Source organism: Manis pentadactyla, unplaced genomic scaffold (assembly GCF_030020395.1).
Source record: "Manis pentadactyla isolate mManPen7 unplaced genomic scaffold, mManPen7.hap1 scaffold_295, whole genome shotgun sequence".
Taxonomy (NCBI): domain Eukaryota; kingdom Metazoa; phylum Chordata; class Mammalia; order Pholidota; family Manidae; genus Manis; species Manis pentadactyla.
Window position 1 is genome coordinate 70,406 of NW_026644686.1, and position 135,927 is coordinate 206,332.

The 135,927-nt window shown below is 42.7% G+C and overlaps 1 protein-coding gene and 1 long non-coding RNA gene across 6 annotated transcripts; one reads left to right on the forward strand and one right to left on the reverse strand.

Annotated features, from left to right (window-relative positions):
- Positions 1 to 25,389: 25,389 nt before the first annotated feature.
- On the reverse strand, positions 25,390 to 36,339 carry LOC130682337 (uncharacterized). Of its 5 annotated transcripts, XR_008995561.1 has the most exons (6): positions 36,229 to 36,339; positions 35,494 to 35,669; positions 34,821 to 34,946; positions 31,281 to 31,504; positions 28,080 to 30,411; positions 25,390 to 26,804 (listed from the first exon to the last, which is right to left on the reverse strand). It is a non-coding gene; the product is annotated as an uncharacterized LOC130682337 (long non-coding RNA). The 5 variants fall into 5 exon arrangements; XR_008995556.1 differs by lacking the exon at positions 36,229 to 36,339 and having other exon boundaries at positions 35,494 to 36,220; XR_008995559.1 differs by lacking the exon at positions 36,229 to 36,339 and having other exon boundaries at positions 31,266 to 31,504; positions 35,494 to 36,220.
- Positions 36,340 to 40,601: 4,262 nt separating this feature from the next.
- LOC118928532 (nuclear envelope pore membrane protein POM 121C-like) lies at positions 40,602 to 101,466 on the forward strand. The gene is made up of 12 exons (XM_057496719.1): positions 40,602 to 40,988; positions 44,247 to 44,456; positions 44,808 to 44,948; positions 46,587 to 46,667; positions 48,211 to 48,382; positions 51,399 to 51,487; positions 52,106 to 52,176; positions 56,037 to 56,342; positions 95,135 to 95,447; positions 97,720 to 97,862; positions 99,277 to 99,603; positions 101,363 to 101,466. The coding sequence occupies exons 1-12, from the start codon at positions 40,780 to 40,782 to the stop codon at positions 101,464 to 101,466; spliced, it is 2,166 nt and encodes a 721-aa protein (XP_057352702.1). The 5' UTR covers positions 40,602 to 40,779.
- Positions 101,467 to 135,927: the final 34,461 nt, after the last annotated feature.

Consider the following 135,927-nt stretch of genomic DNA (forward strand, 5'->3'; position numbering starts at 1 on the left):
CTTTCTTACATTCTACCCAAAACCTGCCTACCTCTCACCCCCTCCACTGTTACAACCGGTCCATACCTACAACATCTCTCTTCTTGATAACTGAAATTGCATGCTATCTGGTTCCCTCACCTCCACTCTTGCTCTCATCCAGTCAACTTACAACACAGCAAGTGATCTGGTTATAACCTGAGAGAGATTATGTCACTCCTTTGCTCAAAACTCTCTAGTACAGTCCCCTCTCACTCAGGGGAGAAGTCCTACAGTGTAAATGTAGAAGTCTGTACAGTGGCTGACAAGCCTGCCCATGAGCGGGGCCGTGCTACCTCTTCCAATCTTCCGCTGCCCCCTCCCCCCAACCCTGACTGCTCTAGCCACCCTGGCTTCGTGCTATTCTTCAAGGATACTAGACACACTCCGGCCCTCTGTTTCCTTTGCCTGGTATGCTCTTTCCCCAGGTGCCCACTTGGCTGATTTTTTTCAACTACTTCAAGTCTTTACTCAAATGTTACCTTCTCGATAAGGTGACTATTAACTATTCTATTTTAAATTGCAACCAGCCCCCAACCCTTTCAGTCCCTCTTATTCTGCTCTTCCTTCTTTTTCTATTACACTGATCGCCTTCTTGCACATATCATTTATTTATTATGCCTATTGTCAATCATCTATCTCCCCACACTAGAGGAAAAATTCCATGAGGGCCATGTATCTTTGTTTTGCTTACTGGTGTATTTCAATCAGGACAGTGCCTACCACATCATAGGCAATAAATAAATATTTGTTGAATGAGTGAATAAAAAATTAAGAAAACAGGAATTTATATTTCACTTTAAAAGGCATTAGTCTTATTTTTTGGTGCAAATTCTCAGCCTGAATTGAAAGCTAAATGACTCGTCTGTCAAGTTCCCTGCGGAGTGGTTTGGCCATTATATGGACTACAAGCAGATCCTCTTAGGTCAACAGACATCTGAGGGTATTTATTTTATTGGGGAAAGCTTGGTGTGAGAGCATTTTTGTCCAGTTCACGAAAAGAGCAGTGTTCTAACTAGCAGCTCCAATAAATCTTACATGCGCTTGAGCCCATAAGTCCTGGCCTCTTGCCTCTCTACACATCCATTCATCCAACTAAGAAGAAGCTCTTGTTGGAGCACACAGGGGCACTTGATTAGTCAGAGCCATGAGAAGGGGCACAATCTTTCCCTTTCTGCCCTGGGGACAAAACCTCAGAGCTACCAGCTCTCTTCGCAGGACACACGGAATGTAATGAGAAAGACTTCACATCTCTTCCCACACATTTCAGATGGCTTGCCCACTATCAGGCAACAGATAAAGTTAACACATGGATCCATACACTGAGACAGTTTTCTTCCAAGGCAAGTCGTCTTTACCTCTGGGACTGTCAGTCACTATATGACCATCAAAGTCTACAGAGACTAGCAGTCAGAGAAATGTTTCACCCCAAAGAGTGTATTTCCCATAATAATTTTCTGATTCCAATCTTCCTATTTATGCCTCTTACTCATCCCTTGCTAACAGCACTAGCAGTTTCTCATAGATGGGACTACTGTCGTATATTATACGGAAGTATAATAGTTCAGGGCACGAACTCTGAAGCCAGATTGTGTGGGTCAAGCCTCAATGTTAACACTTCCTAGATATATGAGCTTGAGCTAGTGTTCTCTGTGCCTTGATTTTCTGGACTGTTAAATGAGCATAATAATATTACCTGGCTCATGAGATTGTTGCAAGGTTGAAATGAATTAATACATAGGTGAGTTAGAACAACATCTGACACAAAGGAAGTGTGAACACATAGTATAAATACATATTCACAAATGGTTATGTGTGTTTAGGCACATACATATGTGTGTGTGTGTTGTGTGCCCTCATTTATGTAGTCAGAAGCACTTTGTGTCTTGCCAGACAGAAATGATCCAATATTGTCTCTCAGTGTGACTCCTGCATTGGAATAATAGATGAGCCAGCTGTTTGGTGAAAAGAGTCTATCAAGATGCTAAGAAGAAAAATTAATGTGACCCTGTACTCATGCTCCCAGCATACATTTGGCCTTCCAGCATGGCTGAGCCAATCCCATGAAACAAGTTTCCCAGCAGACATTGTGGGAGACCTCAGAGAGCTGGGGACTTCATGTCACACCACCAGGTGTGAAGGAGGAAGAAGTGGTGGCAAAGTCTAGGACAAGTGTTTTATTTGCCTCCTCCACCAGCCCCAAAACGCATATTAAATCTCTGTGATCATCATATTCATACATGAGTACCGAGGGCGCAACATATATTAGGTTTTTTAAGGTTTGCTGTGAACTAAATTGTGTACACCCTCCACTCAGATGTTGAAACCCTAACCTTGGATGTGATTATATTTGGAGATAGGGATTTTAGGAGGTGATTAGGTTATATGAGGTCATAAGGGTGGGATCCTAACATCATAGGATTGGTGGCCTTATAAGAAGAGGAAGAGAGAGGGAGAGGGATTTCCCTCTATGCACCTACCAAGGAAAGGCCATGTGAAGACACAACTAGGTGGCCATCTGCAGGTCAGGAAGAGATCTCTCATCAGGAACTGAATTGGCTGGCATCTTGATTTTCATTTCCCAGCCTCCAGAATTGTGAGCAATAAATTTTTGTTGTTTAAAACACCTAGACTATAGTATGTTGTTATAACATCCTGAGCACACCAGGACAGGTTGAAACAAGAAGCATACCCAGATTATCCCTGATAATGGGGGTTTATTGCTAGAATTCACGGAGCAGTACAGGATGTCCTCTGTCTCCTGGCAGCCATTCTTGGTCACAGGCCTTCCCAGACGGGGATACCTATGGGCTCGTGGAGAAATGAAACGAAGGCTTAGCATGGATTGGGATATTGCCTATTATTTGTTTATATAGTATTTGTACTTCCTGACTGAGTTGACTTGTTACTATCCAATACAGTGTCCCCATTAGGCAGTTTGACACCAACCATTTTGGCCTCCATCTGAGTAGCCCATTCCCAGGGGACTTGGGCTCCAACCACGTGTGGCTGGAGGAATAGGGCTCTTTCACATGGCAAGAAATATAACAGCTTTCTGCAGAATAAATCACTATTTCTCAGAAGGGGGCTGTGGGCCTAGAAAGCACTCAAGAGCTTCAAGGGTTTCTCCTTGGAGTCTAACCCTTTCCATGACAACAAAGCTTGAAAACAGCAATTTTGAAGTAAATTGTCTTCTAATATTCCTTGTATTAGTTCTAGACCTGCTGTAATGAAGTACCACAAACTGGATGGCTTAAAACAACATACATTTATTCTTTTACTGTTTTGGAGGTCAAAAGTCTAAAATCAAGGTGTCAGCAGGCCACGCTCCCTCTGAAGGCTTTGGGGAAGAATCCTTCCTTGTCTCTTCAAACTTCTGCTGGCCTCGGGCATTCCTTGGCCTGTGGGAACATAATTCCAATTTCTGCCTACTTTTATCTTCATGTGGCCTTTTTCTCTGTGTGTATTTCTTATGTCCTCTTCTGTCTTTCTAAGAGCATCAGTCATTGGATTAAAACCCACTCCAAGTGAGCATAACCTCATCTTATCTACTTATATCTGCAAAGATCCTATTTCCTAATAAAGTCATGATCTGAGTTCTGGGTAAACATGATTTTTTGGGGGGGGAACTAGTCAACCCACTACATTGCTTTAGTTAAGACTTTTCAGTTGAAAATTGCAAAAAAATACTTGAGGTGTAATATGTTAAAAGAAAAAGAAAAAAAAGAATTTAATTTACAGGACAGAGGAGTGTTTTAAGAATCCCAGGGCAGTAAAGCAGTCAGCCTCAGGGGGAACTTATCAGAAGTATCAGCCCTCCTCTCTTCCTCTCCTTGCAGTTTTCTCCTGCCTTTCAGTTTCATTCATTCTCTAGACTGGCCTTCTTTGCATCTCCATGTTCTTGGCAGGCAGCAGATGGCCAACCCACTGCTCTAGAGTTTACATTTCTGTTCAAATGACAGGTTCAAATTGAATAGTCATGGTCCCAGTTGTAAATTCTCAGGAGAGAGAATCTGGCTCATCTAGGATTAGGTGTTCAATCCTGGTCCCATCAGTTGTGCGTAGGTGGGTGGGGTGTTAGAGTCAAAACAACTGGGCATTGGGAAGGCAGCTCTCAGAGAGATGAATCATTGTGAGATGGGTAGATAACCGTCTAAAAAAGGTCTACACATATCTTGTGCTTTATAGCATTTAGCAGCATACAAAGTTTTCATGTATACTCTCATTTGATTTGTGCAAATCCATCCGGAAAAGGGATATTGGTATTTTGCCCACTTTACAGATCCAGAAACAGACTCAGAGAGATGAGATGACTAGCCTATCAAGATGGTCAGTGTCAGAGACCAGACACATGTCTTCTGACTTCCAGCCTGGCCATTTCATATCACCAAGCAACACACAAAAGTAACTGACTTTGTAGTTTTTATTACAAGCCAATGTCATTTATGCATAGGTTTATTTTCCAAGTTTACAAATGTACCTGCAAAATAAAAATTTAGTGGTCTGAAGATTATGGCCATTTTACTCTTGTCTAACTCATCCAAAGTTTTTCACATCTCTTGTTTTCCTTCTTTTTTCCCAGGTCATAGTTTCTTCACAACTCCAAGCCCCTAAAACACCGTTATCTCCCAGGGTTTAATATACTAAAATAAAAAAGGAAATCATTTTCCTCTTAACATTTAAACTCAAATCTCTCCTCATGTGCATTTTATGATTTCCTTTTTACTAATTCTGGCATCCAATAAATTCAGTGTTTGAGGAAATGGGGCATCTTTGCAATCCTTTTATTCATCTCTTACTTTTTCTCTGGGGCTTGTTTCTCACAGTCACAGATTTGGGATCCCTCTTCTTATTTCTTCACTCATTGGATTTCCTAATCCTGAAGCTACTCAGAAAATTATTTTGCCTCCTGTTTACTAAAACTTCATTAATTATCCTGGTCTTGTTTAATTTCCTTGAATTTTCTGTCTCTATTTTATATTTAACTTCTTTCCATTGTCTCAAGGAAAAAATCATTCCTTTTCTCTTTAGAGATCAAAGTTTTCTCTCTTAAAGCTTCCTAGGACAATTGACCTCACTAATTTCTTCTTTCTACTAATTACATCTTCTTTCTCAAATGCCTCCTTCTCCCTTGCTTTCACTGTTGGCTTCTCTCTTTTTTTTCTCTAGGATTAACAACAATCCCAGCATTTGCTGGATTTTTCTGTCCCTTTCTGTCTTTGTAGCGATTCTTCTTGAAAAAACAGTCTTTGCCCACAACCTTCATTTTGTTCTCCTCATTCCTTCCCTTTTTTGTCTGGTCTACCTCTCCACTATTCTGTTGAAATTTCACTTTTTAAAAAATGTCTTCTACTTCTCTCCTCACTTTGTTCATGTTTTCATTTAAATAGTCAAACATAGTTATAATAAGTGCTTTAACACTCTTGTCTACTATTCCATCCATCTCTATCATTTCTGGGTTGGTTTCCTTTGAGTAATCCTTTTTTCTGGTTATAGGTCACAAATTCCTGCCATCTGGCATGTTTAGTAATTCTTTATTGGATGCTGTACATTGTGGATTTTACATGTTTGAGTGTCTGGATTTTGTTGTCTTCCTTTAAAGACAGTTGTGTTTTTATTTGCACAGGAAAGTAAAGGTACTAGATCCTTTGGAGCTTGTTTTTAAGCCTTTTTAGAGGAGACATAAAGTAGCTTTTATTTCAACAATAGTTTAGTAACACTATTAAATTATGGCCTTTCCAGGGTCTCTGTTGTATCAGTGGAGCTTCTACTGATCAATAATGACTCCTTTAAAGTGATAAACTTCAAATTTACTGATCAATGGTGACACTCCTCTTTGGCTAGTCAGAACCTGAGCAACCCCAGCTGTGTGTACACTCACAGCTCCCCAACATCTCTTTACCCAAAGTTTGGTGTTTTACTGTATTTAACTTAAAATGAGCAAATACAGATTTCTGGAATTCTTCCTTTAGGTTGCTTTCTTCTCTGTGCAACTCTGCCCTACAACTTCTAGCAGCTTCAGCCCTCCTGAACTCTGCACTTCATCATTTCACCCTAATGAGATCATTGTGTTTACCATGGGAACTTCTTCCCTGCTCCATGGCCAGGCATGTGTGCTAGGCAGAAAGCCAGGGTGATCTTAGGGCTACCTTCTCTCAGGCATCACAGCCCCACACTACCTGCAGTCCAAAGTCTGAAAACAGTAGTTTCGTATATTTAGTCCAGTTTTCTAGTTGTTCAAGGTTTATTTCAGTTCCAATTATTCCATTATGGCCAGAAGTTGGAGTCTCTGAAACTGCTCTTTAGAAGAACAGTAACTGCTTCTAAGTAATTCCAAAGTTATTCCTCTTGTTCTTGGGGCATCATTTGAGTAGCTGTCTTCTTAAAATTCTCCTTGCTTATAACCATCTTACCTCATTTCCATTCCTTCCCTACTTGTTATTATTTTCTTCCCCAGAGGGCCTCATGATTAGGCAAACTCAACTATAAAGCAGTTCCTAGTGATGCTGATAATTTCCAGTTTGATCAGGGAACATAGTTGCAGGAACATGGCAGTGGTCTCTAGATAAAATTGTCACGGTTAGCATTTAACAAACATTTCCTGTTGACTTTGAGCCCACTATACCTCACCCAGTTATTAGTAGGATGGTTGAGAGTTGATTGTGTTTGACATGTAGGTATTTCAGCATGAATGTTATTATTTTCCATTCTCATTTTGGGAGAATTCTGAAGATTTTCCTATTCTCAAGAAAGTATGGTTAAATACTTTGAAATTCCAATGATCACAACATCTTTGCCAAGTTTTTTGTAATCCATTTTTTTCTTGATTTGTCCCTTTCAATTTGTATGACTTCCCTGCTGGCCTTCCCAGAGCAGACCCAATATTTATTCTTCATTCCTTTGCCTAAGTGTTTCTGTTCTGTGTAGTTTAGCAATAAGCTAAAATTTTCAGACCTTGTTTCTTATTTCAGATAAGATTTTTATGTAGGCTAATATCTTTATTGTAAATTATGTTTTTCCTTCATCTTGGTTAATGATCCCAGGCAGAGGCATTCATAAATTCAAGATGATTATGCTGCCACTGAGACTGAAGCCTCATTTTTGCTCCTGAACACATTTCTATTAATTATATATAACTCCTACATATAGTCAATTTAGAACAAATTTAACTATATTGAAAAGATGTCTGTGATAAACAGAATAAAAAATAATGTAGTGTTCCACATCTGTCAAACGAAAATGACTCAGAAACTCTGATCACTTGTTGTAGCTTTTATTGGTATTAGATGACAGTAAGATAACCAAGCATCAAGTGAAGAATAATTATGTATCTTTCAATTATTCTTCCAACTTTCTTTGAAGAAACTCGTCAACACAGGCTTGATGCCTTGAGAAATAATATCACTTTAAAGGAGTCATTATTAAATTCAAAATGAAAACTCAGTGTTTAAAATCCAGGACAATTAAATATTTGCTTATCCTAGGAGTTAATTTATTGTCCTTGAGACCTCATTTCACCTACTTTAAGAATGTTTAAAAACGGGCAGACTGATGTAAAGAAAATTCCCTCATGGTAATGGTTTACTTAAACAAAAAGTGTTTTTAAAAATCCTGTGTTGTTTTGGATGGCTGCCTATATTTGAAAGAGAATTTAAACTGAAGTGGCATCCACAAATATGCAATTAGAAAACTGATTACAAATAATAGAATCTTTGCCCTAGTTTGTAAAATGATGGTTGAGGCAAGGGTATATGCTAATGTAGTTGGAAAGAGGGGAATACAAATCCAGAGCCCCAGGAATGAGTAAAAAGCAAGTCAATCAGGGATGGAGAAATAGCAGGTACAAAGTGGTACATTAGGGAACTGACTGCAGCTTCATGAAAAAACATAGTGAATTGCTTGGTCAAACCCTAGGGAATCATGGTGCTCAGGGAGGCCCATCAAAGAGGAAGGGAAAAGAGTTTGTGCTGGCTCCTTTTCACCTACTGTCTTTCTTTGTTCAAAGTGGAGTTCCCAGGGTAATAATTTCCCTGCATTCCTGAAATGTGTAAACCAAGATCCCTCCAGGCAGCCTCTGGAGAAGCCCCGAATGAGGCACAGTGCTGCCTCTGAGTCTGGAAGTGGTGGGAGGAGTCCAAAACTCCCTGCAGCAAGTTGAGCTGGCTTGAGACTCATGGTCCCACTGCAGCTCTCACTGTGTGGGTGCAGTGGAGGCCATGCCTAAGATGGCCCTCACACCAGGGAGGTAAATACCACCAGGCTTCACCCTTTAATGAGCAACTTGGAGGCCAGTGAGGCAAATCTGGATAAACATATAAAATAGGTCAATATTATTTTTATTGTTATTCAGGCCCCCATCTCAAAATTCCATTCAGAACACACTTTTTGAGCATCTCTTATTTGTTCCAGGGGCACACAGATCAAGAAAATAAGACCCCTGGCCTCTTAATTAACTATAATTTAATATAATAAATACAAAGACAGTAGGACTTTAAATGAGAGAAATGAATTCTGTTTAGGAGAGATCAAGGAAAGCTACAAAGAAGAGAACATGGATGAGAAAGAAAGCTTTGTCTAATCTTGGTAAGACATGTGAAAGGGAAAGGTAAAGACTAGTGAAAGATGTAGAAGATAAGTAGGAATACAGAAATAGGACTATCTATGACTATTTGTAGCAGTTGAGGATGTCTTGCCCCTGAAACTTTCTACTATGGAAGCCACATATAGGTCAATGTGGCAATTAACAAAAAATCCAACTAATCACGATTTAAAGCATAAGGGCACTCATTATTGACTTGGTAACTTCAAGGCAGGCCATCCCAGAATAGTTCTGGAAACAAAACAGTGTCACCAACTACTGCTTTTAATAAGCAAGGGAACTTCCATAGGAGGCTGGTCTTGGGTGACAGAAAGTCTAGGAGATCTCTATACCTGACCACCCAAATCTTAAAAGTTTATATAAAGGCCTTAACTGGATTCAGTTGCATACACAGCCTAGATGGTCACAACAACAGATTGCTTTCTCCAGGTTGTATCATTGAAAAGGCTCCAACTATGAGAATGGTGAGCAGAATGTACATTCCAAGGACAGGAAGGGTGCTAAGAGCTTCTGATTTCCCCAGGGACAGTTTTAAGGTCAACTGGCAGTTATGTCCTCTTGATGACCTCATCTAACACCAAGTACCCATCTTTCTTCTGCTCTGCCATCTTCAACTTAATTGGCTTTCATTCTTAGACTTACTGCCTCCTAATCTCAAAATGATTGCTGTAGCTCCAAATATTACATGTTAATGAGCAAGTTCCATAAAGAGAGGAAGGAAAGGGACAAAAGAAGCTTTCTCCCCAAGCATTTCTGTGAAAATTAATTAAGGTAAACATCATGTACATGGCATCAGGAAGTCTGCAGGAGAAGTTCTCATGTCCCATACTCCTCGCAAATCTCAGCTCCCACAAGAAGAGATGGGGGCCGTGTTGCTTCAGCTACTTCACCACCCAGCAGGAAGAAGGCAGCTACCTTCTGCCGAGCGATAGCTCAGCCCGTGAGAGACTGTACTACTCAGCCAATGAGAAGCTGTGGACTTTGTTTACTTCAATGGCCTTTTTGCTTGAAAACAGGCATCCTAACTCAGCCATTTTCCTCTATAAAAGAGTTTCCTTCCCTCTGTTCTCCCAACACACCTATTGTTCTACTGTAGCTTGCATGTCCTAGATTGCAATTTTCTGCCATTCCCAAATAAACCCATTTTTGCTAGCAAAAATAACTTTTATTTTTAAGGTAAACACTTCTTTATCAAAGAACTCTTTCCCAGAGGCCCTTTGCAGACATACTTTTATACCCTATTAATCTAAAGTGGTTTGCATGACCCTCTCCTAGATCAATCGGTGGGTAAATAAAGATGGCCATTAATTTAAATCAATCAAGATGTATCCTCTATGGCTGAGTACATTATTGCACATTAAAATTGGCTTCCTTCTTGGTCTTGCTTCTAGCCAGTGTGCTTTCCTAACAAACAAACTGATGATATCACTCTGTCTGGAATCCTTTTATGGCATTTCTTTGTGTATAGGGCAAGTCCAAGTTCCATGACCATTCCATTCCTCTTCGTATTAACTCTTCACTTTGATCTTCCACTCTGCAAAGAGCACTCCATTTTGGACACATGATATTACATGAAATTCTTTGAATGCACCATGTTTGGTTTTTCCTCTGAAGTGTTGCCTGTATTTTCCATTCTGGTTTTCCTCATTGTCTTCATAGCAACTATAATTTATCTTTCAAACTTAAACGCCCCCTCCTCAGCACAACTTCCAGGATGTATTTCTTCTTTCCCCAATAGCACCCTGTTTATACCCCTTTTATGACACTTACAGCCTTGTGGTAATTACTTATTTCTTCATCTATCTCCTTAACTTGACTGAAAATCCCCAGGCCATGCCCAGAACGCAGAAGCCACTTAAAAAGTACTGGTTAAATGGAAAATCCCTATGGATGTATGCTATCAATCTCAACTAGGTCTTTGATTTGTCATTTGCTGAATCCTGAATCCTGACTCTGGGAGTGTTAGAAACACTCCCCACCCTCCCATGGCCCACGTACAGTCTTCACTTCCCTCCTCCTCAGCAGGCAATCTCAGCATCTATTTATTTTTTATTTTTTTCTCAGCATCTATTTCTTAGAGTTCATTTATTACATCAAGTTTAGACTTCTTAATCTTCCTTCATGTACCTCAACGATCATTCCCAACATTTAACATTTCTGTTTCTCACTCTCTCCATCCCTCTCATCTGAAAGGAAAAAGTATCTTATCTCCCTAAGGATTTGTAGGGAAAATGGAAGTTCCTATGGCTAGCATCCTCACCTGACCCTAATCTACTCAATGATGTAATTGGCCTACTGCATTGCCAGTTTGCCTGTGTTTGGCAATGGACACACATGGTCCATTAGAGGAGTCCTAGACCAGGCAGGAATGGCCCTCTGCTATTACCCCCACCTCGATCACTGGCTGAGAGCTGTCTGGGAAGACCATAGCCTTGGTGCAAATGCCATGGGGTGGAACCAGAGGTGTGGCACCTGAAGCTGTCAGCTAACAGTGCCCCTCTCAGGAGGTTCTCCCTGGGAATGGAGTGGTGCACCTCCACCACCACCACAAATAGACCATGACTTTGTCTATGGTGTTAAGCAAGATTTATTAAAGGTATCCCTCTTCCTCCCAAAGAGATAGGCTGCACATCTGCACTGAATGAGGAGAATGTGCCACAGTAAATTTTGTTCCTAAGGCCTTAGCATTTATAAGGCAGCTGGTTTAGTCTTTTGTTATGTGTGTCTATATAATACTGGAAAAGAGACTTGTCCCATGTCTCAAATTAAGTGAAGACAAGTTGTTATTATGCATCACAATAAGTCCACAGTTTCTGCCCCCAGAATGTTAATAATATGGACTATAACACATACACACATTTTTTATGACTACCTATTACCTCCACAGGGCATTGGCTACTGGTTAAGGGAACCACCTTCCTATGGAGCAGCTTCAACTCCAGAATCCAAGATCTTTCAGATGTTTGAAGAATCCTCTCTTGGCAAATAATGGAAGGGAAGAGAGGAAATGTCTGATATTTGGTGTCATTTCACCAAATAAAGAGCTCTGCCCAGTGCTTGCAGGAGAGCAGACACTGGAGTGAAGATGAGGCTGGAGCAGAAGCAGACACAGAGATAGACTTGCTGGATGCAGATGTGACTCTAGCACTTGACCTGCCACAGTGAGACTAAAGCTTGGTGTAAACCTTTCTGTGGGTAAAATTGCAATATTTCCAGAATCTTTCACCTGGCCTTAGTGCATCTCCATTTTTGATAGGTGATTCCAAGGGGTGGAGAGAAGTAGTCCATCTCCATATCAATAGCTGATTACAAGGGCTGGGGCAGAGAGGGCATATCTGGACAAGAGAGGTTTGGTGGGGCCCCTTTTGCAGCTGGGTGCTGAGATACACAGGCGAGCAGAAGTGGACAACTGCTTGCAAATAATAAACAGGTTCTCCCACTTTATTTCTCCCTTTGACTGATTTTGGCTTCAAAGGTTATTTGCCCTGGGCTGGGAACATATTTTCCCCCAGAGTTACACTCCTTCAATGTTCCCCTCTTGTTATTTATTCTCATTGAATTCAGAGTGAACTTGCCCAGAGCTAGGAATCCCCTACAGCCTGGAGCTACAGGATATCATAGCTTCACCCCCTCCTTGGGCCTCCCTCTACAGAATCTTCAATCTTCCCCTTCATATCTGCTAGCACCCCAGTCTCTAAAACACTCCTCAGACTGCTTACTGTTGTACTGCCTTACATCTCAAAATATTCTTGTTCTATCATCAGTGCCTTCAGACCTAGTGGAGGTTGCTAGAACTGGTGGCTCAAATACCAGATACAGCCTCTAGAAGTGTTTCACTTACTCTCACAATGTTTTTAAAATTGGGAAATATCACTTAAAAATAGGATTTTGGTCTTTGTAAAGGTCAGGCAGTTGGCTGCACTGGTCACTCTTTCCACATGGCAACAGTGGTCTGGGTGCAGGTGCTCCTTTTGAGTAGGCATGTGATCACTGGGTTATCACAGTCTCCTCTGACCCCTTTTGTTCACTTCTGCTACCTGTCAGGTCCTTGTAAGCATTTGAGTTTGTAACCCCTGGTGTAACTCCAGGGGGAAGGAAAGCCCAGGGTAAAATACCTCTAAAACTGAAATCAGTCAAAGGTAGAAATAAAGTTTAAACCATTTATTGCTTACAAACTGGAGTCTGGGGCCATCTCTCTTTCCTGCTCTGGCAGAAGCAAACCAGCCTTTCCCCTAACCTCTCAGATTCAGATAAGCCCTCGGTCGCCCAGGTAATTATCCACTGATATGGAGATGGACTGCTGTCTCCACCCCTGAGGATCACCTGGTGATATGCAGTGCACTAAAGCCATTCTAGTCTCCACCCCTGAGGAACACCTGGTGATATGCATTTGCACTAAAGCCAGGTGAGATATTCTGGAAATATTACAATTTTACCCACAGGCAATCCCTCCAGAAATCTCACCTTAAAATTTACTCATTCCCTCTGGGCGAAATATCCCTGGCCAGAAAACTGGAGCATTGTGAGCAGACTAATGACATACAGTAGCAACAGCAATAAAATCATGGTAATCCTCAAGCCAGAGGATTCAGCTAGGTTCAAAGTCCTATGCAGATTAAGTCCAAAGCTCATCCATTTCAGCCATCATGCAGCAGCTGCAGCCAGGGGACACATCAAGGCCACAAGGACTGTAGAAGAAAATACGTACAATAGCAACAGCAATAAAATTATGATAATCCTTAAACTGGAACATTCAGATAGGTTCAAAGTCCTATGCAGATTACGTTCAAAGCTCGTCCATTCCAGCCATCATGTGGCAGCTACAGCCAGGGGGTGCATCCAGGCCACAAGGACTGTAGAAGAAAATAACTGTGATCTTTGGGGGCCATGCTGCTGTTAATTCAGGAATACACACGAGGCCAGCTTATAGGCCTTTTCCCCAAGGTGCCAGAAGGGCCAGCCAACATCAGTGCATGTGTCAAAATGTCCAGGGCCACGTCCATTCAACAGTATCTCCAGGGTTTAATGCAGTAGGGGCTGGCAGCAGGATGCTGCTCTGCTGGCCATATCCTGGCTTCAATAACTCTTCTTTGGTTTGTACATACAGTGTATAGGAGAGGCAGCAAGGTGTGTTAGCATACCCACAGGGCTCAAAGCTCCTTTACATGGTTTTTCATTCAAACACCATAGCACTGCCCATAGGTGAAGTGACCAGTCCATAAACTATTGGCATCTGACTTCAGGCCATATTTCAACAAACTGTTGTACCTCTCTATCATGCCTACCCCAGTAGGGTTATATGGTACATGAAATTTCCACTTTATTCCTAATTGTTGCACCCTTCCTTGTAATGCATGTCCAGTAAAGTGGGTGCCTTGATCGCTCTCAATCACCTGCAGCTGGCCATAGGCTGCAACGAGACGTTTTAGGCCCTCTTGGCGGTTTGCTGATCTGCATGATGTGCAGGAAAAGCAACCAATAGTCCAGTAGCTGTATCCACACAAGTCATGGCATACTGATATCCTTCTGATATGGGCAGAGGCCCAGTAGAGTCTATTTGCCACCTGAGGAGGGCTATTGGCCCCCTTATTATTGTCCCATGTTGCTGAGGGACTTGGTGTAAGTCCCCCTGAGAGCACACAAGACACTCCTCTCCACGGGCTCGGGGCCTCTCCTTGGCCTCCCTGACCTACAGGGCTCTGGCCAGCAGCAGGAGCAGCAGGAGCAGCAGCAGCAGCAGCCTTCAGCTCAGGCCACAGGCCAGCATCGTCTGGCCAGCAGCAGTGGTGGCACCTCCACAAACACAGGAGTGCAGATACACGTCCCTCAGGGCGATCACCACTTCTTCCCATCATCTCTAGGGGCAGCCCACCCAAAGATCACACCCATTATGACAGATTTCGGGTCCAGAGGTCCTGCTGAATACTGCCAGATGTAACTCCAGGGAAAGGCAATCCCAGGGCAAAATACCTCTACAACCGAAATCAGTCAAAGAGAGAAATAAAGTTTAAAACCTGTTTATTGCTTACAAATTGGAGTCTGGGTCCACTCTCTTTCCTGCTCTGGCAGAAGTAAATGAGCCCTTCCCCTAACTTCTCAGGTTCAGATAAGCCCTCAGTCACCCACGTAATTACCCACTGATAGTGAGATGGACTTCTGTCTCCACCCCTGAGGAACGCCTGTTGATATGCAAATGTACTAAAGTCAGGCGAGATATTCTGGAAATATTACAATTTTATCCTCACCCTGCCAGAGTTTTGGTTCTATCCCTATCTTTCATCTGGAAGTGCCTTCTTAAAAGTCACTCATAAAAGATTTTCCAATTATGTGTGTTAAAAGACAAAACTTGACCAAGTAAATTTGAAGATCTAAGTGGTTTTATTAAATGATTCGGAATCAGGCAGCATCCCATCTAGAAAGCAGAGAAATGCTCCAAGTAGTTGTACAAAATGGAGGGTTTTTACAGACAGGAGGCTGTGGCAAAGAAATATCAGCAAAAGAGAAGATTAGGGATTGTTTCAGGTAAGGACACCCTCCCTTAGAAGAAGCAGGGCGGTGGGTCGGGAGGGTCTTATGCAGATGACCTCATTAGTGATCAGGAAATTCCAGAATGACTGGCTTACAAATTCTACTCCTGGGAGAGGCTAAAAGTGCAAGTAAGCCCTGTTTGGTGACTTGGCCTTGGAGAAGTGACCCCATGTTGGATCTATGGTTTTCTTTTTAACATGAGATGCACAAGTGTTTGCTTCCTCCTTACTGTCCTTGAGATTTCTGCATCTTTTACCTCTCTAGCAACCACATCTAGCTTAGCTGCACATTATGTTCCTGGCTCTCTTAGGCCTCTAATGCTGATTTTGCTGGCTGTTTTCCTCCTGAACCCCACACAAAAGCTTTTCCTAAGGTTGGTTCTGGAGTGTTCTATCTAGAACCCCACTCACTTCCATGGGCTCACTGAGTCATGTGACTCTTGCCATCTCCCTCATCATGTGAGGAGCGGCCAAACTTTCTTTTTCTAATGTCTCTTCCTCATGTTCTTTTCACAGATATCCAGTGATCTGGAAATATCCTCCTGGGTGTATTTTTAGTACCTTAGATTTGAGCCATCTGAAACATTACTCATCATCATGACTCCTGCCCTCTTTATCTGACCAGACCAGGTTCCTCCTGACTGGCTCACTGTTGACAGAGTTCTCACAGTGACCCTAACTGCAAAGCACTTTGCCTCTTTTCTTTGACCTCCAAAGTACTTCTTCAAGCCCTCAAAACTCCTGGCCTCCCAACTGGCCTCCCTGTCTTCTGCATCTCATCCCTTCCACCCTGGCAAAATCATTCTTCTGAAACACTGCTTTGATAATGTCTTCCTGCTGCTCTACATTCAGTAGCTGAAAAAATGAGACATATAATTATTCAAGATTCCCATCCCCATTCTTCTCAGTAATCCAGTTACATTTAAACTTGAAAGCAGTGGCAGTTCACCCTCACTACACCATTCTTGGTGTGTCAGAAACTTTAGTTTTTTAAATCACTTGAAGAAGAAAATCCAAAACGTATGACCTTCAGCCATCTGGGTTCAACCAGGTTTCCAAGTTTATTTCCCACCGTTTCCTAACATCTACCTCATGTCACCTAGACAACCTGAAATTCACCAGGTAACTTGAAATATACCTCATGCTTTCTCCCTTTGCTGATGCAGGTCAATTGTTTGGAAGGTCCTCCCAGCATCCTTCAAGGCCCTTCTCAAACGTTTCATTGGTAATGCCACCAGTCACACACATTCTTACACTGTATTTATGGCCAGGTCTTCTCTGGCCCACTACATTGTAAACTCCTTGAGAGTAGGACTGAATCTTTCTCCACCATTTATCCCATCAGAGTGCCCAGCACCTGGCATCCTTTCCATCAACAAGCACTCAGACAAGCCTTCTACAGCAACAGACACTAAGCCTGGTGCTGGCGTACAAAGATGAATGAGGCACAGCCCGATGGGGTTCTCATTCAAACTGGTGAGAATGACATTTAAACACATGACTGAAGGATGATGAGCACAGGAGAAGTAGATACAAAGTAAGAAAGGATTAATTGGTGGAGGGGTAATTGAAAATGAGAAAATGAGGCCTCAGAAATTGTGACATATGAATCAGGCACTAAAGGAAGAATGGTCAGAGAGGCAGGCAGGAAAAATGATGGAAGTGAAACTTGAGTCAGCTCTATTTACAACCTGTTGGCAACTGTGATGGTGGTAAGGTAACAAGGCTGAAGAATTAGCCCAAGTGTATTTGGATTATGTAGGCTTACTTTGGTATGAAACAGATAAGCAGGAGTTAACTATCACATAGGGATGGACTCTACCAAGGGAAATAAGTGGTGAGGAAGCCAGCTGAAGTCACTCTCATTCTTGGCTATCGGGCTCCCTCCAACACATGCATCACTTTGTTGACGGATGAATGTTTTAGACTAGCAGTTATTTATTAGTGATATTTTAAAAAGAGATATATAGAGGTGGCAATCAAAATTTGGTACAGATCAGAAAATAGTAAAAAGTGCCTTAGACAAATCACAAGCACAGTATCTGTGGTCTAAACCGACTTAGACTTTGGGTCTCTTCCAGCCTCTGAACATGACTTGAGCAGCATTATCACCTACCAAAGCTGAAGTCACTGCTCAATCAAGTTTCCTAATACATGGCAATTGCCAGAATCTTTGTCAGAAGACTGACCTTTGGTTTTTTTTTTACTATGATATGCAGCTTTATTTGACTAAGATAAACAAAAAAGCCAGAAACTTCAAATATAACTGGTTTCACTTGATCATGTTAACTGAAATCTCTTCCTACATGAGAAAAGATTCCCCATCAGCAGGTTGCTTTTGAGACATCTGGCTTCAAAAGCTTTTATTGCCTTTCTCCTATTGTAAAAATATTAAGTCAAGCATTTCTGGGGAGGCATGCAGCAAAAACGCCAACATCAAATTAAGTTGGGCTGATTTCCACTGGGACTGTTTCCACCAAAACAAGTATTTGCTATTGTTTTTACAGAAACACCAATAAATAAATAGTTCTAGCAAAACAGCCCATAGATAGTGACCAATAAAATTATTTCTTCATTTTAAAGCCAGTCCTAAAACATCTAGTCCTAAAACACAGAACTACTAGTGGAGAACACTGATAATTAGACTTCAGAAGCAAAAGATTAATAGTCACAGGAGTTTGAGCCTCCTGTGTGCAGCCTTCATGCCTTAGTAGTTTGTCATCCTTTCTCAGAACCTGCAAAGGTATTCAACCATGATCTAGATGATTTAGCCCTGACCGGACTGGGTACTGCCCCTCCATCTCCCACCAAATGCATTCATACCATCAGAATTAAGCACTGGAGACCTGACCTGAAAGGGACGTGAACTGTCAAAAGATGCCTTGTAATTTCAAATCTAGACCCCCTGGTGAAATCAGCATCTGTCATCCAGTGGGAGGGCAGGGGGTCTGTTTACAGGGAGATGGGCAGGGAATGTGAGCCATTGTGTGTCTTAAGTTGCCCTTTGAACCAAATCAATGGAAATCTTTCCTTACCTGTGATAAGTGCCTCCACATGCTGATAAGCACCTTTAGGAAGTCTTCAGCATATTGATAGACCTCACTAGGACACTGTGTTACTGAGTTCTGGGCCCTACAATCACTCTACAATATGCCTCTCAGGCAAACTCCAGTTCCCTAGCTATAGGACCGTAAATAGAAAACTCAGGAGAATTTCTTTTTCTTTCTCTTGATTGCTAGATAACAAATTAGACACATCAGAGGATTGAAAAGACTCTAAGTTGTATGATTTTGTGGGCAGGAGAACAACTGATTAACCAGGTTGAATTCTTTGTACCTGTTTGCTTTTTGAAGCACACTGTACAGATGAGAGTTGGCAGGGCAGCAGAAACAGAAAGCAAGCTGGGTGCAATGACAGTTTCCACTCTTCTCCACAGAGATGGAACCATGGGCCTGAAGGATCCAGCTGTCTCTGGCTCCCAAGGCTGGTATAATGGCTCTGTTCTCACAGAAGTGCTGACAGAACATGACAAATAGAAAACACATATGAACTGACCTTCCAAAAATGTATTTCAGAGCTTCCTAATCTTCACAGGAATCCTTCAGAGTGAGCAATGCCACCTTCAGGCAGTGATGCAAATGGCATTGAAGGAAGGGCTGCTGTTCCTGCCTGGGATCCTCTGGGCATTCCCCCACTCTGTTCCCCTAACCCCACCCTTCCTGCATTGCCCTTCCAGACACCTTTTCCCTCAGAATCCATTTCCATGTGGTCACCACCCTGCATACACTCTTTTCTCTAAACTGTCCCCATACACATACAGTCTCAGCTTTTAGATCTATCACCTTTTACCAAATATGGAGGCCACTTGTCTCCCATTTTTGGATCCATATATGCTTTGAAATTGTCACTGTCACTAGATGCATTACTAGCTGCAAATACTTTTGTGAGCCTAATGTTGGTTTGGAACCGAGTACACAGGACTCTTGCCCACTTAACATAAGTTAGAAATACTGGAATAGCAAGGTACAGAGGCTGACTGGAGAGACAAGTTTTCATTTTCCTCTCTTACTGCCCTCAGGGTCCCTGGCTCTGAGGGCAAAGTACTGCTCCTTAGGTGTGTGAACGTGGGCTTACACCAGGCATGATTCTATGGCTTCCGAGTCACTCTGCTCTTACTCTTTGTGGACTCCTGTCCGCATCCTGAAAGAATCTGGGTGGGATTTCCCAGAGTTTTGCCCTCCTGATGATGGCAATACTTTGCGGAAGACTATCTTCCTTACCAAGTTGTTGCTGACTCACAAGTTATGGCAACATTTTCCCTGAGAAAGAAAGTCACACAAGTGCAAAATGGTGCATACAACTCCCAGTGCCACTGATGAGCAATCAACTACATCACCCCAGTTAATCCCGAATCAGTTTAGCTTCAAAGTCTGAGCACTTCTCAGTGGGCCAAGCCAGCTCTTGCCCTGGAAGTCCAGGCGAGTCCCCTCTGGAGAACTTACAGCATTCTCCTGCTTCCAGACACAGCAGGTCAAGAGACTTATTTTGAAGAAAATTAAATAGAAAATCTGAACAGAAGTGAATAGAGTTTTGGAACTCAAACATTTGAATCTTTTTCTGTTCCTTTGTCACTTGAGACTAAATCAATTGTCCAATTTGTGGGATAATAAAAAAAATGCCCTCTATCAGAACATGCAATTGCTTTGATATTTGAGTTTGGCAAGTGAATAGAAAGTGTCAAATATGCAGTTTGTATGCCTTAGCTTAGTTCAGAGTGATGCTGATTTTAAGAGATGGGTAATATGTCAATTTATGTAGAGTAGATCAATGAGGTTTATGGGTGTGAAATAATTCATGTTATTTCAAAGCTAGTAAATGGTAGAGCAGGATTCAGTCTGGCTTGTCTGTAATAGAGGCTTTGACATTTTTGCATTAAAGGAGTTAGGGGCAGCTGTTGGATGGAAATGTGGGCAGAGCACTTTTCTGGAAGCTGTGTTAGCACAGCTCTCATTGTTTTACTCAGTGTATTTATTTGGATTAGATCAAGTGGGTAATGGAGAGCAGGAGGCCCTTGGCCTCCCCACTGTAAGCTAATTCTCAGGCTGCCATTGGTTTTCTGACTCCGAGATATACTCTTTGAATTAATATACTTGCAATGTGAAATCCCAGGAAGAAAATTTTAAAGACAAATGTGCAATTAGTAGATTATTAGTAGACCCATAGATTTATTAAGCCAAAGTTCAATCCTCTGCCTGCTTTTCGAGTTCATTCCATATCACTACCCCTCGCACATTTAGGGTACCCTCGCAACATTATGGGTATATTTTTCGGTCTCTAAGGTCCTGCTTTTCACTTTTAGGTCTGTCTTTCTATGTGCCCATCCCTGTTCCTGGACACTCCCCTTCTCATCCTTGCTTTCTCCTCTCCCTTCACCTACGCTTCCCCCGGAAGAACACATGTTAAGTTTCAGCTTCAATGTCACCTCCTCCCTCCCATATCCTCCTTCCATAACACTCATCATGCCCACCAACTTCAAGAGAGGCACTCAGGAGCCTGACCCTGTGCACTGACATTCTGACTCTGGCTGACCATGCAAGTTCAGGTACTCACTAACCGTCTCCGTGTTTGACTTTTTCACCTTTAAATGTGGACGAGAGTGGCAGCTGAGCTCTGGAGGGAGATCCACCCACGTGCACTGAAAGAATACCTTTCCAGCACTTACAGCAAACCTGACTTCTGGCAAGCCCTCCATCCATACTATTACCATTGTTTACAGAAATAGGGGAGAGACTGTCACTAGGCTGGCCACCACAGCCTCCTGGCACATGGCACAGTGTCTTTGAATATTTACTGGATACATGAAACTCCAGTTGCACACACCAAGCATGTCCACTGCTTCTGATCCCACCACCATCATCTCGTGTCTGGATTCTGAAGTCAGCTCCTGACCAATGCTCTTGTTTCTGTCCTTGCTCACCTCCTGTCCAGCCACAGGGTTCTTTTCCAAACTTTAAACACATCATGTTGCTTTTATGGTTTCCCATCTCACTTAGAAAACAACTAAAGTCTCTGACTTGATTCTCTCTTATCCACCTGTCTTCATCTTCTATGACTGTTCTCTAGGCTCCTCACTTGGTTCCAGCCACATCAGCTTCTCAGGTGATCCTCAAACACACCAGGAATTACTCTTGTATTTGTCAGTTTTACCCTGGCTGCTCCTTCTGCATGGATCTCACTATTTCCAGAGATAATGACTAACTAGCTCCATCTGCTCCTTCATGTCTTCTCTAAAGCCAGCTTCTCAATAAGGCCTACACAGTCATCCTGTTAAAAAGTGCAACCACATTAGAAAAATAAATAAATAAATAAAGAGAACAAAAGAAAACTTCGGGAGATGATGTTTATGGCATAGAGAGTGGTGATGATTTCAAGGATGTTTACAGATCTCCAAACTCATCAAGTTTATACATTAAATATGTACAGCTTTGTATGTATCAATTATACCTCACTAAAGTGCTTTCGAAAAAAAGTAACAGATAAAATTGCAGCCTCATCCGTGCTCACCCCCAGCACTCCCAAATTCCTTGCCTTGCTCTCATTTTCTTTAACTTAACACTCCCAACTCAATACTTCAGTCAACTTACTTATTATTACTATGTTTAATGTTTATTTTCTGACTTTCTCTTCTAGAATGCAAGCACCATAGTGCAGAGACCTTTATTTACTCACTGATATACTTTCAAGTGCTGAGAACAGTACCTGGCACTCACCAGGTGCTTAATAAAGATTTTTGAAGAAATGTTTACAGATGCCTGCATATGTACATAGTACATAGTTTCAATTTATCATTACTATTAGGTTGGTAAGGTTAACCAGGAGGCCAACTCTTCTAGGTGAGAAAAGCAAGGAATTCTTCATTTTCAAGTTTGACATAATGCCCTATATAGATTACATCTAAACGGAGCTTTTCAACAAAGGGACTTTGCCCAAAGCCCTATCATTGCGCAGCGTCAACACTGTCTTTGGCAGTAAGGATGCTCTGCTGTCTGGGTGTGGCCCCACCCATGTGGTCTTGACCTAATGTCCCGCTTAGTTTTCAGATGTGCCTGAGCAGCTCTGAGGAATGGCTTGTCGGTTCAGGTCTCACCACGGAGAAACGTTTCTCATTAGCAGGTATGGAGATCTTTCCTGGGCTGTTTATCCTCCTGCGACTCAAAAAAGCATTCTCCCTCATAATCTCTCTTTGTTTTTTAATGGAAATGTAGTTGATATGCAATCCTTATAGTCTCTTTTGTCAATATCTTTTTCCTTATCGATTGCTAAAAACAAAGTGATAATTTCTTAATTTATGATTATAATGGTGATTTTGGCTGAGTATTTCAATCCCTTTTCAACTACTCTGTGGTACATAAAATAGTTTTTGACTTACTTATATTACAAATAGAAATATGTTACTGTGTAAGTTATAGGACAGTAGATTTGGTCTCAATGTAAGAAGTTTTAACAAATAGACAATCAGGATATAGAATGGGCTGACTCTTATTATATAAATTATCCTAATCATTGGAGACAATTTAACTGAAATGCCCAGAAAAGGCAAATCTATAGAGACAGAGTGAAAATTAGTGGTTGCCTGGGCGTAAAGAAGAGAATGGGAGTGACTGTAAACTGGTTGCTTTCTTTTAGGAGTGATGAAAATATTCTAATATTAAAATAATACAACTCTGTTAGTTTATGGAAAGTCATTCAATTGTACAATAAAACGGGTGACTCCTATGGGGTGCATTCAGTTCACTAGGGCTGCTGTACCAAAGTGCCAAGCCAAGGCGGCAGCTGGGTGGGCTCCCTCTGAGGGCTGGGAGGGAAAGGTCTGTTCCAGGCCCCTCACTGGCCTCTAGGTGGTCACCTTCCTCCTTCATCTCTACGGCGTCTTCACCCTGTACAAGTCTGTGTTCAGATGTCCTCTTCGTATGGGGACACCAGACATATTGGATTAGGGTTCACCCTAATTAACTCATTTTAAATTAATTCCACCTTTAAAGACCTTATTTCTGAATACACTTCCATTCTGAGGTACTGCGGGTTAGGACGTCAACATATGGGCTTTGTAGTTCAGCCCATAACAATACAGGCAGACCTCGGGGATGTGGATTTGGTTCCAGGCCACCCACCGCAATGAAGTGAATATTGTAATGAACTGAGTCAAATGAATTCTTTCATTTCTCTGTGCATAGAAAAGTTACATTTACACTACCCTGTAGTCTATTATGTGTGCTATTAAGTACACTCTTAGACATGGTATCATGTCTAAAAGAAGTTAAATCTTTTATTTAATTATTAATGTTAATTAAGTGATTTAAAAATACTTTATTGCTAAAAAAAACGCTCACCATTATCTGAGCTTTCAGGGGGTCATCCTCTTTTTCCTGGCCTTGTCTCCACGCTGATGGCTGACTGATCAGGGTGGTGCCTACTGAAGGCTGAGACAGCTGGATTAAGTTCTTAAAATAAGACAGCAGCAATGAGGTTTGTCATGCTGATTGACTCTCCCTTTCATGAATGACTCCTCTGCAGCACAAGGTGCTATTTGATAGTATTTCACCCACAGTAGAACTTCTTTCAAAATTAGAGTTAATCCTCTCAAACTCTGCCTCTGCTTCATCAACTAAATTTATGGAATATTCTAAATTGTTTCTTGTTATTTCAACAATTGTCACAGAATCTTTACCAGGAGTAGTTTCCATCTCAAAAAACCACTTTCTCTGCTCATCCATAAGAAGCAACTCCTCATACTTCAATTTTTACCATGAGAGTCAGCAAGTCAGTCACATCTTCAAGCCCCACTTCCAGCTCTAGTCCTTTTGCTATTTCTACCTCACCTGCAGTTCTTTCCACACAGTAGCTGCACAGCATAATAAACCAAAGTGCAGTACAAGGAGACATGCAAATTATATAATAAAATTCTTTAAGTAAAACAACTAATATTAATTGAACACTTAGTAGGTACTATGCTAAATACCTTACATTTATCGTCTAATTTGATCTACTCAATAACACTGTGAGGTAAGTATAATCATGTCCACTTTACCCATGAGGGAAGTAAGGTTAAATAATTTGTCTGTGGTCCTAAAGCCAGTAAGCAGTGCAAACATGATTCAAACCATATTAGTCAGAATAGATAGTCTACACTTTTAATCCCTATGTTAACACCTCCATGTGCTGGGGCGTCAGGTCCTCCAACATCAGTTTTGTAATCTCAATTGAATGCAAGAGAAAACTGAGACTCAGAAAAATTAAGCAACCTGCCCAAGTTCACACAGTCTATAATTGGGCTTTCTCCAAAACTCAAGCCATTTCTAAGTATGATGGTATTTCTCGTTTGATATAACTGTGGCTCTCACCGTTTTGATGGGAGATCTCCAGGGCAAGAAAAAGCCTCTTGACACAGAACAGATTCTCAATAGATAGCTGTGGAATAAAGAGAACATACGGAAAAAGGGCTAGTCTATATTTTTAACTTCACAATGATGGTCAAAGGAATCTGCTCATCCTGGAGACCTGAGCTGCCCCAAGCCTGCAATTCTGGAAACTAATTGGGCAGCAAGTCAGTGGAATCATCTTACATGTAGTTCATGATACAGACCCCAGAAGGTATCTCTGGGCTGAATATGTTTGTATTGGGAAATGGGCATCCTCATATCTGCTGGTACAAGTGCCAACTGGAGTGAACTTTTCATGGGGCAACCTGGCGATGCTTCTCAAAAACCTTACACACACACACGCACACACAAACCCTTATGTCCCAATAACACCTCATCTAAGAATCTGTGTTAAGGAAAAGATTGGAAACAACCTAAACATTCAGTAATAAAAGAGTAATTATGGTATAGTCATAGAACATGGTAATTATGGTGCAGTCCTGATCGATGTTGCTTTTTATTATTGTTCTAGATAAAGGTCATGATATAAAGCAAAAAATAAAACCAGTTACAAGGCAGTTCACAGCAAGAGAAATGCAAGTGGCCAGTAGGTATATGAGAGGATAGTTAATCTCATTCAGAATGTAAAGTGATGCAAATTAAAGCAAGAAAACATTTTTCACTATGTTATTGACAAAGAGTTGCCCAGTGGGTAGGGAAATAGGCACTCTTAAGGCACAGAGTTGTTGAAAGTATAGATTGTGACACATTTTGGGGGCAATTTGGCAATTAAACTTAAATTTTTTAAATATATACCCTGTTTTTTGACCTAGCAATATTACTCCTAGCAATTTTACTCTGTCCTATAGAAATACATATATATACAGATATATTCATTACAGCACAAATTGTGGTAGCAAAAAACTTGGAAAGAAGTTAAATGTTCATCAATAGCCAAATGATTAAATAAATGTTAGAACATTCATGGAACATTCAAACAGTGAAACATAGGCACACCTTTAGTGATGTCAACCTTGATGTGCTTTTTTGCAAAGGTGTTTATATTAGTCAGGGTGCAGCCAGGAACACAAAACTCACATTAGATGTCAAAGGAATTTAATACAAGAATTAACTACAAAAGTTTAGAGGCAAACTATTTTATATCCAGAGGGTGGGGATCCAAGGACACAGGCAGCTTTCAGGTGAGGCACAGGCAGGCAGGGAGTTGGGAGGGCAGGGTCAAGTTTCCTCTGTCCAAGAGATAACTCAAGCATCATTCTCTTATCCCTTTCCTTTGTGGGGCCTTCATAATGCTAGACAATCTATTTTCCTGAAAATTGTCTAGTTATGGTCTAAAGGAAAGATGCTTCAAACAAACATTAATACAAGCTTTATAATGTCTCAATAGAAAGTTATATGCATGGTTACTAATACTAGATTATTCTGTGTTAACTGTCAACTGTGACACTATGTATAAGCTGCTATACAGATAAAGGAACCAGAACAGAATAATAGCATTGATTATTTCTATAATCATCATGATTTTCACAACCCTGAACATGCAATAGAAGTAGACAACAAACTTTTATTTCTGTTAGTAAAGTACTCAAACACATCCCTAAAATATTTAACTTTTGAACTAGACCTTTGAACTAAGCAGAAAGTAAGCATTTGCCCTCTCCCATACCTTAAAAAAACAATATTCATTATATCTACTAGATGAGTGTCGGAATAAAATCCATATTTGTCTCATTCTAGTATATTTATGTCTTTTAAAAGCCCAGAGGGATGTTAAAATATTCCATTAAGACTTTAAGTGACAGAAGTGGCAATTATTAGTCTAAAGTTACAAAAAATCAATCTAGTTCTTAAGTAGAAGTAAGAATGTTCTTGATTGATACTTGGCCTTTGTTATCCAGAATCCCCAGCAACAGATTCTAAGACTTGTCATGTTAATACTTTTAACAGAATTACATACAACATACATTTATCATACCGGCATACATTTTCTGATGGCTGAAGGAGACTTAAAATCACACATTAACTTGTTAAGTACTTCCAACCAATCACTGAAATAAAAGACACATTTAAAGACTTAAGCCTATGACATACCCTGCCCTTCTTTAAACTCCATTTTTTCAGACATTTTTCCTTTCCTGCTCATTTTGGCATCTGGAACATGATAAACCCTTGCTCGATCATTTAGAAACATCGAGGTGCAGGAGTCCAGAAACAGTCAACCTAGTATGAAAAGTTTTAAAAAGCCTTCAATTTATGATTCATTTTAAAGAATCTCTGATGGTCATGTGACTTACATATATCAAAGTGTGGCCTATGGATATCTGGGGGCCCCCAGGATGCTTTCAGGGTTTCTGTAATCTCAAAACCATTCTTACAATACTACTAAGTCATTATTTGACTTTTTCCCACTGTATTGCCATTTCCAAAGATGGTGCAGAAAAGTGTTAGTGGGTAACACTGCTAGTGCCTAAATACAATCATGGCACCAAAACCAAAGTGTGCTAGGAGTCAATGTATTCTTTAGTTCTAAGTGTTTGCAGTTTATTACTCATGAATGTTCCTGATGAAGCAGTAAAAATTATTAATTGTATTAAATCTTGGCCCCAGGGGCTCATGGACCACACTTTGAAAATCAATGATCTAACCAGTGACAGAAAACAGTGCGGGTAAATGTGGCTGAAAGGAAAACAAGATGGTGGCCAGTTGTATTTGTATGTTTCTCTTACAATCAATCTCTCCTCTTCAGTCTTTAGCCCTCTAGCTAATGGCCCACAGTCTCTGGCTGTTTCTTTGAAGAAAATGAATTTTTTTTTTTTTTGTAGATAATTATTTTTTATTGAAGGGTAGTTGACACACAGTATTACATTACATTAGTTTCAGGTGTACAACATAGTGATTCAACATTTATATACATGATAATTCTAGGTACCAGCTATCACCATACCAAGTTGTTACAATATTTTGACTATATTCCTTATGCTATACATTACATCCCGGTTACTTATTTATTTTACAATTGGAAGTGTGTACTTTTTGTTGTTGTTGTTTGTGAGGGCATCTCTCATATTTATTGATCAAATGGTTGTTAACAACAATAAAATTCTGTATAGGGGAGTCAATGCTCAATGCACAATCATTAATCCACCCCAAGCCTAATTTTCGTCAGTCTGAGAAAATGAATTTTAAGTTCTTAACAACTAAACTTCCAGAACACACCTATTTCTAAGTTGGGGACTGCCTGTAATATGCAGTCTTTTCTAGAAATAAAATTGCCTGGAATGGATATGAATATTTATTATTATACAGAACAGACATTAAGTGGAAACATTAGCTATCAATAAAACCTACATCCTTGAGCTATGAACATAAAACTTAATTTGAAATCTTAGTATACCATGCAGTTGAATACAGTACTCCCCACACCTGATTCCCCAAAAAAACCCAGCACTGTATTCAAGTTAGTTCCTAAATAATATTAGCATTTTTATCTCCTACCTGAATTCTGACCAAAAGCCTTTTCTGCTGCTCTCAGAGATTCCAGAAGTTTAAGAAATGTGATACAATCATACTGAGAAAGATACTGCAGCAAAGTTCGTAGTATCTTCAAATCCTGAACCAAGGATTTAGTCTTGGCTCCAAGCTGGTGCCACAAAGGATCCAGATAATGGTGGATTGTCTAAAATAAGGGTAAAATTTAATATTGCTAAAAATATGTTCTACATAGCTATTATTAACACTATAGTCTCAAAAAACATTATCCCTGTGTACCGAAAAATGGTTAAAATAGTAAATTTTATGTTCACATATATTTTGTCACACACATACAAAAAATCCAAAACATTATCTCCCAAGGAGGTGGACAGAAAATTTCAGTTCCTAAGATTCTAATTATATGTTTAATTTTTCAAAAATGAAACAGAGTATCTTATCACTAAAGTCTTTATGATCAGATAGTCAATTCATAATTATCTACATTTACTTTATTGGTCAGGAGAGAAAAGACCTGATAAGAATCAGATAATCAATTGTTTGTTTTTATGAAAAGTCAAAGCAGGTAGCTCAGAAACACTCAATTTCTGCCAAGGTGGGCTGAGATCTTATCCTGGATAGATAAAGATGTGGGATCCAGTCAGAGAGATGATGAAGCTGAAGGCATAAACCAGGGAAACAATGTGGTATCAAATTAAACAACAATGTATCTTAATTTGGTGGCATAAAATATTTGTTAATTTTTTTACCACTGTGCTTCATGGATGGGAAGATATTTGTTAAATTAACAGTGGGCTAAGTTTGAATAACTTTTAAGATCCTAAAAAGTTGCCTAAAACACAGAACAGCTTTTTGTATATACTATGTGGGTTATGTGGGTGTACAAACACACACACACACACACACACACACACACACACACTTCCTGTCCTTCGTAAACTGATTCTGTAATTTAAAAAGATGATACACAACATGATAGGGAAGCAGTATCACTACATGGCATCTTATCTAACAAATTTAATACTGAGCAGGAATAATACTTAGAAGATTTGTTGCTCAAAACACAACTCTTGTGAAAATGAAATGCTACTACTAATGATTACTCCAGGACAATAGGCAGATACCAAGGCTGTCTTAGATATACTGGGACATATATTTGCATGCTTGTTTTATAAAATCATCTACAAAAATTAAATTTTCTAACAAGACCCAAGTTGTATGTAGATTTGGTTACTAAAAGTAACTTTGATTTTTACTAGCCAGGGGATGATAAACAGAAATTTAGTGCAAAACATACTAGGCTACATTTTGTTTTTCTAGGAATATACAGTCTATTAAAAGAATGTGAAGATGTGGAGGTTTTTTTGGTTTCACTATGCCCTAAGCTTTAAGAGTAGAGGAACAAAACACATGAAATTAGTCTTATGTATCATTATTCCACAGTAAAATAATTTTTGGATGAATCAGAGAAATGAGGAGTTACATTTTTCCTCTTCCAGCCACAAAGGGTCGATTCAGAGTTTAAAAAGGCAGGAACTTGTTCTACCAAAATATCTAAAGTAAGTTGCCTGGAATTTTTAAAAAGTCAGCATTTTCAGGATCTATAATTCAATCTTAGACATTTATGTGTCTGTATTAATATTAATCTATGATAAAAAAATCAGAATAAAAATTCCTTGAACTAAAGTCTTACCATTTTCTCAGTTCGGAATGTACTTTTAGGACAGAGCAAGTTTCACATTCCTCAATAGTGAAAACTCATCCAAATTATTTTTACTCGAAACAAGAGATCATAAATTACAAATGCACTTATGTAAAACTCTTCTACCTGAAGATATCCAAAGGTTGCTTCAGAGCAAAAAGGTATTTATCTTTTTCTTCATTATACGTAAAATGAGAGATAATCACTGTATAACTGCAAAAATTAGAGTCATGCGGATATGCCAATCCATGTATGTCACTATAAATTACTTTCCACTAAACCAAAGAAGCTATACTTTAAATCACTTCCAATTTAATTTTAAAATAACAGCAAATTCCTATTAAGAACATGGCAATACTAAATTAACTTGCATTCTCTACGGTTTTAACAGGACAAGCTATGCTTAAAAGGGAAAAGAAACAGAATATCTTGTCAAAGGATTTTCCAATAGTGTTTTCTAAAGATAAATATTCAACGTCAAGTGACAAGTTACAGCACTTCAGTTCCTTCAAACATGCATTTAAGATGTCCAGTATGGCAGTCTGTATAGCAAGCATGGCTGGTGTCATAGAGACATGAATTTCTAGGACTTCAGGTTTGTGCTGTTCTAAAAATGAGTTTACTGCTACATGGAACCTAAAAAGACAAACATTTTTGAAATATTTTCTAGAGTTTCAAGAGCTGCATATTTCTGGTTTAAAACTCTAATGGTTTCTCTGTAAATGCAATTAAGAAACAAAATGGAAAGCCAAATGGCAATGTTTTCAGGAATACTTTTAATCTCAGTGAATGAAAGTATTATTCAAATAAGGCAGGGGTCTGCAAACGATGGTCTGGGCCAAACCCAGCACCTGTTTTTAGTCTTATGAGAACACAGCTGCCCTCATTGTTTATGTATTGTCTATGGCTGCTTTCTTGCTCTAACAGTAGACTTGAATAATTGAGGCAGATGGCAGAGCCTGCAAAGCCCAAAATATTTACTATCTGGCTTTTTATGGGAAAAGTACGTTGATCCCTGAAAAAAGGTATCAAGAAAGAAAAAAGACCACAATCACCCTTAAATAAAGATACAGTGTAACCAAAACACAAATTAGCATAGGCGGCAAAATGTTTTAAAGTTGAAACCTGTGGCTTTTTTCCTAGAAGTTATATAAAACTTCTTCAAGATCTTTGTTTTTTCATTGTTTTCCAAATGGAAGTGGAAGTCTTAGCCCATATAAATCTGTAGTTCACTGGCCACTGTTGTGTATGTGTCTCTCGAGCCCTGAGGGTTCCACTAAATGTACAAGAAGGAATACAGTGGCTGCCCTTGGAGAGATTTGATGGGATACCAGAAAAAGACTATCAAATCTCTCTCTCCTTTAAAAGAATCACAAATGTGGCACCCATACACTTATCTTTGGAGGCACTTGTTATGAGCCTGACTACCACATGCCAAGCACAATCACAGTACAGTTTACCTTACGTTCACTGAAGTGCAAAACAATTACAGCAGATGTGCTCACAGATGTCTGTCACATAATGCTGTTTAGCTTGGCCACAGATACAACTTCCTTACGAAGAGATTTCTCATCATTCTTTCCACATGACAAAAACCAGTGTCAAAGGCGACAGCATTGTCTGTGAAAGCTTTAATGAAGCCACGTTTTATTTTTCTGGCAGAACAGGCGCAAGATGAATGCTTCTTGACAGGACTTGATGATTCTGTGAGCTCTGAACACCAAGATGCCTGAGGGAGGAAGTTATCATTTATTTCACAGAACAGACATGGAATTTTCCCGCTCATGTTCATTCACTAACTTGTCCCATTTTTCTTCAGCACCTGCATAAACTTGGGCAGGAACTGTTCTAGGCTGGGGACACAGCCATGGACAACCAGATGCAAACCCCTGTCCTCATGACACTTACGATAAGCAATATAAAGAAGTACAGACAATATTTGATAGCATACAAGGTGATGAGTGCTAAGTAGAAAAATTAACCAGAGGAGAAGAGGGAGTATGTGTGAGGTATGATGGTGGGCTGCAACTTTAGACAGGGGGGCCTCACATCTGAGTAGAGGCTTAGGTGAAGTCAAGGAAGTGAGCTGCGGGCCAAGAGGGCTCCAGGCTGAGAAAGCAACAAAGAACAAAGGCCCTGGAGTGGGGAGTGTCTGGCATGGTGGAAGAGAGTTTCTGAAAGCAAAGTGAGTCACTGATTTTCCTTTTATATCTGAATCAGCTGTGGGCTACATAAAACAGCTGCATTTCAGAAGTCCGGGCAACATCTGTGTTGCCTACTAGAATAATTCAGTTATCAGAAGCAGAGTATATTCGGTCGAGAGATAAATTAGTCTACTGAAAGTACTAACCTTTAATGACTACATTATATTTAATACATCTGGGTTTTTTTGGAGATGGTATGATAGTGACACCTTTGAATCACAAGAACAAGCACAGTTATACGTTTCCTTATTTATAAAATGAGAGCCCTCGACCAGATGATGGATCTACCTATCATCTATCGATAAAATGTCTATATAATGTATATATATGTGCCATTTTGGTGCAGTGTGATTAGTGATAAATTAGGGAGAGACGTGATGATATACAAGTGCATAAAAATCATTTCCAGATCAGAAGTGCAATTATTTATGACGATTCTGTCTTCTGGACTTAAATCAAGCCAGTTACCTTTTACATGTGTGTATAAATGTGCTCACATGTTTTTGTCCCAGTTCTCATCATTCCTAGGGTTTGGAAAATGACACTAATAGTAATTTATGATTGTTTCTAGTAGTTCAATACACTCAATGCAGATTCTATATTTTGGTGTTTAAAGTTTGGATTGAGAGGATGGAGTTAAAATTTATTCTATCTAAACAAGCTGGTTTCCAAATACAGTAAAAATTAAGAGTGTTACTTAGGAATTTGTAGATAAAGGATTTTGAGTTACCCATTTATATAGCTAATTTCCTACTCAGAAAAGATTTTCTACCCAGTAGGTGGGCTTTTCCAAGCATTGTACTGGGCCACATTTGCTGGCCTGCATTGAAATATTACGTGAAGTTAAAAATAATAAAAATGGACTTTTAAAGAAAAGGAGACCCTTAATTTAAGGAAATGTGCTCTAAAAGGTTGTCATTCTTTTAGAACCCAGAAGGAGGAAGAAGAGAATATTATATCCCAGGCACTGGGTTTGAGTACTTTTACAGTTTTTTATTTTATTTAACCCTTACAATGATTCTATAGGGTAGGTATTATTACGTGACCACGGAAAGACAACTTGATCAAACAACTTGATCAAGGTCATCCAGCAAGTAATGGGAAACCAGAGGTTCCAAATCATGTGCAACTGACAAGCCAGGACCTGCCCTTTAAAATATAAAAATGAAAACACCACAAGCAGGTTATATTTCTGGAGGCAAGCCAAGAGTCCCACAAAAGCATACTTAAATTTTTATGCACCGATCACAGCTCCTATTTCATATTGTAATTACTTCTTGCCATCTATCTGCTCCACTAAACTGCTTGGGGACAAGAACATTCTAACAAGCAGAAATCACACAAATGTTTGCAATGTGCCATGCATGATGCTAAGAATCTGACATGCATTATCTCATCTCACCATCACGACCACCTTAGAAGGGAGGTACTATTACTGTTGTCAATTGACAGATGAGTAAACTGAGTCACATGGAAATTAAGAAACTTGCCCAGGGTCACACATTTAGTTCACTGTGAAGATAAGCTCAAACTCAGGGGCAGCCCTAAAAGAGTTCAACCACACTGTGCAATTTATCTTTGTCTTCAGCACCTACCACATTCCTGCCAAACATGGGACACGTGGTGAACTACATGTTTGTTGAATAAACGCAAAGCCGAATTATGGCATGGTGGGGACAAATCTAACATGAGTTACTTTTTTTAAGTGTCCTATAGAAAGTGTGTTCTGAGTTCTACTTGGAGCTGTAAGGAGCTGTTTTAGGAGGGAAAGCATCCTCCTGTCCCCATTCTTTTCAAAGTACAATCTGGGTAGATACACAGTTCTCTCATTGTTTAGGAGATGTGGTTGACAGGTGCCCCTAGGGTGGACTGGGGGTGGTGATAATGGGTAGTAACAAGGGCAAGTTAGGGCTGGGGACATACAGCACTTCCCAAATGATCCGTGATTTGGGGACTGCTCTTTGGTCTGTAAAAGCTGGGGTGAAAGCACAAATGAGCTCCTGGGACATGATCCCAGGTGGTAGAGAATTTGAAGGAATTCGTTTTTGGCATTCATTTGCATTCTATTCAGCTGAGCAGCAGTGGCAGCTCCAGCTTCATCACTGGTTGGAACTAATCAGAAATGGGCATGGAATCTGGCATTTTTAATCAGGAACTACCCATAAGCTATGGACATTGCTTTGATTCAAATTGCTCTCCGCCTTATTAGGTTGAACTGTTTCTGTATATCTGAGTAATACTGACATCTAGTGGTAGTTTCAACACTTTGTTTTCATTATACCAATTAAAAAACAGCTTATAAGAAAGCAGCAAACAGTAAAAGAATTTACCACATATTAAGATTTCTAGTTACAAAAAGACAATACTTTTTTTGATATTATTTATGAATTGTATATTATGTACCAGGCACCATTCTAAGCAACTGATTTATTTTATCTGTCTTAGTCCTCATGATAACTCTAGGAGCACCTTAATCTCTCAATTTAAGAAATGAGAAAAACGGAGGCTCATGCAATTAGGTAACTTGTCTGTCTGCAGTAGTATTACCAGTCAGAGCCAGGTAAGTCTGACCACACATGCTTGTGCCACAGCTTGTAACAATTAGTGATGTTATGAAAGTATAATGAAACTTTTCCTTCATCAGTTTATTATGAACCATATAAAGCATTCATTCATACATTTGCTTATTAACTATTTCTTCAGGGTCATCTAAGTCTCGGGCAAGAAGATAGATACGGTGGGAAGTACGATTAAGAATTTCATTTTCTCTCTGCCCTCCAGAGGTTCACCAGATCCCAGGATAGCCATGAATCATTCATCCAACAGATATGTGTGTAGTACCTGCTATGGACCAGTTACTTCGTCCAGGATGAGTAAGTTGTTCCTTGTACTTACGAAGCTTATTATCTCACAAGTGAGAGGAGTAAATAAACAGCAAATACAGTGTAGTGTTTTGAAGCACTATCACTAGAGAGAAGCACAAGGTAACTTGAGGTCACAGAAGCAGGGCTCCTGAATTAATTTTAGTTAAATCATCAAAGGTTTCTGAAAGGACAAATAATAACGAAAAATAATTCACGTTCTATGTGAATTCTAGCTAAGATTAAACCATTCTTCTCAAAATAACTAAGCAACTATGTGGTTTAATTTCAAATGAAGGGACAAAACAGTATTTAAAGAGGAAAACCAAATATTTTAGGAAATATACGAAGAATATTTAATAAGTGCTTCAAGTCTGATCAGGTTTGAAAAGCAAAGGCCAGCCAACTACCATGTGTTTACTGGATATGAGCTGAGAAAACAATTAAAAGTCAGTCTCACATTTAGTTACTTATTCAGGCCACAAATATTTATTGAGCATCTAAAATGTGTCTGGTATTGTACTAATGCCTTGGACACACATGGTTGAGCAAAAACGCCTACTGCTACCCACAAGAAGATTCTAGTTTAGAGTAGCAGAGGGGAGAGACACTCCAAAAGCGCAGATTTATATACAAATAATAAGGTTTCTTACCAGTAATTAAATCTGAAGGAATTCTATCAGTCAAGAAATCAACCACGAGTATTCGACTAGTTGCAAATATCACACCGCCTTGTGTGTAACCCTCATAGCGACTGTTACTTGGGATTTCATTTGTTACATGGCGTGGGAGGTGTTCCTTCTATCTTCAGCTGATTGATAAAATATTCCTAAATCAAATCAAACTTGATTAGTAGTTTTAAAACAGGGCAGCTTTTTTAGGGGGCATCATTTGCATTTAAAATGATAGACTGCCCTTTCTCAGAGATAATTCACAAATTAAGTTCCTCTTTCACGGTGATCAACCAACCACTCTGCATTTAACCAGAGCTTTGTTTTTGGGTATGCATTAAGGAAATCATTGCCCTTGAGATTTTACTAGCATTTTAACAACAAAAAAGACTTTTTTTAAACCCTGGGTTCAAAGACTTCTGCTACCTAGAAATACTTCCCACCCAAGCCAGGTTTTGCAGGCAAGCTAGTACTGTGTGAGGAGGTAGTAAGGAATCCTTTTCCCAGGCAGGGTTTAGTCTATTAGTTATCTGTCTCCGTCCACCCTAGAGGGGATTTCATAACGCCAGTGTATCCCCTTTCCGTCCTTCTCAGCGGCTCCATCCTCCTTACCCCCAGGTATCCCACCCCAAAATCCTCAGCTTCCAGCTTCCTTCGATTCTGACCCCGTGCCCCTCTTCCCACAGCCCGGGTGACCTCCTCAGTCCCTCCTCGTACCTGGAGGGCTCGCCCCAGCCTCTGCGGCTCCTTTCACACGTCCCCATTACCCCCAGAGGTTCCTCCATCCCCATCACCGTGCCGTTTCACAGACCCTATCCCTCTGACCCCAGCGAGCCCTGAATACCCGGCTCTGGGATTCCCTCGCTATTCCTACCCACACCCACCTGCAGACAACCCCATCCCTTTCAGGGACCTCCCTTTCTCCCGGCTTCCCTCCTCAAATGACTCCCATGACCCTCCCAGGTCTCCTCCGCCCCTCTCAGCGTCAGGGACCTGCACCCTCCCCGGGACCCTCCTACCCCATCTGTGTCCACGCGCCCTGTCAGGGACCTGCATCTGCCTCACGGACCCCCATTCAACGCCCTCCCGCCCGCGTCAGGCCCGGCCTCGCCCTCAGAGGACTCGCGTCCGCTCAGGAGGCCCCGACGCAGCCGAGGTGACGGCGCCGCAGCTCCTCGGCCGGCTGAGTGTTGAGCACCAGCACCAGGCATGCTGGGCGGCAGTGCAGCCGGAGGAAGTGGTAGAGGAGTCGGTCCGCGCCGAGCACGCGGGCGCACACGGCCAGCCGGTCCGTGCCGAGCAGCTCCAGCACTAGCTGCCGCTCATACTCCAGTAGTGGTGCCATGGCCGTCGGGCGAGCCGGTAGGCCCGGCTCCACTGGCGCCCTTCCGGGGCCGCGGCCGAGCTCAGCCGAAAAGAGCCGAGCCCTAAAGGGGAGAGCGGGCCGAGTTTAGCCGAAGAGAGCCGAGCCCGAGGACGAGAGCCGGCTGGAGGAAGCCGAGACGAGAGTCGTTCGAAGGAAGCCGAAGAGAGCCGAGAACTGGCCGAGCTCAGCCGAAGAGAGCCGAGCCTGAGACAAGCGTCAGCCGAGCCCTAGAGTACCGGGGCTAGCCGGGCACAGCGGAAGAGCAGAGGCCGAGACGAGCCAATGCTTCGAGTCCCTGGGAGGTGCTGGCGCCTCAGACAGGTGTCCACTCCTGGCCTCAGGCTTCGCCCCCGAGCCTTTAGAGAGCCCACCTTGCCTGGTGGCTTGGGGCTGAGATGCGGGCCGCCTAGTCCTAGACCTAAAACGCAAGCTGCCAAAACGCAAGGAGAGGAGAATTAAATCCAAGGAGCTTAATCCTACGAACTTGACAACGGAAAAGCTAATTGTCAATCTTCCAGGTGAGCCTAGAATTAGTAGTACCTGTAGTCTAGGGTGAGATTTGATTCTTACCTTAAGATTGTTTTAAATAAGCAAAGTAGTTTAGTACTTTCAGTTTCTTGTTTCTCTCAAGGTCTGGAATACAGTAAGCTATTTTAAAAAGTCGCCACCAGGTGTCGCCGCAGCAGCCGCATTCCCTCTTCCCCTGGAGGGACACTTTCTAGTACTTGGTCCCCACCACCTAGAAACGCTTGTCAATCTAACACCCAACCTTCATTGTTAGAACGTAGGAAATAAAAATAAGTTAAAATAAAAATCTCTTGTTATTCCATTACACAGTAATAACCACTGTAACATCATGAAATCTGTACTTTTAGTCTTTTTTCCCCATGTACACACACTCTCACAGCAGAGAGTTCTTATGTTAGGAGATAATAAACAACCTTGACTTAAGTCCTGAGTTTGTCACTAACATTTGACAAAACTCTAGACAGGGTATATAATATTATTATACAAAATCCTTTTCTATGGCTGATGACATTTCTGTAATGAGTTTGTACCATACTTGTTTACCTAATCCTTTACTAAGACATTTATTTTGTTTCCATCCCTCACTCCAAGTATTATAAATGATACTTCACTGAATATCTTTGTACATAGATTCAACCATGTCCCTAAGACACACAACTTAGAAGTGTATAATTACTGGGATAAAGAGATCAAACATTTCTAAGGCTGTCTGTTCATTATATTCACAGTGCCACATGGTTGGGAAGGGAGGGATAAGGGGGAAAAAGGGGCAGTACAATTAGTACACATAATGTAGCGGAGCGGGTGGATACGGGGAAGGCAGTATAACACAGAGAAGACAAGTAGTGATTCTACAGTATCTTACTACGCTGATGGACAGTGACTGTAATAAGGTATGTGGTGGGGACTTGATAACAGGGGGAGTCTAGTAAACATAATATTGCTCATGAAATTGTACATTAATAATAGCAAAACAAAAATAAAAATAAAAAAATAATAAAAATTAATGAAAGGCCTTATCTTACAGTAGGGGAGAATATATTTGTAAATGACTCATCTGATAAATGGTTAACATCCAAAATACCTGAAGAATTCATATGCCTCAACACCCAAAAAACAAATAACCCAATAAAAAAATGGACGAAGGAAATCAGGACAATTCCATTCACAATTGCATCAAAAAGAATAAAATACCTAGGAATAAACTTAACCAAGGAAGTGAAAAACCTATGCCCTGAAAACTACAAGACACTCTTAAGAAAAAATAAGAGGACACTAACAAATGGAAACTCATCCCATGCTCTTGGCTAGGAGGAATTAATATTGTCAAAATGGCCATCCTGCCCAAAGCAATCTACAGATTCAATGCAATCCCTATCAAATTACCAACAGCATTCTTCAACAAACTGGAACAAATAGTTCAAAAATTCATATGGAACCACCAAAGACCCCAAATAGTCAAAGCAATCCTAAGAAGGAAGAATAAAGTGGGAGGGATCTCGCTCCCCTACTTCAAGCTCTACTATAAAGCCACAGTAATCAAGACAATTTGGTACTGGCACAAGAACAGAGCAACAGACCAGTGGAACAGAATAGAGTCTCTAGACATTGACCCAAACATATATGGTCAATTAATATATGATAAAGGAGCCATGGACATACAATGGGGAAATGACAGCCTCTTCAACAGCTGGTCTTGGCAAAACTGAACAGCTACATGTAAGAGAAGGAAACTGGATCATTGTCTAACCCCACACCCAAAAGTACACTCGAAATGGATCAAAGACCTGAATGTAAGTCATGAAACCATAAAACTCTTAGAAAAAAACACAGGCAAAAACCTCTTGGACATAAACATGAGCAACTTATTCATGAACATATCTCCCCAGGCAGGGGAAAGAAAAGCAAAAATGAACAAATGGAACTATATCAAGCTGAAAATCTTCTGTACAGCAAAGGACACCATCAACAGAACAAAAAGGCATCCTACAATATGGGAGGATATATTCATAAATGACATATCCAACAAGGGGTTGACATCCAAAATACATAAAGAGCTCATGCAACTCAACAAACAAAAAGCAACTAATCCAATTAAAAAATGGGCACAGGGTCCGAACAGACACTTCTCCAAAGAAGAAACTCAGATGGCCGACAGGCCCATGAAAAGATCCTCCACATGGCTAATCATCAGAGAAATGCAAATTAAAACCACAATGAGATATCACCTCACACCAGTTAGGACGCCACCATCCAAAACACAAACAACACATATTGGCGAGATTGTGGAGAAAGGGGAACCCTTCTACACTGCTAGTGGGAATGTAAACTAGTTCAACCATTGTGGAAAGCAGTATGGAGGTTCCTCAAAAAACTTAAAATAGAAATACCATTTGACCCTGGAATTCGTCTCCTAGGAATTTACCAAAAGAAAACAAGATTCCAGTTCAAAAAGACATATGCACGCCTATGTTTATTGCAGCACTATTTACAATAGCCAAGAAATGGAAGCAACCTAAATGTGGACAAAGAAGAGGTGGTACATATACACAATGGAATATTATTCAGCCATAAGAAGAAAACAAATCCTACCATTTGCAACAACAAGGATGGAGCTAGAGGGTATTATGGTGAGTGAAATAAGCCAGGTGGAGAAAGACAAGTACCAAATGATTTCCCTCCTTTGTGGAGAATAACAACAAAGCAAATCTGAAAGAACAAAACAGCAGCGACTCACAGACTCCAAGAAGCAACTAGGGGTTACCAAAGGGGAGGGGCGTGGGAGGGAGAAGAGGATTCAGGGATATTATGATTGGTGCACATGGTGTGTGTGGGGTCACGGAGAAACAATGTAGCTCAGAGAAGACAAGTAGGAACTCAGTGGCATGGTGCTACGCTGATGGACAGCGGCGGACAGTGGGGTACAGGGGGACTCAATAATACGGGTGAATGTAGTACCCACATTGTTTCTCTTGTGAAGTGTCTATCAACGATACCTTAATAAAAAAGAAAAAAAAAGTTCACATTATACCAATTGACTTTTATGAAAGACTTAAATGCTTTTCCTTTTCCTGTTTCTTTTTCGCTGTCTCACCAACGGGTCTTGTGCTACCTGGTGCCCGCAGCGGCCGCGCTAGTCGAGCTGGCTAGGGGGCCGCCGCAGCCAGGGGGGGGCCTGAGCCGCGAGCCCCGAGCTACCTGCCATTCGCGCGCCGTCTCCCGGCAACGGGAGCGCGCGCCGCCAGCGCACAATTCCCGCCAGCGCATAATGCACGCCCGCCTCTAGCCCCGGCGCGCTAGCGCAGGCAGGCAGTCTGGAGGAGAGAGCCGCGGAAGCCGCTCGCCCGCCAGACAGAGATCGCTCGTAGCTTCAAATGGGAGGAGTTTTGAGCAAGCTCCGCTCCCCGCAGCCCGCCCCCAATCCGGAAGCAAGGAGACGGCGCCCACCCGCGCGCCGGGCCTTCCTCGCAAGCCACCCCCGCCCCACAAGCCCCGCCCCGCCTTCCCCCTGGGCCCGCCGAGATCCCATTCAGCCCTCAGTCCCCAGTCGTTTCGTCGGGTCCCGTCGGAGGCCTTCCCACCGGTAAGACACGCTGACCCTCCCCAGACGGAGGACTTGACTTTGAAAGTTTTTTTTTCTTAAGTCCTCAGTGGGCTCTGTGCCGTTTTCACCTCTTCAAACACCTTGGTGAGCGTCCACCGTGTCCTGTCTCCCTTTAGCCTCTGCTATGGGATGTGCTGCCAGAACTGTTCCCTTCTTTCAGTTCTTTTTTTGGGGTCATTTTTCTATTCCTTTTATTTTTACTTTTTTATTTTTGGGGGGATCATTAGTGTACACTTACATGAGCAACATTGTGGTTACTAGACTCCCCCCATTATCAAGTCCCCCTCTCATACCCCATTACAGTCACTGTCCATCAGCGTAGTGAGATGCTATAGTCACTACTCGTCTTCTCTGTGTGCTATACTGCCCTCCCCGTGCCCACCCCCCTACATCATGTATGCTGATCCTAATGCCCCTTATTCCCCTTCTCCCTCCCTTCCCACCCACCCCTCCCAGTCCTTTTCCCTTTGGTATCTGTTAGTCCACTCTCGGGTTCTGCGAGTCTGCTGCTGTTTTGTGCCTTCAGTTTTTTTCTTTGTTCTTATGCTCCACAGATGAGTGAAATCATTGGATACTTGTATTTCTCTGCCTGGCATATTTCACTGAGCATAATGCCCTCTAGCCCTATCCATGTTGTTGCGAATCCTTCTTTCAGTTCTTAAAGCTCTGAACTTTAATACAGTATGGGTTTAGCAGAATACTTGGTAAATCACTTAAAATACACCTGCTTCAGGTGAGAATTCCATCTGTCTGTTTATTGCAGCACTATTTACAACAGCCAAGATAGGGAAGCAACGTAAGTGTCCATCAGTAGATAAATGGATAGAGAAGAGGTGGCACATATACAAAATGTTACACTATTCAGCCATAAGAAGAAAACAAACCCTACCATTTGCAACAACATGGATGGAGCTAGAAGGTATGATGGTCAGTGAAATAAGCCAGGTGGAGAAAGACAAGTACCAAATGATTTCCCTCCTTTGTGGCGAATAACAAAGCAAATCTGAAGGAACAAAACAGCAGCTGACTCACAGACTCCAAGAAGAGACTAGGGGTTACCAAAGGGGAGTGGCGTGGGAGGGAGAAGAGGATTCAGGGATATTATGATTGGTGCACATGGTGTGTGTGGGGTCACGGAGAAACAATGTAGCTCAGAGAAGACAAGTAGGAACTCAGTGGCATGGTGCTACGCTGATGGACAGCGGCGGACAGTGGGGTAGCGGAGGGAACTCGATAATACGGCTGAATGTAGCACCCACATTGTTTCTCTTGTGAAACCTTCAGAGCAGTGTATATCAACGATACCTTAATAAAAAAGAAAAAAAAAGTTCACATTATACCAACTGACTTTTATGAAAGACTTAAATGCTTTTTATTTTCCTTTTCCGGTTTCTTTTTCGCCATCTCGCCAATGGGTCTCGTGCTACCCGGTGCCCGCGGCGGCCGCGCTGGTCGAGCTGGCTGGGGAGCCGCCGCAGCCAGGGGGGCTCCTGAGCCGCGAGCCCCGAGCTGCCTGCCATTCGCGCGCCGTCTCCCGGCAACGGGAGCGCGCGCCGCCAGCGCACAATGCACGCCCGCCTCTAGCCCCTGCGCGCTAGCGCAGGCAGGCAGTTTGGAGGAGAGAGCCGCGGAAGCCGCTCGCCCGCCAGACAGAGATCGCTCGTAGCTTCAAATGGGAGGAGTTTTGAGCAAGCTCCGCCCCCTTCAGCCCGCCCCCAATCCGGAAGCAAGGAGACGGCGCCCACCAGCGCGCCCGGCCTTCCTCGCTAGCCCCGCCAGCCCCACAAGCCCCGCTCCGCCGGCCCCCTGGGCCCGCCGAGATCCCATTCAGCCCTCAGTCCCCACTCGTTTCCCCAGGTCCCCTCGAAGGCCTTCCCGCCGGTAAGACACGCTGACCCTCCCCAGACGGAGGACTTGACTTTGAAAGTTTTTTTTCTTCAGTCCTAAGTGGGCTCTGTGCTGTTTTCACCTCTTCAAACCCCTTGGTGCTCGTCCACCGTGTCCTGTCTCCCTTTAGCCTCTGCTATGAGATGTGCTGCCAGAACTGTTCCCTTCTTTCAGTTCTTTTTTTGGGGTCATTTTTCTATTCCTTTTATTTTTACTTTTTTATTTTTGGGGGGATCATTAGTGTACACTTACATGAGCAACATTGTGGTTACTAGACTCCCCCCATTATCAAGTCCCGCCCTCATACCCCATTACAGTCACTGTCCATCAGCGTAGTGAGACGCTATAGTCACTACTCGTCTTCTCTGTGTGCTATACAGCCCTCCCCGTGCCCACCCCCCTACATCATGTATGCTGATCCTAATGCCCCTTATTCCCCTTCTCCCTCCCTTCCCACCCATCCTTCCCAGTCCCTTTCTCTTTGGTAACTGTTAGTCCACTCTCAGGTTCTGTGAGTCTGCTGCTGTTTTGTGCCCTCAGTTTTTTCTTTGTTCTTATGCTCCACAGATGAGTGAAATCATTGGATACTTGTATTTCTCTGCCTGGCTTATTTCACTGAGCATAGTACCCTCTATCCCCATCCACGTTGTTGCAAATCCTTCTTTCAGTTCTTAAAGCTCTGAACTTTAATACAGTATGGGTTTAGTAGAATACTTGGTAAATCACTTAAAATATCCCTGCTTCAGGTGAGTCTACCTTCTGTCTGTAAAGTGTAGTACTCTAAAAGGTTTTGTTACTTTTTTATCTTTGGACCAAAAACTTCCTGGATGGATATAACTTGGCTGATAAAGATGATTAGATTAAAAAGACTTGTGTTTTCGTTTAGTCGCAGTTGAGTGATAACAACAAAATTCAAAACTTCGGTGACAACACTAGATCCTTGATAATTACATTTATCTGAAAAGGTGAACATTCAGGTTTTTAAAATGTTTGACTTTGGGTGTATATTTCTGATGACTTAGCATAACAGATTGAAGGATTCTTGTAAAATTTGTCCCTGCACGTCCTTACACACACTTTTCTTCCACTGTAGTTTTACTTGTGTGGGCAGTTTTTCAATTTCCCCCTCAAAGTTGTTGAATCCATTGCAGGGACAGCTGTCAAGTACCTGCCACTTTCTGCCCTTACGTGGAATGGGGAAAGTTGCCATAAAAATGCTGTGTTTTGTGTTGCTTAGAGGCTTAAGCTCTCTGGAAAATAACTGAACCCACATGGTTCTTAAGGAATTTAAACTTTCTGTCATTCTTCTAAGCTGCTTTGATTCCATAATGTGTCTCCCATTCTCCACAGGGTCTGTAGGACTTCACCACACCACTTTGGCATAACACGTCCAAGACGATACCCAGTCCAGCAGGGCCGGTATTCCTGTGTGCTTCCCACGCTGTGCCGGAATGGCGGTCACAGGAAGCGTGTGCTGTCTCGCGGTCATTCCAGAGTGGTGTGCAGGCCTTCGACAGTGAGGATCGCTCCTCCCGGGAGCAACCTGGCTCGTTTTCCAATGTAAGCATTGCTGGAGGAAAAGACTCCCAGTGTGTCCTCTTTATTCTCCTGCAGTTGTTCATCTGAGAGAATAACTAACTCAAAGGAAAGGAAGAAGCTCCTTATGTGAGGGAGAAATCTCAAGTTCCAGTTATTGAGCAGTTTTTTATTTTCTGGGTTTTTCCCAAGACTATAGCTTAACAGCTAAGGGTCATTTGTGTGAGTGTATAAATTACCCTTTTGCTTGTTGGATAGCTTTTTTAATTACCCTTTTGCTTGTTGGATAGCTTCTGATTTCCAGCGCCTGAAGTTCATGCTATGTAGCATGATGATCAGAATATCTTAATGCTAGAATCCTGTTTTCTGTTACAGAGCAGTGCAGATCCCTAAGGCCCCAGACTCGTGGTCAAAGGAGGCTGTTCTGCTGGCCCTCGAATGTTGGAAGAGGAAGAAAAGGACAGTGGAGGAGGAGGAAGACCAAACATCTGCTGCTGGTCAGGAGGAGAAAAGAAGGTAACATGCCCTGCAGAGTACTCAACGTGCCTCCCACACGGGCTCCTGGGATTTGTTGAGAGAGAGATCACTCCCCAAAAGAATCAGAGGTCACCTCCTGTGTGTGAATGGCAGGTCCCCTTCTTTGGCTTTCATGGAAAAGCTTGGTAACAAGAGCTTTAATGCTATGCCTTTCATTAGGCACAGGTTACATACATTTTGTAATATACCTTTTCCATAAGTACTAGAGAAAAGCCAACAGTTACTGGCCACATCAGCTTCATACTTTTGATATAAATGTGTTAAATTTTATTTTGAGAGAATGCTGAAAGTCTTCCCCTTGTGGTGGTCAGTTATTTGGGTGACCATCAGCTTAGGTGTCATGTTTGTGCTGAAGGAAATACTTAGCAAAGAACAGTGAAGACTGGAGTATGGTAGCTTTATGAGAAATGAGAATAAAACCAGTTTCATTATTTGGTTTTTGAAAATGTAACGAAAATAGAGGAAGCAGTCTGTTTCCTCGATGGAAAGAGAGGAAGTTGATGGTGCTGAGTAAGCTGCAGAACTGCTTGTGGCTTTCCAAGGAGTCAGTTAAGAATTTTCTTGTAATTCAACCAATTCCAAGACCCACCATGTGCCAGAGCCTACTCCAGGTACTGTGGATAGAGCAGTGAGCTAGACAAAGGTCTCCTGGGACTTGGGTAATCAATGAAACAGGGTAATTATAGATTGTAAGTATATAAAGATTTTTAAGAAGCAGTGCTATAAAAGGGCCATGAGAAAGGGGGAGCTCTGTATATAAGGTGGTCAAGGAAACATGCTCTGAGGAGACAGTGGGCCGTACATTTGAGAAATAGAACCATTGTCCTCATCAGTTACACCAGGTTAGCCATAACCTGCAGGTTCACAGCTGGCCATCTTTGATACTGTAGATGGCAACATTAGGTAAGGAAATACTAATAAATGCAAGTGTGTTCATTGGAAGATTGATTGGAAGTAACGTTGGAAGATCAGGTAATGAATACTAGGGATATGCTTTACAAGGGAGCAGTCTGAGCTCATGGCAGCCAACTAAGCAGGAGTGGCAGAGGGAGATGGTGTGTTGGAGGTCAGAGAGAAAATAACTATTCTTATGGTCAAAACAGGTTTCTCATGTTCTCCAGGTTGGTAATTTGTCTAGACCCCAGTGAGCCTATAACTGAGGGCTCTGTGTTGTCTTTCCCGTAATTGGAATAAGCAGTGATTATGTGCACCATGCGCAGGCCCTTATCTGTGACCTGTGAAGTTCTTCTCTTCCAGACTGAACTAAGTGAGAACACTGGGGGATGTGTGTAGGTGGGTGGCTAAAGTGTTTTTTTGTCTTTAGTTTACAGATGGTAGGATATTAAATTTGTGATTGCAGTGCTTTGGTGAGAAGTTAGCAAATAATCAGTACACCTGAATAGTTCAAAAGGTCTTGATGCATTTTTATACTTTTCTTATTAGATTAGGACAGTCCTAGAATAAATTGACCTTCCTGAATCTTTGAGATCTGAGGCAACCTTTTCTTGTCTAGCATGAACCTATGTTCTGTAGAAAGAGTTACGATCCCAGGAATATGAGAGTATGCTTTAAAGGAGAGGTCGTATCATCTAACTGAGGGTTTGTGATTTGTCACAGGTGCCATGACAGCAGTGGGAGTGGCCATTCAGCTTTGAAGCCCGAGGTGGCCAATGGAGTCCCTGCTGCTTTTGTGCCTGAGTAAGTGAGAATCCATCTGGGTGGGGTTTCCTGTTTGGGAAAGTGTCATTATCAGACTTATTGACCTGTAAGTTTTCCTCTTTGAAGTCAGAGAGGAACATTTTGAGTAACTTGCCACAATAACTATTTTGTCTAATTCCTTTTACTATTTTTCTTTAATATGCATAAGCTATGCTAAGGCTAAGAGGGTTTGTAGATACACTGAATAACCAAGTATGTAACAAAAAGATCACAAGGTTTGTGCAATGGATAGAATGCAGCAGTACGAAATTTAAGAAAAATGTGAGATTTCTGCCTTTTAGCTTAATTATATTTGAGGAAGAATTGGCTGGGAGGGAAAAAGGCTGGAAATGTGTGTGAAAAGGCTTGGGGTAAGTTACGTTTTTAAATTGAGTCAGCACTATGATATGGCTGCTAAAAAAGCTTAACATGCTCCTCCTCTGGGCTGATAGCAGAACAAAGACCAGGAGGAGGCAGGTCAGTGGTGGTCCTGAATGCCTTAGTCCTGCTGTCCGCGGAGTGCTGCTGGTTGGCTGTGCTGCCCTGCAAGAGGAGGCAGACACAAACCGAAATTCACTGCGAGAGAGTGAAGCAACTCAAGATGTCACGGGGTGGTGGTGGGTGAGGGGGTTCTAAAGGTACACAAGCACTAGCCCAGAGGAGAAAAACCTCAGGGGTGTAAAGAAATGAGGGAGGGAAGGATAATGGCCTGCAAAAATCTGAAGGACTATCACATGAAAGGAGGACAATTGGCTTGACTTGGCTCCAGATGGGATCCATAGGTGAAGTAAGTGAAAGAGAAAGTATGTTTGCATCTAGTGCAGGGATAAACTGCTCTGTGGTTGACATTCATCAGCCAGGAGACAGTGAGCTGTCTGTGCTGTCACAAAGGTTGGATGACTATTTCACAGGAAAGATGTTTAGGGAATTTCTGTTTCAGTTTGAATCTTAGAAAAAGTGGTTGGTTCCTCCTAATCGTTTTTGAACACCTTTATTGAGGTATAATTGACATAAATAAACTGTGCCTCTTTGAAGTGTACCATTTGTTCAACTTTGACATGTATCCTTATCAGAATTATTGTCCTATAAATTTTCCTCTTTGAAATCAGAGAGGAACATTTTGAGTAACTTGCCACAATAACTATTTTGTCTAAATTTCACACCCACAAAACCAGCACCACAGTCAAGATAATGAACATCACCATCACTGCCAGAAGTTTCCCCATGCCCCGTGGTGAAGCCTTAAAATCTCCCTCTCATTCTGTCCCTGTTGCCAGGCATCCATTGGTCCCCATTCTGTCACTACAGATTTGTGTGCGTTTCCTAGAGTATATATAAGTAGAATCATACATTTAATTTTTTAAATACTGAGCTTTCCCTTTCTGACTTTGTGAGACATGTTTAGATGAATTAACAGTAAAATTAACAACATTATCCTTTTCCATTGCGTTAGAACGATTTTGTGATGGTGGATGAAGCCTTAAAACAATGTTGGTGCCTTTCAGTAGCACATCTGTGTTTTCCCCTTTTATTTCCCTGTTAGGCCTGGGCCTCTGAAGAGAGACCTCAGTTCCCAGAGCTCAGATGGTGAACTGCATAAGAGACCCTGCTCCTCTGCTGTGAGCTGCTCGAAGGGCACGTGCGCATGTGGCATCCGTATGTCCAGCCGCAATGCCATTACCAGTTCCTACACTTCTACTGGAGGCATCTCTCAGGTACACGCACCTGGTGGTGTGGCAGAATTGGGTTCTTTGCATTTATTAGTTGATTGTGCAGTGTTTTCTAGCCACCTTCTGTCAGATGCTGAGGTCACCTCTAAGCTAACAGCAGTTACCAACCCTTGAATGATCGCTATGGACCAGTGGAACAAACTAGAAAGCCCAGAATGCCTATGTGGAAACCTGATACAAGACAGAGCCATTATTATAGATAAATAGACAGAGGATGAGTAATTCAAAAAACGGTACTAATTTGATTAAAAAGGTAGATTGAGTCTGAATTGCATTGGGTCATAAATTCATCCTCTAGGCACTGGGAATTTAATGAAAGTTTAAAAAATAAGTGGTTATAATTATTTTTAGAAAGGATGTGTAGACTGGAGAACAGAACAAGTTTTGCTACCAGAATGACTTGAGTTCAAATCTTGGCTTTGGCACTTAGTAGCTATAGACTCTTAGGCAGGTAAATGACTTAAACTCTCTTTTTCTCATCTCTAATGGATTGTTATAAAGATTGAAGGTAATGTTTGAAAAGCACCCATTACAGTGCTTGTCAGTAAGCAGGCACCCAATATATAGGAGCTGGAAAAAAAGTAACACATGCGTGAAGGAGGTTTTTGAGAGGAGAAAGAATTTGACATAAGTTTTCATCCATACAGGAGGCTCTTAGAGTAATATAAATGGCACATTAATGATAAATGACAAATACAGGAGATGAAGGCCCCGGGCAAGCAGTTATGGCAATGCAGAGCATAATAGTATGAAGCTTTACCTGGATCTATTCTGCACTAGGCCCTCTGCTGAGCACTGTACACACATTTCCTCAATCAGTGATCACAACAGACCTGACATACATAGTCATTGCCCCTTCTTACAATTTTATGTCAAATGTCATACATACACAAAAGGAAAGAAAAATATCATAATGATCCTCCATGTGGCTCCAGCAGTTAACAGTGTTTTGTCAGTCTTGATCCATCAACAACTACCCAAATTGGTTTTCCTCTTGTGTTTTAAAGTACAAACACGTTGTTTCACCTGTAGGTACTTCAGTGTATTTTAAAAACTTTTTGAACATTAATAACCACAATGCCTCTATTCCTCTGAGTAATAATAACTTAATGTTAGTTATTATCGCCCCAATTTGCCCTTCTTACCCTCCCTGTCTTATTACAGTTACTTTGAATCAGGGACCAAAAATCAACTCATTGTGTTTGGTTCACATGTTTCTTAGACTCTTTTTTTTTGAGCATTAAAGGTATTCAATTAATATGTGTAACAAAAAATCTGAAGGTAAGGTTGTACACTTATGGAAATAATGATTTTGACCTACTTCATAAGATAGTTGTGAGGCAGTACATGTAAAGTGTTCATGCGTCTACACTGTGCATAGTAAGCATTCAAGAAGTGCCGCCAAAGTAAGTACCGAAATTTACATTTCAGGGGACTTAATTCACACTCAGAGCTTCAGACTTAGCATTATACAAGGTTGTATCTGATGGCCTAACAAGCAGACATGCTAAAAATAATCAACTTTTTAACAGGCCTGGGCGGAGCGATGATGCTCAGAGCTGGGCGCCAGGGGCGGGGCGCCGGGACGGTGGGGGTGGGTGGGGCGAGGGACGCGCCCTCCGCCGCCCGTCGGTCCCCCGGGGGCTGGGCTCGCGTTCCCACGGCCCGCCACGCAGGCGCGCGGGAAGCCACCCCCGCGTCACGGGCAGCTGCGGGGTCGACCGCGGGAGGCTCGCGTGCACCGGGGCTTCCGCCTCCCCGGGCGCGCTGCTCAGACCGGCCGGCCCGGCGAGCTCCCCGCGGTGGCAGAACCCCTCTGCGGACCTGGGGCGCGCCAGACACAGCCCCGGGGTGCGCGGGCCCCGCCAGGATGCCGCCTATCCCGGGTGCCTGGCCCTGGCTCCCAGCGCCTCGGCCCGCCCGAGGAGCAGCAGGTGGCAGGTCGCCGGCCTCACAGCGCGGCCTCCCCGGGCGCTCCGGGCCCGCGCGGCGGGCGCCCCCTGGCGGCCTCCAGCTGTCAGGCTTCCCTCGCGGTCTGTCCCCGGGGCTGCTGCCGCCGCCGCCACCGCAGGCGCGGAGCACGTGGGCTGGGGCGGCGGCCGCGCGCGCCCTCCCCCGCAGCGGGGACGTCAGGCCTCTCTTAGACTCAATCAACGGTACTACTACTACGCGTTTTCTTACTTTTGAAAAGTCTGAGTCATTATGTTCTATAGAATTTACTACATTCTGGATTTTGTTTTCGTCATGGTGCCATTTTGACAAGTACTCTATCCCTATTTTCCCTGTAAATGGGCAGTTGGCTCCTGAGGTTTGATGAGTTTCAAGTTCAGTGATTTGGGCAGAGGTGCTGCTGTGCTCTTCTGATCGCATCACATCGGGAGCACGTGCTGTGTGGTTGCCTCCCACTGGGCTCAGGTGTCAGTCTGATCCTTCACTTTATTGTTCCTATGAGCTTTTCACCTGCTGATTTTAGCGGCCATTTTTCGCCTTTGTCTATGTCCATTGTGGCAAAATGGTGATGTTCCAATTCTGTCCTTCCCTCTGCATTGCATTTGTTAACTGAAGGTCTGTGTAATTCTAGATAGAAGAACAAACCCTATCTACTGGAGTGGCAGGATAATAAGCCGGCACTGATGCCTAGTTAACTCCAAAGGTGACCAGTATGATTCTTGCTGTGTTATCTTTATGAACTGATGATATTTTATAAACATTTCATGATCCTCAGTATCTTGATGATATTTTATAAACATTTAATGATCCCCAGAAAGAGTGTAGCTGCTCTTTCTGATGCAACTTTTCCAGCTTTGGCCAATGACAACCCTTTCAAACACTGGCATTTGACTCACTTTTCAGAAGCCCCACTTCACAAAGAAATGATTTTTTAGTCACTTGAAAAGGAGGCTTTATATACAGTGATGGATTAGAGCCACAGAATTATGTTGAAGGTCAGATCCTATGTTATTCCCAAGGGTCAGTCACGTGACTTGTGTTTGGCTTTTAGCTCTGGAAGAGGCGTCCCAGTGCCTCACCCTTCTCCAGCCCAGCCTCCTCCTGCTCACAGACACCAGAGTGTCCAGAAAAGAAGATGAGGTAATCGGTGATTTGCTGTGTGGATTAATGAGAGGGTGGGAAAGGAGGGAAATTTACTTGGCTCTTAGGCTTTCTGAGACTCTGATTTGGAGAATCAAAATGGTTCACATCTAAAGGGCAGAGACGGTGCCGCCCTGAATCGCTCTTGTCTCTTGCAGTCGTCACACAGTGTGACCACACCGGCCTCTGCTTCCCCTCATGCTGCAGCGTGAGGGGCTGGGGCATAAGGGGAAGGGCTTGCATGGGACAGAGTGAACAGAGTGACTGATGGGGGTGCGCAGCAGGCTTCACATTCTAGACCCCAGCTGACCCCCTAGGTGCCTGACTAGAATGCTGCTTTCTTAGAGACAGAGGTGTGACTAGGACTCTCAGAAACTTGGCAGGTTGTATGTAAGGTTCTGAAGATTGTTTTCTGCTTGTTTTAAGACAAAGGTGTCTATGGCTTCTGTGAACTGCCTCCCTTCATTTCTTTAGGAATTTTCTTTGCTTCTTTTTGTTGTCTTGACACACTGAGATCTTAGTCATGGTTGTTCTAGACTTTGGTCAGTTGGTAGTTAGGAGGGTGTAAGAAGTTATCCAGTGCTTTTCTAAACTTAATTGTGCCTCTTCCTCCTACAGAGAAGAGGACGGTCCTCAGGGATCTGGCTCTTCCGCTCCGCCGGTAAACAAGGAGTCCCAGGGAGAACAGAGTAAGTTGATGAACGCGTGGCATGTGTTGGTGGTATTGTATGGAGGGCGCATAGACCACAACCCACTGGAAACACATACTGAGCCTTGATTTGTGTGGGGCTTGGTAGTTACAGAGAGAGATGTTCCTGTCCTTCGGGGTTTATGGTCTGGTAAGGGAGAAAGGTTGCCCAGACTCATATAGCATAACCCAGGCCACCTGGGGGGTTTGGGGTAAGGTAAGCCTAGGTGGGGGAATCCGAGCAGACCAGGCAATTTCTGTCCAGTAAGCAACCATGTGCACGCATTTAGAGCAATGATCATTTCACGTCGTCTTGACTGTTAGAAATAATCTTGCCAACACCATCCAAGCACCCAAACCATAGAAGATAGAATCTCAGAGACACCTAGTGAAAGTTCAGTATTAAAAACTAGGCTGGATAGACAAACCTCTCCATTTCTGGAAGAGAGCAGGAAGAAAGTAAGTCTGATACTTTATTTGCAGATACAACCACATGTAGGGAGAAAGTGTGGGTGACTTCAGAGAGAGGAGTGCCCTGAAAGGTTGGGAAGAGTTGAAGTTATGCACTTAGGAAGTGCAGGTGACCTCAGAGAGAGGAGTGCAGCACCGTGAAAGGCTGAAAAGAGGGAGTTTAAAGTTAAAAGGTTCCACAATTAGAAAGTGCTGGTGACCTCACATAGGAGCACAGTGAAAGTTTGGGGGCTCCCTCTTTTAAGGATTTTTCAGGAATGTGACAGAGGGCTAGGGTGTGGGCTTGTTAAGTGGTCTCAAGTATCTTTGATGAGACATTAAGTTACTCATCAGTCCTCTAAGTAATTCTGCAAAATTAGCTTATCAAGACTGCCTTTCCTCGAAAGTGGGCAGAGTTATTTGTTTGCTAAAGAGTATGTTAAGAATCTTTCTTGTGAAACCTGCTAGTTTTTTTTAAAATACAATTTTGGCTTTAAGGTGGGATCTCCCTGTCTTTACTTTGCTGTTTATAGGTGGGCCTTTTAGCAGGCTAGAGTAAATCATACAGTGGTCTAATGGACACAATGAAGACATGGGCTGTGCTCAGACACTTTTATCTGGGGAATATTCAAACCTTCAAGGCCAAGTTTCTCTTGACCTTTTGAGCTTTAACTGATTAACTCACTAACTCTGAATCTTTTCTGGATTTCTGGATTTAACTGGTTAACCGAGTCCTTTCTAGGGGGCTTTGCTGACCCTGTACTCTTTCCACCCGACTCATATGTATTTCCCTGCCTAACAGCCACGCCCATGGCCCGTTCGCCCCTGCAGACACCTGGCCTTCTGGGCTCTCTTGGCTCTTCACAGTCAGGGCCGCTCCCCGGCCCCTCCCCAGACTCCAGATCCACAGCCTCTTTCTTGGGGCTGACCCCTGCCTCTCCCGCAAAACAAGCCAGTGACGCCACCAAGTCACTTCCAGCCTCTCAGGCTGAGACATCTGCCAAACCCCAGGCCCCGCCTGCCCCGGGCCCCACCCTGAAGCCCAGTGTTCTCTTTGGAACGCTGGGCAGACCACCTGCTAACCTTTCTGCCTCGGCAGTTCCTGCTGTGTCTTCAGCACATCCCATGTTCAAGCCCGTCTTTGTGGCTCCATCTAAAAGTGGGAAGGAGGGTCCTGTGCCATCCAGCCATTCCCAAGTCACAACGGAGGCATCTTCCAGCTCTGTGAACACCCCGACTACCAGCAGACTGCCCCTCCCTTTCAGTCCTGTTTTTAGCAGCACAGGGCTACCTACATCTTTGCCCTTGTCAACTCCTTCCTCCTTCAGTCAGACAACTACTTCAGGCACTAGCACGAATGCCCCTCTGTTCCCTTGCCGGGCCAGTGTCAGCGCCCCCTCCGCAGCGGCTTGGGGGACCACCACAGGCACAGCCGCAGACTCCGCCCAGAAGCCTGTCTTTGGCTCTGGTGTGAGCGATGTGACCAACACTGTGAGCAGCATGACCAGCCCCACTGCTTCCACTGCCCAGCCTGTCCTCTTTGGGTCCCCCCTTGCCTCTGCTGCCAGTTCTGCCCAGCCATGGGCTCCATACTCCAGTTTGGCAGGCTCTGGCCACGCCTGCTCCAACAACAGCCATCACCTTCAGCCAGTCCCTGCCCGGCGCCATCCAGACAGCTGCTAGCAGCAGCACAGCCAGTTTCGGTGACTTCAGTGGCACCCTCACGACCTCCGCCCCCATCGCCCCGAGCCAGCCTGCACTGACATTTAGCAGACGTACCACCCCAGTCTTCAACATTCCCTTTAGTTCCGGCACCAGGCCCCCCATCCCATCCTATCCCGGAGTCACCCCACAGCACACGTTCGGAGCCACTGACAGACAGCAGTTGTGGACTGCCAGCCAGCACTGGCCCCCAGCTTCGGCAGCTCCTTTCCTTTCGGAAGCCCAGCCAGCCTTTGGCAGCACTGTGTGGTCAGGTTTTCGTGGGTTGAAACCCGCAGCCCCTCTTTTTGGCACCATCTCCAGCAGCCAGACAGCCTTTGGCAGCACCACAGCTGTTTCCTCAAATTTTTTTATTTTGTGGTATCATTAATCTACAATTACTTGAGGAACATTATGTTTACTAGACTCCCCCCTTCACCAAGTCCCCCCCCACATACCCCATTAGTCACTGTTCATCAGCGTAGTAAGATGCTGCAAAATCACTACTTGTCTACTATGTGTTGCACAGCACTCCCCATGCCCCCCCGACATTATACATGTTAATCATAAGGCCCCCTTTCTTCTTCCACCCCCTTCTCCCTCCCTTTCCACCTATCTTCCCCAGTCCCTTTCTATTTGGTAACTGTTGTCCTTTCTTGGGTTCTGTGATTCTGCTGCTGTTTTGTTCCTTCTGGTTTTCCTTTGTTCTTATACTCCCGAGATGAGTGAAATCATTTGGTACTTGTCTTTCTCCACCTGGCTTATTTCACTGACCATAATACCCTGTAGCTCTATCCATGTTGTTGCACATGGTAGGATTTGTTTTCTTCTTATGGCTGAATAATATTCCATTGTGTATATGCACCACATCTTCTTTATCCATTCATCTACTGATGGACACTTAGGTTGCTTCCATTTCTTGGCTATTGTAAATAGTGCTGCGATAAACATAGGGGTGCATCTGTCTTTTTAAAATTGGGCTGCTGCATTCTTAGGGTAAATTCCTAGAGGTGGTATTCCTGGGTCAAATGGTATTTCTATTTTGAATTTTTTGAGGAACCTCCATACTGCTTTCCACAGTGATTGAAATAAATCACATTCCCACCAGCAGGGGAGGAGGGTTCCCCTTTCTCCGAATCCTCGCCAGCATGTGTTGTTGTTTGTCTTTTGGATGGTGGCAATCCTTACTGGTGTGAGGTGATATCTCATTGTGGTTTTAATTTGCATTTCTCTGATGACTAGCGATGTGGAGCATCTTTTCACGTGTCTGTTGGCCATCTGAATTTCTTATTTGGAGAACTGTCTGTTCAGCTCCTCTGCCCATTTTTTAATTGGATTATTTGCTTTTTGTTTGTTGAGGTGTGTGAGCTCTTTATACATTGTTGATGTCAACCCTTTATTAGATCTGTCATTTATGAATATATTCTCCCATTCTATAGGATGCCTTTTTGTTCTATTGATGGTGTCTTTCCCTGTACAGAAGCTTTTCAGCTTGATATAGTCCTATTTGTTCATTTTTGCTTTCGTTTCCCTTGCTGGGGGAGATACGTTCATGAAGAAGTCACTCATGTTCATGTCCAAGAGATTTTTGCTTATGTTTATTCTAAGAGTTTTATGGCTTCATGGCTTACATGCAGGTCTTTGATCCATATCAAATATACTTTTGTGTATAGGGTTAGACAATGATCCTCATTTCCTCCTCTTTTGCAGCCACCACCTCGGACTTTGGAGCTACGACCCAGACCAACAGCAGCGGTGGCAGCACAACCTCATCACACGTCACATCTGGGGTGTCAGCAGGCCCCGCTGCCAGTGGGGACTTTGGGATGAGCATGTCAGCCCCCCACAGCAGCTCCACCACTAGTGCATTCAACTTTGTGGCAGGACGGAGTGGGAGAACTGGTGGCACGGCCCATTTCTGGGGATGCCTGAGTGAGAACTCCCTTGGTGCTGGCCAGAGCACACTGTTTGCCATCTACGTGGCCAGCACACCTCAGAACACGTCTGTGCTTGCAGGTGAGATGTGGAATGGGCTCAGTCTGCAGAGCCAAGTGCTGTTTTAAGTGCCAACATAGTCTACACTCCTGGAGCCCTACGCTGTGGTGAAGAGACAGATGTTATCTGTAAACAGCGTCAGGTAGCAGTGTAACTCATGACAGGAGGAGCTATTAGGTAGGCAGTGGGAGCCTTTCTGAGACAATAGGAAACTGAGGCCATGGCTGTAGTTCCAGAGTTGGGAGCAGGGACAACGGCTGGGGGTGAGGGCATTCCAGGCACAGGAGCAAAGGCCCGAAGTCAGAGATGAGCTTATGTTTTCATGAGCAGAGAAGAACCAGGTGTGGCTAGAGGTTTAAAAAGGAAAGTGGGATAAAATGACGTTAAGAGACAGGCAGTAAGGAAGATCATTCAAGGCCTTTTAAAATGTTTTTTATTTTTTGGTCTTAATCTGCAATTAGATGAATAACATTATGTTTATTAGGCTTCCCCCTTCAACAAGTCCCCCCCACGAACCCTATTATAGTCACTGTCCATAAGTGTAGTAAGATGCTGTAGAATCACCCCTTGTCTTCTCTGTGTTGCCCAGCCCTCACTTTGCCCCCCGACCACATTGTATATGCAATTTATAATGCCCCCTTTCTTTTTTTTCCCCTTATCCCTCCCTTCTAACCCATCCTGCTCAGTCCCTTTCCCTTTAGTCCATTTCAATAGGTAGTCCATTCTTGGGTTCTATGATGCTGCTGCTCTTTTGTTCCTCCAGTTTTTCTTTGTTCCTATACTCCAGAGATGAGTGAAATCACTTGGTGCTTGTCTTTCTCTGTCTGGCTTCACTGAGCATCATATCCTCCAGCTCCATACCTATTGTTGAAAGTGGTAGGATCTGTTTTCTTCTCTTGGCTGAATAATACTCCATTGTGTACATGTACCACATCTTCTTTATTCATTCATCTACTGATGAACATTCAGGTTGCTCCCATTTCTTGGCGATTGTAAATAGTGCTCAGAAAAACATAGGGGTGATTCTGTTCTTTTCAAAATGGACTGCTGTATTCTCAGGGTAAATTCCTACGAGCGGTATTCCAGGGTCAAACGGTATTTCTGTTCTGAGCTTTTTGAGAAACCTCCATATTGCTTTCCACAATGCTTGAACGAATTTACATTCCCACCAACAGTGTAGGAGGGTTCCCCTCTCTCCACAACCTTGCCAACATTGGTTGTGGTTTGTCTTTTGGATGGTGGCGATCCTTACTGGTGTGAGGTGATATATCACTGTGGTTTTAATTTTCATTTCTCTGATGACAAGTGATGTGGTACATCTTTTCATGTGTCTATTGGCCACCTGAATTTCTTCTTTGGAGAACTCCCTGTTCAGCTCCCCTTCCCACATTTTTATTGGAATATTTGCACTTTGTTTGTTAAGGTGTGTTAGCTCTTGATATATTTTGGATGTCAACCCTTTATTGGATCTGTCATTTATGAATGTATTCTCCCACGCTATAGGATGCCCCTTTCTTCTGTTGATGGTGGCCTTACCTGTACAGAAGCTCTTAAGTTTGACATAGTCCCATTTGTTCATTTTTCCTTTCTTTCCCTGGAGAGATATATTCACGAAGAAGTCGCTCTTGTTTATGTCCAAGATATTTTCGCCTGTCTTTCTCTAAGAGGTTTATGGTTTCTTGGCTTACATTCGCGCATTTGATCAGTTTTGAATATACTTTTGTGTATGGGGTTAGACAATGATCCATGTTTTCTCCTTTTTGCAGCCATCACCTCCAGCTTTGGAGCTGTGACCCAACACACCAGCTGTGGGACCAGTACATCCGGGTTTGGCAACACCATCTCAGCGCCCTTCACATCTATGGTGTCAGCAGGCCCCACTGGCAGTGGGGGCTTTGGGACAGGCATGCCTGCCCCCCACAGCAGCCCTACCACCGGGGCACTTGGCGTTGGGTCAGTGCAGAGTGGGAGAACTGGTCCCAAGAACTCCTTTTGGGGAGCCTTAAAACCGAGCTCCCTGGGTGCAGCTGGCCAGAGCACACCAACTGCTTTCCCTGTGGCCAGCACGCCTCAGAACACTCCTGGGTTTGCAGGTGAGTTTTGGAATGGGTTCGGTCTGCAGTGCCAGGCGCTGTCTTGAGTGCTGACACAGTCTCCGCTTTCGGAGCCGTATGCTGTGGTGAAGATTTAGACGTTATCACAAAAGTTATCTGTGAACAGCTTCAGGTAGCAGTGTAACTCATCACCGGAGGAGTTATTTAGGAATTCAGCGGCAGCCTTTCTGGGACAATAGCAAACTGAGTCCATGGCTGCAGTTCCAGATTTGGGAGCAGGGGCAGCGGTGGGCGGTGAGGACTTTACAGCCACAGGAGCAAAGACCCAAAGGCAGAGATGAGCTTATATTTTCGTGAGCAGAGAAGAGCCAGGTGGGGCTAGAGGGTATAAAGGAATGTGGGATAAACTGACATGAAGAGAGAGACAGAAAGGAAGATCTTTCACGGCCTTTTAAAGTGATTTTTTTTCTTGGTATCTATCTACAGTTACCTTAAGAACATTATATTTATTTGACTTTCCTCTTCACCAAGTACCCCGCACAAACCCCATTAGGGTCACTGTCCTTCAGCTTAGTAACATGCTGTAGAATCACTGCTTGTCTTCTGTGTGTAGCCCAGTCATCCCCGTTCCGCCCCACATTATACATGCTAATCATAATGCCCCCTTTCTTTTTCCCTGCCCTTATCCCTCCCTTCCCACCCATCCTCCTCAGTCCCTTTGTCTTTGGTATCTGTTAGTCCATTCTTGGGTTCTGTGATTCTGCTGCTGTTTTGTTCCTTCAGTTTTTCCTTTGCTCTTATACTCCCGAGATGAATGAAATCATTTGGTACTTGTCTTTCTCCGCCTCGTGTATTTCACTGAGCATAATCCCCCCACGCTCCAACCATGTTGTTGCAAATGGTAGGATTCATTTTCTTCTTATGGCTGAATTATATTCCATTTGCATACATTCATCTACTGTTGGACACGTAGGTTGTTTCCATTTCTTGGCTGTTGTAAGTAGTGCTGCGATAAACATAGGGGTACATGTGTCTTTTTCAAAATTAGGCTGCTGTATTCTCAGGGTAAATTCCTAGGAGCGCTATTCCTGGGTCAAATGGTATTTCTGTTTTGAGCTTTTTGAGGAACCTCCACATTGCTTTCCACAATGTTTGAACGAATTTACATTCCCACCAACAGTGTAGGAGGGTTCCCCTCTCTCCACAACCTTGCCAACATTTGTTGTGGTTTGTCTTTTCGATGGTGGCGATCCTTACTGGTGTGAGGTGATATCTCACTGTGGTTTTAATTTTCATTTCTCTGATGACAAGTGGTGTGGTGCATCTTTTCATGTATCTGTTGGCCACCTGAATTTCTTCTTTGGAGAACTCCCTGTTCAGCTCCCCTGCTCACATTTTTATTGGAATATTTGCACTTTATTTGTTGAGGTGTGTTAGCTCTTGATATATTTTGGATGTCAACCCTTTATTGGATCTGTCATTTATGAATATATTCTCCCATGCTGTAGGATGCCCTTTTCTTCTGTTGATGGTGCCCTTACCTGTACAGAAGCTCTTAAGCTTGACATAGTCCTATTTGTTCATTTTTCCTTTCTTTCCCTGGAGAGATATGTTCACGAAGAAGTCGCTCTTGTTTATGTCCAAGATATTTTCGCCTGTCTTTCTCTAAGAGGTTTATGGTTTCTTGGCTTACATTCGGGGGTTCGATCAGTTTTGAATATACTTTTGTGTATGGGGTTAGACAATGATCCATGTTTGCTCCTTTTTTGCAGCCATCACCACCGGCTTTGGAGCTGTGACCCAGCACACCAGCTGTGGGACCAGTACATCCGGGTTTGGCAGCACCATCTCAGCGCCCTTCACATCTATGGTGTCAGCAGGCCCCACTGGCAGTGGCGGACTTGGGACAGGCGTGCCTGCCCCCCACAGCAGCCCTACCACCGGGGCACTTGGCTTTGGGTCAGGGCGGAGTGGGAGAACTGGTCCCAAGAACCCCTTTTGGGGAGCCTTAAAACCGAGCTCCCTGGGTGCAGCTGGCCAGAGCACACCAACTGCTTTCCATGTGGCCAGCACGCCTCAGAACACTCCTGGGTTTGCAGGTGAGTTTTGGAATGGGTTCGGTCTGCAGTGCCAGGCGCTGTCTTAAGTGCTGACACAGTCTCCGCTTTCGGAGCCGTATGCTTTGGTGAAGATTTAGACGTTATCACAAAAGTTATCTGTGAACAGATTCAGGTAGCAGTGTAACTCATAACCGTAGGAGCTATTTAGGTATTCAGCGACAGCCTTTCTGGGACAATAGCAAACTGAGGCCATGGCCGCAGTTCCAGGTTTGGGAGCAGGGGCAGCGGCGGGCGGTGAGGACTTTACAGGCACAGGAGCAAAGGCCCAAAGGCAGAGATGAGCTTATGTTTTCGTGAGCAGAGAAGAGCCAGGTGTGGCTAGAGGTTATAAAGGAAAGTGGGATAAACTGACATGAAGAGACAGGCAGAAAGGAAGATCATTCACAGCCTTTTAAAATGTTTTTTTTTCTTGGTATCTATCTACAATTACCTTAAGAACATTGTATTTATTTGGCTTCCCTCTTCACCAAGTACCCCGCACAAAACCCATTAGGGTCACTGTCCATCAGCTTAGTAACATGCTGTAGAATCACTGCTTGTCTTCTGTGTGTAGCCTAGCCATCCCCGTGCCGCCCCACATTATACATGCTAATCATAATGCCCCCTTTCTTTTTCCCTGCCCTTACCCACCCTTCCCACCTGTCTTCCTCAGTCCCTTTCTCTTTGGTGACTGGTAGTCCATTCTTGGGTTCTGTGATTCTGCTGCTGTTTTGTTCCTTCAGTTTTTCCTTTGCTCTTATACTCCCGAGATGAGTGAAATCATTTGGTACTTGTCTTTCTCCGCCTCGTTTATTTCACTGAGCATACCCCCCCTAGCTCCAACCATGTTGTTGCAAATGGTAGGATTCATTTTCTTCTTATGACTGAATTATATTCCATTTGCATACATTCATCTACTGTTGGACACGTAGGTTGTTTCCATTTCTTGGCTGTTGTAAGTAGTGCTGCGATAAACATAGGGGTACATGTGTCTTTTTCAAAATTAGGCTGCTGTATTCTCAGGGTAAATTCCTAGGAGCGCTATTCCTGGGTCAAATGGTATTTCTGTTTTGAGCTTTTTGAGGAACCTCCACATTGCTTTCCACAATGCTTGAACGAATTTACATTCCCACCAACAGTGTAGGAGGGTTCCCCTCTCTCCACAACCTTGCCAACATTTGTTGTGGTTTGTCTTTTCGATGGTGGCGATCCTTACTGGTGTGAGGTGATATCTCACTGTGGTTTTAATTTTCATTTCTCTGATGACAAGTGGTGTGGTGCATCTTTTCATGTATCTGTTGGCCACCTGAATTTCTTCTTTGGAGAACTCCCTGTTCAGCTCCCCTGCCCACATTTTTATTGGAATATTTGCACTGTGTTTGTTGAGGTGTGTTAGCTCTTGATATATTTTGGATGTCAACCCTTTATTGGATCTGTCATTTATGAATATATTCTCCCATGCTGTAGGATGCCCTTTTCTTCTGTTGATGGTGCCCTTACCTGTACAGAAGCTCTTAAGCTTGACATAGTCCCATTTGTTCATTTTTCTTTTCTTTCCCTGGAGAGATATGTTCACGAAGAAGTCGCTCTTGTTTATGTCCAAGATATTTTCGCCTGTCTTTCTCTAAGAGGTTTATGGTTTCTTGGCTTACATTCGGGGGTTCGATCAGTTTTGAATATACTTTTGTGTATGGGGTTAGACAATGATCCATGTTTGCTCCTTTTTTGCAGCCATCACCACCGGCTTTGGAGCTGTGACCCAGCCCACCAGCTGTGGGACCAGTACATCCGGGTTTGGCAGCACCATCTCAGCGCCCTTCACATCTATGGTGTCAGCAGGCCCCACTGGCAGTGGCGGACTTGGGACAGGCGTGCCTGCCCCCCACAGCAGCCCTACCACCGGGGCACTTGGCTTTGGGTCAGGGCGGAGTGGGAGAACTGGTCCCAAGAACCCCTTTTGGGGAGCCTTAAAACCGAGCTCCCTGGGTGCAGCTGGCCAGAGCACACCAACTGCTTTCCATGTGGCCAGCATGCCTCAGAACACTCCTGGGTTTGCAGGTGAGTTTTGGAATGGGTTCGGTCTGCAGTGCCAGGCGCTGTCTTAAGTGCTGACACAGTCTCCGCTTTCGGAGCCGTATGCTTTGGTGAAGATTTAGACGTTATCACAAAAGTTATCTGTGAACAGATTCAGGTAACAGTGTAACTCATAACCGGAGGAGCTATTTAGGTATTCAGCTGCAGCCTTTCTGGGACAATAGCAAACTGAGGCCATGGCCGCAGTTCCAGGTTTGGGAGCAGGGGCAGCGGCGGGCGGTGAGGACTTTACAGGCACAGGAGCAAAGGCCCAAAGGCAGAGATGAGCTTATGTTTTCGTGAGCAGAGAAGAGCCAGGTGTGGCTAGAGGTTATAAAGGAAAGTGGGATAAACTGACATGAAGAGACAGGCAGAAAGGAAGATCATTCACAGCCTTTTAAAATGTTTTTTTTTCTTGGTATCTATCTACAATTACCTTAAGAACATTGTATTTATTTGGCTTCCCTCTTCACCAAGTACCCCGCACAAAACCCATTAGGGTCACTGTCCATCAGCTTAGTAACATGCTGTAGAATCACTGCTTGTCTTCTGTGTGTAGCCTAGCCATCCCCGTGCCGCCCCACATTATACATGCTTATCATAATGCCCCCTTTCTTTTTCCCTGCCTTTACCCTCCCTTCCCTCCTGTCTTCCTCAGTCCCTTTCTCTTTGGTGACTGGTAGTCCATTCATGGGTTCTGTGATTCTGCTGCTGTTTTGTTCCTTCAGTTTTTCCTTTGCTCTTATACTCCCGAGATGAGTGAAATCATTTGGTACTTGTCTTTCTCCGCCTCGTTTATTTCACTGAGCATACCCCCCCTAGCTCCAACCATGTTGTTGCAAATGGTAGGATTCATTTTCTTCTTATGGCTGAATTATATTCCATTTGCATACATTCATCTACTGTTGGACACGTAGGTTGTTTCCATTTCTTGGCTGTTGTAAGTAGTGCTGCGATAAACATAGGGGTACATGTGTCTTTTTCAAAATTAGGCTGCTGTATTCTCAGGGTAAATTCCTAGGAGCGCTATTCCTGGGTCAAATGGTATTTCTGTTTTGAGCTTTTTGAGGAACCTCCACATTGCTTTCCACAATGCTTGAACGAATTTACATTCCCACCAACAGTGTAGGAGGGTTCCCCTCTCTCCACAACCTTGCCAACATTTGTTGTGGTTTGTCTTTTCGATGGTGGCGATCCTTACTGGTGTGAGGTGATATCTCACTGTGGTTTTAATTTTCATTTCTCTGATGACAAGTGGTGTGGTGCATCTTTTCATGTATCTGTTGGCCACCTGAATTTCTTCTTTGGAGAACTCCCTGTTCAGCTCCCCTGCCCACATTTTTATTGGAATATTTGCACTGTGTTTGTTGAGGTGTGTTAGCTCTTGATATATTTTGGATGTCAACCCTTTATTGGATCTGTCATTTATGAATATATTCTCCCATGCTGTAGGATGCCCTTTTCTTCTGTTGATGGTGCCCTTACCTGTACAGAAGCTCTTAAGCTTAACATAGTCCCATTTGTTCATTTTTCCTTTCTTTCCCTGAAGAGATATGTTCACGAAGAAGTCGCTCTTGTTTATGACCAAGATATTTTCGCCTGTCTTTCTCTAAGAGGTTTATGGTTTCTTGGCTTACATTCGGGGGTTCGATCAGTTTTGAACATACTTTTGTGTATGGGGTTAGACAATGATCCATGTTTGCTCCTTTTTTGCAGCCATCACCTCCGGCTTTGGAGCTGTGACTCAGCCCACCAGCTGTGGGACCAGTACATCCGGGTTTGGCAGCACCATCTCAGCGCCCTTCACATCTATGGTGTCAGCAGGCCCCACTGGCAGTGGCGGACTTGGGACAGGCGTGCCTGCCCCCCACAGCAGCCCTACCACCGGGGCACTTGGCTTTGGGTCAGGGCGGAGTGGGAGAACTGGTCCCAAGAACCCCTTTTGGGGAGCCTTAAAACCGAGCTCCCTGGGTGCAGCTGGCCAGAGCACACCAACTGCTTTCCATGTGGCCAGCATGCCTCAGAACACTCCTGGGTTTGGAGGTGAGTTTTGGAATGGGTTCGGTCTGCAGTGCCAGGCGCTGTCTTAAGTGCTGACACAGTCTCCGCTTTCGGAGCCGTATGCTGTGGTGAAGATTTAGACGTTATCACAAAAGTTATCTGTGAACAGATTCAGGTAACAGTGTAACTCATAACCGGAGGAGCTATTTAGGTATTCAGCTGCAGCCTTTCTGGGACAATAGCAAACTGAGGCCATGGCCGCAGTTCCAGGTTTGGAAGCAGGGGCAGCGGCGGGCTGTGAGGACTTTACAGGCACAGGAGCAAAGGCCCAAAGGCAGAGATGAGCTTATGTTTTCGTGAGCAGAGAAGAGCCTGGTGTGGCTAGAGGTTATAAAGGAAAGTGGGATAAACTGACATGAAGAGACAGGCAGAAAGGAAGATCATTCACAGCCTTTTAAAATGTTTTTTTTTCTTGGTATCTATCTACAATTACCTTAAGAACATTGTATTTATTTGGCTTCCCTCTTCACCAAGTACCCCGCACAAAACCCATTAGGGTCACTGTCCATCAGCTTAGTAACATGCTGTAGAATCACTGCTTGTCTTCTGTGTGTAGCCTAGCCATCCCCGTGCCGCCCCACATTATACATGCTTATCATAATGCCCCCTTTCTTTTTCCCTGCCTTTACCCTCCCTTCCCACCCGTCTTCCTCAGTCCCTTTCTCTTTGGTGACTGGTAGTCCATTCATGGGTTCTGTGATTCTGCTGCTGTTTTGTTCCTTCAGTTTTTCCTTTGCTCTTATACTCCCGAGATGAGTGAAATCATTTTTTACTTGTCTTTCTCCGCCTCGTTTATTTCACTGAGCATACCCCCCCTAGCTCCAACCATGTTGTTGCAAATGGTAGGATTCATTTTCTTCTTATGGCTGAATTATATTCCATTTGCATACTTTCATCTACTGTTGGACACGTAGGTTGTTTCCATTTCTTGGCTGTTGTAAGTAGTGGTGCGATAAACATAGGGGTACATGTGTCTTTTTCAAAATTAGGCTGCTGTATTCTCAGGGTAAATTCCTAGGAGCGCTATTCCTGGGTCAAATGGTATTTCTGTTTTGAGCTTTTTGAGGAACCTCCACATTGCTTTCCACAATGCTTGAACGAATTTACATTCCCACCAACAGTGTAGAAGGGTTCCCCTCTCTCCACAACCTTGCCAACATTTGTTGTGGTTTGTCTTTTCGATGGTGGCGATCCTTACTGGTGTGAGGTGATATCTCACTGTGGTTTTAATTTTCATTTCTCTGATGACAAGTGGTGTGGTGCATCTTTTCATGTATCTGTTGGCCACCTGAATTTCTTCTTTGGAGAACTCCCTGTTCAGCTCCCCTGCCCACATTTTTATTGGAATATTTGCACTGTGTTTGTTGAGGTGTGTTAGCTCTTGATATATTTTGGATGTCACCCCTTTATTGGATCTGTCATTTATGAATATATTCTCCCATGCTGTAGGATGCCCTTTTCTTCTGTTGATGGTGCCCTTACCTGTACAGAAGCTCTTAAGCTTAACATAGTCCCATTTGTTCATTTTTCCTTTCTTTCCCTGAAGAGATATGTTCACGAAGAAGTCGCTCTTGTTTATGACCAAGATATTTTCGCCTGTCTTTCTCTAAGAGGTTTATGGTTTCTTGGCTTACATTCGGGGGTTCGATCAGTTTTGAACATACTTTTGTGTATGGGGTTAGACAATGATCCATGTTTGCTCCTTTTTTGCAGCCATCACCTCCGGCTTTGGAGCTGTGACTCAGCCCACCAGCTGTGGGACCAGTACATCCGGGTTTGGCAGCACCATCTCAGCGCCCTTCACATCTATGGTGTCAGCAGGCCCCACTGGCAGTGGCGGACTTGGGACAGGCGTGCCTGCCCCCCACAGCAGCCCTACCACCGGGGCACTTGGCTTTGGGTCAGGGCGGAGTGGGAGAACTGGTCCCAAGAACCCCTTTTGGGGAGCCTTAAAACCGAGCTCCCTGGGTGCAGCTGGCCAGAGCACACCAACTGCTTTCCATGTGGCCAGCACGCCTCAGAACACTCCTGGGTTTGCAGGTGAGTTTTGCAATGGGTTCGGTCTGCAGTGCCAGGCGCTGTCTTAAGTGCTGACACAGTCTCCGCTTTCGGAGCCGTATGCTTTGGTGAAGATTTAGACGTTATCACCAAAGTTATCTGTGAACAGCTTCAGGTAGCAGTGTAACTCATCACCGGAGGAGCTATTTAGGTATTCAGCGGCATCCTTTCTGGGACAATAGCAAACTGAGGCCATGGCCGCAGTTCCAGGTTTGGGAGCAGGGGCAGCGGCGGGCGGTGAGGACTTTACAGGCACAGGAGCAAAGGCCCAAAGGCAGAGATGAGCTTATGTTTTCGTGAGCAGAGAAGAGCCAGGTGTGGCTAGAGGTTATAAAGGAAAGTGGGATAAACTGACATGAAGAGACAGGCAGAAAGGAAGATCATTCACAGCCTTTCAAAATGTTTTTTTTTCTTGGTATCTATCTACAATTACCTTAAGAGCATTGTATTTATTTGGCTTCCCTCTTCACCAAGTACCCCGCACAAACCCCGTTAGGGTCACTGTCCATCAGCTTAGTAACATGCTGTAGAATCACTGCTTGTCTTCTGTGTGTAGCCTAGCCATCCCCGTGCCGCCCCACATTATACATGCTAGTCATAATGCCCCCTTTCTTTTTCCCTGCCTTTACCCTCCCTTCCCACCCGTCTTCCTCAGTCCCTTTCTCTTTGGTGACTGGTAGTCCATTCTTGGGTTCTGTGATTCTGCTGCTGTTTTGTTCCTTCAGTTTTTCCTTTGCTCTTATACTCCCGAGATGAGTGAAATCATTTGGTACTTGTCTTTCTCCGCCTCGTTTATTTCACTGAGCATACCCCCCCTAGCTCCAACCATGTTGTTGCAAATGGTAGGATTCATTTTCTTCTTATGGCTGAATTATATTCCATTTGCATACATTCATCTACTGTTGGACACGTAGGTTGTTTCCATTTCTTGGCTGTTGTAGGTAGTGCTGCGATAAACATAGGGGTACATGTGTCTTTTTCAAAATTAGGCTGCTGTATTCTCAGGGTAAATTCCTAGGAGCGCTATTCCTGGGTCAAATGGTATTTCTGTTTTGAGCTTTTTGAGGAACCTCCATATTGCTTTCCACAATGCTTGAACGAATTTACATTCCCACCAACAGTGTAGGAGGGTTCCCCTCTCTCCACAACCTTGCCAACATTTGTTGTGGTTTGTCTTTTCGATGGTGGCGATCCTTACTGGTGTGAGGTGATATCTCACTGTGGTTTTAATTTTCATTTCTCTGATGACAAGTGGTGTGGTGCATCTTTTCATGTATCTGTTGGCCACCTGAATTTCTTCTTTGGAGAACTCCCTGTTCAGCTCCCCTGCCCACATTTTTATTGGAATATTTGCACTGTGTTTGTTGAGGTGTGTTAGCTCTTGATATATTTTGGATGTCAACCCTTTATTGGATCTGTCATTTATGAATATATTCTCCCATGCTGTAGGATGCCCTTTTCTTCTGTTGATGGTGCCCTTACCTGTACAGAAGCTCTTAAGCTTAACATAGTCCCATTTGTTCATTTTTCCTTTCTTTCCCTGAAGAGATATGTTCACGAAGAAGTCGCTCTTGTTTATGACCAAGATATTTTCGCCTGTCTTTCTCTAAGAGGTTTATGGTTTCTTGGCTTACATTCGGGGGTTCGATCAGTTTTGAACATACTTTTGTGTATGGGGTTAGACAATGATCCATGTTTGCTCCTTTTTTGCAGCCATCACCTCCGGCTTTGGAGCTGTGACTCAGCCCACCAGCTGTGGGACCAGTACATCCGGGTTTGGCAGCACCATCTCAGCGCCCTTCACATCTATGGTGTCAGCAGGCCCCACTGGCAGTGGCGGACTTGGGACAGGCGTGCCTGCCCCCCACAGCAGCCCTACCACCGGGGCACTTGGCTTTGGGTCAGGGCGGAGTGGGAGAACTGGTCCCAAGAACCCCTTTTGGGGAGCCTTAAAACCGAGCTCCCTGGGTGCAGCTGGCCAGAGCACACCAACTGCTTTCCATGTGGCCAGCATGCCTCAGAACACTCCTGGGTTTGGAGGTGAGTTTTGGAATGGGTTCGGTCTGCAGTGCCAGGCGCTGTCTTAAGTGCTGACACAGTCTCCGCTTTCGGAGCCGTATGCTTTGGTGAAGATTTAGACGTTATCACAAAAGTTATCTGTGAACAGATTCAGGTAACAGTGTAACTCATAACCGGAGGAGCTATTTAGGTATTCAGCTGCAGCCTTTCTGGGACAATAGCAAACTGAGGCCATGGCCGCAGTTCCAGGTTTGGAAGCAGGGGCAGCGGCGGGCTGTGAGGACTTTACAGGCACAGGAGCAAAGGCCCAAAGGCAGAGATGAGCTTATGTTTTCGTGAGCAGAGAAGAGCCTGGTGTGGCTAGAGGTTATAAAGGAAAGTGGGATAAACTGACATGAAGAGACAGGCAGAAAGGAAGATCATTCACAGCCTTTTAAAATGTTTTTTTTTCTTGGTATCTATCTACAATTACCTTAAGAACATTGTATTTATTTGGCTTCCCTCTTCACCAAGTACCCCGCACAAAACCCATTAGGGTCACTGTCCATCAGCTTAGTAACATGCTGTAGAATCACTGCTTGTCTTCTGTGTGTAGCCTAGCCATCCCCGTGCCGCCCCACATTATACATGCTTATCATAATGCCCCCTTTCTTTTTCCCTGCCTTTACCCTCCCTTCCCACCCGTCTTCCTCAGTCCCTTTCTCTTTGGTGACTGGTAGTCCATTCATGGGTTCTGTGATTCTGCTGCTGTTTTGTTCCTTCAGTTTTTCCTTTGCTCTTATACTCCCGAGATGAGTGAAATCATTTTTTACTTGTCTTTCTCCGCCTCGTTTATTTCACTGAGCATACCCCCCCTAGCTCCAACCATGTTGTTGCAAATGGTAGGATTCATTTTCTTCTTATGGCTGAATTATATTCCATTTGCATACTTTCATCTACTGTTGGACACGTAGGTTGTTTCCATTTCTTGGCTGTTGTAAGTAGTGGTGCGATAAACATAGGGGTACATGTGTCTTTTTCAAAATTAGGCTGCTGTATTCTCAGGGTAAATTCCTAGGAGCGCTATTCCTGGGTCAAATGGTATTTCTGTTTTGAGCTTTTTGAGGAACCTCCACATTGCTTTCCACAATGCTTGAACGAATTTACATTCCCACCAACAGTGTAGAAGGGTTCCCCTCTCTCCACAACCTTGCCAACATTTGTTGTGGTTTGTCTTTTCGATGGTGGCGATCCTTACTGGTGTGAGGTGATATCTCACTGTGGTTTTAATTTTCATTTCTCTGATGACAAGTGGTGTGGTGCATCTTTTCATGTATCTGTTGGCCACCTGAATTTCTTCTTTGGAGAACTCCCTGTTCAGCTCCCCTGCCCACATTTTTATTGGAATATTTGCACTGTGTTTGTTGAGGTGTGTTAGCTCTTGATATATTTTGGATGTCACCCCTTTATTGGATCTGTCATTTATGAATATATTCTCCCATGCTGTAGGATGCCCTTTTCTTCTGTTGATGGTGCCCTTACCTGTACAGAAGCTCTTAAGCTTAACATAGTCCCATTTGTTCATTTTTCCTTTCTTTCCCTGAAGAGATATGTTCACGAAGAAGTCGCTCTTGTTTATGACCAAGATATTTTCGCCTGTCTTTCTCTAAGAGGTTTATGGTTTCTTGGCTTACATTCGGGGGTTCGATCAGTTTTGAACATACTTTTGTGTATGGGGTTAGACAATGATCCATGTTTGCTCCTTTTTTGCAGCCATCACCTCCGGCTTTGGAGCTGTGACTCAGCCCACCAGCTGTGGGACCAGTACATCCGGGTTTGGCAGCACCATCTCAGCGCCCTTCACATCTATGGTGTCAGCAGGCCCCACTGGCAGTGGCGGACTTGGGACAGGCGTGCCTGCCCCCCACAGCAGCCCTACCACCGGGGCACTTGGCTTTGGGTCAGGGCGGAGTGGGAGAACTGGTCCCAAGAACCCCTTTTGGGGAGCCTTAAAACCGAGCTCCCTGGGTGCAGCTGGCCAGAGCACACCAACTGCTTTCCATGTGGCCAGCACGCCTCAGAACACTCCTGGGTTTGGAGGTGAGTTTTGGAATGGGTTCGGTCTGCAGTGCCAGGCGCTGTCTTAAGTGCTGACACAGTCTCCGCTTTCGGAGCCGTATGCTTTGGTGAAGATTTAGACGTTATCACCAAAGTTATCTGTGAACAGCTTCAGGTAGCAGTGTAACTCATCACCGGAGGAGCTATTTAGGTATTCAGCGGCATCCTTTCTGGGACAATAGCAAACTGAGGCCATGGCCGCAGTTCCAGGTTTGGGAGCAGGGGCAGCGGCGGGCGGTGAGGACTTTACAGGCACAGGAGCAAAGGCCCAAAGGCAGAGATGAGCTTATGTTTTCGTGAGCAGAGAAGAGCCAGGTGTGGCTAGAGGTTATAAAGGAAAGTGGGATAAACTGACATGAAGAGACAGGCAGAAAGGAAGATCATTCACAGCCTTTCAAAATGTTTTTTTTTCTTGGTATCTATCTACAATTACCTTAAGAGCATTGTATTTATTTGGCTTCCCTCTTCACCAAGTACCCCGCACAAACCCCATTAGGGTCACTGTCCATCAGCTTAGTAACATGCTGTAGAATCACTGCTTGTCTTCTGTGTGTAGCCTAGCCATCCCCGTGCCGCCCCACATTATACATGCTAGTCATAATGCCCCCTTTCTTTTTCCCTGCCTTTACCCTCCCTTCCCACCCGTCTTCCTCAGTCCCTTTCTCTTTGGTGACTGGTAGTCCATTCTTGGGTTCTGTGATTCTGCTGCTGTTTTGTTCCTTCAGTTTTTCCTTTGCTCTTATACTCCCGAGATGAGTGAAATCATTTGGTACTTGTCTTTCTCCGCCTCGTTTATTTCACTGAGCATACCCCCCCTAGCTCCAACCATGTTGTTGCAAATGGTAGGATTCATTTTCTTCTTATGGCTGAATTATATTCCATTTGCATACATTCATCTACTTTTGGACACGTAGGTTCTTTCCATTTCTTGGCTGTTGTAAGTAGTGCTGCGATAAACTTAGGGGTACATGTGTCTTTTTCAAAATTAGGCTGCTGTATTCTCAGGGTAAATTCCTAGGAGCGCTATTCCTGGGTCAAATGGTATTTCTGTTTTGAGCTTTTTGAGGAACCTCCATATTGCTTTCCACAATGCTTGAACGAATTTACATTCCCACCAACAGTGTAGGAGGGTTCCCCTCTCTCCACAACCTTGCCAACATTTGTTGTGGTTTGTCTTTTCGATGGTGGCGATCCTTACTGGTGTGAGGTGATATCTCACTGTGGTTTTAATTTTCATTTCTCTGATGACAAGTGGTGTGGTGCATCTTTTCATGTATCTGTTGTCCACCTGAATTTCTTCTTTGGAGAACTCCCTGTTCAGCTCCCCTGCCCACATTTTTATTGGAATATTTGCACTTTGTTTGTTGAGGTGTGTTAGCTCTTGATATATTTTGGATGTCAACCCTTTATTGGATCTGTCATTTATGAATATATTCTCCCATGCTGTAGGATGCCCTTTTCTTCTGTTGATGGTGCCCTTACCTGTACAGAAGCTCTTAAGCTTGACATAGTCCTATTTGTTCATTTTTCCTTTCTTTCCCTGGAGAGATATGTTCACGAAGAAGTCGCTCTTGTTTATGTCCAAGATATTTTCGCCTGTCTTTCTCTAAGAGGTTTATGGTTTCTTGGCTTACATTCGGGGGTTCGATCAGTTTTGAATATACTTTTGTGTATGGGGTTAGACAATGATCCATGTTTGCTCCTTTTTTGCAGCCATCACCACCGGCTTTGGAGCTGTGACCCAGCACACCAGCTGTGGGACCAGTACATCCGGGTTTGGCAGCACCATCTCAGCGCCCTTCACATCTATGGTGTCAGCAGGCCCCACTGACAGTGGGGGATTTGGGACAGGCGTGCCTGCCACCCACAGCAGCCCTACCACCGCGGCACTTGGCTTTGGGTCAGGGCGGAGTGGGAGAACTGGTCCCAAGAACCCCTTTTGGGGAGCCTTAAAACCGAGCTCCCTGGGTGCAGCTGGCCAGAGCACACCAACTGCTTTCCATGTGGCCAGCACGCCTCAGAACACTCCTGGGTTTGCAGGTGAGTTTTGCAATGGGTTCGGTCTGCAGTGCCAGGCGCTGTCTTAAGTGCTGACACAGTCTCCGCTTTCGGAGCCGTATGCTTTGGTGAAGATTTAGACGTTATCACAAAAGTTATCTGTGAACAACTTCAGGTAGCAGTGTAACTCATAACCGTAGGAGCTATTTAGGTATTCAGCGACAGCCTTTCTGGGACAATAGCAAACTGAGGCCATGGCCGCAGTTCCAGGTTTGGGAGCAGGGGCAGCGGCGGGCGGTGAGGACTTTACAGGCACAGGAGCAAAGGCCCAAAGGCAGAGATGAGCTTATGTTTTCGTGAGCAGAGAAGAGCCAGGTGTGGCTAGAGGTTATAAAGGAAAGTGGGATAAACTGACATGAAGAGACAGGCAGAAAGGAAGATCATTCACAGCCTTTTAAAATGTTTTTTTTTCTTGGTATCTATCTACAATTACCTTAAGAACATTGTATTTATTTGGCTTCCCTCTTCACCAAGTATCCCGCACAAACCCCATTAGGGTCACTGTCCATCAGCTTAGTAACATGCTGTAGAATCACTGCTTGTCTTCTGTGTGTAGCCTAGCCATCCCCGTGCCGCCCCACATTATACATGCTAATCATAATGCCCCCTTTCTTTTTCCCTGCCCTTACCCACCCTTCCCACCTGTCTTCCTCAGTCCCTTTCTCTTTGGTGACTGGTAGTCCATTCTTGGGTTCTGTGATTCTGCTGCTGTTTTGTTCCTTCAGTTTTTCCTTTGCTCTTATACTCCCGAGATGAGTGAAATCATTTGGTACTTGTCTTTCTCCTCCTCGTTTATTTCACTGAGCATACCCCCCCTAGCTCCAACCATGTTGTTGCAAATGGTAGGATTCATTTTCTTCTTATGACTGAATTATATTCCATTTGCATACATTCATCTACTGTTGGACACGTAGGTTGTTTCCATTTCTTGGCTGTTGTAGGTAGTGCTGCGATAAACATAGGGGTACATGTGTCTTTTTCAAAATTAGGCTGCTGTATTCTCAGGGTAAATTCCTAGGAGCGCTATTCCTGGGTCAAATGGTATTTCTGTTTTGAGCTTTTTGAGGAACCTCCATATTGCTTTCCACAATGCTTGAACGAATTTACATTCCCACCAACAGTGTAGGAGGGTTCCCCTCTCTCCACAACCTTGCCAACATTTGTTGTGGTTTGTCTTTTCGATGGTGGCGATCCTTACTGGTGTGAGGTGATATCTCACTGTGGTTTTAATTTTCATTTCTCTGATGACAAGTGGTGTGGTGCATCTTTTCATGTATCTGTTGGCCACCTGAATTTCTTCTTTGGAGAACTCCCTGTTCAGCTCCCCTGCCCACATTTTTATTGGAATATTTGCACTTTGTTTGTTGAGGTGTGTTAGCTCTTGATATATTTTGGATGTCAACCCTTTATTGGATCTGTCATTTATGAATATATTCTCCCATGCTGTAGGATGCCCTTTTCTTCTGTTGATGGTGCCCTTACCTGTACAGAAGCTCTTAAGCTTGACATAGTCCCATTTGTTCATTTTTCTTTTCTTTCCCTGGAGAGATATGTTCACGAAGAAGTCGCTCTTGTTTATGTCCAAGATATTTTCGCCTGTCTTTCTCTAAGAGGTTTATGGTTCCTTGGCTTACATTCGGGGGTTCGATCAGTTTTGAATATACTTTTGTGTATGGGGTTAGACAATGATCCATGTTTGCTCCTTTTTTGCAGCCATCACCACCGGCTTTGGAGCTGTGACCCAGCCCACCAGCTGTGGGACCATTACATCCGGGTTTGGCAGCACCATCTCAGCGCCCTTCACATCTATGGTGTCAGCAGGCCCCACTGGCAGTGGCGGACTTGGGACAGGCGTGCCTGCCCCCCACAGCAGCCCTACCACCGGGGCACTTGGCTTTGGGTCAGGGCGGAGTGGGAGAACTGGTCCCAAGAACCCCTTTTGGGGAGCCTTAAAACCGAGCTCCCTGGGTGCAGCTGGCCAGAGCACACCAACTGCTTTCCATGTGGCCAGCATGCCTCAGAACACTCCTGGGTTTGGAGGTGAGTTTTGGAATGGGTTCGGTCTGCAGTGCCAGGCGCTGTCTTAAGTGCTGACACAGTCTCCGCTTTCGGAGCCGTATGCTGTGGTGAAGATTTAGACGTTATCACAAAAGTTATCTGTGAACAGATTCAGGTAACAGTGTAACTCATAACCGGAGGAGCTATTTAGGTATTCAGCTGCAGCCTTTCTGGGACAATAGCAAACTGAGACCATGGCCGCAGTTCCAGGTTTGGGAGCAGGGGCAGCGGCGGGCGGTGAGGACTTTACAGGCACAGGAGCAAAGGCCCAAAGGCAGAGATGAGCTTATGTTTTCGTGAGCAGAGAAGAGCCAGGTGTGGCTAGAGGTTATAAAGGAAAGTGGGATAAACTGACATGAAGAGACAGGCAGAAAGGAAGATCATTCACAGCCTTTTGAAATGTTTTTTTTTCTTGGTATCTATCTACAATTACCTTAAGAACATTGTATTTATTTGGCTTCCCTCTTCACCAAGTACCCCGCACAAACCCCATTAGGGTCACTGTCCATCAGCTTAGTAACATGCTGTAGAATCACTGCTTGTCTTCTGTGTGTAGCCTAGCCATCCCCGTGCCGCCCCACATTATACATGCTTATCATAATGCCCCCTTTCTTTTTCCCTGCCTTTACCCTCCCTTCCCACCCGTCTTCCTCAGTCCCTTTCTCTTTGGTGACTGGTAGTCCATTCATGGGTTCTGTGATTCTGCTGCTGTTTTGTTCCTTCAGTTTTTCCTTTGCTCTTATACTCCCGAGATGAGTGAAATCATTTGGTACTTGTCTTTCTCCGCCTCGTTTATTTCACTGAGCATACCCCCCCTAGCTCCAACCATGTTGTTGCAAATGGTAGGATTCATTTTCTTCTTATGGCTGAATTATATTCCATTTGCATACATTCATCTACTGTTGGACACGTAGGTTGTTTCCATTTCTTGGCTGTTGTAAGTAGTGCTGCGATAAACATAGGGGTACATGTGTCTTTTTCAAAATTAGGCTGCTGTATTCTCAGGGTAAATTCCTAGGAGCGCTATTCCTGGGTCAAATGGTATTTCTGTTTTGAGCTTTTTGAGGAACCTCCACATTGCTTTCCACAATGCTTGAACGAATTTACATTCCCACCAACAGTGTAGAAGGGTTCCCCTCTCTCCACAACCTTGCCAACATTTGTTGTGGTTTGTCTTTTCGATGGTGGCGATCCTTACTGGTGTGAGGTGATATCTCACTGTGGTTTTAATTTTCATTTCTCTGATGACAAGTGGTGTGGTGCATCTTTTCATGTATCTGTTGGCCACCTGAATTTCTTCTTTGGAGAACTCCCTGTTCAGCTCCCCTGCCCACATTTTTATTGGAATATTTGCACTGTGTTTGTTGAGGTGTGTTAGCTCTTGATATATTTTGGATGTCAACCCTTTATTGGATCTGTCATTTATGAATATATTCTCCCATGCTGTAGGATGCCCTTTTCTTCTGTTGATGGTGCCCTTACCTGTACAGAAGCTCTTAAGCTTAACATAGTCCCATTTGTTCATTTTTCCTTTCTTTCCCTGAAGAGATATGTTCACGAAGAAGTCGCTCTTGTTTATGACCAAGATATTTTCGCCTGTCTTTCTCTAAGAGGTTTATGGTTTCTTGGCTTACATTCGGGGGTTCGATCAGTTTTGAATATACTTTTGTGTATGGGGTTAGACAATGATCCATGTTTGCTCCTTTTTTGCAGCCATCACCTCCGGCTTTGGAGCTGTGACTCAGCCCACCAGCTGTGGGACCAGTACATCCGGGTTTGGCAGCACCATCTCAGCGCCCTTCACATCTATGGTGTCAGCAGGCCCCACTGGCAGTGGCGGACTTGGGACAGGCGTGCCTGCCCCCCACAGCAGCCCTACCACCGGGGCACTTGGCTTTGGGTCAGGGCGGAGTGGGAGAACTGGTCCCAAGAACCCCTTTTGGGGAGCCTTAAAACCGAGCTCCCTGGGTGCAGCTGGCCAGAGCACACCAACTGCTTTCCATGTGGCCAGCACGCCTCAGAACACTCCTGGGTTTGGAGGTGAGTTTTGGAATGGGTTCGGTCTGCAGTGCCAGGCGCTGTCTTAAGTGCTGACACAGTCTCCGCTTTCGGAGCCGTATGCTTTGGTGAAGATTTAGACGTTATCACCAAAGTTATCTGTGAACAGCTTCAGGTAGCAGTGTAACTCATCACCGGAGGAGCTATTTAGGTATTCAGCGGCATCCTTTCTGGGACAATAGCAAACTGAGGCCATGGCCGCAGTTCCAGGTTTGGGAGCAGGGGCAGCGGCGGGCGGTGAGGACTTTACAGGCACAGGAGCAAAGGCCCAAAGGCAGAGATGAGCTTATGTTTTCGTGAGCAGAGAAGAGCCAGGTGTGGCTAGAGGTTATAAAGGAAAGTGGGATAAACTGACATGAAGAGACAGGCAGAAAGGAAGATCATTCACAGCCTTTCAAAATGTTTTTTTTTCTTGGTATCTATCTACAATTACCTTAAGAGCATTGTATTTATTTGGCTTCCCTCTTCACCAAGTACCCCGCACAAACCCCATTAGGGTCACTGTCCATCAGCTTAGTAACATGCTGTAGAATCACTGCTTGTCTTCTGTGTGTAGCCTAGCCATCCCCGTGCCGCCCCACATTATACATGCTAGTCATAATGCCCCCTTTCTTTTTCCCTGCCTTTACCCTCCCTTCCCACCCGTCTTCCTCAGTCCCTTTCTCTTTGGTGACTGGTAGTCCATTCTTGGGTTCTGTGATTCTGCTGCTGTTTTGTTCCTTCAGTTTTTCCTTTGCTCTTATACTCCCGAGATGAGTGAAATCATTTGGTACTTGTCTTTCTCCGCCTCGTTTATTTCACTGAGCATACCCCCCCTAGCTCCAACCATGTTGTTGCAAATGGTAGGATTCATTTTCTTCTTATGGCTGAATTATATTCCATTTGCATACATTCATCTACTTTTGGACACGTAGGTTCTTTCCATTTCTTGGCTGTTGTAAGTAGTGCTGCGATAAACTTAGGGGTACATGTGTCTTTTTCAAAATTAGGCTGCTGTATTCTCAGGGTAAATTCCTAGGAGCGCTATTCCTGGGTCAAATGGTATTTCTGTTTTGAGCTTTTTGAGGAACCTCCATATTGCTTTCCACAATGCTTGAACGAATTTACATTCCCACCAACAGTGTAGGAGGGTTCCCCTCTCTCCACAACCTTGCCAACATTTGTTGTGGTTTGTCTTTTCGATGGTGGCGATCCTTACTGGTGTGAGGTGATATCTCACTGTGGTTTTAATTTTCATTTCTCTGATGACAAGTGGTGTGGTGCATCTTTTCATGTATCTGTTGGCCACCTGAATTTCTTCTTTGGAGAACTCCCTGTTCAGCTCCCCTGCCCACATTTTTATTGGAATATTTGCACTTTGTTTGTTGAGGTGTGTTAGCTCTTGATATATTTTGGATGTCAACCCTTTATTGGATCTGTCATTTATGAATATATTCTCCCATGCTGTAGGATGCCCTTTTCTTCTGTTGATGGTGCCCTTACCTGTACAGAAGCTCTTAAGCTTGACATAGTCCTATTTGTTCATTTTTCCTTTCTTTCCCTGGAGAGATATGTTCACGAAGAAGTCGCTCTTGTTTATGTCCAAGATATTTTCGCCTGTCTTTCTCTAAGAGGTTTATGGTTTCTTGGCTTACATTCAGGGGTTCGATCAGTTTTGAATATACTTTTGTGTATGGGGTTAGACAATGATCCATGTTTGCTCCTTTTTTGCAGCCATCACCACCGGCTTTGGAGCTGTGACCCAGCACACCAGCTGTGGGACCAGTACATCCGGGTTTGGCAGCACCATCTCAGCGCCCTTCACATCTATGGTGTCAGCAGGCCCCACTGGCAGTGGCGGACTTGGGACAGGCGTGCCTGCCCCCCACAGCAGCCCTACCACCGGGGCACTTGGCTTTGGGTCAGGGCGGAGTGGGAGAACTGGTCCCAAGAACCCCTTTTGGGGAGCCTTAAAACCGAGCTCCCTGGGTGCAGCTGGCCAGAGCACACCAACTGCTTTCCATGTGGCCAGCACGCCTCAGAACACTCCTGGGTTTGCAGGTGAGTTTTGCAATGGGTTCGGTCTGCAGTGCCAGGCGCTGTCTTAAGTGCTGACACAGTCTCCGCTTTCGGAGCCGTATGCTTTGGTGAAGATTTAGACGTTATCACAAAAGTTATCTGTGAACAACTTCAGGTAGCAGTGTAACTCATAACCGTAGGAGCTATTTAGGTATTCAGCGACAGCCTTTCTGGGACAATAGCAAACTGAGGCCATGGCCGCAGTTCCAGGTTTGGGAGCAGGGGCAGCGGCGGGCGGTGAGGACTTTACAGGCACAGGAGCAAAGGCCCAAAGGCAGAGATGAGCTTATGTTTTCGTGAGCAGAGAAGAGCCAGGTGTGGCTAGAGGTTATAAAGGAAAGTGGGATAAACTGACATGAAGAGACAGGCAGAAAGGAAGATCATTCACAGCCTTTTAAAATGTTTTTTTTTCTTGGTATCTATCTACAATTACCTTAAGAACATTGTATTTATTTGGCTTCCCTCTTCACCAAGTACCCCGCACAAACCCCATTAGGGTCACTGTCCATCAGCTTAGTAACATGCTGTAGAATCACTGCTTGTCTTCTGTGTGTAGCCTAGCCATCCCCGTGCCGCCCCACATTATACATGCTAATCATAATGCCCCCTTTCTTTTTCCCTGCCCTTACCCACCCTTCCCACCTGTCTTCCTCAGTCCCTTTCTCTTTGGTGACTGGTAGTCCATTCTTGGGTTCTGTGATTCTGCTGCTGTTTTGTTCCTTCAGTTTTTCCTTTGCTCTTATACTCCCGAGATGAGTGAAATCATTTGGTACTTGTCTTTCTCCTCCTCGTTTATTTCACTGAGCATACCCCCCCTAGCTCCAACCATGTTGTTGCAAATGGTAGGATTCATTTTCTTCTTATGACTGAATTATATTCCATTTGCATACATTCATCTACTGTTGGACACGTAGGTTGTTTCCATTTCTTGGCTGTTGTAGGTAGTGCTGCGATAAACATAGGGGTACATGTGTCTTTTTCAAAATTAGGCTGCTGTATTCTCAGGGTAAATTCCTAGGAGCGCTATTCCTGGGTCAAATGGTATTTCTGTTTTGAGCTTTTTGAGGAACCTCCATATTGCTTTCCACAATGCTTGAACGAATTTACATTCCCACCAACAGTGTAGGAGGGTTCCCCTCTCTCCACAACCTTGCCAACATTTGTTGTGGTTTGTCTTTTCGATGGTGGCGATCCTTACTGGTGTGAGGTGATATCTCACTGTGGTTTTAATTTTCATTTCTCTGATGACAAGTGGTGTGGTGCATCTTTTCATGTATCTGTTGGCCACCTGAATTTCTTCTTTGGAGAACTCCCTGTTCAGCTCCCCTGCCCACATTTTTATTGGAATATTTGCACTGTGTTTGTTGAGGTGTGTTAGCTCTTGATATATTTTGGATGTCAACCCTTTATTGGATCTGTCATTTATGAATATATTCTCCCATGCTGTAGGATGCCCTTTTCTTCTGTTGATGGTGCCCTTACCTGTACAGAAGCTCTTAAGCTTAACATAGTCCCATTTGTTCATTTTTCCTTTCTTTCCCTGAAGAGATATGTTCACGAAGAAGTCGCTCTTGTTTATGACCAAGATATTTTCGCCTGTCTTTCTCTAAGAGGTTTATGGTTTCTTGGCTTACATTCGGGGGTTCGATCAGTTTTGAATATACTTTTGTGTATGGGGTTAGACAATGATCCATGTTTGCTCCTTTTTTGCAGCCATCACCTCCGGCTTTGGAGCTGTGACTCAGCCCACCAGCTGTGGGACCAGTACATCCGGGTTTGGCAGCACCATCTCAGCGCCCTTCACATCTATGGTGTCAGCAGGCCCCACTGGCAGTGGCGGACTTGGGACAGGCGTGCCTGCCCCCCACAGCAGCCCTACCACCGGGGCACTTGGCTTTGGGTCAGGGCGGAGTGGGAGAACTGGTCCCAAGAACCCCTTTTGGGGAGCCTTAAAACCGAGCTCCCTGGGTGCAGCTGGCCAGAGCACACCAACTGCTTTCCATGTGGCCAGCACGCCTCAGAACACTCCTGGGTTTGGAGGTGAGTTTTGGAATGGGTTCGGTCTGCAGTGCCAGGCGCTGTCTTAAGTGCTGACACAGTCTCCGCTTTCGGAGCCGTATGCTTTGGTGAAGATTTAGACGTTATCACCAAAGTTATCTGTGAACAGCTTCAGGTAGCAGTGTAACTCATCACCGGAGGAGCTATTTAGGTATTCAGCGGCATCCTTTCTGGGACAATAGCAAACTGAGGCCATGGCCGCAGTTCCAGGTTTGGGAGCAGGGGCAGCGGCGGGCGGTGAGGACTTTACAGGCACAGGAGCAAAGGCCCAAAGGCAGAGATGAGCTTATGTTTTCGTGAGCAGAGAAGAGCCAGGTGTGGCTAGAGGTTATAAAGGAAAGTGGGATAAACTGACATGAAGAGACAGGCAGAAAGGAAGATCATTCACAGCCTTTCAAAATGTTTTTTTTTCTTGGTATCTATCTACAATTACCTTAAGAGCATTGTATTTATTTGGCTTCCCTCTTCACCAAGTACCCCGCACAAACCCCATTAGGGTCACTGTCCATCAGCTTAGTAACATGCTGTAGAATCACTGCTTGTCTTCTGTGTGTAGCCTAGCCATCCCCGTGCCGCCCCACATTATACATGCTAGTCATAATGCCCCCTTTCTTTTTCCCTGCCTTTACCCTCCCTTCCCACCCGTCTTCCTCAGTCCCTTTCTCTTTGGTGACTGGTAGTCCATTCTTGGGTTCTGTGATTCTGCTGCTGTTTTGTTCCTTCAGTTTTTCCTTTGCTCTTATACTCCCGAGATGAGTGAAATCATTTGGTACTTGTCTTTCTCCGCCTCGTTTATTTCACTGAGCATACCCCCCCTAGCTCCAACCATGTTGTTGCAAATGGTAGGATTCATTTTCTTCTTATGGCTGAATTATATTCCATTTGCATACATTCATCTACTTTTGGACACGTAGGTTCTTTCCATTTCTTGGCTGTTGTAAGTAGTGCTGCGATAAACTTAGGGGTACATGTGTCTTTTTCAAAATTAGGCTGCTGTATTCTCAGGGTAAATTCCTAGGAGCGCTATTCCTGGGTCAAATGGTATTTCTGTTTTGAGCTTTTTGAGGAACCTCCATATTGCTTTCCACAATGCTTGAACGAATTTACATTCCCACCAACAGTGTAGGAGGGTTCCCCTCTCTCCACAACCTTGCCAACATTTGTTGTGGTTTGTCTTTTCGATGGTGGCGATCCTTACTGGTGTGAGGTGATATCTCACTGTGGTTTTAATTTTCATTTCTCTGATGACAAGTGGTGTGGTGCATCTTTTCATGTATCTGTTGGCCACCTGAATTTCTTCTTTGGAGAACTCCCTGTTCAGCTCCCCTGCCCACATTTTTATTGGAATATTTGCACTTTGTTTGTTGAGGTGTGTTAGCTCTTGATATATTTTGGATGTCAACCCTTTATTGGATCTGTCATTTATGAATATATTCTCCCATGCTGTAGGATGCCCTTTTCTTCTGTTGATGGTGCCCTTACCTGTACAGAAGCTCTTAAGCTTGACATAGTCCTATTTGTTCATTTTTCCTTTCTTTCCCTGGAGAGATATGTTCACGAAGAAGTCGCTCTTGTTTATGTCCAAGATATTTTCGCCTGTCTTTCTCTAAGAGGTTTATGGTTTCTTGGCTTACATTCAGGGGTTCGATCAGTTTTGAATATACTTTTGTGTATGGGGTTAGACAATGATCCATGTTTGCTCCTTTTTTGCAGCCATCACCACCGGCTTTGGAGCTGTGACCCAGCACACCAGCTGTGGGACCAGTACATCCGGGTTTGGCAGCACCATCTCAGCGCCCTTCACATCTATGGTGTCAGCAGGCCCCACTGGCAGTGGCGGACTTGGGACAGGCGTGCCTGCCCCCCACAGCAGCCCTACCACCGGGGCACTTGGCTTTGGGTCAGGGCGGAGTGGGAGAACTGGTCCCAAGAACCCCTTTTGGGGAGCCTTAAAACCGAGCTCCCTGGGTGCAGCTGGCCAGAGCACACCAACTGCTTTCCATGTGGCCAGCACGCCTCAGAACACTCCTGGGTTTGCAGGTGAGTTTTGCAATGGGTTCGGTCTGCAGTGCCAGGCGCTGTCTTAAGTGCTGACACAGTCTCCGCTTTCGGAGCCGTATGCTTTGGTGAAGATTTAGACGTTATCACAAAAGTTATCTGTGAACAACTTCAGGTAGCAGTGTAACTCATAACCGTAGGAGCTATTTAGGTATTCAGCGACAGCCTTTCTGGGACAATAGCAAACTGAGGCCATGGCCGCAGTTCCAGGTTTGGGAGCAGGGGCAGCGGCGGGCGGTGAGGACTTTACAGGCACAGGAGCAAAGGCCCAAAGGCAGAGATGAGCTTATGTTTTCGTGAGCAGAGAAGAGCCAGGTGTGGCTAGAGGTTATAAAGGAAAGTGGGATAAACTGACATGAAGAGACAGGCAGAAAGGAAGATCATTCACAGCCTTTTAAAATGTTTTTTTTTCTTGGTATCTATCTACAATTACCTTAAGAACATTGTATTTATTTGGCTTCCCTCTTCACCAAGTACCCCGCACAAACCCCATTAGGGTCACTGTCCATCAGCTTAGTAACATGCTGTAGAATCACTGCTTGTCTTCTGTGTGTAGCCTAGCCATCCCCGTGCCGCCCCACATTATACATGCTAATCATAATGCCCCCTTTCTTTTTCCCTGCCCTTACCCACCCTTCCCACCTGTCTTCCTCAGTCCCTTTCTCTTTGGTGACTGGTAGTCCATTCTTGGGTTCTGTGATTCTGCTGCTGTTTTGTTCCTTCAGTTTTTCCTTTGCTCTTATACTCCCGAGATGAGTGAAATCATTTGGTACTTGTCTTTCTCCTCCTCGTTTATTTCACTGAGCATACCCCCCCTAGCTCCAACCATGTTGTTGCAAATGGTAGGATTCATTTTCTTCTTATGACTGAATTATATTCCATTTGCATACATTCATCTACTGTTGGACACGTAGGTTGTTTCCATTTCTTGGCTGTTGTAGGTAGTGCTGCGATAAACATAGGGGTACATGTGTCTTTTTCAAAATTAGGCTGCTGTATTCTCAGGGTAAATTCCTAGGAGCGCTATTCCTGGGTCAAATGGTATTTCTGTTTTGAGCTTTTTGAGGAACCTCCATATTGCTTTCCACAATGCTTGAACGAATTTACATTCCCACCAACAGTGTAGGAGGGTTCCCCTCTCTCCACAACCTTGCCAACATTTGTTGTGGTTTGTCTTTTCGATGGTGGCGATCCTTACTGGTGTGAGGTGATATCTCACTGTGGTTTTAATTTTCATTTCTCTGATGACAAGTGGTGTGGTGCATCTTTTCATGTATCTGTTGGCCACCTGAATTTCTTCTTTGGAGAACTCCCTGTTCAGCTCCCCTGCCCACATTTTTATTGGAATATTTGCACTTTGTTTGTTGAGGTGTGTTAGCTCTTGATATATTTTGGATGTCAACCCTTTATTGGATCTGTCATTTATGAATATATTCTCCCATGCTGTAGGATGCCCTTTTCTTCTGTTGATGGTGCCCTTACCTGTACAGAAGCTCTTAAGCTTGACATAGTCCCATTTGTTCATTTTTCTTTTCTTTCCCTGGAGAGATATGTTCACGAAGAAGTCGCTCTTGTTTATGTCCAAGATATTTTCGCCTGTCTTTCTCTAAGAGGTTTATGGTTCCTTGGCTTACATTCGGGGGTTCGATCAGTTTTGAATATACTTTTGTGTATGGGGTTAGACAATGATCCATGTTTGCTCCTTTTTTGCAGCCATCACCACCGGCTTTGGAGCTGTGACCCAGCCCACCAGCTGTGGGACCATTACATCCGGGTTTGGCAGCACCATCTCAGCGCCCTTCACATCTATGGTGTCAGCAGGCCCCACTGGCAGTGGCGGACTTGGGACAGGCGTGCCTGCCCCCCACAGCAGCCCTACCACCGGGGCACTTGGCTTTGGGTCAGGGCGGAGTGGGAGAACTGGTCCCAAGAACCCCTTTTGGGGAGCCTTAAAACCGAGCTCCCTGGGTGCAGCTGGCCAGAGCACACCAACTGCTTTCCATGTGGCCAGCATGCCTCAGAACACTCCTGGGTTTGGAGGTGAGTTTTGGAATGGGTTCGGTCTGCAGTGCCAGGCGCTGTCTTAAGTGCTGACACAGTCTCCGCTTTCGGAGCCGTATGCTGTGGTGAAGATTTAGACGTTATCACAAAAGTTATCTGTGAACAGATTCAGGTAACAGTGTAACTCATAACCGGAGGAGCTATTTAGGTATTCAGCTGCAGCCTTTCTGGGACAATAGCAAACTGAGACCATGGCCGCAGTTCCAGGTTTGGGAGCAGGGGCAGCGGCGGGCGGTGAGGACTTTACAGGCACAGGAGCAAAGGCCCAAAGGCAGAGATGAGCTTATGTTTTCGTGAGCAGAGAAGAGCCAGGTGTGGCTAGAGGTTATAAAGGAAAGTGGGATAAACTGACATGAAGAGACAGGCAGAAAGGAAGATCATTCACAGCCTTTTGAAATGTTTTTTTTTCTTGGTATCTATCTACAATTACCTTAAGAACATTGTATTTATTTGGCTTCCCTCTTCACCAAGTACCCCGCACAAACCCCATTAGGGTCACTGTCCATCAGCTTAGTAACATGCTGTAGAATCACTGCTTGTCTTCTGTGTGTAGCCTAGCCATCCCCGTGCCGCCCCACATTATACATGCTTATCATAATGCCCCCTTTCTTTTTCCCTGCCTTTACCCTCCCTTCCCACCCGTCTTCCTCAGTCCCTTTCTCTTTGGTGACTGGTAGTCCATTCATGGGTTCTGTGATTCTGCTGCTGTTTTGTTCCTTCAGTTTTTCCTTTGCTCTTATACTCCCGAGATGAGTGAAATCATTTGGTACTTGTCTTTCTCCGCCTCGTTTATTTCACTGAGCATACCCCCCCTAGCTCCAACCATGTTGTTGCAAATGGTAGGATTCATTTTCTTCTTATGGCTGAATTATATTCCATTTGCATACATTCATCTACTGTTGGACACGTAGGTTGTTTCCATTTCTTGGCTGTTGTAAGTAGTGCTGCGATAAACATAGGGGTACATGTGTCTTTTTCAAAATTAGGCTGCTGTATTCTCAGGGTAAATTCCTAGGAGCGCTATTCCTGGGTCAAATGGTATTTCTGTTTTGAGCTTTTTGAGGAACCTCCACATTGCTTTCCACAATGCTTGAACGAATTTACATTCCCACCAACAGTGTAGGAGGGTTCCCCTCTCTCCACAACCTTGCCAACATTTGTTGTGGTTTGTCTTTTCGATGGTGGCGATCCTTACTGGTGTGAGGTGATATCTCACTGTGGTTTTAATTTTCATTTCTCTGATGACAAGTGGTGTGGTGCATCTTTTCATGTATCTGTTGGCCACCTGAATTTCTTCTTTGGAGAACTCCCTGTTCAGCTCCCCTGCCCACATTTTTATTGGAATATTTGCACTGTGTTTGTTGAGGTGTGTTAGCTCTTGATATATTTTGGATGTCAACCCTTTATTGGATCTGTCATTTATGAATATATTCTCCCATGCTGTAGGATGCCCTTTTCTTCTGTTGATGGTGCCCTTACCTGTACAGAAGCTCTTAAGCTTGACATAGTCCCATTTGTTCATTTTTCTTTTCTTTCCCTGGAGAGATATGTTCACGAAGAAGTCGCTCTTGTTTATGTCCAAGATATTTTCGCCTGTCTTTCTCTAAGAGGTTTATGGTTCCTTGGCTTACATTCGGGGGTTCGATCAGTTTTGAATATACTTTTGTGTATGGGGTTAGACAATGATCCATGTTTGCTCCTTTTTTGCAGCCATCACCACCGGCTTTGGAGCTGTGACCCAGCCCACCAGCTGTGGGACCATTACATCCGGGTTTGGCAGCACCATCTCAGCGCCCTTCACATCTATGGTGTCAGCAGGCCCCACTGGCAGTGGCGGACTTGGGACAGGCGTGCCTGCCCCCCACAGCAGCCCTACCACCGGGGCACTTGGCTTTGGGTCAGGGCGGAGTGGGAGAACTGGTCCCAAGAACCCCTTTTGGGGAGCCTTAAAACCGAGCTCCCTGGGTGCAGCTGGCCAGAGCACACCAACTGCTTTCCATGTGGCCAGCATGCCTCAGAACACTCCTGGGTTTGGAGGTGAGTTTTGGAATGGGTTCGGTCTGCAGTGCCAGGCGCTGTCTTAAGTGCTGACACAGTCTCCGCTTTCGGAGCCGTATGCTGTGGTGAAGATTTAGACGTTATCACAAAAGTTATCTGTGAACAGATTCAGGTAACAGTGTAACTCATAACCGGAGGAGCTATTTAGGTATTCAGCTGCAGCCTTTCTGGGACAATAGCAAACTGAGACCATGGCCGCAGTTCCAGGTTTGGGAGCAGGGGCAGCGGCGGGCGGTGAGGACTTTACAGGCACAGGAGCAAAGGCCCAAAGGCAGAGATGAGCTTATGTTTTCGTGAGCAGAGAAGAGCCAGGTGTGGCTAGAGGTTATAAAGGAAAGTGGGATAAACTGACATGAAGAGACAGGCAGAAAGGAAGATCATTCACAGCCTTTTGAAATGTTTTTTTTTCTTGGTATCTATCTACAATTACCTTAAGAACATTGTATTTATTTGGCTTCCCTCTTCACCAAGTACCCCGCACAAACCCCATTAGGGTCACTGTCCATCAGCTTAGTAACATGCTGTAGAATCACTGCTTGTCTTCTGTGTGTAGCCTAGCCATCCCCGTGCCGCCCCACATTATACATGCTTATCATAATGCCCCCTTTCTTTTTCCCTGCCTTTACCCTCCCTTCCCACCCGTCTTCCTCAGTCCCTTTCTCTTTGGTGACTGGTAGTCCATTCATGGGTTCTGTGATTCTGCTGCTGTTTTGTTCCTTCAGTTTTTCCTTTGCTCTTATACTCCCGAGATGAGTGAAATCATTTGGTACTTGTCTTTCTCCGCCTCGTTTATTTCACTGAGCATACCCCCCCTAGCTCCAACCATGTTGTTGCAAATGGTAGGATTCATTTTCTTCTTATGGCTGAATTATATTCCATTTGCATACATTCATCTACTGTTGGACACGTAGGTTGTTTCCATTTCTTGGCTGTTGTAAGTAGTGCTGCGATAAACATAGGGGTACATGTGTCTTTTTCAAAATTAGGCTGCTGTATTCTCAGGGTAAATTCCTAGGAGCGCTATTCCTGGGTCAAATGGTATTTCTGTTTTGAGCTTTTTGAGGAACCTCCACATTGCTTTCCACAATGCTTGAACGAATTTACATTCCCACCAACAGTGTAGGAGGGTTCCCCTCTCTCCACAACCTTGCCAACATTTGTTGTGGTTTGTCTTTTCGATGGTGGCGATCCTTACTGGTGTGAGGTGATATCTCACTGTGGTTTTAATTTTCATTTCTCTGATGACAAGTGGTGTGGTGCATCTTTTCATGTATCTGTTGGCCACCTGAATTTCTTCTTTGGAGAACTCCCTGTTCAGCTCCCCTGCCCACATTTTTATTGGAATATTTGCACTGTGTTTGTTGAGGTGTGTTAGCTCTTGATATATTTTGGATGTCAACCCTTTATTGGATCTGTCATTTATGAATATATTCTCCCATGCTGTAGGATGCCCTTTTCTTCTGTTGATGGTGCCCTTACCTGTACAGAAGCTCTTAAGCTTAACATAGTCCCATTTGTTCATTTTTCCTTTCTTTCCCTGAAGAGATATGTTCACGAAGAAGTCGCTCTTGTTTATGACCAAGATATTTTCGCCTGTCTTTCTCTAAGAGGTTTATGGTTTCTTGGCTTACATTCGGGGGTTCGATCAGTTTTGAACATACTTTTGTGTATGTGGTTAGACAATGATCCATGTTTGCTCCTTTTTTGCAGCCATCACCTCCGGCTTTGGAGCTGTGACTCAGCCCACCAGCTGTGGGACCAGTACATCCGGGTTTGGCAGCACCATCTCAGCGCCCTTCACATCTATGGTGTCAGCAGGCCCCACTGGCAGTGGCGGACTTGGGACAGGCGTGCCTGCCCCCCACAGCAGCCCTACCACCGGGGCACTTGGCTTTGGGTCAGGGCGGAGTGGGAGAACTGGTCCCAAGAACCCCTTTTGGGGAGCCTTAAAACCGAGCTCCCTGGGTGCAGCTGGCCAGAGCACACCAACTGCTTTCCATGTGGCCAGCACGCCTCAGAACACTCCTGGGTTTGGAGGTGAGTTTTGGAATGGGTTCGGTCTGCAGTGCCAGGCGCTGTCTTAAGTGCTGACACAGTCTCCGCTTTCGGAGCCGTATGCTTTGGTGAAGATTTAGACGTTATCACCAAAGTTATCTGTGAACAGCTTCAGGTAGCAGTGTAACTCATCACCGGAGGAGCTATTTAGGTATTCAGCGACAGCCTTTCTGGGACAATAGCAAACTGAGGCCATGGCCGCAGTTCCAGGTTTGGGAGCAGGGGCAGCGGCGGGCGGTGAGGACTTTACAGGCACAGGAGCAAAGGCCCAAAGGCAGAGATGAGCTTATGTTTTCGTGAGCAGAGAAGAGCCAGGTGTGGCTAGAGGTTATAAAGGAAAGTGGGATAAACTGACATGAAGAGACAGGCAGAAAGGAAGATCATTCACAGCCTTTCAAAATGTTTTTTTTTCTTGGTATCTATCTACAATTACCTTAAGAGCATTGTATTTATTTGGCTTCCCTCTTCACCAAGTACCCCGCACAAACCCCATTAGGGTCACTGTCCATCAGCTTAGTAACATGCTGTAGAATCACTGCTTGTCTTCTGTGTGTAGCCTAGCCATCCCCGTGCCGCCCCACATTATACATGCTAGTCATAATGCCCCCTTTCTTTTTCCCTGCCTTTACCCTCCCTTCCCACCCGTCTTCCTCAGTCCCTTTCTCTTTGGTGACTGGTAGTCCATTCTTGGGTTCTGTGATTCTGCTGCTGTTTTGTTCCTTCAGTTTTTCCTTTGCTCTTATACTCCCGAGATGAGTGAAATCATTTGGTACTTGTCTTTCTCCGCCTCGTTTATTTCACTGAGCATACCCCCCCTAGCTCCAACCATGTTGTTGCAAATGGTAGAATTCATTTTCTTCTTATGGCTGAATTATATTCCATTTGCATACATTCATCTACTGTTGGACACGTAGGTTCTTTCCATTTCTTGGCTGTTGTAAGTAGTGCTGCGATAAACATAGGGGTACATGTGTCTTTTTCAAAATTAGGCTGCTGTATTCTCAGGGTAAATTCCTAGGAGCGCTATTCCTGGGTCAAATGGTATTTCTGTTTTGAGCTTTTTGAGGAACCTCCACATTGCTTTCCACAATGCTTGAACGAATTTACATTCCCACCAACAGTGTAGGAGGGTTCCCCTCTCTCCACAACCTTGCCAACATTTGTTGTGGTTTGTCTTTTCGATGGTGGCGATCCTTACTGGTGTGAGGTGATATCTCACTGTGGTTTTAATTTTCATTTCTCTGATGACAAGTGGTGTGGTGCATCTTTTCATGTATCTGTTGGCCACCTGAATTTCTTCTTTGGAGAACTCCCTGTTCAGCTCCCCTGCCCACATTTTTATTGGAATATTTGCACTTTGTTTGTTGAGGTGTGTTAGCTCTTGATATATTTTGGATGTCAACCCTTTATTGGATCTGTCATTTATGAATATATTCTCCCATGCTGTAGGATGCCCTTTTCTTCTGTTGATGGTGCCCTTACCTGTACAGAAGCTCTTAAGCTTGACATAGTCCCATTTGTTCATTTTTCCTTTCTTTCCCTGGAGAGATATGTTCACGAAGAAGTCGCTCTTGTTTATGTCCAAGATATTTTCGCCTGTCTTTCTCTAAGAGGTTTATGGTTTCTTGGCTTACATTTCGGGGGTTCGATCAGTGTTGAATATACTTTTGTGTATGGGGTTAGACAATGATCCATGTTTGCTCCTTTTTTGCAGCCATCACCACCGGCTTTGGAGCTGTGACCCAGCCCACCAGCTGTGGGACCAGTACATCCGGGTTTGGCAGCACCATCTCAGCGCCCTTCACATCTATGGTGTCAGCAGGCCCCACTGGCAGTGGCGGACTTGGGACAGGCGTGCCTGCCCCCCACAGCAGCCCTACCACCGGGGCACTTGGCTTTGGGTCAGGGCGGAGTGGGAGAACTGGTCCCAAGAACCCCTTTTGGGGAGCCTTAAAACCGAGCTCCCTGGGTGCAGCTGGCCAGAGCACACCAACTGCTTTCCATGTGGCCAGCACGCCTCAGAACACTCCTGGGTTTGCAGGTGAGTTTTGGAATGGGTTCGGTCTGCAGTGCCAGGCGCTGTCTTGAGTGCTGACACAGTCTCCGCTTTCGGAGCCGTATGCTGTGGTGAAGATTTAGACGTTATCACCAAAGTTATCTGTGAACAGCTTCAGGTAGCAGTGTAACTCATCACCGGAAGAGCTATTTAGGTATTCAGCGGCAGACTTTCTGGGACAATAGCAAACTGAGGCCATGGCCGCAGTTCCAGGTTTGGGAGCAGGGGCAGCGGCGGGCGGTGAGGACTTTACAGGCACAGGAGCAAAGGCCCAAAGGCAGAGATGAGCTTATGTTTTCGTGAGCAGAGAAGAGCCAGGTGTGGCTAGAGGTTATAAAGGAAAGTGGGATAAACTGACATGAAGAGACAGGCAGAAAGGAAGATCATTCACAGCCTTTTAAAATGTTTTTTTTTCTTGGTATCTATCTACAATTACCTTAAGAACATTGTATTTATTTGGCTTCCCTCTTCACCAAGTACCCCGCACAAACCCCATTAGGGTCACTGTCCATCAGCTTAGTAACATGCTGTAGAATCACTGCTTGTCTTCTGTGTGTAGCCTAGCCATCCCTGTGCCGCCCCACATTATACATGCTTATCATAATGCCCCCTTTCTTTTTCCCTGCCTTTACCCTCCCTTCCCACCCGTCTTCCTCAGTCCCTTTCTCTTTGGTGACTGGTAGTCCATTCATGGGTTCTGTGATTCTGCTGCTGTTTTGTTCCTTCAGTATTTCCTTTGCTCTTATACTCCCGAGATGAGTGAAATCATTTGGTACTTGTCTTTCTCCGCCTCGTTTATTTCACTGAGCATACCCCCCCTAGCTCCAACCATGTTGTTGCAAATGGTAGGATTCATTTTCTTCTTATGGCTGAATTATATTCCATTTGCATACATTCATCTACTGTTGGACACGTAGGTTGTTTCCATTTCTTGGCTGTTGTAAGTAGTGCTGCGATAAACATAGGGGTACATGTGTCTTTTTCAAAATTAGGCTGCTGTATTCTCAGGGTAAATTCCTAGGAGCGCTATTCCTGGGTCAAATGGTATTTCTGTTTTGAGCTTTTTGAGGAACCTCCACATTGCTTTCCACAATGCTTGAACGAATTTACATTCCCACCAACAGTGTAGGAGGGTTCCCCTCTCTCCACAACCTTGCCAACATTTGTTGTGGTTTGTCTTTTCGATGGTAGCGATCCTTACTGGTGTGAGGTGATATCTCACTGTGGTTTTAATTTTCATTTCTCTGATGACAAGTGGTGTGGTGCATCTTTTCATGTATCTGTTGGCCACCTGAATTTCTTCTTTGGAGAACTCCCTGTTCAGCTCCCCTGCCCACATTTTTATTGGAATATTTGCACTGTGTTTGTTGAGGTGTGTTAGCTCTTGATATATTTTGGATGTCAACCCTTTATTGGATCTGTCATTTATGAATATATTCTCCCATGCTGTAGGATGCCCTTTTCTTCTGTTGATGGTGCCCTTACCTGTACAGAAGCTCTTAAGCTTAACATAGTCCCATTTGTTCATTTTTCCTTTCTTTCCCTGAAGAGATATGTTCACGAAGAAGTCGCTCTTGTTTATGACCAAGATATTTTCGCCTGTCTTTCTCTAAGAGGTTTATGGTTTCTTGGCTTACATTCGGGGGTTCGATCAGTTTTGAACATACTTTTGTGTATGTGGTTAGACAATGATCCATGTTTGCTCCTTTTTTGCAGCCATCACCTCCGGCTTTGGAGCTGTGACCCAGCACACCAGCTGTGGGACCAGTACATCCGGGTTTGGCAGCACCATCTCAGCGCCCTTCACATCTATGGTGTCAGCAGGCCCCACTGGCAGTGGCGGACTTGGGACAGGCGTGCCTGCCCCCCACAGCAGCCCTACCACCGGGGCACTTGGCTTTGGGTCAGGGCGGAGTGGGAGAACTGGTCCCAAGAACCCCTTTTGGGGAGCCTTAAAACCGAGCTCCCTGGGTGCAGCTGGCCAGAGCACACCAACTGCTTTCCATGTGGCCAGCACGCCTCAGAACACTCCTGGGTTTGGAGGTGAGTTTTGGAATGGGTTCGGTCTGCAGTGCCAGGCGCTGTCTTAAGTGCTGACACAGTCTCCGCTTTCGGAGCCGTATGCTTTGGTGAAGATTTAGACGTTATCACCAAAGTTATCTGTGAACAGCTTCAGGTAGCAGTGTAACTCATCACCGGAGGAGCTATTTAGGTATTCAGCGGCAGCCTTTCTGGGACAATAGCAAACTGAGGCCATGGCCGCAGTTCCAGGTTTGGGAGCAGGGGCAGCGGCGGGCGGTGAGGACTTTACAGGCACAGGAGCAAAGGCCCAAAGGCAGAGATGAGCTTATGTTTTCGTGAGCAGAGAAGAGCCAGGTGTGGCTAGAGGTTATAAAGGAAAGTGGGATAAACTGACATGAAGAGACAGGCAGAAAGGAAGATCATTCACAGCCTTTCAAAATGTTTTTTTTTCTTGGTATCTATCTACAATTACCTTAAGAGCATTGTATTTATTTGGCTTCCCTCTTCACCAAGTACCCCGCACAAACCCCATTAGGGTCACTGTCCATCAGCTTAGTAACATGCTGTAGAATCACTGCTTGTCTTCTGTGTGTAGCCTAGCCATCCCCGTGCCGCCCCACATTATACATGCTAGTCATAATGCCCCCTTTCTTTTTCCCTGCCTTTACCCTCCCTTCCCACCCGTCTTCCTCAGTCCCTTTCTCTTTGGTGACTGGTAGTCCATTCTTGGGTTCTGTGATTCTGCTGCTGTTTTGTTCCTTCAGTTTTTCCTTTGCTCTTATACTCCCGAGATGAGTGAAATCATTTGGTACTTGTCTTTCTCCGCCTCGTTTATTTCACTGAGCATACCCCCCCTAGCTCCAACCATGTTGTTGCAAATGGTAGAATTCATTTTCTTCTTATGGCTGAATTATATTCCATTTGCATACATTCATCTACTGTTGGACACGTAGGTTGTTTCCATTTCTTGGCTGTTGTAAGTAGTGCTGCGATAAACATAGGGGTACATGTGTCTTTTTCAAAATTAGGCTGCTGTATTCTCAGGGTAAATTCCTAGGAGCGCTATTCCTGGGTCAAATGGTATTTCTGTTTTGAGCTTTTTGAGGAACCTCCACATTGCTTTCCACAATGCTTGAACGAATTTACATTCCCACCAACAGTGTAGGAGGGTTCCCCTCTCTCCACAACCTTGCCAACATTTGTTGTGGTTTGTCTTTTCGATGGTGGCGATCCTTACTGGTGTGAGGTGATATCTCACTGTGGTTTTAATTTTCATTTCTCTGATGACAAGTGGTGTGTTGCATCTTTTCATGTATCTGTTGGCCACCTGAATTTCTTCTTTGGAGAACTCCCTGTTCAGCTCCCCTGCCCACATTTTTATTGGAATATTTGCACTTTGTTTGTTGAGGTGTGTTAGCTCTTGATATATTTTGGATGTCAACCCTTTATTGGATCTGTCATTTATGAATATATTCTCCCATGCTGTAGGATGCCCTTTTCTTCTGTTGATGGTGCCCTTACCTGTACAGAAGCTCTTAAGCTTGACATAGTCCCATTTGTTCATTTTTCCTTTCTTTCCCTGGAGAGATATGTTCACGAAGAAGTCGCTCTTGTTTATGTCCAAGATATTTTCGCCTGTCTTTCTCTAAGAGGTTTATGGTTTCTTGGCTTACATTCGGGGTTTCGATCAGTGTTGAATATACTTTTGTGTATGGGGTTAGACAATGATCCATGTTTGCTCCTTTTTGGCAGCCATCACCTCCGGCTTTGGAGCTGTGACCCAGCCCACCAGCTGTGGGACCAGTACATCCGGGTTTGGCAGCACCATCTCAGCGCCCTTCACATCTATGGTGTCAGCAGGCCCCACTGGCAGTGGCGGACTTGGGACAGGCGTGCCTGCCCCCCACAGCAGCCCTACCACCGGGGCACTTGGCTTTGGGTCAGGGCGGAGTGGGAGAACTGGTCCCAAGAACCCCTTTTGGGGAGCCTTAAAACCGAGCTCCCTGGGTGCAGCTGGCCAGAGCACACCAACTGCTTTCCATGTGGCCAGCACGCCTCAGAACACTCCTGGGTTTGGAGGTGAGTTTTGGAATGGGTTCGGTCTGCAGTGCCAGGCGCTGTCTTAAGTGCTGACACAGTCTCCGCTTTCGGAGCCGTATGCTGTGGTAAAGATTTAGACGTTATCACCAAAGTTATCTGTGAACAGCTTCAGGTAGCAGTGTAACTCATCACCGGAAGAGCTATTTAGGTATTCAGCGGCAGCCTTTCTGGGACAATAGCAAACTGAGGCCATGGCCGCAGTTCCAGGTTTGGGAGCAGGGGCAGCGGCGGGCGGTGAGGACTTTACAGGCACAGGAGCAAAGGCCCAAAGGCAGAGATGAGCTTATGTTTTCGTGAGCAGAGAAGAGCCAGGTGTGGCTAGAGGTTATAAAGGAAAGTGGGATAAACTGACATGAAGAGACAGGCAGAAAGGAAGATCATTCACAGCCTTTCAAAATGTTTTTTTTTCTTGGTATCTATCTACAATTACCTTAAGAGCATTGTATTTATTTGGCTTCCCTCTTCACCAAGTACCCCGCACAAACCCCATTAGGGTCACTGTCCATCAGCTTAGTAACATGCTGTAGAATCACTGCTTGTCTTCTGTGTGTAGCCTAGCCATCCCCGTGCCGCCCCACATTATACATGCTAGTCATAATGCCCCCTTTCTTTTTCCCTGCCCTTACCCACCCTTCACACCCGTCTTCCTCAGTCCCTTTCTCTTTCGTGACTGTTAGTCCATTCTTGGGTTCTGTGATTCTGCTGCTGTTTTGTTCCTTCAGTTTTTCCTTTGCTCTTATACTCCCGAGATGAGTGAAATCATTTGGTACTTGTCTTTCTCCGCCTCGTTTATTTCACTGAGCATACCCCCCCTAGCTCCAACCATGTTGTTGCAAATGGTAGGATTCATTTTCTTCTTATGGCTGAATTATATTCCATTTGCATACATTCATCCACTGTTGGACACGTAGGTTGTTTCCATTTCTTGGCTGTTGTAAGTAGTGCTGCGATAAACATAGAGGTACATGTGTCTTTTTCAAAATTAGGCTGCTGTATTCTCAGGGTAAATTCCTAGGAGCGCTATTCCTGGGTCAAATGGTATTTCTGTTTTGAGCTTTTTGAGGAACCTCCATATTGCTTTCCACAATGCTTGAACGAATTTACATTCCCACCAACAGTGTAGGAGGGTTCCCCTCTCTCCACAACCTTGCCAACATTTGTTGTGGTTTGTCTTTTCGATGGTGGCGATCCTTACTGGTGTGAGGTGATATCTCACTGTGGTTTTAATTTTCATTTCTCTGATGACAAGTGGTGTGGTGCATCTTTTCATGTGTCTGTTGGCCACCTGAATTTCTTCTTTGGAGAACTCCCTGTTCAGCTCCCCTGCCCACATTTTTATTGGAATATTTGCACTTTGTTTGTTGAGTTGTGTTAGCTCTTGATATATTTTGGATGTCAACCCTTTATTGGATCTGTCATTTATGAATATATTCTCCCATGCTGTAGGATGCCCTTTTCTTCTGTTGATGGTGCCCTTACCTGTACAGAAGCTCTTTAGCTTGACATAGTCCCATTTGTTCATTTTTCCATTCTTTCCCTGGAGAGATATGTTCACGAAGAAGTCGCTCTTGTTTATGTCCAAGATATTTTCGCCTGTCTTTCTCTAAGAGGTTTATGGTTTCTTGGCTTACATTCGGGGGTTCGATCAGTTTTGAATATACTTTCGTTTATGGGGTTAGACAATGATCCAGGTTTGCTCCTTTTTTGCAGCCATCACCTCCGGCTTTGGAGCTGTGACCCAGCACACCAGCTGTGGGACCAGTACATCCGGGTTTGGCAGCACCATCTCAGCGCCCTTCACATCTATGGTGTCAGCAGGCCCCACTGGCAGTGGGAGCTTTGGGACAAGCGTGCCTGCCCCCCACAGCAGCCCTACCACCGGGGCACTTGGCTTTGGGTCAGGGCGGAGTGGGAGAACTGGTCCCAAGAACCCCTTTTGGGGAGCCTTAAAACCGAGCTCCCTGGGTGCAGCTGGCCAGAGCACACCAACTGCTTTCCATGTGGCCAGCACGCCTCAGAACACTCCTGGGTTTGCAGGTGAGATTTGCAATGGGCTCGGTCTGCAGTGCCAGGTGCCTTCTTTAGTGCTGACACAGTCTCCGCTTTCGGAGCCGTATGCTGTGCTGAAGATTTAGATGTTATCACAAAAGTTATCTGTGAATAGTGTCAGGTAGCAGTGTAACTCATAACCGGAGGAGCTATTTAGGTATTCAGCGGTAGCCTTTCTGCGACAATAGGAAACTGAGGCCATGGCCGCAATTTCAGAGTCTGTACGAGGGACCTCAGCTGGGGTTGAAGACTTTGCAGGCACAGGAACATAGGCGCGAAGAAGAGACCAAGTTGTATTTTCATGAGCAGAGAAGAGCCAGTGTGGCTAGAGGTTTTAAATAAGGAGATGGGATAATATGACATTAAGAAACAGGCAGAAAGGGAGATCATTCACGGATTTTTAAAATGGCTGTTTTTGTTTTTTGGTATCAATCTACAATTACCGTAAGAACATTATGTTTATTTGGCCCCGCCCTTCTCCATGTACCCTGCCCAGTCCCCATTAGAGTCACTGCCCATCGGCATAGTAACATGCTGTAGAATCATTGCTTATCTTCTGTGTGTAGCCTAGCCCTCCCCGTGCGCCCGCACATTATACATGCTAATCATAATGACCCCTTTTTTTTTCCCTGCCCTTACCCTCCCTTCCCACCCATCCTCCTCAGTCTCTTTCTCTTTGGTAACTGTTAGACCATTCTCGGGTTCTGTGATTCTGCTGCTGTTTTGTTCCTTCAGTTTTTCCTTTGCTCTTATACTCCCGAGATGAGTGAAATCACTTGGTACTTGTCTTTCTCCGCCTCGTTTATTTCCCTGAGCATAATCCCCCCTAGCTCCAACCATGTTGTTTCAAATGGTAAGATTCATTTTCTTCTTATGGCTGAATTATATTCCATTGTGTATATGTACCAAATCTGTTTTATCCATTTGTCTACTGATGGACACTTAGTTTGTTTCCATTTCTTGGCTGTTTTGAATAGTGATGCGATAACTATAGGGGTGCATCTGTCTTTTTTCAAACTGGGCAACTGTATTCTTAGGGTAAATTCCTTGGTGTGGAATTCCTTGGTCAAATCGTATTTCTATTTTGACCTTTTTGAGGAACCTCCATATTGCTTTTCACAATGGTTGAACGAATTTACATTCCCACCAACAGGGTAGGAGGGTTCCCCTTTCTCCACAACCTCGCCAATATTTGTTGTTGTTTGTGTTTTGTATGGCGGCGATGCTTCCTGGTGTGAGCTGATATCTCATTGTGGTCTTAATTGGCATTTCTCTGTTGACAGGCGATATTACACATGATTTCATGTGTCTACTGGCCATCTGAATTTCTTCTTTGGAAAACTGTTTAACTCCCATGCCCATTTTTTCATTGGATTATTTTCTTTTTGTTGTGCTCTGTTAGCTCATTATATATTTTCTATGTCGAACCTTAATCAGATCTGTCATTTATGAATATATTCTTCCATTCTGTAGGATGTCCTTTTATTCTTTTGATGGTGTTCTTTACTTTACAGAAGCTTTTAAACTTGAAATAGTCCCATTTGTTCCTTTTTCCTTTTTTTTTTCCCTTGCCTGGTGAGGTACGTTCATGAAGAAGTTGCTCATGTTTATGTCCAAGAGATTTTTGCCTGTCTTTGTCTAAGAGTTTTCTGGTTTCATGGATTACATTCAGGTCTTTGATCCATTTCAAATTTACTTTTGTGTATGGGGTTAGACAATGATCCATGTTTCCTTCTTTTTTGCAGCCATCACCTCGGCCTTTGCAGCTATGACTCTGACCACCAGCAGTGGGAGCAGTAGGTCAGTGGTCGGCAGTACTTCTTTATCACCCATCACGTCCAGGGTGTCAGCAGGTCCCGCTGGCAGTGGGGGTTTTGTGATCAGCATGGCTGCCCCCGACAGCAACTCCACCACTGGGTCATTCGGATTTGGGTCAGGATGGAGTCGGAGAACTGGTCTCAAGAACCCTTTCTGGGGCGCCTTGAATCAGAACTCCCTGGGTGCAGCTGGCCAGAGCACACCCACTCCCATCCACGTGGCCAGCACACCTCAGGACACGTCTGGGATTGCAGGTGAGATTTGGAATGGGCTCAGTCTGCTGTGCCAATCGCTGTTTTAAGTGCTGACACAGTCTCTGCTTTTGGAGCTGTACTGTGTGTTGAAGATTTAGATGTTATCACAGAAGTTATCCATAAACAGCACCAGGTAGCAGTGTAACTCAAGACTGAAGGAGCTATTTAGGTAGACAGCGGCAGCCTTTTAGAGACAGTAGAATGCTGAGTCCATGGCCACTGTTCCAGAGTTGGGAGCAGGGACAGTGGCTGGGGTGAGAACCTTGTAGGCACAGGAGCAAAGGCCCAAAGGCAGAGATGAGCTTATGTTTCCATGAGCAGGCAAGAGCCAGGTGTGGCTACAGGTTTAAAAAGGAAAGTGAGATAAAATGACATTAAGAGACAGGCAGAAAGGAAGATCATTCACAGCCTTTAAAAAACACTTTTTAAATTGTTATCAATCTACAATTACCTTAAGAACATTATGTTTATTTGGCTTCCCCCTTCACCAAGTAACCCACACAAACTCCATCAGAGTCACTGTCCATCAGCGTAGTAACATGCTGTAGAATCACTACTTATCTTCTGTGTGTAGCCTAGCCCTCCCCGTGCCCCCATGTTATACATGCTAAGCATAATGCCCCCTTTCTTTTTCTCTGCCCTTATCCCTCTGTTCCCATCCATCCTCCTCAGTTCCTTTCCTTTTGTAACTGTTAGTCCATTCTTGGATTCTGTGATTCTGCTGCTGTTTTGTTCCTTCAGTTTTTCCTTTGTTCTTATACTCCTCAGATGAGTGAAATCATTTGGTACTTGTATTTCTCCACCTGGCTTATTTCACTGAGCACAATACCCTGTAGTTCCATCCATGTTGTTGCAAATGGTAGGTCTTGTTTTCTTATTATGGCTGAATAATATTCCAGTGTGCATATGTATCACATCTTTTTTATCCATTCATCTACTGATGGACACTTAGGTTGTTTCCATTTCTTGGCTGTTGTAAATAGTGCTGTGATAAACATAGGGGTGCATCTGTCTTTTTCAAAATATAGGGGTGCTGTATTCTTAGAGTAAATTCCTAGGAGTGGAATTCCTTGTTCAAATGGTATTTCTATTTTGAGCTTTTTGAGGAACCTCCATTATGCTTTTCACAATGGTTGAACGAATTTACATTCCCACCAACAGTGTAGTAAGGTTCCCCTTTCACCACAACCTCTCCAACATTTGTTGTTGTTTGTCTTTTGGATGGCGGTGATCCTTCCTGTTGTGAGGTGATATCTCATTGTGGTTTTAATTTTCATTTCTCTGATGACAAGTGATGTGGCGCATCTCTTCATTTGTCTATTGGCCATCGAATTTTCTTCTTTGGAGAACTGTCTGTTCAGCTCCCCTCCCCACGTTTTAATTGCATTATTTGCTTTTTGTTTGTTGAGCTGTGTTAGCTCTTTATATATTTTGGATGTCAACTCTTTATCAGATCTGTCATTTATGAATATATTCTCCCATACTGTAGGATGTCCTTTTCTTATGTTGTTGGTGTTCTTTACTGTTCAGAAGCTTTTAAGCTTGATATAGTACCATTTGTTCATTTTTGCTTTTGTTTCCCTTGCCTGGGGAGATAGGTTCATGAAGATGTCACTCATGTTTATGTCCAAGAGATTTTTGCCTGTTTTTGTCTAAGAGTTTTATGGTTTCATGACTTACATTCAGGTGTCTGATCCATTTCAAATTTACTTTTTTGTATGGGGTTAGACAATGATCCATGTTTCCTCTTTTTTTGCAGCCATCACCTCGGCCTTTGCAGCTATGACCCTGACCACCAGCAGCGGGACCAGTACAACAGGGTTTGGCAGCACCATCTCAGTGCCCTCCAGGTCCAGGGTGTGAGAAGGTCCCGCTGGCAGTGGGGGCTTTAGGATGAGCATGGCGGCCCCGCGACAGCAGCTCCACCACTGGGACATTCAGCTTTGGGTTAGGACGGAGTGGGAGAACTGGTCTCAAGAACCCTTTCTGGGGAGCCTTGAATCCGAACTCCCTGGGTGCAGCTGGCCAGAGCACACCCTCTCCCTTCCACGTGGCCAGCCCACCTCAGAACACGTCTGGGTTTGCAGGTGAGATTCGGAATGGGCTTGGGCTGCAGTGCCAGGCACTGTCTTAAGTGCTGATACAGTCTCTGCTTTCGGAGCCGTATGCTGTGGTGAAGATTTAGATGTTACCACAGAAGTTATCTGTGAACAGTGTCAGGCAGCAGTGTAACTCATAAACTGGAGGAGCTATTTAGGTAGACAGTGGCAGCCTTTCTGAGACAATAGCAAACTGAGGCCATGGCCGCGTTTCTGGAGTTGGGACAACGGACAGCGGCTCGGGGTGAGTACGTTACTGGCACAGGAGCAAAAGCCCGAAGGCAGAGATGAGCTTATGTTTTCATGAGTAGAGAAGAGCCAGGTGTGGCGAGAGGTTATAAAGGGAAGTGGAATAAAATGACATTAAAAGACAGGCAGAAAGGAAGATCATTCATGTCCTTTTAAAATGTTTTTTTTTTTTTTTGGTATCTATGTACAATTACCTTAAGAACATTATGTTTATTTGGCTCCCCTCTTCACCAACTACCCCGCACAAACCCCGTTAGAGTCACTGTCCATCAGCATAGTAACATGCTGTAGAATCACTGCTTGTCTTCTCTGTGTAGCTTAGCCCTCCCCATGCCCCCCCGCATTATACATGCTAATCATAATGCCCCCTTTCGTTTTCCCTGCCCTTATCCCTCCCTTCCCACTCATCCTCCTCAGTCCCTTTCCCTTTGGTAACTGTTAGTCCATTCTTGTTTTCTGTGTTTTTGCTGCTGTTTTGTTCCTTCAGTTTTTCCTTTGCTCTTATACTCCCGAGATGAGTGAAATCATTTGGTACTTGTCTTTCTCCGCCTCGTTTATTTCACTGATCATAAGTCCCTTGAGCTCCATCCATGTTGTTGCAAATGGTAGGATTTGTTTTCTTATAGCTGAATTATATTCCATTGTGTATATGTACCAAATCTGTTTTATCCATTTGTCTACTGATGGACACTTAGTTTGTTTCCATTTCTTGGCTGTTTTGAATAGTGATGCAATAAATATAGGGGTGCATCTGTCTTTTTTCAAACTGGGCAACTGTATTCTTAGGGTAAATTCCTTGGTGTGGAATTCCTGGGTCAAATCGTATTTCTATTTTGACCTTTTTGAGGAACCTCCATATTGCTTTTCACAATGATTGAACGAATTTACATTCCCACCAACAGTGTAGGAGGGTTCCCTTTCTCCACAACCTCGCCAACATTTGTTGTTGTTTGTGTTTTGTATGGCGGTGATCCTTCCTGGTGTGAGCTCATATCTCACTGTGGTCTTAATTGGCATTTCTCTGATGACAAGCGATATGATGCATGATTTCATGTGTCTACTGGCCATCTGAACTTCTTCTTTGGAGAACTGTCTGTTTAGCTCCCATGCCCGTTTTTTTTTTTTTTTTGTAGATATGTATTTTTTATTGACGGGTAGTTGACACAGTATTACATTAGTTTCAGGTGTACAACACAGTGATTCAACATTTATATACATGATAATTCTAGCTGGCAACTATCACCATACAAAGTTGTTACAATATTTTGTCTATATTCCTTATGCTATACATTACATCCCAGTTACTTATTTATTTTACAATTGGAAGTGAGTACATTTTTTTTTTTGAGTGGGCATCTCTCATATTTATTGATCAAATGGTTGTTAACAACAATAAAATTCTGTATAGGGGAGTCAATGTTCAATGCACAATCATTAATCCAACCCAAGCCTAATTTTCATCAGTCTCCAATCTTCTGAAGCATAACAAACAAGTTCTTACATGAAGAACAAATTCTTACATAGTGAATAAGTTACATGGTGAACAGTACAAGGGCAGTCATCACAGGAACTTTCGGTTTTGCTCATGCATTATGAACTATAAACAATCAGTTCAAATATGAATATTCGTTTGATTTTTATACTTGATTTATATGTGGATACCACATTTCTCTCTTTATTATATTTATTTTTAATAAAATGCTGAAGTGGTAGGTAGATGCAAGGTAAAGGTAGAAAACATAGTTTAGTGTTGTAAGAGAGCAAATGTAGATGATCAGGTGTGCCTGTAGACTATGTGTTAATCCAATCTAGACAAGAGCAATAAAACATCCACATATGCAGAAGATTTCTCTCAGAACAGGGGGGGTCCCGTGCCCATTTTTTAATTGGAATATTTGCTTTTTGTTTGTTGAGCTGTGTTAGCTCATTGTATATTTTGGATGTCAACCCTTAATCAGATCTGTCTTTTATGAATATATTCTCCCATACTGTAGGATGTCTTTTTGTTCTGTTGATGGTGTTCTTTACTTTACAGAAGCTTTTAAGCTTGATATAGTCCCATTTGTTCATTTTTGCTTTTGTTTCCCTTGCAATGGGGAGATACGTTCATGAAGAAGTCACTCATGTTTATGTCCAAGAGATTTTTGCCTGTCTTTGTCTAAGAGTTTTCTGGTTTCATGGCTTACATTCAGGTGTTTGATCCATTTCGAATTTACTTTTGTGTATTGGGTTAGACAATGATCCATGTCTCCTCCTTTTTTGCAGCCATCACCTCGGCCTTTGCTGCTATGACCCTGACCACCAGCAGCGGGACCAGTAGCTCAGTGTTTGGCAGTACTACCTTATCGCCCGTCATGTCCAGGGTGTCAGCAGGTCCCGCTGGCAGTGGGGGTTTTGTGGTCGGCATGGTTCCGCCCCACAGGAGCTCCACCACTGGATCATTCGTATTTGGGTCAGAACGGAGTGGTAGAACTGGTCTCAAGAACCCTTTCTGGGGAGCCTTAAAACCGAGCTCCCTGGGTGCAGCTGGCCAGAGCACACCCACTCCCTTCCACGTGGCCAGCACACCTCAGAACACGTCTGGGTTTGCAGGTGAGATTCGGAATGGGCTTGGCCTGCAGTGCCAGGCACTGTCTTAAGTGCTGACACAGTCTCTGCTTTCGAAGCTGTACTCTGTGGTGAAGATTTAGATGTTATCACAGAAGTTATTCATAAACAGCATCAGGTAGCAGTGTAACTCATGACTGGAGGAGCTATTTAATTAGTCAGTGGCAGCCTTTCTGAGACAATAGCAAACTGAGGTCATGGCTGCAGTTCCAGAGTTGGGAGCAGGGACATTGGCTGTGGCTAACTCCGTTGTAGGCACAGGAGCAAAGGCCCGAAGGCAGAGACAATGTTATATTTTCATGAGCAGAGAAGAGCCATGTGTGGCTAGAGGTTTAAACAGGAAAGTGGGATAAAATGACATTAAGAGACAGGCAGAAGTAAGATCATTCATGGCCTTTAAAAAAATTTTTTTTTTGGTATCTATCTACAATTACCTAAAAAACAGTATGTTTACTTGGCTCCCCTTCACCAAGTATCCCGCACAAACCCCATTAACATCACTGTCCATGAGCGTAGTAAGATGCTGTAGAATCACTGCTTGTCTTCTCTGTGTAGCTGAGCCCTCCCCGTGCCCCCCCACATTATGTGTGCTAATCGTAGTGCCCCGTTTCTTTTTCCCTGCCCTCATCCCTCCCTTCCCATCCATCCTCCTTAGTCCCTTTCCTGTTGGTAACTGTTAGTCCATTCTTGGGTTCTGTGATTCTGCTCCTGTTTTATTCCTTCATTTTTTCCTTTGTTCTTATACTCCCGAGATAAGTGAAATCATTTGGTACTTGTCTTTCTCTGCCTGGCTGATTTCACTGAGCATAATACCGTCTAGCTCCATCCATATTGTTGCAAATGGTAGGACTTGTTTTCTTTTTATGGCTGAATTATATTCCATTGTGCATATGTATCACATCTTTTTTATCTATTCATCTACTGATGGACACTTAGGTTGTTTCCATTTCTTGGCTGTTGTAAATAGTGCTGTGGTAAACATAGGGATGCATCTGTCTTTTTCAAACTGGGTTGCTGCATTCTTAGAGTAAATTCCTAGGAGTGGTATTCCTGGGTCTTATGGTGTTTCTATTTTCAGCTTTTTGAAAAACCTCCATATTGCTTTCCACAATGGTTGAATGAATTTACATTCCCACCAACAGTGTAGGAGCGTTTTCCTTTCTCCACAACCTCACCAACATTTGTTGTTGTTTGTCTTTTGGATGGTGGCGAACCTTACTGGTGTGAGCTGATATCTCATTGTGGTTTTAATTTACATTTCTCTGATGACAAACAATGTGGCCCATCTTTTCATGTGTCTATCAGCCATCCGAATTTCTTCTTTGGAGAACTGTCTGTTCAGCTCCTCTCCCCATGTTTTAATTGCATTATTTGCTTTTTGTTTGTTGAGCTGTGTTAGCTCTTTATATATTTTGGATGTCAACCCTTTATCAGATCTGTCATTTATGAATAAATTCTCCTGTACTGTAGGATGTCTTTTTCTTCTGTTGATGGTGTTCTTTACTGTACAGAAGCTTTTAAGGTTGATATAGTACCATTTGTTCATTTTTGCTTTTGTTTCCCTTCCCTGGGGAGGTACGTTCATGAAGAAGTCACTCATGTTTATGTCCAAGAGGTTTTTGCCTGTTTTTGTCTAAGAGTTTTATGGTTTCATGACTTACATTCAGGTGTCTGATCCATTTCAAATTTACTTTTTTGTATGGGGTTAGACAATGATCCATGTTTCCTCCTTTTTTGCAGCCATCACCTCAGACTTTGGAGCTGTGACACAGACCACCAGCAGTGGGACCAGTAATTCAGTGTTTGGCAGCACTACCTCATCGCCCTTCACGTCTGTTGTGTCAGTGGGCCCTTCTCACAGTGGGGGCTTTGGGATGAGCGTGGCTGCCCCCCACAGCAGCTCCACCACTGGGGCGTTCGGCTTTGGGGAGGACAGAGTGGGAGCACTGGTGGCATGACCCCTTTCTGGAGTGGCTTGATTAAGAACTCTCTGGGTGCAGCTGGCCAGAGCACACCCTTTGCCTTCCACGTGGCCAGCATGCCTCAGAACACGTCTGTGTTTGCACATCAGATTTGGAATGGGCTCGCTGCCGGAGTCCAGCTCCAGCTGACGTGTGGGTCACGAAGGAAAGGACAGCGTCAGCGAGTGAGATCAATGAGGAGACAAAACACCCAATTAAAGTTGTAACATCTCCTGACATCAAGCAGCAGGGTCTTTATTTTTGTATCTTTTTACGGTTTACATAATGTTGAACATTTTTTAAAATTATGAATAATACAATCCTTTTTCTGTCAGTTTACGTAATTTCAGCTTATTACCCTTAATTAAATATCATTATTTCTTCTAATAGTAGCCATTTAACATTTAATTTTTAACTTTCCCCTAGTTAATTCATGTAAGCTACATGCTAGGTGCTAAACAGAAAATGGCGTAAGACAGCATGTGGGTTAAGCATGTAGGCTATGATTTTTACTTTAAGCATGTAAGATTATATAGACTTTTAGATATGTGTCTAAGGTATGTGTCTAAGGCTATATAAAGTTTAAGCAGGTTATATAAAATGCAAGCTATATGTCTTTTGGTTATTAAGTGTAGCTATATTATTAATTAAATCCTATCCTACACATGTGGGTTGAAACTTACATCTAAAATCTAGGGATGGTACTCCTATCACCCATTCCTTAACATTCATATGAATACAATAAAAACACCTTATTCTTTTATAATATTCATTCCACAATTTCAGATGTTTACACCTTTCCTCCTGCATCTACAGGCACCAGGGCCTTGCAGTCCTCTTTATCCTTTATATAATAACTCTAAATCTGCACTTACTACCTTACTATTAATATAGTAATATTTTATAAATTTATCATAAACTTTTATATATGGGATATTTGTCAATATAAATTTTATTTTGCTCATAAATTCTTTCTATGAGGGGGTTATCAGAGGTGTCTTCTAATATTATAAGCAACATAAGTGGGGCCCTGGGCAGTGGGGACTATTAATCTTTATTACTTTGCTGTTTCATATAAGTTTCTTGGGAGAATGGGTTTTTCCATGGCCTAGGTTCCTGTAACTCCTTCTCTGCCAATATTCTAAAGAAATCCCAGTTAGTCATGTTTGAATTGTTACAAAGGGGAGGACAAACTGCATCTAGTTTTAAGAGAGGCCTGGGCTGTTCTGCCTCACTTATTTGTGGCAGTATGCCTGGAACAGTTGGTCCCATAACACTGCTTTCATTTCCGGAATTGCTGCTTTGGTCAATATTTTGGGTTATGTTATTTACTAAAGATGAATAAATGTTAAGTACATAAGATTTCCCATATATGAGCCCAATCACCAACATCATAACTGCAAAAATAAGTGCAGGAATTAGCAGGGGCCAGCTATGAGGTTTCCTGTTTCCAGGATTCCTCCTCGTGCCTGGACCTTGTCAAACAGCATGAGCAGCATGGCCTGCACCATCTACCCCTTTTTTTATTTTTTGCAGCTAATTGAAGCATCTTCAATTTCAAATGGGTTATTCATATTCTTTTGCTCAGCAGTTGGATGAAGACTGGGAAAAGGAGTAGAAGGGAGAGTATAATTAATGCTGACATTCTGAAATTTATAAAAAAGGGAAACCAAGCAGTATGGATAGTATACGGTCACAGGGTAGCCAGGAAAGAATTAGCAACTTTAGGAGCTGTGGCTGAGGATACATGAGTTTCACTAATAGCTCTTATCTTTTTGTGTAAATCGGCCATATTTAAAGAAGTATTAGAATTATCACAAATGCCTAATTAATGATTTTTCACACTGTCCCAAGAAGTTTTGGTGGAATTATACAAGTAGGGAGTCATGCAGATTTATTATACTGACTGTAACATTTGGTGATCAAGCGGGTTTTTAAATTTTGGACTTGATTTTCTACATACAGCAGGGTTTTTTCTAAAACATTAATTCATGCCTCAATTTTTAAATTAATCTGCTCTTGTAAATATAAAGCTACTGAAACATTTTTGCTTAAAGTGTCTACGTGGTTGGGTATGTGGATTTCTTGTACTAAAGCAGTAGTGGATAATGCAAATGAGCTGATGAGTGTAATTAATGCAGTGATTCCTAATAATTAAGGCAGCTACAAACTGCTTTGGATGGCTTAAGGCATGATTAATAAACTGAAGAACTTGTATTTCTGGATCATTATACTAGGGCTCTTTTAAAACTACAGGAAGAATAACATAAGAAGGCTGATGTACAAGCATAAAAACAGTAGGACCGTAAATAGGGTCTCTTTAAGGGCATTAACTTTAGACTTTAATTTTTGGTCAATAATCTTTTGAGTGGCTAAAGCCAATGATACATTTTTAGACAACTAATCAGTAAGCGGCAGTATGGGTCTCTTGTACTAGGGCTGCAGCTGAAAAAGAAAGGGAAGTTGCTAAGGTAATGAGTGCAGCAATACCAAGAATGAAAGTTGCCACAAAACGCTTTCCCAAAGTAAGAGAGTGCTGGTACCACGAAGTGCTTGAAGCCCATAATCATTAAACTACATAGAATTTAAAGCAACAGAAATTATCAAATATGGGGGATGGTGCACAATAAAAATGACTTTTGCATTAGTTTTTACAAAAATACAAGTAGAAAGAGTACAGTTATTACAATTTATAATGAATTTATCTATAATTTTGCTAATATTTATAGATATATAATTTTGAAATAGCAAAAAGGCATATAAAGTTAACAAACAGGCTTGAAATTGATAAACAGCTTTTTTTTGTGGGTCTATGCAGTGTTACTGGTCTGACAGAAGCTACAACTCGCCATAATTCAGACTGTAGGAAAGATTTTTCATTTAGTGATATAGTTAATGTGGGTGGGACCGATGCATAGCAATAAACAGAGTTTTACGAGTAATAGGCAAACCCTGAAGGCTATCTACAGCTTCAGCTTTCTCCGTCAGCTTCTTTATTTGGTCTCAGGTCAGAGGGTCACTTCCTTGAGTTGATCTTGCTAATCGCTGCTGGTGCGGGGGAAAACTTGGTCACAACTGGCGAGCTTTTCAGGAATCTTGCAGAGCGAGGTTCTATAAATGCTGTGCTAGAAGTTCTTCAAGGTTTTTCTTGGGCGGGGACTTTCACTTCGTCTCAGGAAGTTGTGTGGGGGAGGAGGTGGTGGTTGAGACTTGTCTGATGAGTTTGTCTGGTACCCACACGGGTGTATCTGGGTCCTGTTTAAAAATACAAGCATATCCTTTCCCACAGGTTATTAAAATATCAGGCTCTTTCTATTGCCCTGTAAGCAGGTGTTTTTATTTTGCTAAAGGTTTGGAATTAATTGAAGACAAAAAGCCACAAAATCATTTTCTTTAGTTTACTTAATCTTATGTAACCAATACCTGTTCTGCTAAAATCTATTTCTTTACTAATTTAGGAATAATTAGTGACTATAAATGACAGCAAACTTATAAATGACGATGTTTAAAGATTTGATAAGAGCTTACTATAGGACAGTTGACATAAGAAAATTTGGATACTTTTGTAACATAAAACATTTAGTTATAAGGTTTAGCATTATCTTCTTTGACAGTGTTTTCCAGGTAAATATATATTAGATAAATAAGCCAAATGGGCATAATAATTGACACAGAAGAGTTCATTAAATTAGCCAAGGTCATTCAGCTACTATGTGGAGAGCCAAGATTCAAACCCAAGTAGTATGACTCCAGAGTCTTTGCATTAACACTTGACTTTGAAAATGCAATCAGAGGACGTCAAAGACAAAATCACGCCACAGCAGATAAAAAAAAAATTCACAATGAAACTTGAATAGATCTTTGAATGCTTAGAATACTAAGTGAACTAGGAGCAAGAGTTAGGATACCAAGTGCAGGAGGAATAGCAAGACGATTAGAAGCAAGAAAGCCCAGGGTGAGCAGTCCTGGTATTCTTCTGTTAACAATTATAATAACATTTTTGAGCACTAACTGTATACCAAGAACTTTGCTAAGTGCTTTATATGACTTATTTCATCCATACAATAACATACATAGAGGTAGATACTCTTACTTTTCCAAGTAAGGGTAATCAAAGTTCAGAATGTCAAAGTAACTTGTTTAGGGTCAGAACTGAGACACAAACTCTCAACCATCATATCATATTCCAAGAAAATGAACCCACTGGATGATTTATTAGCATTAAACAGGGTTTATAGCCCTCAGAAAAAGATAATCACAATCATATCATCTTCACCTATTTTCATCTAGCTTGGAAAGCAAGCTGATACAATAAGAATTTAGGAACAGGACATACATAGCCCTGGATTGTCTCCACAGGGAGATAATTCCAAGGAAAAATGTCAGCTTGGAGACATTTCATACTCAGAAGGCATTACCTGGCCTGAAAAAAGTAGGCTCAACCACTCAAGTCACTTTACAAAAATGCAGCAGTGTGTTACTTAACTTTGGATCAGACTTGGTTTTCCCATCTTTATAGTCAATCTTAAGTAAGCAATGTTGTTCCAGAGAAGGAAGCCTTTCAAAAGGGACCATATATTCTCCGCAACACAACTCAAATATTTCTAGAGCATATAGACAGGAGAAATAGTAAAAGTTATTTTGACAAAATGCTCAGAGAAAATATTCTAAAACCACCTCATTCAAAGCACTCTTATTCTCTGTTCCTTCAGCTCTTATTTACTCTGCAATTTCACTTAGCATTTATGAAAAAATTAATATGTAATTTCTCATGAAGTATTTTGAGTATGCAGATTTGATCTCAATAGACTCTAAGCTCTTTAAAGATAGAGCCTATGAATTCTAACCAAGAGAGCACAAATAGAACCATTCCTTCAAGACTGTATTTACAACTAATCAGTTATGAACCACTTCCATAAAATTGCCCATGTCCTAGAAATGACTTATTGGCAAGGACAGGGAGAAAAGGGAACCCTCCTACACTGTTGGTGGGAATGTAAATTGGTGCAAACTGTGAAAAGCAATATGGAGGTGCCTCAAAAAAACTAAAAATAGAATACCATACAATCCAGTAATTTCACTTCTAGGAATTTACCCAAAGAAAACAAAAACTCCTGATTCAAAAAGATATATGCTACACAATGGAATATTACGCAGCCATAAGAAAAAAACAGATCCTACCATTCGCAACAACATGGATGGAGCTAGAGGGTATTATGCTCAGAGAAATAAGCCAAGCGGAGAAAGACAAGTACCAAATGATTTCACTCATATGTGGAGTATAAGAACAAAGGAAAACTGAAGGAACAAAACAGCAGCAGAATCACAAAACCCAAAAATGGACTAATAGTTGCCAAAGGGAAAGGGACTGGGGACGATGGGTGGGAAGGGAGGGATAAGGGCGGGGAAAAAGAAAGAGGGCATTATGATTAGCATGTATAATGTGGTGGGGGACACGGGGAGGGCTGCGCAACACAGAGAAGACAAGTAGTGATTTTACAGCATCTTACTACACAGATGGACAGTGACTGTGAAGAGGTATGTGGGGGGGACTTGGTGAAGGGGGGAACCTAGTAAACATAATGTTCTTTCTGTAAATGTAGATTAATGATACCAAAAAAAACCCAGATATATGCATCCCTATGTTTATTGCCACATTATTTACAATAGCCAAGATATGGAAGCAACATAAGTGTCTGTCAATAGATGAATGGATAAAGAAGTGGTACATATACACAATGGAATATTATTCAGCCATCAAAAGGAAATCCTGCCACTTGCAACGATCTGAATGGACCAAGAGGGTACTTTGCTAAATGAAATAAGCCAGGTGGAGAAAGACAACTACCATATGATTTCACTAATTTGTGGAATATGAAAATAAAACAAAATGAACAGAATGGCAGTAGACGCAGACACTGAGAAGTGACTGGTGGTTACCATGGGGGAGGGAATGGGGTGAGAAAGCGATGGGGATAAAAGGGCACAAAAATTGTCAGTCATAATATCAGCTGATCACAAGAATGGTAGTACAGCATGAAAACTTTGGTTACTGATTCTGTAACATCTTCCTATGTTGACAGATAGTAACCTCACTAGCAGTGGTGAGGATTTAATAATGTGGCTAACTGCTGAACCACTGTGTTGTACACTTAAAACCGATAAAAGATTATATATCAACTATGACTTCAATTCAAATGAAAGTCCACCAAGAAAAATTGCCCATATCTTTAGTCAGCTACAAAATTAGACCCTCACTAGGTAGATGTAACTGAAAAAGGAATATTTTTGAGTTATTTGGGATTTAGACCACATGAAAGAAGTAGAATTTTAGTTGGGCTATAAAATTCCTCATTTGACTGACTGCCTTGTGCCAAGTATGAAAACAGACAAAAACCCTTAATTTTGAAAGTTGTGCAATGGTCGTGTACGTTCCACAACTACATTGTGCAATTGTCACAAACATCTGTTTTTTAAGAAAAGAAAATGAAAACAGAAAACCACTTTGTAGTTCATTTTTGTAAATAGATATTCACTTGACCCATAAGAACATAACAAAAATTGGGGATAATATACTACAAAAGGATATACCTCTTTTTAGACAGGGCAGGTGAACAGAGGGAGAGAAAAATTAAGAAAAGTTGCTATAGAAAGAGATCATTAAGATTTTCTTCTCTTTTCCCTTGAGTTTTGGTTACATGACAGTTTGCATGCTTAGAGATCATTGCTGTTTCCTCCAAGAATTAAACAACAGATTTGTTTTCTTTCCCAAATGAATTGAAATTCAACTTTATAGATAATGACCTAAAGAATTAAGAGCTTTATATATGTCGTTTGTGAGATTGCATTTTGAACTTGTATAATGGTGTTTTCTTTGTATTGTTTCTCATTACTCCAAGTGTGTATGAATTGGACCCACAACTGAATTAGGAATTCTTGGAATCACTATTTCTTCCAAAGAAGAGAGTTGCACACAAAATAAGCAATTATTTTGCACACAAAAATAGGAATTCTGCAATTGCTTGTTAAGAAAAGGAGGAATTAACTCACTTATCAGCACAAGAAACATTTGGCAGCTTCTTTATATGATTTAGCCTTTTCTCCTAGGTATACTTCCAGCCATTTCTTCTTGAGGGTCTTTCCATCCTACCTAGGGCTCACCTCAAAAAGAGGTCTAGGGGCCTTCACGCTCATTAACTTGACAAACAAACCTGGGAGTTCAAGCTTCTCCCTGAGCCTGGGACTTCCTGCCGTAGGGTTAGGAGAGGTGGGGGTAGTTTGGGACGCCATTCTCTGCTTTCAGCAACATCTACCTTTTCCTCTGACTCTTCTTCCAACCCAGGAAACTTTAGCCTCTGCAGTGAGAAACTTTACCTGATCCATCTCAAGGTCTTCTAAGTCTCTTGCTTATTGTTATGTCCTTTTCTGTTTCCTTCAGGGTCAAGATTTGAGGCACACAAGTCTAAGTAAAACCCTTTTTCTTTTTTTTCCCATCTTTTCTCTTTCCTGATGCATTAAAGCCAGACTGTCCTAGTGCAGCCTGAATTGAGATGGAGTGGTAAAGAAGACAAAGAATTATCAGCGGAGAATTAGTGTGAGTATGTGTTTGGTGGGGAAATGAAATCCCTTGTAAATAGGAGGAAACAATTGGATAGAGATCAAATTGGATAGAGATTCCCACTAAGGAGATTGGAACATGAAAGTGGATGTTCAAGGTTCCTGGGATGTGCCTAAAAGTGGTCCACTGTGAGGGGAGGGATTCATTCCATTTCTCTCTCTTCCCTTGGATGGTAAAAAAAGTCATACTAAATCTATAATTTAAACTTACTAGACTTCTCATTGTCTTTGTATCCTCCAACCCGCATATGCAAAGCCCCATATGCCAATACAGTCCTATCCTGTTGCAAGACACAGACGTGAAGCCAACACTTTACTCTTCTAGGAGCTTCAGGAGCTGGGGGTCCTCTGCATTTAGTGAGGACTTCTGAAGGAAGGACTGCGCCCACCAGGCAGCAGTTGTTTGAAATCTTGTACTCACCAGATTTATTTTTCAGTTACTTTATGTGAACTGCTTACCTACTATATAGAGTAGCGGATCTCAAAACCTATTGTGCATAAGAATCTGGAGTATGCCTTTAAAATACAGATTTCCAGGCTCTTCCCCCAGGTACTCTGATTCAGCAATTCTGGGTTAGTACCTTATTTAGCATCTGCATTTTTGTCCAAGTTTCATACTATAAACACTGACTTAGAGATTCTATATCAGTTGTTATTTCATTCTATTTTATTACTAAAGTATATTACCCCAAAATAGTTTTATAATGCACATCAGTGCCCACTATATTATAATTATTATATAAATTATTCATTGCTAATGAGATTATAATTGAAATAACAATTTGTGGTACTTAAGCTGTTATGAATTCATGTCAGTTCGTCATTCTTAATTTTTATCTTATTGCTACCAATGACATTAATTTATAACATATATTTTCTACAAAACACCCTAAATTGTCTTCAGAATGACTTTAATCCTATGCAGGGTCTTAATTTCAAATGCTATTGTTCACTTGAAATGATTATTGATCCCATTCACTTAGCTAGTGCTTTACAGGACATTGTTGTGATTAAGAATAATAATTTACCAATGCTTCATCAGCATGGAATTATACCATTGGTTGCAGCATTTCTCAATTATATAAGTAAAAAGATGAATATTCCTGCATTCTGCCAGCAATTTAGCAAGGTCACTTGAATTTTAATGCTATTTTATACAGGAGCATATCTTCAGAGATAAATGCATGTTTCCAAAAATTCTAGAGTCTGAAGTATAAAAAATATATATATACTTTCTAACAGGCCATCATCATCTTTGGGTGGAAATAAAGTAACTGGAGACTACCAGTGTTATATATACCACAAGTAATAGATGAAGATTAATTCTCTAGGAGAAAATTATTTCTAGAAATTTTTCAACTTTTTTTTCTAGGAAATAAAAAACCCTGTATACCCATTAGGTAAGTATTTTGCCCAATAATATTCCTACTAATAATCTGTGGTCAGTAACACTGAAGAATCAACTTTGAAACAAAAATAAAAAAACAATTGAAGCCAATGAAATCCAAGAGCAGAAAAAAATAAACTTTTGTGATAGAAAAATGTCAAATAACATATTTGAAGAACTAGCTGAATAATATGAATCTAAAGCAAATTAGTTTTATGATTGAACTGAGAAAATATTTTATATTACCATATGTCTTCTTCTAAGTCCAAGAAAATGATCATGACATCTGAGTGTGTCCTATACCGATATTTCCCAGACCATGGGATGAGTTTTCAGAATCTATGTGGGAACGGTGAGGCAGTGTTCATCTGCAGCACGGCATTTTAAAGCATAAATAAAGGCCTTGTGAAATATTCAGCTAACTGCTCTATTCAGATTAATAAACCTTCTGAAAATACTGTGTAGCTTAAGTTTAATAAAATATTTGACTCTCAGAATTAGACACCTTGGAACCATGTTGTATATGCAATACTTCTAAAACAGATTTATGCTGTGTTACTTCATTTCTTTCGAAGTTCTCTTGTTCTGTTTTGTTTTTCTTGGCTTGGTTTTGCTTTGCTTTTCAATTTGGACATATATTATTATTATATTCTCACATGACACAATATAGTTTAGATTTTCACATATCTATAAAAGTTTAAGCCTCAAAACCCCTAACAACTATTTATGGGGTCCACTGTATTTTTTTAATATGAGTGTAATTAATTTAGACATAATGGCTCTGTTTTTGGTCACCTCCTATAGATGGCAAAACCTTCCTATGCCTTTTTGTTCTGTGCTTTAAAAGGAGTAATGATAGAAATTCCTTTAGTTGTTTATGGTAATAAATATGACTGATTAGAAATCTATTAAATTATGCTATAGAATGTGGTTTTAAAACTGCAGCACTTTAAAAACACTGGTCTTTATAATAGAATGGTTTCTCTTGAAAGAGTTGTGTACTGTTTGGAAGGTTCAGAGGTTACTATAAGAGTACTGAGCTCACAATTTATATAGTAATATGTATTAGTTTATAGGTCAGGCTTTAAAATTATAAGGTATTTTTCTGTGTCTTCATTAAATACACACATATGCACACATAATTTCATTACAAGTATGCACATGCATATATATATTTGTTTTACACATGCACACAGTACATTTGTGTTACACATATAATACACATGCATACAATAACACTGTTTATAATATCACTTATTTTTAAATAGAAGTTACAACCTCATCTGTGAGAGTTTGTACATTGCTAAAAATATTTTCTTTTGGCAACAATATGCATATTGATTTTTAAATAAATTTATGTGGTCAAAAACATCCCTCTAGTCTTAATTCAATTTATGAAATTTGAACAAAACTCATGTGCATCCATCTTTAGATCTAATTTCATTACTTTAAAAAATATGTGTGTTGTTTTAGCACTTAAGTGTACTAAGGATCATAAATCTCTACTAACAAATTATGGAAATCACATGCATACTTATACAGACCCTGGCAGATAGTAAGATAAGGGATAATTTTGTAAATTTCATGAAACTTTAAAAGAATTAAGAATTTATCCTGCAACTCATTTTGAAATTCTCGTAGGACTCTAAAATTTGTGATCTTCCTACTTGGATAGAATGTCCTACTTTTTCAGATGTGATTTATTTTAACATGAGACAACATAAATAAGAGTTTTTTAAAAGTCATTTATTCTAAAGTATAATTATGACATTTCATATGTTTTTTAATCCAGATATTTATTATTTTATATAGAGACAAGCATAATTGAGCTAGAGCAGGTTTTTTTCCTCACTTGGTTAAAGAATGGGCCCTTTTCAAGAAAAAGCTTCCAAGAATTCCCATGTAGACAAAAATGATGACTTTATTAGTATATTGTAATACTGTAAACTGTTATAAAGGCTTAGAAATCTTGTAGAGGTATAAATTAAAACTCATTAACAAATTAAAAAAAGAAAACTATAAAACCAATAAAATTCATATTAACAGTATATAACTGGATATTAAAGTTTTTACTAAGCATGTAAACTGGCACTTAACCAAAATTCGAGAGGGAAGAAAATCTTAATGATCTCTTCCTATAGCAACTTTTCCTAATTTTTCTCTCCTTCAGCTCACCTGCCCTGTCTAAAAGGAGGTATATCCCTTTGAAGTATATTATCCCCAATTTTTGTTATGTTCTTGTGGGTCGAGTGGATATCTGACTATTTACAAAGGTCAACTGCAAAGTGGTTTTCTGTTTTCATTTTTTCTTAAAAAACAGAAGTTTGTGACAATTGCACAATGTAGCTGTGGAATGTACACTATGATTGCACAACTTTCAAAATTAAGAGCCATTTCTGTCTGTTTTCATACTCAATACAAGGCAGTCAGTCAAATGAGGATTTTTATAGCCCAACTAAAGTTCTACTTCTTTCACGTGGTCTAAATCCCAAATGACTCAAAGATAATCCTTTTTCAGTTACATCTACCTAGTGAGGGTCTAATTTTGTAGCTGACTAAAGACATGGGCAATTTTTGTTTTGGTGGACTTTCTTTTTAATTCAAGTTATAGTTGATACATGATCATATATTGGTTTCAAGTATATAATACAGTAGTTCAACAGTTACCCACATCATTAAGTACCCCCACTAATGCAGTTACTATAGAAGGATGCAGGATCATTGGCTATATTCTCCAGTACTACTATCCCTGTAACCAACTTATATTATGATTGAGAATTTTTGTGCCCCCTTATCCCCCTCACCCTCCCTCCCTACCCACCCCAACCCCTCCCCAATGCTAACCACCAGTCACTTCTTAATGTCTATGAATCTACTGCTATTTTGTTCAACAAAATTTATTTTTAACAGCAGTAGCATGATTTTATTAAATCAATTTTAAAGGGAACTGAGACTTTAGAGTTTCAAAGCATTTATTTTTCAAATGTTTGCCATATATAAATAATACTTATATTTTATGAATTTTTCAGATTTTTCATTACTTAATTGAATAATGTGTCAGTATTCCCTATTCTAATCACCACATATATAGTATTTTAAATTAGTAAGATTTTCTTTAGAAGTATTCTTTCAAAGTTAAACAAGCTAAAAAATATACATATATATATATTATATATGAGCAAATTATTTATCCCCAGCTTTATTGGGATAAAATTGACATACAGTATTTGTGTAAGCTGAAGAGTTGGTGTTGATTTGATACACGCATATATTACAAAACGATTACCACCATAGTGTCTCCAAGCACCTCCACTATGTCACATTATTACCCTTTCTTTTTTGAGATGAGTTTGAAAAACACTCCTTAATGGAAAGACATTTTGTGTTTGTAAGAATAGAACATTATAATCTAGAATCAGTTCTAACAAATCATCTAACCTCTCTGTACCTCAGTTTTTCTATTTCTCTCATGGGTAGAGTGATAGACATCCTACCTTAGCAAAAGGAGACCATCAAGAAGAAAAATGCCTTGAATTCAATGATATAAAGATTCAAAGAAATGTTTTGTGAATTGAAATGTAAATAATGTAATAATGCAGCTATATTAACTGATGTCTGAGATTTTACCAAGAATCAGATTCTGGCTTTCTTTCATGTTCTATCTCATGAAGCACCACTTCTATCAATTCAATTATTATCGAAAAATAATTAGAGTAATCTGAAGAGAAGAAAATTTTTGACCTAGCTCATCATCTTGTTTCAAAGACATCTTGAACAGACAGCAAATAAAACTTATTCATGGAGATATTCTACTAGTCCACAAAAGTTTCCACTGATAAAACACTGTTATTTCCTTCAGTTGCTTAAAAATTGCTTAGGTTCTTCATTTCCAACTGGAAATTCAAGAAAATTTTCTGAGTGGCATGTATTTATCCTGCATTTAAATAAAAAGTCTGAGATCTATTTATAATTGAATAGAAGGGCAAAAATATAATCTTTGCAGTTGCTTCAAATCCTATAACTCTATTTGATTCTCTTTGCCTCTTTGCCCAGGAGATCATATCCTATCTTCTTAATCTTACGATATTTGGTCAATTCCAATCTTTTGAGTTGTAAAGATAATTTTGTACATTAACTTGTCTTGTCCATGATGAGTCCTATGAAAATTCACTCCAAAGCATATTTTAGTTCCCAAGTTTCCAAAACGAAAAGTGAAATATGAAACAAAGAAAAAATTATCCTATCTACTTTTGATTAATAATTAAAATTTATGTTAAGCAAAGAAGAAATTTCATCTTTCCATCACAGTATAACAGGAAAGAGAATTTGTCATTTTGTCCATAACTCTTTCCTCCTGTTGAGTGTCAGTGATCATTTTGAAATATATAATAGCAGAATATGAATGTGAAATATATTTGTGCTATTGGAAAGAGGGAAACATGCTTTCTCTCAACAGCAGAGGGGAACTTTCAGCAGCAATGTGGTTGTAATGGAGAAAAAAGTGCCACATTGATCTGTTAATAACTGCACTGTGCTTCTGTGAAGGTATTTGTGGTTACGTGAAATAATAGAGAAGAAAAATATGAGTGCAAGTCATTAAAAGTTTTAATGTTTAACAAAAATATTTCTTCTTTTTCCCACTCCTTCATTGAAGAAAACTCTTCCTTCTTCAAGATCTCGTGGGCTAGTCATAGAGCCATAAATTCCTAAGTTATTCCTTTGATAAGAATAGATGTTCTTTCCCTGAATCTTCCTTCTGGACTCTCATTTAATACATTGGGGTTTTGGCTCTGCTTTTCTAAAGTATCATTAGAAAATTTTTCTTTTTAATTTTTTATTAACTCTGGATAACATGTCCCAAAGATGGGGACATAGGATTTAATTCTCCCGTGGCCATTAACTTGCTGGGTGGCCTCAGACCTCAGTCTTCTCATCTACCCAGTGTAAATATTAATACATTATCTTCATAAAGACAGGGAGCTGTGGCCAAATCACCTCCCAAGTTCTTTCTAACTTTTTAACCCCAAGTCATTTCTACCTCTGATTTCTGGGTGCTCTGGGATTCTAAGATATTTCCTGACTACATCAAATTGGTTAAGGCCAACTTTTCAGGGGTACATCTACCCTGTTTTTTGTGGGGTGGGGGTAGGGGGTTAATCTGTTTCTGGGATAAAACCTTCCAGAGTCTCCTTTTGGTTCAGTCCTTCTGTGCATGTTTAATCCAGCTGATTCTGTGCTTCGCCTCCCTAAGTCTGGAGCTTTCCTCAAAAGAAGGTTCTATGAGAGGTCATGGTATCATCAGGTATGAGGGTAAGACACATGCAGTATAATAGCTGTAATTAGTGTTCATGGCTCCAAATTAAGAGGGATACAATACATTCCAAACTAATCTGAGCTTTTTATTAGTGCTGAAAGGAGCAGGGGACGGGGGGAACATGAACAAAAGAAATACACGCACTAAGCAAGAGGTTCCAGAACGTTTCAGTCACCATTACAGGCAACAGACGAAGTAGCTTCTTCCCATACCTTTATTTTTTATGTGTATAAACTGGGGGAAATCACTTAGAAATTATATGAAATTAGGAAAATATTTCTGAGATGTACTCTTAGCCACAATATTGTTTTTCTATGAAAAGATCTCTAATCACAGAACAAGATGAGTCAGAAATAGAGAACATCAAATAGATCAGTGTTTATTTTCTCAGGCTGATACATCAAGGAACACTGGGCAGTGTTTACATTCAGGCACATGACCATCGTGTCAATTCTGGTCTTCCATTCGGATAAACGCATTGTTTCTAGGACCTTCATTCTGTACATTCACCTGAGAAGTTTCTGCTCCTTAAACCTGTGGACATGAGCACTCTCTCTCCTCTCTCTCTCTGTCTAGCTCTAGTTCTAGCTCTTTTTCCAGCTTTATCTCTAGTTCTCTCTCTCCCTCTCATACACCACTCACAACACCCCTAAACCATTAGCATTCTTGCGTGTCTCCTTCCTTCCTACCACTTTACTTTTGCTTCTCAATTTCTATTCTACTCTGTCCCAGAGTCTTTCAACTCAAACCTTTTAAAAAGAGTGCACGTTTTCAGGTTTCCCTGCAGAGCCCAGACTGCCTCTTCCTGCCGTCGTCCTCCCTCCCCACCTAGCAACAGGACTCGCAGAGCCAGGTTCTCGGTTTGAGGACAGCCGCTGCTGCTGCTTGCAGGGCACTCAGGCTGCGTTGAGGAAGCTTCTGGTCCCCGGCGGAACAGGGAAGACGGCCACTCCCGTTTTCCCCGGTTCAGGGCCTGGCTCCATCCCTTCCAGCATTCTGACCCTCTTACCTAGCAGAAACCCACAGGGGTCCAGGTGTTCATGCTACCGCGGCTCCCCAGAGGTCTTCCTACTTCCTCTCTGGAAAAACCACCAGTCTTCCCCATCCCCTTCCACTCCTTCCATCTCACTCCTCAGCAGAGTGGGCCCTCCTTGGATCCCAGGCCCTCAGGCTCCCGACTGCTTCCAGCTTCCAGACTGAATCTGATAAAACTTCTTACTTGTGGTATTTGACGATGAGTTGATTATTCATTTTGCATTTTAATACTGACTCAAAGTCTCTTATCCCTAAAAATGATTGTCCAGCAGACCGGGCACTGAGATGATACTGCGGATGAGACAAGCAACAGACAGCACGTCACATGAGAAGATGTTCACATGACACTTAAAAGATTCTTTATTTGTAAGGCCCATTGGCAGGTATGAACTGCATTATCCCGGTATGGAGAAGGTTTTATACGATGTTGCTGGTGCTAGCACGCTCTTGCATAGAATGAGAATTACTACTGGGAAATGTATTGTTATAAGCATGTGAATAATAGACGACTAATACCGGAAACACCTAGATAAAACATCATCTTTACTACTAAGCATTACTAAACTTTTTTAACAAAAGGAAAACAGAGCGAATAAAGCAAATAATGAATTTCTTCCTTTTCAGAATAGGCCCTAGGAAGAAATAAGATAATTAAGTATAATCAAACATCATCTCTAATTCACAGCTCTCCTTTCTTCTGATAGTATAGGCTTGGGGAATAAAAACCAGGAAGGAGTTTTTCTTGCTGTCACTGAAAAGTGGTCATTAATGGTGGAAATTTCAGACACTGTGGTACAAACAGGAGAAATTCGGGGATCAGCAGAATCCTTTATGGAACCTCAAAGACAAGCCATTTAATCATCAGTGTGGCTGAAAATGATTGTCGTGAACCAGGTTTCCCAGGTAGATGAGTTCTGATGGAAGAGGGATTTCCAGCCGCAGCCAAGCAAACCGAGAAAAGGATCACGTGTTGCTTGTAGCTGTAAGGTACGGACAGCGGAAGGCGGCTTCCTCCGCCTGAGAGCCGACGCAAGGATGCAAACCGCTGGGCGTCCTGGTCAGGAAAGCAAGAGGGAGGGCGTCCTCTCCCTCGGTGCCCCAGAGATGAGCACACCTGGACTTGCTGTTCAGAGAAGGGGAGGAGAAATCAAAGGTTTCTGAGGGGGCTTGTTAGACCTAGACCCTCCTGCAGCACAGACCCAGGGCTGGCGGGAGAGGTCTCAGCCCTCCGGCTGCTAGAGGCAGACAGGAGCTCTTTCCTCAAGGGCGCCAGAAGGCTGCCCGCTGCAACTACAGTCACACCCTTTGGAGTTTTTCCATGTTCTCCTGGGTCTGCAATTCCTAGTGTAGAGAGGAGTAATTTAGTTTAAAATCGTGGGGCTTCTCATCGTACAGACTTCCTAGTCACCATGCCGTGTCGCTAACTCCAAAGACTTAATTGGCCTCCCATGGTTGTCTTCCCTCTAAAATATTTGCCTGTTTCTTGCCTTTTGCCCTCTAGAAACTCTGCTGCTTTGTAAACAACCTCTTCTGAAGCCTCCGTCTCTTGAGGATTATGAAAAATACCATACAAGAAAAATCTGAAAGATGAATGGATTAGATTGAGGTGATATGAAATACTGTATGAAAAAAGTCTGGAAGGAATGTATCAGTCAGGGTTTTCCAGAGAAAGAGACCAACAGCATGTGTGTATGTGTAAAAACGTTTATTGTGATGAACTGGCTCGTGAGATCATGGAGATCGGTGAGTCCGGAATCCGCAGTGCGGGCGGGCAGCCCGGAGACTGAGCAGAGCCGCCGGGGCCTCTGACGTCCCAAGGCGGCCCGCGGGCGAGCGCGTTCCTGCTTGAGGAGGCTGCTCTTTTCCATCCAGGCCTCTGGTGGACTCAGTGAGGCCTACTCCCATCACGGAGGGCAATCTGCTTACTCAAAGTTCATCAGTTTAAGCGTTAATCTCATTTACATACACCCTCCAAGTTGACACTTCAAATTAAACATCACAGTAAAAAAAAAAACAAAGAATAGTTGTTTTTAAAAAATATTTCCTCTTATTTCTTTCCTTTCCTCACCTTAATGGGATGTGGCTTTCCCACCATGAAACTGCTTTCTTTGTACTGTCTTCCATGGAGGCAGCCCTTCCTTGTGCACAGCACGGCCGTGGGACTCAGAGCAATGTCGGCATTCTCCTAGCAGTCTAGTGTCACCTCCGGATGACTTTTCTCCCCCTTGCCCAGAAAGCATCTGCCTTCAGGCTCGTGCTAATAGGTAAGGACACCGATTACCTATTCACATCGTTGTCATTTCCCTACTGGTCAATTTCTCATAGTCATCAAGGGCTCTCATACCCAACTTGCAATATTTCCTCTTCAACTCAATCCGGCCATTCCTGCTGTTGAATTCCGTGCCCATGGTGCTGACTCATCCTTAAATAAAGAGTTTCTTCAACTCCTTGCCTCCTAAGGACTTCACCCCTTCCTCTTCAGCAGTGCAACCCACATCCTAGGCCTGACCTGCCCATGAAGCCCTTCAACAGAATTCAGTATCTTCCCTTTATCTGCATTCCTTTGGTCGCCATAGAAACCCCTTTTGTTGTCAAGTCCTAAGTAAAAGCATCCGGTGGGAAGGACACTTAGTCAAAGAGGCTGAAGCAGGTGGGCAATAGAACAGAGCAAGAATGGAGTAAGCAAGGAAATTTCTACAGATGGGGCTGGGATTACCCTCTGTCCAGTCTTCTACTCACCAATCAGTCCTCCTCACTCCCTCCAAAACACCAATCCAGTGTAATTTCCTACACAAAACACTTTAATGGGTTAGTTGGTAAATCCCAAATCTGGGCCATGCACACAAGGATCTTCACAATGAAAATTCTTCCGAGTCTTCCACATTCAGTGTCCTCATACCTACTCTGCTGCCTATTTAGTGAGAGGCTTTCACACCCATAATTGAACAATGCTCTACCAGACCTCATTTCTTTGCACATTGTTCCCTCGTCTGGAAACTCTTCTGTTTTTATGCTTCTGTTCAAATAGTAAACTATTGCTTATCCTTTAAAACTAAGGCACAGGGATCTTCCTAGGACATATCCTTTCTGAATCCCTCCTTCCCAAGCTGAGAAGAAACTCCTTCCAGGTGCTATACTTCCAGTTTATAAATCACTGTATATTGCAGATTAGTTGTTTGTTTCTAAGTCCATCCTCTTTCCCTTATTCTGAGCTTCCTGAGGGAAAGCTTTGTTTACTATTCAGTCCTCAGCACCCTACCTAGTGGAAGAGGCCTGCTTATTTAAGTCTCCTTAGAGCCGCTGACCACCAACGTGGCCCGGGATGCAGATGCTCCTGGACCACTGGCAGATGCTGTCCTGGACTGACCTGCCCTGTTCCTTCTTCCTCTAGTCCACTGGCTATCTGACTTCTATCTCTTTGCTCTATGGCTCATCTCCCATTATGTGTTTAGAGCAGGACAATAGAACTCAGATCTCTAAGCTGCTTAGGGCAGCAGTTCTAAACCTCTGCATCCCAAATGTGTTGAGTCATAGATCAAAAAGAGAGGAAGGGTTGGAGTCAGAGTGAGCCTGCTGGGGATGCAAAATTAATACCACATGCACAATATGCATGGACCTCAACATAACACTGAGGCAAGCAGCCAGACACACACACAAAATGTGCATGTGTAAACTAACCTATGCTGTTAGAAGTTGGGATAGGGGTTCTTTAGGGATGGAGTAAATTGAAAGGATCACTGCGGAAGGAGGGCATCACTGGGTGCTTATTTCTTGATCCATGTGTTCATTTTGTGAAAATGCATATAGCTGTACAGTTACAATCTGTGGAAAACCATTTTATACTTGGAGAATAGGAAAAAATTTAAAGTCTGACAATGCAAAGATTTATCAAGAATGTGCAAAAATGAGAACTTGTTTTCAGAAGTGTAAATTGGCAAACAAATTTGTGGAAAACAATGTGGCATTATCATGTAAGGCTGAACACATGCATATCCTACAACAATTCCTAAACCAGAGGAGTTCTGGCATATCTGTATCAGATAGCATGCAGAAGACTGTTCACAAAAACACTATTCATAAATTTAAAAAGAAAGAAAAAAGAAAAAAGAAATATTGGGGATGACCCACTGTCGGGGAAATAACTAAATAAATGGCAGCATATCCACACTACAACAGCAGCAAAAATAAAAGAGGTATCATCACATCAACAGAGATTATTTTAGAAAAAAATGCTAAATAAAGACAAGTCACAAAAGATTATATATGATTCGATGTTTATAAAACCTCCTAACAAGCCCTCTTACACTGTTATGGGAATGTAAATTGGTGCAACCATTGTGGAAAGCTATATGGAGGTTCCTCAAAAAACTGAAACTAGAAATAACATTTGACCCAGGAATTCCACTCCTAGGAACTCATGTGAAGAAAACAAGATCCCTGTTTGAAAAGACATGTGGATTCCCATGTTTATTGCAGACCTATTTGCAATAGCCAAGATATGGAAGCAACCTAAGTGTCCATTAGTAGATCAATGGATAAAGAAGATGTGGTGCATATACACAATGGAATATTATTCAGCCATTAAAAGAAAAGAAATCCTGCCATTTGCAACAACATGAATGGATCAGAGGGTATTAGGCTCAGTGAAATAAGCCAGGCCGAGAAAGACAAATACCAAATGATTTTCTTCATTTGTGGAGTATAAAAACAAAGAAAAAGAGAAGGAACAAAATAGTAGTAGACTCATAGACACTGAGAAGGGACTAGTATTTACAAAGGGGGAGGGGTTGGGTAGGGCAAAAGGGTTTAAGGGGCACAATAATTCTCAACCACAATATCGGTTGGTCACAGGGTCAGTAGTACAGCACAGAGAATGTAGTTAATGATTCTGTAACATTTTACTACATTAATGGACAGTGACTGCACTGGAGAGGGTGAGGACTTGATAATATGGGTGAAAGTTGAACCACTGTGCTGTATATTTGAAACCAACATAAGATTGTATATCAATGATACTTAAAAAAAATCCTAACTAGCAAGCAAGTATACACGGTGTGATAAAGCTGTCAAAGAGAGCAGATGCGCAGTAAACACACAACCCAGGACAGCGGCACCCTCTGGGAAAAAGGAGGGAGGTGCAGTTGAGGAGGTGCGTCATCAGATTTATCGATGTCCTAATTCCAAGATTAGGAGGTGGGTTATCTTTGTGCTTTGCAACTTGCCTGTATATTCATTTGGATGTACAGATATTAACCAACAAAAATTTATCTGCGAATTCCTGTTCAGCATGAGCACATGCTCTTACCTGATCTCTTTTCTAAACCCTCATTAAATGAAAACTACTGATGATAATAATAACAAAGGCTTAAAACACACAAAGCAAACAAGAAAAGCCATTAGCTAACAAAAGCTCTCTACCCATTTCAGAGGGACCGAAAGTGGGGGAAGGCGCTGCCAATGAAGCTTGGCAGAGGAGGCTGTAGCGAAATGCATGCAGAAAGGCGCAAAGCTGAGGAGACAGCCCTCCAGATCCCCCAGAGGGACTCTCCTCCCTGGGAAACAGCTGTGGGACAGGCAGGAAGGAGAGGTGGCGTGGAAAGCAGAGGTTCCGTGGCCATCTCTGGGTGTAAGAGTCTACTCCACCTCCCTCACCCCAGGTAGAAAATTCCTGGATGGAAAGGCACACGCTCTGGACAAATGCACTGCTGACTCCCCTCCTTGTGAAGGGGGCCCAGGTTTTAGCCCTGGTTTTGGTGGCCACCCGGATCTCCGTTTTTGGTGTCATTGAGATTCTGTAGCAGGAGACATTGGGCTTCTGTGCTTTTCCCAAGGAATGGCTTCAGCTAAGTCTGTTATCACTTGCCCATCTACTGCCGGGCTTTTAAAAGCATGTTGCTATTTTCTCCTCTCAGTCCTTGTGATTTTGCCCTTTTATTTAAATTTCTTTATCATGATAGGGGTTGGGAGAGCAAGGCTACCAAGAAACTCCTGCAAACTAAGTATTTAGTCCCACATTTAACCAAAAGTCTCTATAACTTTTACAACAAGAAAAATAAGAAATATTCTTAAATTGAATTGAGTTGGGGAGATAAAATATATATGTGCTTGTTTAGTGGGCTGCTACAAACAGAAACACAACGGGAACATTAGGGTATAGCTCATATAGCAAGGATAAGAATCATTTCTTGGAATGCATGTGTTACTTAAAAGTATGGTTCTTATTGTGGGTTGTGAATTTCCTTATTTTCAAGTGTGGAAAGCACTTTATTAAGCACACCTTTGATTAGCTCCCAAAAGCCAGAATAGGGCTGCCAGGTACAGAGACCCTGACTGATACCTGGATCATGGAACTAGAAAGAAAACAGCCAGACACACTCTATATTTCTAAATCAGCTGCTAGGTGCTTATGTATCCCTGTGGGAGTGGTGACAGGGTTCTTTGTGACTTTTCAGTATATCCTTTTGTAAAAATATAACCTATTCTCATAAATAAAGAAATACACACATTTATAAAAGGGCATTTTTTTTTGGTTTGATTTCCTACAGGGTGCCAGGCACTGCCTTAGTGTTTTACTGAGCAAACCAACAACCTGCCCTAAGAAAGAAAATTACTCGTTATTAGAAGTCTAAGGTGGGATGGTGAAAAAACAATGTAGTATGTGGTGATCATATGTTCTGGTGATACCCAAAAGCCAGCAGGACGTTTGCTAGTTTTAACTTTATTGAGGCAAATTCAAGTGAGAATCAAATGAGATCATGCAGGATAAAGTATTTTGAAAATGAGGGGAAAAAAGCAATACAATCTGAATGTAAGCTAAAACCTCACAGCTCTGAGGTCCTCCAGGGTGTGGGGAAAATGAGGACTTTCCTTTCACAAATGAGTTAGAGGGAGTATTTACAGGGTTATACTTATTCTTTCATATTTTGGGATGGGATTCTCAACAACCTCAAAGATTGAAATTTTTCCCAAATGTTAGAAATGCTGAAAGGTCGGCACAGCAAGCCGCAGTTTGTTGCTAAGCCTAGCAAGGTTTTCTGTTCATCAGTTTTATCATTGTCCTTCTGGCTGGGTGATCTTAGACAAATGATGCTTTTGCACCTCAGTTTCCTCATTTGTCATTAAACACATACAGACACATAGAATTATAGACATTGAACCAGATTTCTTCCGGTGCTAACAGTCTGTGGAATTCCCCCACCAGCCTCCATATGTGGGTCCATTTTCTCCTTGAAATCATTAGTCAAGTCATTTCCATGAACCCATCAGATTTTAACCATGATAGCTGTCCTGAGACATGATCCTTCCCACGACTCCCAGATCAAAAGAGAACAATTTCTACTGGAAAGTATTTCAGTCATGGCACACTGTAATGCTCAAATAACATGAGAAAAACTAATCCACATACTTGGTGAGCTTAGAATAGCTAAACTCTGTGCCTGCGGCAGAAGAGGGACCCTCCCTATGCAGGTAAATTGAGATCCTCAACACCACCACGAACTCCTAAATGCTGAGGTTAGAAATGATGCTTGCGTTGGTTTCTTACATTTGTATAAGGCTATGGGAGACTGCTCTTGACCTCATTTTTTAAAAATCTGTCTGCAAATGGGAGAAGAAACTGAATTATAAAAAATATTGGAAGAACATGTTGGAATTTTTAAAAATAATTTTGCACACTGAAGATTCTTCTAAGCAACAAAGGACCCAACATCTTAAAACATTGATGGATTTAACCCTAAAAAATACTGGATGGAAAAGTATGTGTTTATAGATATACAAAATTAAAATACACTTTAAATATTGCACGATTTTAGTTGTCATCTATACCTCAATTCAGCAGAAAAAAAAAAAGACCAGCAACTGATGGGGAGAAATATTAGCAATGTATTAATAAATACACATTTACTATCTAGAAAATATAAATGGCTCTATGAATAAGAATAAACAAACCAACAGAAAAATGGGCAAAAGATACAATGAAAAGATGGAAAGAAGATAAAGAAACAACCAATAAATAACATATGAAAAGATAGGCAGCTTGGTAAAAAAAAATCATGCAAAAATATTTATTATTGGCCATCAAACAAGCAAAATTTTAAAATAGTTAAAATCAAGTGCTGAGAGATGGGGAAATAGGCATTTAGGCAAGATTGGGTTACATTAAATTGCTACTGCTTACGTGGTGGGCAATTAGTGGTTTCAATGAAAACACGCAATTGTTTTCTTAGACCCAGCAGTTCTACTCCTAAGTATTCAAAAGAACAATTCATACACACACACACACACACACACACACACACACACACACACACACACACACATTATACAAGTATATTTATCTCAGCATCCTCCGAAATAACAAAAAATGTATATAATCTAAAAATAATATATGTAGAATATGTTAAATGAATAAATACATTAAAACATAGAAGTAAATATATATTTCAATATATTTGATATATAAACTTTTAATATTTTATTTAATGAATATAAAAACATATTAACCAAGCTATATATATAGCTCAGTAAATTATGGTACATCTTTATTTGCATATGCAGAGTAGTCACAAGGAATGAGGAAGGTGAAAATATACCTACAGGGAAAGAGCCCCAAGGTAGGCTGGGGCTCTCGCAGAAAGCAAGTCCCATTGTACGCACTTGGTATGAATGCACTGACGTTCATGCACGCACACCAAGGGAGAAATCAAAGTGCATAACTGATTAAGGACATACGTGTATTTCTAGAGGAAGTTCTGAATGGAGCCCCACCTCTGGGTAAGGTGGACAGTAGACAATGAGGCACAGGGGAGGTAGAAAGAACATCATCTCTTTAGGTACCTTTGTAATGATGTATATTTACAAGGAAATGTGTTATTTGCATTATTTTTAAATTTGAAGACAATACAGGAAAGGGAAGCAAGGGACGTAAAACTTCTGCTTGTATCAGGCATCAGAGCATCAGGGTCTATCTGGCCCCCTTAAAAATGATTTATCCTTGAGCAGCCTCACTGCCTTCACCTAGACTTCTTTTAAGAGTAGAGCAGAGGGATTCGTAGCCCAGTCTCTAGAACTGGGCTATTGATTTAAATGCCACTCTACTTACCAGATGTACGGTAACTAGATGTCTCTGTACTTCAGTGTCCTCACGTGTAAAGGGAGGGAATATTAATACCTACTCCACAAAGTTCTTATAAAGATTAAATGCAAAATCCCTTGGAGCAATACTGACATACGGCCAACAATTAATGTTAGTTCTTACTGTGAATACCACTGGGCATCGCCTGTAGGTCTGGTTGAGCATAACATGCAATAGCACTGCTCTTTCCTTGCTTAGCATAACAGGTGGAGAAGACTGTTTTGGAAGCCAAATCCAAGTGTGGGTAGGCCCAGGTAGACAGCACAGCCTCTCACCTTATACAGCTTACAGACCTGTTAGGTAAGGTGCTAAGCCAAAGAGCTGTGGCACCTGCAATGCAGCAAAAGGTTTGCCAGTGTATGTGTGACTTCAAGCGCTTTCAGCATAGTTGGATCTCAGTAATTGTATTGACCAACTTGATAGCATATGCTTGGTAGCATATCTACTGGGGCACAAATTCTGGTTCACAAAGCATGTGATTAATTAGACAAAAGCGTTAATCCTCCACTTTCTCATCCAAGAAAAACGTGGACTGGAATGCCTACTTTGCACTGTTAGAAGGGTTAAAAATAATATTTGTGTAGTGCTAAATAGTGCCTGGAACAAAGTAGGTATTGAGGACATGGTAGCTGTTATTATTATGGTCTGAGTCTATCCATCCAAGATGGTTTGTTTTAAAATTTGGAAAACAATTCAACTTCATGAGTATCACAGTTTGTAAAAAAAACCTTATGACTAAATATGTCTAAACATAGGACTAAGAACCAAGAGTTCTTTCTAATTTTGGCTCTGTTGCCAACTTCTTTAATGCCCTTTGAAAAGTTTTGTAATCAAATGCAATACTTATTAATAATAATAAAGTCTGTAGCCAGAGCACATTCCCTTGCAGTACCACTCACTGTGATCATACCTGAATTACAGTTAAAATTCTTAGACTTCTGTCTTGTGTGCTATGAAGACATTAAGCCGTTAACCTTCTCTGGACTTTCACCTATAACCTTTGGTTTGGTGTAGTTCCTCCGGGTGCTCCATGCCTGGGTCTAGCTGGCCTTCCTGGGTCAGCCCACACTTGAAGTGTCTCTTTATTTGACCTGCTTTGCCAAAGATTTCAGAGAGGTTGGACACGGTGATTCTTATTCCAACTGTACACTGGTTCACTTAAAGAAATCGGAATAGTGATTCCTGTCCTGACACCCCAGTTAGTTATTTGCCTTATATTAACTCCAGCTGACTAAACAACTTACCTTTTCCAAATGACTGCAATGACACCCCCACTCCACCCTCCCACCAGGAAATGTGTCCACCCAGTCTGAACTCCCAAGGCATTTCATCTCTAACCACTTGGGGTACGTATGATTTTCTACTCTACATAATAATGACATATCTCCCCTCTCAGTTTATACATTTCTCAAGGGTTTAAAACTCACATGTTGATAGCCTCACAGGCCTAGTAAAATACCTTATAATAAATTATGGTACAAAAATAAGGAAAAAGGTCTCCTGAGATTTCTTACATCTAGAATAATTTAAAAACTCAAGGCCATGATTTTTCAGTTGTTTAAGAAAATACCAATATAATTAGTTAGTACACTGATGGCTTGCTTTTATCCTGATATTATCCTCTTTGCCATAAGAAAACATTTTCTTTCAAAATAACAAGTTCATAAGACTTAACATTTTACTTCATTGTAATGGGTTAGAGAAAAATCTAAAAATAATGTCCTATTTTGTAAAGTCTTGAAAATTTAATAAGTCTTACATGGTATGGATGCCAGTATGTGCATATATAATATAAATATAGGGCTGGCCCTGGGCAATGTTTTAAAATTCACTACAGTCTCATTTAATCTTTTTATAAAGGAACTTTCTTTGAACATGTACCATATATTATCTTACTCAATCTTCACAACAAATAATTCTAAGAGCAGTTCATTCATGCATCTTTCATTCAATTTAATGAACATGTCTTTCTACCTTACCATACTGTTTTAAGTACTATACTTGTTTTAAGTACATTAGGCAGGGAAAAGATACTCCAGGAGTAGGGTGGCGGAAGGTTCTCATCTTCATGGAGGCTATAAAAGAAAGAACAACAAAACATATAGTAGAATATCAAATAGTGATAAATGTTATCCCCTCACCTCCCTGCAAAAACAAAGCTGCGTAAGTCAAAGGATTTGGGAGTCAGAGAGGGAATAGTTATTTTATGTAAAATGAAAGATGTAACTTATTTTATATAAGACTGAAAGGTGTATTTGAAGAGATATTTGAGCAGATGCCTGAATGAAGGAGGGACAAATCATTCAGAGATCGATCATAAAAACTTGCCTTCTAGGCAAGGGAAATGGAAGTGCTAATGGCCTGAGGTGAGAGCATATTAATATAGTCAGGTGAGGCTGGAAAGTTCGCCAGAGGCCACCACCTGCAGGGCCTCTTAGGTGATAGCAAGAATCTTGAGGATTTCTGCTAAATGTGATAAGAAATTGAAAGGTTCAAAGCAAGGAAATGATATAAAGTAGTCCTCCCTGATCTCTGGTTTCACTTTCTGTTGTTTCAGTTACCCACAGTCAACAGCAGTACGGAAACAGAGATCAGATGGTCAGCAGTAGCCTAACTCTATGTCACAATGCCTGTGTCCTTCCCCCACTTCATCTCTTCACATAGGCATTTCATCATCTCACATCATAACAAGAAGAGAGGTGAGTACAGTACACAATGATATTTTGAAAGACCATTCACATAACTTTATTACAGTACATTATTATATCTGTTCCATTTTATAATTAGTGATACTGTTAATCTCTTACTGTGCCTAATTTATAAATTGAACTTTATCATAGGTATGTAAGTATAGAAAAAATATATAGTGTATGTAGGGTTCAATACTATCCATGGTTTCAGACATCCAGTGGGGGTCTTGGAATGTATCCCCAGTAGATAAGGGGGGACTACTGTAATTTTAATGGCTTCTACACAAAACACCTTAGCTACAGGTTGAAAATACAGTGGAGGCTGGGACAAGAGTGGAGGCAGCACCCTGTTTTGTTTATAGCATTTTAGGTATTGAACTTTATTAAATGCTTTTTCTGCATCTATTGAAGTGATCTATATGGTTTTTCTCCTTTAATTTACTTAATTGGAAATTACATTAAAAGACATATCAATGTATTAACCATCCAAACTTATGTGGATAAACTGTATTTGTTCACAATGATTTTTTAATGCACTCAATTCAATTTCCTTCTATTTTCTTCAGGATGTTTGCTATGTTTATATGCGAGGCAGGACCATAACAATCTTTTCTTACCCAGTACTTACCTGATTTTGTTTCAGGATAATACCAGCCTCATAAATTAGTATTTCTCCTCTTTTACTATGTCTAGAATGATTTTTACAAGGTATAAATGATATATTCATTGGAGATTTGACAAAAGTAGCCTATAAAACAGACTGAAGTATTGGGTTGGAGTAAGATATCAGACTTACCTCAGAAAGATAATGCATTTATTTAATGGTTATTAGCCTACTGTTTCTCTTCAGTCTCTTTTGATAATTTATATTTTTCTAAACTATTTTAAATTTTACCTTAATTTTCAAATTTATTCCCATGAAATTTTAAAAATATTTCATCTGTTTTATCTGTATTATGTCTTGTTTTTCATTATAACACCATCATCTCTGGTGCTTATTTTTTGTTATAGGACCTCTAATCTCTCAAACTAGAAATCTAGACATCATGATTCCTCTTTTTTATTACTCCCTGCAGATATTAGCAAATCCATTGATTTTTTCTTCCAAAATGCATATTGAATTCTCTTTCTCTCTATCTCTGTACCCACCACCTTAGTCATTTCTATCTCTCCTGTTCTACTGCAATAGTCTTTTCACTGGTCTCCCTGCTGCAATCTCACACAACCTCACAACTACTCTCACCTCCCCTCTCTCCTCGTCCTAGTACTCACAGCACTTCAGCCACATTTATTTCATCAGTTCTTAGAATATACAAAATTTTATGAATAATTTCAAAATCAACTGTGGCTCATAGCCAAAGCTTCAGATTTGCACTTATTTTATTAAACCCAGGAAAGAAAACATTTTGGATGAAAATCAAACCATCAAATAAATATACTGAATAATTTCCTAGTTTTCATTTCTAGTAAGAAGACACCAATTTTTTTTTCTGGCAGTAATTTTGGGAGTGGTGTCAGTGGAAATACAAATGACCAAAATTAATTCTTTCAAGCGTTTTGGGAATACAAAGAAGTTTGTCCATTCTTTTTATCCATTTACTCAGCAAACATTCATGTATATATTACTCCATGTCAGGAATACTACCAACATTAAGAATATAAAGATGAGCAAAAGATAGTCTCTATTCTTAAAGAGCTCATTATTTAGCAAGATATACACTAAAAATACACTAAAAGCACAGAAAATTAATTGAGTAAAATTCAAATACACAGAGATGCAAGAAAGGAACTACCAGGGAAAGGAGATAGCTGCAACAAAGACTTTTAAAAGAGCATGAAATTCCATTTGACTGATTTATGAGAGTCATGAAGTAGAGTCAAAAGAAAGAAAATCCAAAGGGCATACTGGTGTCTTTATTACCAGGCAAAGTGGCTTGGGCTACATCCTCAGGTAATATGAAATAATGAAAGATGATATTGGGCTATATTCATCCATAGAATTAGGACCGATCTGAATATGGAGAAAGAAAACGAAGGCAGACTCATAGGAAACACTAAATTGATATAGCTAAGAAACAGCAGGGTCAGATTTAGCAGAGGATTGTGAAAAGAGAAAAGAAAATTATTGAATTCTTCCTTTGTTCTAAAGACTAAGCAAAGCACTGCATACTATCCATGCATCACTGACTCCTCACAAGAAGGAGTTAATCCAAGGGGGTAATTAGTAGTATC

Excerpts from the sequence above, each read along its gene's own strand:
- LOC118928532 (XM_057496719.1), top strand. The coding sequence starts at position 40,780 with ATGGGAGGAGTTTTGAGCAAGCTCCGCTCCCCGCAGCCCGCCCCCAAT. Across the intron at positions 56,343-95,134 it reads GAACACGTCTGTGCTTGCAG|CCATCACCTCCGGCTTTGGA; the intron begins GTGAGATGTGGA and ends CCTTTTTGGCAG. Across the intron at positions 97,863-99,276 it reads AAGAGCCAGTGTGGCTAGAG|CCATCACCTCGGCCTTTGCA; the intron begins GTTTTAAATAAG and ends TCTTTTTTGCAG.